The 143624-nt window shown below is 41.8% G+C and overlaps 2 protein-coding genes across 3 annotated transcripts; both read right to left on the bottom strand.

The window, feature by feature from the left end:
• Positions 1-11324: 11324 nt before the first annotated feature.
• On the bottom strand, positions 11325-45545 carry Cd84 (CD84 molecule). 2 transcript variants are annotated; one of them, XM_042258622.2, is made up of 6 exons: positions 45464-45545; positions 36408-36525; positions 16348-16689; positions 13042-13293; positions 12542-12683; positions 11325-11827 (listed from the first exon to the last, which is right to left on the bottom strand). In XM_042258622.2, the coding sequence occupies exons 2-6, from the start codon at positions 36451-36453 to the stop codon at positions 11812-11814; spliced, it is 798 nt and encodes a 265-aa protein (XP_042114556.1). In that variant the 5' UTR covers positions 36454-36525; positions 45464-45545; the 3' UTR covers positions 11325-11811. The 2 variants fall into 2 exon arrangements, with proteins under 2 accessions (XP_042114556.1, XP_015864364.1); XM_016008878.3 differs by having other exon boundaries at positions 11327-11827; positions 12549-12683; positions 45464-45543.
• A 34238-nt stretch (positions 45546-79783) lies between these two features.
• Positions 79784-113401, bottom strand: Slamf1 (signaling lymphocytic activation molecule family member 1). The gene is made up of 7 exons (XM_006990594.4): positions 113052-113401; positions 104530-104868; positions 102341-102631; positions 92486-92578; positions 88459-88532; positions 82126-82221; positions 79784-80858 (listed from the first exon to the last, which is right to left on the bottom strand). The coding sequence occupies exons 1-7, from the start codon at positions 113125-113127 to the stop codon at positions 80808-80810; spliced, it is 1020 nt and encodes a 339-aa protein (XP_006990656.3). The 5' UTR covers positions 113128-113401; the 3' UTR covers positions 79784-80807.
• Between the last annotated feature and the right edge of the window lie 30223 nt (positions 113402-143624).

Below are 143624 nucleotides of genomic sequence, written 5' to 3'. Positions count from 1 at the left end.
GACAGGTCAGGTGGCACATGGCAAGGCTAGCAGGCATGCAAAGGAGGTCTGCTTGAGAATCAGACAGATGGAGGGCATGGGCTTGAGATGAGCCACATGGAAGAGTTGGGGTCGACAGAATCCAGTAACTGATTAAATACAAAGGGGAACTGTGATGTCAGGAAGAAGGAAGGGGCGAGATTTTGCCTATTCAGTTAAATGAGTGACTTAACCTTTCTGTGACTCTCAGCTTCTTAATCCATGACACAGGATGATGTATCTGCTTAAGAAAGCAGATGGTTTTCCTGTTTCTCCAGAGCTTTAAGTGATTTACATGCCAAAGAGCACAGGGAGGACATGTGAGTGCATGTGAGTCTTCATGCTTACAGTGGACCACTACCTAGCACAGGGGAAACAGGAGCGCAAGGTGGGGAGGTCAGGAAAGACTCAGTTCAATTTGGGGCACATTAAGTTAGGGGTGACTTTTGACATCTATAAGTAGATCAGGGTTGGAAATAAACAAAAGTGAAAGCGTCGAGACTGGTGAATGTTTAAGAAATGACAGATGACTTATAAGAAAAGACATGTTTCAGTTTCTCATTTTCAAAGACAGCCATGTTGAGGTCAGAGGGTGGACCCACCTACACCCAGAGACTTGTATAGGGCTGTTGAGAACAGACTGGACCATCATCCAGCAAAAGTTTACTGCCATCATGCATTTTTTAATGCATTCTTTTTTTTTAAAAAAGATTTATTTATTTATTATGTATATAGTATTCTGCTTGCATGTGTCCCTTCAGGCCAGAAGAGGGCACTAGATCTCATTACAGATGGTTGTGAGCCACCATGTGGTTTCTGGGAATTGAACTCAGGACCTCTGGAAGAGCAGTCAGTGCTCTTAACCTCTGAGCCATCTCTCCAGCCCCTTAATGCATTCTTAAAGTAAATCTCTCAAGGTCTGAAAGCCTCAGATAATACTCTGCTCATTATTTTGCTTCCTTGGGTTAGAGGTCAAGACTTCTACTAACTGTTATTTGTCAAAACATCTTAACACTTTAATGTATTTTGAAAAATCTCAAAGTCTTCTCATAGTAGCAAGCATTAAGTAGTGTGGTGCAAATTCTTACCTCTTCTGTCCTGTTATTCTTATGATGTTAATGGTGGAAATACACACACTATTCCCCTCATATTGTAAATACTCACCAGAAACACACATGACTATGCTTTCTTGTTTCATATGAAAGCATCTCTGCTCAGAGGCAGCCGAGAGCTCTATACAAGCTTCTTCAGTTTGATAGGCATTGCCAAAAGAGAACTTGTGTGGTTGACTACAGTACAATGGAGTTAACGTGCCAGCATATTTGCATTGATATACTTCTAGTAGCTTTACAATAATAGTCTATGCAAATACTCATTCAACAGAGGTTTGATGATCCATCTATTATGCAAAAATGTCAGATGTGTGCTACATCTGAGGCCAAGTGTCAAGCCTTGGGGATCCACAGCAGGTAACTGGAGGCTGTGTGTCAGGATGCAAATGCATGAAATCTCACATCTGACTCTTGTCCTCCCAGCTTTCTGATTTTGCCAACGTATTTATCCCCTTAGTCTTAATGCAAACTGGAAGAATTAATTTCTACTTTACAGTATATAACAATATACAATGTAGTAACATTTGCCATGCAACATAAGCCCGCAGTGAATTGTTACAAACTCTTTGCCCTGCAAGAGCTCCCCATTTCATTTTAATTATTACCTAGATATAGCCCTGTCCTTTCTGTCTCTTTGAGGACAGACTGGCGTGTGTGAATGACAGAAGGAATACATGGGCCTGTAACAAAATAGCCTTAGTTAATAGAACACAGGACTTTACTGTGTTCTGGCACATTCTTTTTTTTTTTTTTTTTTTTTTTTTTGGTTTTTCGAGACAGGGTTTCTCTGTGTAGCTTTGCACCTTTCCTGGGACTCACTTGGTAGCCCAGGCTGGCCTCGAACTCACAGAGATCCACCTGACTCTGCCTCCCAAGTGCTGGGATTAAAGGCGTGCACCACCACCGCCCGGCTTTGGCACATTCTTTTAGTAACACCTCACTTAATGTTCACAACCAACCCTGCTAAGGTAGGTACTGTTAGCAACTTCCATTTTACAGATGGGCAACCCAAGGCACAGGAGGTTCAAGTGATCTGCTCCAAGGTCACTAGGAAACTAGGTTTTAGATTTAGGCCCTCCAGTGTCAGAGCCCACATTTCTGATCATTCATGTTTTCTTCTGTTTTTCAAGCTTCATTTATACCCAGTAGAGACCATGTTCTCTAGAAAATTATACAAATTAAGGAAAATTCAGGAAAACTTCAAACAGAAAAATAGGTATAAATTTGGAAGAAACTGGGGCCCAATCATTTCTTCTCACTGGGTTTTAGATAAGACTGGATTCTGTTGACATAGCCCAGACCACACGGGCTTCTTTGTGCCTGTAGTCATATTTCCAAGGAGGTCCAGCCAAACTCTTTTCTTGTGGGATGTCTAGTTTATGGATTTTTTTTAGATTAAAAATATTTTAAATAGATCAATTTTCCCATTCTTTGGGGAGCATGATTTGCAACTTCTCATTTACTTAGTTGAGTCCCTGATGAAGCCTTATATTAGTGAAGAGGGATCATCCTGGCTCACCAGCACTTTCCACTAGAGGGCACTGTGTAGGACCTCTCAATTTTGTGTGTGTGTGGGCCTAGTGTAGGCTAGTAAGAGATTCTGCTCTGAGAAAAACAATGATATCATGAAATTTGCAGGCAAATGGATGGAACTAGAAAACATCATTCTGAGTGAGGTAACCCAGACTCAGAAGGACAAACATGGTATGTACTCACTCATAAGTGGATGCTAGACGTAAAGCAAAGGATAACCAGATTGCAACTCACAGCTCTAGGGAGGCTAGCTAGCAGGGAGGACCCTAGGAAGGACACATGGATCACCCAGCGAAGGAGAAATAGATGAGATCTACATGAGCAAACTGGGGGTGGGGTGGGGGTAATGGAGGGCAAGGGATGGGGGATGAGAACATAGGGGAATGGGAGGTTCAAGCTGGAACAAGGACAGAACGGGAAAACAAGGAAAAAGATACCATGATAAATGAAGACATTATGGGAATAGGGAGAAACAGAGTGCTAGGGAAGTTCCCAGGAATCCACAAGGATGACTCCACCATAGACTACTGGCAATAGTTGAGAGGGTACCTGGACTGGCCTACTCTGGTGGTTAGATGGCTGAGTACCCTAACTGTCATCATAGAGGCCTCCTCCAGTGACTGATGGAAGCAGGTGCAGAGATCCATGGCCAGATGCCTGGCCAAACTCCAGGAGTCCAATCGATGAGAGAGAGGAGGGATTCTATGAGCAAGGGACATCGAGATCATAATGGGAAAATGTACAGAGACAACTAGCCAAACTAGTGGAAAAGCATGAACTGTGGACCAATAGCTGAGGAGCCCCCATGGTACTGGACTAGGCCCTCTGGATAGGCGAGACAGTTGTTTAGTTTGAACTGTTTGGGGGCCCCCAGGCAGTGGGATCAGGACACATCCCTGGTGCATGAGCCAGCTTTTTGGAGCCTAGTGCCTATGGTGGGACACTTTGCGCAGCCTTGGTGCAGGGAGGAGGGGCTTGGACCTGCCTCAACTGAATGTACCAGGCTCTGCTGACTCCCCATGGAAGACCTTGCCTTGGAGGAGGTGCAAATCGGGGGGTGGGTTGGGTGGGGAGGGTTGGGGGCCAGGAGGAGGGAGGAGAGGGGAATCTGTGGTTGGTATGTAAAATGAATAGAAAATCTCTTAGTAATAGAAAAAAAGGAAAAAAACAAAAAAAATGACGACAACAACAACAACAAAGAGATTCTGTTCTATTGAAAGTACACTTTTATTTTTATGGGCCTATTGGCCACAACCTAGTTCATTTAGAAAGATTTAAATGGGAAAATATATTATTTTATAACTATTTTAATGTAGTTATATATTGTATATTTTATAACTATAATAATTATTTTTCAAGGCTGGCCTTGAACTGGTTGTGTAGCTCAAGCTGTCTTTGATTCCTCAGTGCTGGGATTATAGGCTTTCATCAACACACTTGGCTTTAGCTGGCCTCTTAGTTGGCCTGTGGTAAGGTCTTTTCCTTCCAGGTGCCCTTACATTAAGGTGATAGCTGATGTCTGCATCTTTAAGATTAATGTTGGGTGTAAATTGGTTCCTCTATGTCTACTGGCTTCTATCTATCTCTACTTTCAACGTGTCTTCTGAGCTGACACCTCACTTGAATTTCTATCCAACAGCATTTATTACTCTCACACAGGCTACAATGTGTTATGTTGGGTTGTGGCAAATGCAAATGGAAATTAAGTAATAAATAAAATAACAGATTTTTTTTAAATTTTGTCTGACACCCAAAGGAAAACAAATAATTACTTCTTCTCTAAGTCAAAAATGAAATGAGTTAAAGTGAAAGAAGGACCAACAAAGGGAGGAAAGGTGAAACATTTTAATTGTTTATGCCAGGGGAAGCTTCATAGAGGAGGTACCATTTGAGGTGGGAATTGGAGGAGATGTAAGTAGACTAGGATGGGGGCATAGATCCTGGCTGAGGCACTGTGTTACAAATGAGCAAGGAGCTTGAGACCATGTGTGGTGTATCTGAGGAGGTTCCCAGAGTGCATCCCACAGGGGCAGACCTCTGGTTAGTTTTCCTGTTTCCCTCATTTGGAGTCCCTCTGTCTCCTGCCTTTTCTATCACATTCCCTTCTATGTGTTGAGGTCTGGCTTTAGGCTTGTACCTCCATTAGGTCTTTCCTGTTTTAGCTCATGTTACAGTTTAGGACTTAGATGGAGTTAGTTTCAGTGCTAGAATTGTCTCTTCAATTCAAGGGCAAGATATAACAGTCATCTTATATTTTGGGTCTTTGCAGCCCTAGAAACAGTAATTGGTGCTAGAATGCTCTATGGATCCTTCCTTCCTCCCTTCCTTCCTTCTTCTTCTTCTTCTTCTTCTTCTTCTTCTTCTTCTTCTTCTTCTTCTTCTTCTTCTTCTTCTTCTTCTTCTTCTTTTCTTCTTCTCCACCCCCTCCCCTTCCCTCCCCCTCCCTCCTCCTCCCCCTCCTCCTCCTTTTTACTTTTTAAAGCTGTTTATTAAATTTGTTCTTGGACAATTTCAAGCATTCTGAATGCTGTCTCCTCCATATTGTGAGAATTCTTACAAGAGAACCCTTTGTAAACAAACAAATAGGGAAATGAACAGAAGGTATTGAATGAGCATGAGGACATGATTGCTCCTGGGTGTTGTTGAGGAGAAGGAGAGAAGGTTTTTATTGTGACATGAGGGAGAGTACATGCAGAGGCATCTGGAAGAGTCCAGAGCAGAGAGAGAAAGTAGGACATTGAACATAACCAGCAGAATGTGCCAGACCACGAAAGGAGACAGAGAAGGGTAGACTGAGAGAGGAAGAAAAGAGAGAAGAGGGAGGGCCAAGAGGACCAAGACAGTAGGAAGAAGAGAGAGAGAAACAGAGAGGGAGAGACAGAGACAGAGACAGAGATCTACAGAGAGAGAGACAGACCCACAGAGAGAATAATCAAGAGAGAACAATTGCCAAAATAATGTCTGGGTTATATAGGAATCAGAAGCTGGGGGAAGGGAAGTGGTGCTCCTGGACTGGAGAGAGTTAGGGTAGGGGGTGGGGTGAGAAGAGCAGAGAGGAGCCACAGGTACTGAGTGAGTCTGGCCAGTGTGCTCTTTGGTATGCTAACAGGAACCTCAGTTATCCATTTGTCCCAGATTTCATTGGGACCTGACAGGTACCAACAGCTTTTCACAACAGAATGAATACAGTCATCAATAAGCATCTGGGCATGAGCTGCGTTTCACTTACAAATGGTTATAATACAGGAGAAAAATTCCCCTGTCAGATAGACAGAGCAAGGATATATGGACACCAGCACACTTATTGGAAATAAAAGTCAACTTAACCTTTTTGGAGGACAATTTAGCAGTACCTCTTGCATTTTCAAATGCCCGAGACCCTTGTGAGACACACAATTTTATTATACCTAAATATAGCTCATTCCTGCTGTGCAATCTGGGATTGTTCATGGGCATTTTGGAGATTTAGCTGCTAATGATTGACACAAAAGACAACAATGTCCTGAAATGATCACATGCTGTCCTGTCCAGCTAGAGGATTCTTCCTCATGGCTAGTCAGCTGGTTTTGAGTGTGTGGGGGTGCTGGGGTGAAGGAACTCAAGCCTAGCTTGAACCCTGTGCCTCTCTGAGCTGGCTGAAACACAGGATCTGGGAGGAACCTAGTTTCACCAGCTGAATTGTCATCTCTCAGGTTCCCTAATACGTGGATGACTGCGATCTTCAAGATCTCTTGTTTTGATGGCTTGGTTGCACCCACTTCTCCCAGGGCATCAGAAATGTAGTTGGCCAATTCTTTTTGGAGAGAAAGGCTCTTGGGCATGGTGTCTTCTTGCTGAGGCTGACTGAAGTAATATACAGGGAAGGAAAGCCTGGCCAGAAAGGAAATCTTATGAGGCTTCTGAAGATCTCCAGCAGATTCTTACAGAAAGAATATATTATAATGCTACACTTAGAGAATGTATCTGCCTGACTTAGGGCCACAACTCAGCTTTCCAGGTAGCACGGCCATTTATATTTGGGCTAGTAATGGCAGTTGTATCCGGCATGATGGTTCCTGCGTTGAGGAATGAGTAGGGGTTGCCATGTAGCCTATGCTTGGCTTACCATACCATGCATTCAAGTGAGGGGTTACTTATCCTCCAAGGATGTCTTTCCTAAGTTGCTTAAGGTCTTTAGCAGCTCGTGGAGGCCTTGCATCAGGGTTCTTTACACATGTGGAATCTGCACAGAACATCTAGCTGGTATGCTGTGGTGTGTTCCAGGTGTCCAAAATACTGAGTGGTATCTTCTCACAGCTGCTGGACAGTGATGCTACATCTAGACATGAGAATCCTCCAGGCATCTCCAGTCTTCTTTAAATATGAGCAACCTTGATGATTTCATCCAGTGTGCCATAAACATAACTTTTATATGTTCTGTGATGTTATGAAGCTTGGGAGGCACCGTATTAGGGAACTCTTGCCATTCACATAGAAAGGATTTGAAAAGTAAGACCAAGTGTCTATATGCCCATCTGGGTACCAGCAATGCCCAACAACAGGTTTCCCGCTCTGCTTGTGTGTTTGGATGTGGTGATTTGCAATGCCCTGGTAAGGGATAGCCAAAGATGTTTAGACCAACTGAAGCGCCTAGAAAGGACACTCTCCAACGTTTGAGTTTTTACCCACAGGTTGTGCAGTGTGTTCCAGGTTCCCAGCTTTTGTGAGCTGTCACTTATGCTGTGGTGGGCTTTGGTGATGTAGCTGTCTTTGAGTCATTTCTGTTCCTGTAATATCAAAGATTATTGGGGTCCAGCCTCTAATAGTCTTTTCCCAGGGTCCCTGAAGAGATGCTACCAATGGCGAGAATTAATCTGAGGGAAATGAATCTAAGTACACCGAGCTCTTTAGACCATTTACTTTATTCTTTAGACCATTTACTTTATTCTTCTAAGACAAAATTCCTCTATATAGATTCTTTTCTTCTCTCATCCTTAGCTCCTATCTTGCCTGATTCTCTGTGCTTTCTTCTGCTGCCCTCAGATTGTCCTATCTTAGTTCCTTTCTCTCTCATTGCTCTCTCTAGTTCTTCCCATCTTCATTTGTCTCATTCACTTCATTCTTCTTAGACAAAATTCGCCAGTCTACTCGGGGAACTGGTATCTATACACTTACAAGCAGTAATTCTTTGACAATGCAATGCCAGGCCTTCAAGGTCCTTACAAGATCAGTGATAGTCAGCTTCATTTGCAACTCAAAAGGGGAGTGAATAAAGGAGGTGGGGTCAATTAAGGGTAGGAATCGGTTAATAAATCAGAAAGGGAATATGTGCTCCAACTGTGTTCTTTGAAGTGGTTAGGCAAAATGTTAAGAGTTTATAAGTCACTAAGTCATGAATGTGCTCAAACTATAATTTATAAAATTGCCCTTTTTACCTTTGTCGCTATTTTCTGGAAGGATGGGGGAAGAGTACTTGGTAGCTAGTAACCTGTGTCACAGCTTGATGCACCTGGTATATAAAAAGCCCTTTTGTTCTGAGTAATTGTTAAAGAGGAGGTGTGGTGTCCCCCAATATACTGTGTCCCTCAATAAAATTTATTTGAGGATCAGAGGAAAAAGCCAGCCACTTAGTAAACATACAAGTCAGGCAATGGTAGCACATGCCTTTAATCCTATCATTCAGGAGGCAGGGATCTGCCTGGATCTCAGTGAGCTCAAAGCCATACTGGGAGCAGAGCCAAGCGTGGTAACACACACCTTTAATTCCAGTACTAACTATAGAGGTCTGGAGGTTTGTACAGACAGACAGGAAGTGATGGAGCTGGGCAGGAAGAGGAAGTGATGTAGCTGGACAGAGAGAGCAAATGATAAAGTAAAACAGAAAGGCATGTAGCTATGAGTATACAGGAAGTAGGTCTCTTTGGAGACTGAGGTGTTGATGAGGTGAAGTTAGCTTGTGGCTTCTCTTATTCCTCTGATCGCTCAGGTTTCAACCCCAGTATCTGGCTCCGGGTTTTTATTTAATAAGACCTTTTAAGATTCATCTACAAGGAAGTCTAGAAATTCCACTTGGGCTATAGGAGAAAGAAAGATTCAAGCCCAATTTGCACAAGAAACAAGGATTTGTACCTAATATCTGCCTGGTCTTGGTGGTTGTCTCAGAATGGATATTTACCTTATTTCAGGAGACTATCAGGTGATCTGTAATGCTACTTGCATAGGGAAAAACTGTGCCCAAATGCTGTGGGATGTTCTGTATGTTCTGTATGTCCTGTGGGAGCCCGTTCTCGGGTTCCTCGTGGCTTTACCCAGCAGGTCCAAATAGAGGATGATTAGGACCACGGGCCTGAGTGCAGGTGTCTGAGATGGTCTGCACTTGGCTGTGCTGTGGGATGGTCTGTATGGCAAATGTGTTGCTCTGATTGGTCAATAAATAAAACCTGATTGGCCATGGCTAGGCAGGAAGTATAGGCGGGACTAACAGAGAGGAGAAATAAAAGAACAGGAAGGCAGAAGGAGCTGCCACCAGGACAAGGAAGATGTAAAGTATCAGTAAGACACACGAGCCAGATGGCAAGGTATAGATTTATAGAAATGGATTAATTTAAGCTGTAGGAACAGTTAGCAAGAAGCCTGCCACAGCCATACAGTTTGTAAGCAATATAAGTCTCTGTGTTTACTTGGTCGGGTCTGAGTGGCTGTGGGACTGGCAGGTGACAGAGATTTGTCCTGACTGTGGGCAAGGCAGGAAAACTCTAGCTACACCCAATTAATGATCAAACATACTGTTAGAAGTTCTTGGAAAAAGAATCATTTGGGGAAGCTATAATAGCACACATGAAATTAATTGTAGGAAACAGCTGATATATTCAAAAGCCAAATAACACCAATGCTTCTTGAGACTTGGCTTTGTCTTCTGGAAGAGTTCTTAACTTTCCCAGGTAAAAGATTTTGCCATAATCAGCTGAATTCCTACTATGTATTTCTGCAGCCCACAGCAATGTAAGTAACCCCTCACCCACATTCCTTTAAGTAACTCCTATAAAACTCATTGGCTCACCAAGTTGGACCTTGGTGATATTCATGCCACTGTCTGCTGTGAAATCCCTATCAGGAGTGAGTAAACATGTGTATCTCCTCATGAAGAGTTTTGTCATACAACAAGTTGCAGGCATTTGTTTTAGAACCATTCAGAAATCAATGGAAATTCTGCCCTAGTTCCAAGCCAAAACTCATTGATTTTTTTTTTTTAGTGAAACTCAAATCAGCAAATCAAACAGCAATTTTTGAAAATGTATTTTTACTGAAGTGTGTATTTATGTGTGGGAGCCAGGGAGGGTAGAGGGAGGGAGGGAGAGGTAGAAATGTGCGCCATGTTCTGTGTATGGAGGTCAGAGAGCAATTTGGTGGAATCAGTTCTCTCCTACTTTTACATGGGTTCTGGGTATTGAACTCAGGCCATCAGGTTTGAGGCAAGCATCTTTATTCATTGAGGTATCTTGCTGACCCCTGACCCCAACCAGTAATTTTTAAATCAAACATTCTGACACAGCAAACCTAAAATATACTAATTTTATACTTATGTATGCTGAAGAAGGATTGTAGGAAAATGTTAAACTTTTTTGTTTTCTGTAATTAAACTGTTGTTTTCAGGGGAGCAGAAACCTTTTTTGTAGGTAAACACATTTAAGCATCTCAGGTCCGAGCTGAGCTGTTTTGGGTAGTGTCTGCTGCCATTGTGTGATGTGACAGCCTGCCCAGTGCACAGGAACTGTGTGTTCACATCCAAGGCTACAGTGGAGCCGTGTGTTGCAATATGGTTGAACACTGACAGGACAGCCTCGATTAATTATGTACTTGATTTTGAATTAATTTTGGTTGTCATATGTTCAGAAAACTTTTTTTTTTTTAATGATTCCCACATTCAGCTCCATGTCCTGTGTGGCTTTAAGGGTTTTTAGCTTTGATCAAGAGCATTGCTTTCACTGTGTTCTCTGAATGCCAGCAGTCACATAGGGTGTCCCAGGACACGAGTGGAGACAGAGACAAAGCAACTCAAGTCCTTTTCTCAGTACCACTGTGAACAAGCATGTCCCTACCTTGCTTCTAGGAACAAGAATGCACAGCCTCAACTGTCAACAAGCATCCCCCTCAAATGAGCAAGTGTGTCAGTGGGGACATCAAAAATCGTGACTTGGTTAAGCATCACTTGCTGTGGGATGTTCTGTATATTAAATGTGTTGCTCTGATTGGTTAATAAATAAAGCACTGATTGGCCAGTAACCAGGCAGGAAGTATAGGTGGGACAAGGAGAGAGGAGAATTCTGGGAAGTGGAAGGCTGAGTCAGAGAGACGCTGCCAGCCACCTCCATGACAAGCAACATGTAAAAGATACCGGTAAGCCACAAGCCATGTGGCAACTTATAGATGAATAAAAGTGGGTTAATTTAAGATATAAGAACTAGATAACAAGAAGCCTGCCACGGCCATACAGTTTATAAGCAATATAATTCTCTGTGTGTTTTCTCGGTTGGGTCTGAGCGGCTGTGGGACTGGCGGGTGAGAGAGATTTGTTCTGACCATGGGCCAGGCAGGACTGGAAAACTCTAGCTACAATCACTGGCTTCAATCATTTGTTTTTTAAAAGAAATTTTTTATTCATTTTTCATACCAACCACAGATATTCCTCTTCCCTCCTCCTGCCCACCCCGCCAGCCTTTTCCCTCAACTCATTCCCCATTCCCTCCTCTGACAAGGTAAAGCCTCCCATGGGGAGTCAGCAGAGCCTAGTATATTCAGTTGAGGCAAGTCAAGCCCCTCTCCCTGCATCAAAGCTGTGCAAGGTGTCCTACCATAGGCAGTGGGCTCCAGAAAGCCAGCTCATGCACCAGGGATGGATCCTGATCCTACTGCCAAGAGGCCCCCTAAGCACATCAAGGTACACAACTGTCTTGCTTAGGCAGAGCTCCTAGTCGAGTCCAATGGGGGCTCCACAGCTGTTGATCTAAAGTTCATGAGTTCCCATTAGCTTGGTTTGGTTGTCTCTGTAGGTTTCCCAATCATGATCTTGATGCCCCTCGTTCATAGAATCCCTCTTCTCTTTCTTCAACTGGACTCCTAGAGCTTGGCTTGGTGCTTGGCTCTGGTTCTCTGCATCTGCTTCCATCAGTTACTGGATAAAGGCTCTATGATGACAGGATATTCACCAATCTGATTACCGGGGTAAGCCAGTTCAGGCACCCTCTCCACTATTGCTAGTAGTCTAATCTGGGGTCATTCTTGTGGATTCCTGAGAACTTCCCTAACACCTAGTTTCTCCCTATCCCCATAATGTCTCCCTCTATCATGGTATCTCTTTCATTGCTCTCCCACTCTATTACTGTTAAATAAATACTTCAAAATAAAAATGTAGAGACAAAAAATTCCCTCCCTCAAAAGCATAAACACTCATCCTTTAACAGTTAGACTCTTGAGGACTGATCCCAGTGACTTGTGACATCTTATGATTAGCTCAAATGTCTAGTGTTAAGAAAGACAGCTGATACCATAAAATTTACTATTTAACAAGATAGTCAGATGCCCAGATATGGACCACATACAAACGTCTTGGAAGATAGGACCAAATACTTTCTTCTAACTGTTAGAAAAGAACTCCACTCTCTCTCATGGAATAGTCTCTCTCTGAGACTACCTACTGCATCTCTCTCTTGTAGCATATTTTCTTTGTTAAATCTTTGTGTGTGTGTGTGTGTGTGTGTGTGTGTGTGTGTTCTAGATTGGTAAATAGTTTTACCCTTGATCCTTTGGCTTGCTACTATGGTTCCCAAAATGATACTCTCTACTCCATTCCAGCTAAATTAATGAATTTACTCCTTGGAAGAAAGAAGACACATTCTCACATTTTACCTTCCAAGTCAATCCTGTTTCGCCTTCTCTTGTACAAGTCAAACAGAAGCACTGAAAATGGAATGAGAACAAGCAGAGGAGGACCAACCAGTCTACTTATCAACACAGTACGTCGAAGGTGGAAGCTTGGAATATCTGTAAATAGAAATTGTTGTGAGTCTTAGCTATCAGAAGACAGGGCCAAGATTCTGTGCAGGGTTGTCCATATTCATGGCCACTGTCAAAATGAGATGCCTTCAGAGAGTGCCAAAGTTTTTCAACTTACAATATGAATCAGAGTCAACCAGGGCTCCTCAAAATACCTGGGAATGCTTAGTGTTTTATAGAAGGCTTTGGTGTTTTCACCCAGTAGGCTACCTGAGTGAACATACACCCAGGGCTAGTGTCAGCACAGAGGAGGCACATACATGTAAAGATTAGTCAAAGGGTAAGCCTTGAAGCTCTTCAGAGTGATCTCTGAGGCTTTCCAGAAGAGATGGAGGGAGCTGGTTACCTGTGCAGAGTTGCTGGGCAGTGACAGAGTTGGAGCTGTTGCTGACAGGGTTCTGGGCTGTACATGTGTAAGTCAAGTTTTGATCCTTGGGGGACTCGAAGATTTGAAGGACATTGCTTTTCTCTCCCGAGGGACTCCAACTGTATGTCACATTCTTTTCTTCTTTCTCCACAGAGCATGTCAGTGTGACATTACAAAAATTGTTTGCAGATGTTTTTAAACTCTGTGTAATGTTTGGTTTTCCAAGCCGAGCTATGAGGAGAGAACATACAAGCCTATAGTGAGCTAAAACCAGCATCTACAACCTCCTGAGAATCAATTGTTAACTTTTCAGGAATTTGTATGATAGATACTAAACACAGTATTAAAAATTAAGTTATGATAACAAATAAATTATACTAAAGTTATTTTAAAATTATTTTTGATATGTGCTGGCAGTGAGTTGTACAAATTGCATCCATGATCTGTAATGACATACGAGTAAGCATATCCTTTTAACCCTATAGATCTTAAATTCAGTGATAGAAGATAGTTTTGTAAATGTTTTTCCTATATTTATTTATTTTTTTGTTATTCCCATTAAGCATTTCACAAGAACTGTTTTCTTTGCTTTTTGATATTATAATTATATCATTTTGCTCTTCCCTTTCTTCCCTCCAAACCTTTCCATATAACCTCTCCTTTTCCAAATTCATGGCCTATTTTTTCATTATTTGTTGTTACATGCATATATGTACACACCCATATACACATATCTATTTTTTCCCAATTACCCCATTTATTTATTTATTTATTTGTTTATTTATTTATTTATTTATGACACAGGGTTTCTCTGTATAGCTTTGGAGCCTTTCCTGGAACTCACTCTGTAGCCCAGGCTGGCCTTGAACTCACAGAGATCCACCTGCCTCTGCCTCCCAAGTGCTGGGATTAAATAGATTCTTTTCTCATATGATGTATCCTGAGACAGAAAGGGAAGGGAGGTGGAGAGGAACTGGTAGGAGTAGAAGGAGGGGAAACTAGTCATGGCAGAAGTTCTTAAACCACAGAAATTTGGAAATGTAACTTTGGGCTTGAATTATCCTTTTCGTCATTGATGCTCTATACTTGAGAAAGCAATAGAGGAAAGATACTAAAACAGATGAAACTTAAAAGCATATCGTGTTTGTAGCCATTACATCATGAATATAAAGCAAAATGCTATACTGATCCAGTATCTGTAAAACATTTTATTTTGGCCCCAGCAATGAAGCTGCTTGTATTTAGACATGCCGATGAGTGCCTCTAATCTTTGCATTTGGGAGTGTGAAGCAGAAAGATTATGAATTTGAGGCTAGCCTGGGATACCTACTAAACCATTCAAAAACCAAAAAAGACTGAACCTGAAAATTATTAGCTTTGAAGGTGTGGTGGTTTGGATGAAAATGGCTCATATGTTTGAATGCTTAGTCACCAGGGAATGAAACTATTTGAAACAATTAGAAGGGTTAGGAGATATGCCTTGTTGGAGTAGGTGTGGCCTTGTTGAAATAGATGTGGCCTTGTTGAAGGAATTGTGTCACTGGGGGTGGGCTTTGAGATTTCAAAAAGCCCACACCAGGCCCAGCCTTTCTCTCTGCCTCTGGGCCTGTGGGTCAGGATGTAGCTCTCAGCACCTGCTCCAGCCCCACACATGCTGCCATGCTCCCTACCATGATGATAATGGACTAGACCTCTGAACTGTAAGCTGTAGCATGAATCTTAAAAGTTCTTATTAATAAAATCAAACCTGAGCCAGGTATTGGGGTGAACACTGGAAGGTCAAAGAGAGAACAAGCCACAGCTAACTTCACCTGGCCAACTTCTCAGCTGGTCTTGTTTCCTTAGCCTGGAAGCTTCTGTGTCCTCATCCTAATGGCTCTCAGCTGAACTGCTGCTCAAAAGCCTGAAAGCTTAGCCAGCCAAATGCTTAACCAGCCAAATGCCTTTAGTTTCTGGTCCTCACACCTTATATACCTTCCTGCTTTCTACCATCACTCCCTGGGATTAAAAGCTGGCTTTCTGGGATTAAAGGTGTGAGTCACCATGCTTGGCTGTATCCTTGAACACATGGATTTGTGCCTCGGGAATGCTAGGATTAAAGGCGTGTGCTACCACAGGCTATCCTTTATGTTTAATATTGTGGCTACTCTGTCTCTGACCCCAGATAAGTTTATTATCATGCACAATATTTGGGGGAACACAATACCACAGTAAGCAAAGCCCAAATTTAATGCTGTCTTTTACAGGAGTTGGCTTGGTCATGGTCTCTTCACAGCAATAGAACAGCAGGCCCCGAATATTCAAGCATAGCTGAAGCCCTTCCCCCCCAAAAAATCCAAATTTACATATTTTCAGAGAGACCGCGCACGTGTGTGTGTGTGTGTGTGTGTGTGTGTGTGTGTGGTGGGTATTGGTGCAGACATACATAATAGTGAAAACTACAATCTCAACAGGAACAGAGATGTTATCTGCATAAAGCCATTGACCAGAGAAAGCCACAGTCAGGACTGACAGATCTCTACCCTCCAAGCTGAGACGAGGGAATCTTGGGATGGTGCACTTAACTACCTTGATTGTAGTATCCAGTGCTACATACGTGACTAAGTTCTATAGGACTACAAGGGATTCCATTCATAAATAAGCGCAGATACAGGTGGAGCCTTCTAAGTAAGCTTTGCAAACTGCACTAACATCAACTTCCTGTTTTTGACCTTGCACACTGAACTGCAGTCCTGTAAGTATTAGCTCTTACAGGAGGAGAGTGTTCAACCAGCACTTGCACATTTCATCTCCTTGGAATCAGGGAGACAGTGGAGAGATGTCACCCCAGAGGGTCTGCTATAGCACTGGGGATCAGACTGGTGGGTTGTTGGATCTAGAGGAACAGAAGAGGTGAAATGGAGGGCACACAGCACCTCCTTTTGTGGTTCTTTGAACTTTCCTATGCATTCTGCAATTATTTTGAAACAAAAAGCTTTGTAAAGACCACTTTTCAGATGGTATCTTACTAGATTGTCATAATAACTCTTGCGAATTCAATAGTATGATTGTTGGCATTTAATAAGACAGGAAAATGAAGATCCAAAAACAAATTCTGCTAGAAAAATAATAAAGCTAAAGTCTGAGCTGGCCAGCACTAAAGTTAGACCTTTAGAGGTGCTGATATGCTTATACAGTTATGAGTATGAAAGAGTTATGAAACCATTCTCAGAAATATGGGTGTGCTTTAGGTCAGAAATCTCCAAAGCAAAAGTAAAGTCTGCCCTCTGTTCTCCCATGACTTACGGTAGATATGGAGGTGGTAGTACTTCGTGGTGGTGGTGGGGGTGTTCTCTTCATTTATGTCTGCTCTGTAAGCTCCCGCATCCTCCTTCCTCAGGTTTCTAATGACTAGGTCATAGTTCTGAGCTATGACATCTAGTCGTCCTTCATAAACGGCCCGGGTCACAGTAACTTCAGGTGGTCCTCCTTGGAGTCCAGGTTTTACAAAAGCAACGGATGAATCACAAGTCCAGGCAATGTTCCTAACTTTCTGTGGCTCTTGAATGTTTAAGGGGAAAGTAACCGACTCCCCAAGAATCCCATACACCACGAACGAATCTGCTCCTCTTCCTGCTGCTTCAGACCCTGAGGATATAAATAGAAAACCATGACCATCAGACTGTTGAAACACTTGTGTTCCTTCTTTCTTGGATGTCACTGAAGAACTTCCTCAGATACTGTTCATCCTGTGTCTTGAGGATTTCTTCTTTCATTCTAGGTTTGTGTGTGTGTGTGTGTGTGTGTGTGTGTGTGTGTGTGTGTGTGTGTGTGTGTAGGCCTAGCTGTCCTGGAACTCCCTCTGTAGACCAGGCTGCTAACAGGTCTGCCTGCCTCTGCCTCTGGAGTGCTCAGTTTAAAGGCATATAACACCAGTGCCTGGCTTATTCTAGGTATGTTTAATGTGCTATGACAACCAAAATTTAGCAAATTTGTTGGAAACAAAACTGTCCCTGAATAAATACATGTGTTCCTTCTTGAGTAAATGAATGAAGAAATGAACTTAGCCTACTTTGTAAGTTCCTTCAAGACAGTCTATACAACACAAGAGTGAATTCCAATACCTAACCCATTCCATAAGTAGCTAAACATCCACTGTGTGTCAAATAATCTATAGGTTGGGAAGATAGAAGTGAACAAAAAAGATACCCCCCAAACCATCAACTTGGGGAATAATGTTGCCAGAACCTGGGAGAACTCTTTGCCTTTACTCTTCCAAGGATAAAAGGAAAAATGTAACGTGTTTTTTTGAAGACCACAGTAAAAAACAAAAAAGGCAGTGACCTACATATTCTAGGAACTTATCTCCAACTCTTCCATTACAGTGCAGAAGGATCAGAAAAGGGATGCATTTGGTATCTTGGACCTAATGAAGGTTTCTGGTCTTTTTTCCTTGAATGCCTTCTAGCCTTTAGAACTTATGTATCTAGGTAATCATGTTTTAATACAGCAGATCTCTTACTGGTATTTCTTTAACGATCAGTAGTGTTTGAGATTGGCATGGATGATACATGAGGTATGTAATAATGGATATGACATGGGAACTGAGCAGCCAGAAATGATGTTAATCATGAACAACTAGCTGAGCTGTTTTGATGTGAACTGGTTATGTGTAAGCCCCAATGGCCAAGCCATGATTTCCACATAAGCGGGTTCTGGTTAACCCTAAAGTTGGCATAGGGCTTGCTATACAAGGGTCTGTTGAGAATGCAAATCACTAAAATGAAAGGATTTCTTAACCTGATGATGCTCTCACTGATGGCCACCTTTGCCCTTGAGCTCAGTAGCTACTGCAGGATCCCAGGACAGCTAACATGAATCTCTTTCCGTTTGGTCAGTGGAAGGTTTTCCATCAGAGGAATATACTGGTGACTCAGTTGAAATGGGCAAGCCAAGACAATATGTTTTAGGGTACAACAGCAAGGAAGGATGGGACAGGAGGAAAGTAGGGACACTTACCTACCAACATTTATTATGTACTACTCACTCATCCATGCTATGTTAGGACCACAGGGATAATAGGAAACCATTACAGCCCCGAGGAGCCCATGGAATACAAAAGCAAACATGATGATTGCCAAAGGGAAAGGATGACAGGAAGAAAATGTACAGAGGACATAAAGTTAGGCTAATGCTGTCTGTGGCAGTCACACTTTGCAGAAATCCCCAACACCAACTGTCACCAGATCAATTATCTTACTGGACTGATAGGTTTTACAGAGGGCGCTTGGAATACCTTAGCTTCTGTCTCAGGTATAGATGCCAGAGGCTAGGCTCAAAGGATCCTGAACTGGTTTTCTCCTGCTGTGTGACTTCCAAATGCTTAATGCATTTCAAACAGAGGGTCCCAAATTTTCATTTGGCCCTGGGTCCTGCAAATGCCATAGCCAAGCCCTGTCTCAGATCTCCTACATGTCTCAAGGCTTTTTTGAATTGATGTCCTATGGCTTAACTGTCATTTGACTCTTTGGGTTTAAGTTAGGTATGAGATGAATCAGATACATGATATCTAATTCTGGCTACATTCTGTCACTGCCTTCTGAAACATGGAGGCCATCTGCTAAGGCTGAGAACTTCTTGGTATTGGAACAGTCGTGCAACCACAAGTGGTTGAATGTGGTGTTTGTGTTAAGCTATGCTCCACTCCCCACAGCAAAGTCATTCAGGAAATGATGCCAGGCTCTCAAAGAGCAATGGAGCAGGGAGGGTGATGTGTAGGTGACACTGTAGGGGAAATACTGCAGCGTTTTGCACTGCTGATGTTGTTGCAAGACCTCGAGCTCTTGGAGAACAAAACCAAAGAGTTTGAATAGGTGTGAACTGACTTTTCTGCTGCCTTTAAAGGCACACAACTGCTCCAAGAGAGGTAGCTTTGGGACTGCAGCAAGTAACTGAAAAACATATGAGACAGGCTACAGACTGGGCATCTGCTTCCAAATGGGGCAAACTCAATACAGTTACAAAACCTTTCTCAGTCTATCATAGCTGTAACATTGGCCCCATCTACTCAGTGTTGTAGAATAGTATTTTAAGATGTGTTACTTTGTTTATGCTGTGAAATATTTGTTTAATGGTGCAAAGATGTGTGGCATTCTTTTATGTTGCATTTGTTTAACTCTGTGAAGCTGTGTTACTTTGCCTGTCTGGAACACTTGATGGTCTCATAAAGAGCTGAATGGCCAATAGTGACGCAGGAGAAAGGACAGGCAGGGCTGTCAGACAGGGAGAATAAATAGGAGAAATCTGGGAGAAAAAAAAGAAGAAAGAGCAAGAGAACAAGGAGAGGAGGATGCCAGGGGCCAGCCACCCGGCCACCCAGCTATTCAACCACCCAGCCATCCAGTCAGCCATGGAGTAAGAGTGAAAGTAAGATATACAGAAGTAAGAAAACGAAAAAGTCCAGAGGCAAAAGGTAGATGAGATAATTTGAGTTAAGCCAAGCTAAGGCTGGGCATTTACAATTAAGAATAAGCCTCCATGTGTGACTTATTTGGGAGCTGGGTGGCAGGCCACCCAAAGGAGCAAAAACAACCAACAACAACTCAGTGGGCAGCAAACAGTGCAATGTGAGCAGAGGTGCTTTGTTAACTGTCCAGGTGAAACTAATGTGAATTATTCCTGGTGTTGATCACGAGCAAGTGGTACATACATTTTCAAGATTGCATGGCCCTTCCCTGTGAGGGCTCAGTGATGCTGAAGTCATATTGGATCTCCCTTAAACAGATTTATGGTAGAGTTCAAGTAAAGCTCAGCTGGATGCTTTTAATTGCTCTACTTGGCAGATCTCAATCTGCTCTTAAAACACTTCAGTTTTCAAAGAAAGGAATTGTCTGCCAATCAACTCCAATATTTATTTTTCTACATGCCACAGAGACTCGAATAGTATAATATCACTGGAGGGAATCTCAGCAAAATCCAATTTTGGAGAGAACTTGTGGCACAAAAATGTCTTGAAAGGGGGCTGAGATTTGCATGTCCTGTGTAAGGCCCCACGTTTGAGCCTCAGGGGAATTAATACCAAGTTGGGGTAATAAGACACACACACACACACACACACACACACACACACACACACACACACACACACACAAAACTTTCCTTTGCTTCATTTCCATATGAAGTGGGAAATGTCAGGCAAATGAATGACATTCATCAATGGCAATTTCAGTCAAAACTCAAAAAGACAAAGGGTACTTTGAACTGTGGCTGTTAAAAAAAAACTTATTGGAAAGATATAGGGAAAGAAAGGTGTCTCAGGTATTTGGGTTCTGAATTCACGCTCACAAGTTTTGATGTCAATTGAGTCCAGATTTTCATGATAGGGAAGGTGGGGGGAGGGGAAGAACACTAGAAACATAAATTATGTTTGGATTTGGGACACTCTTAAATTTGAGTTTATCTAATAGGTAGAGGGATCTATTAAAGTTTTTAAGGATTAAGATTAAGATAATATGTTGGGGTAATTAAAAATACTAATGATGTACAGAAAGAAAAAGAAGCTTTGGTAATAGAGGAAATAGATATGCTGTAAATAAACTAGAGAGAACTTTAAGAGGCTAATGTAGCCATCAGGGCATGAACCAAGGGAGTTATAATAGGAAAGGAAAGGAAGGGCTAAGTTTGAGAGATAGTGCAAGGGAGGGAAATGAAGAAATAGGCACCTAATAAAATTCACTTGTTCTGCTATTTATTTTTAGTTTCTGCTTTCTGTCAGTGAAAACCTAATATTAGAAAACAGATACACAGGAAAGATGTCAAAAGAAAAAGACAAGGCTAGTGTTAGAAATGTTAAATTTGAGGTGATATTGGACCACCTAAGTAAGCAGTTGGAAGGAACGATGATAGGAGAAAGTATGGTCTAGTGGTATTGTTGGATGGAAGAGAGTGGCAACAGAAGCTGCTTGTTGTGGGATATTTGTATACTGTATAAAGATATATTGCTGTAATTGGTGTAATAAAGAGTTGAACATCCAATAGTCAGGCAGGAGGTATAGGTGGGATTTCTGGGTAAAGAAAGGTAGAGGAGGAGGAATCTAGGTGTGAAGGAGATGCCAAGAGACATAGAGAGGAAACAGGAAGTGGAAGATGAAAGAGGGGTAACACCACATGATAGAATATAGATTAATATGTGGTGATATATTGTGTACCCTAATAAAATTTGCCTGAAGTTCAGAGAACAGAACAAGCTACTAGATTAAACATGGAGTCCAGACAATGGTGGCACATACCTTTAATCCTAGCTCTCAGGAGGCAGAGATCCTTCTGGATCTCTGTGAGTTCAAAGCCACCCTGGACTACATGAGAATGAGTCAGTCTAGGAGAGAAACAGTCAGGCAGTGATGGCACAAACCTTTAATTCCAGTACTAGGGAGTCACATGTCTTTAATCCCAGCATTAGGAAAGTTGAGATAGGAAATTATATGGCTGAATGGAGAAGGTATATAAGGCTTGAGGATACAGGAATTAGAGGCTATTCAGCTGAGGCTTTTCAGGCTGAGGAGTCCTAGAGGTAAGACGTGGCGGTTGCTGGTTCCTTTGTCTCTGATCTTTCAGTATTTACCCCAATATCTGGCTCCAGGTTTTTCATTAAAAGATCTTTAGAAATTCCAACAACATTAACATAAATGGGTTAAGTTAAGTTATAAGAGCTAGTTGGGAGCAAGCCTAAGCTATAGGCTGAGCTTTCATAATTAATAAGAAGTCTCTGTGTCATTATTTGGGAGTTGGTTGGTGGGACAGAAAAAGACTTATTACACCTGCTAGCTATTTTCCATAGTGACAGAATCTTTGATGGTTAAAAGGGTAGATAACCACCAGAATAGCCTATATTATCCTGTTTTCTGCTAGTCAAGTGTCGTCATGCCACTAAGTTCTGGCCAACTGAATATAAAATATAAGTAAAGATACTATATACGCCTCAAATGTCTTTTATAAGAGGGAACATGTTCTCTCCATCTCTTTTTCTTTATGCTTTATTTTGTCATGGTAGTTGGGCCCCTGAGAAATGTTAGGAATCATAATGAGAAAACCAAGCATTGAGGTTGGTGATATAGAAAGATAAAAATCAGAAACTGGAGTTGAGCCTGTGAGAAGTGTCCACAGTTATAGAAGAATTATCAAAACAACAACAAAACAAACAAGCAGGCCAAATGGCAAGAGCGTCATGAACAGGAGCCTACTGTAGTCTCAAGAGGGGATTGTCTGTGATATAATGATTCAGAGTGTTCACAGGCTGAAAACAGCTTTTAAATTTATGTGTTTGAAGGTGTGGTCATTTGAAAGAAAATGGGCCCCAAAGAGAGTGGCACTATTAGGAGGTCTGGCCTTGTTGGAGGAAGTGTGTCACTGTGGTGGTGGGCCTTGAGGGTTCCTATGCTCAAAATACCACCCAGTGAGTCACTCCACTTCCTATTGCCTGCAAGATGTAGCACTCTCAGCTGGAGTCTGCCTGCATGCCTCCATGCTCCCCATCATGATGATAATAGACTAACCTCTAAAACTATAAGTGAGCCACTCCAATTTAATGCTTTCTTTATATGAGTTGCCATGGCCATGGTGTTTCTTCACAGCAATAAAAACTCTAACAAGACAGAAGTGTATTGATGATCTTTGAGATTGGAAAGCATGTGAGACAATCCAATGGGAAGCCATATTATTCTTCTTGGGGAGGTGGAAGGAACAGGGGTTGGAGCCAGCTGGGTCTGTGTTCATTTGATGAGCTCTTTATTTAAGTTGACTACAATATGGACTGCAATAAAGTCTGTTTCATAGAACTGTTATCATAGCACACAGAAGGTGCTTAAAACGGTAAACACTTAGTGTAGAAGAACAAATTGAAAGATAATCATTCTTTATGGTTTCACCCCTTCAGTCATGTAGAAGGTGAGACCAGCTGCTAAGAATAAGGAGACCAGGGTCAAACTTGTTAGGGAGTCTGACAATGGGTACATGTTTTGAATTTAGATATATTTGAACCAATTAATGTAATTTTGAAAAAAAATTATTGAAATCCAATGATCCTCAATTTTTCATTTCTAGATGTGGATAACTATTTAATAAAGTATGATGAAATAACACTTTGCACAATGTGTGGGTGGTACATATAAATGGTAGTTTCAATTATTTCGATGGGAAAACTTTGAGACTTGGTCTTACAAGCCAATAAGAGATTGATGAACCAGGCCAAATGGTTTCAGAAACCCTGGGATCCAAGTGAAGAAGTGTAAAGACTACAGCTGCAACATCAGTTGACCAGATTCATCTTCAAACTCCCATATAGTAGACCACAAAGGGAAGAGGGAGAGGCAGACCACAGAGAAGAAACAAGGACTAGAAACGGCTACCACTGAGGCAGGTTTGACTGATGTCTGTTCAGATTCCATTGTGAGAGAACCTCTAACATGCATCAGAGGAGGACAGATTTATTTTGGCTCCAAGTTTATAGTTTTTAGTTACTTGCCTCCATTGTTACAAGCTGAGGCAAGATGGAATATCACAGCAAGAATTATGTGGCAGAGGCTGGCTTTTCTTCTCATGGTACCCAGTAGCCAGAGAAAGAACAGAGGAGTCTGGAAACAAGGTCTCCCTTTTTAGGGCATAACTTCCAGTAATCAACGTTCCCTAATTAGACCCCATCTCCTAGTTTCTATCACTTTGTAACACTGTCATCAGATTTAGAATATATCAAAGGATTAACCCATGGGTGAAGTTAGAACCCTTGTAATATGATCACTTCCCAAAGCCCAGCAGATTAAAACTAAGGCTTTAACATATGAGATTTGGGAGCTGGGGCGGGGCAGATATTGCATATTCAAACTACAACAAGTGGTAAAAGTTTGTTTGCAATGACCCTTTAGGTAGCTCTGAGGAAGAGAGAATCTGGAGCAGAGATCATGGGATGACACCAGCATGGTCAGAGCACTGTGCACAGACCCTCTGTAAAAGGCAGCCTTCCTCTTTCTTTAGGCTGGAGTACTTCTCCTGTCGTGACAGATCATTTCATGGATTAGACAGTGATCTGCGGTTCATTGGATGATATATTCCGTGTCTGTGGGTGGACTTTACAAATGCACATTTCATGAATAAGTAGCTGTCAAAAGCTGCTGCTGGAAGTAGACGACAGAGATGGTGAGAAAAGACATTTGAAAAAGAATAAACAGACAAAAGAGTTTGAGAACTTGATGGGCTGGACTGTCTCCTTGTGGATGTCTTAAGTCCTATGAGGAACTTACACCATGTCTGGTGGGCTTGTGAAACCACTTAGCTGCCTTTCACACACTTCACCGTTGTCTGGTTCCTGCCAGATCAGATCTCAGTCACTCACCTCCGTCCTTTCTCTCCCCCAACAGCCATATAGGCCAGGAGCACTTCATCTCCGAGCATGTGTATGCTCTGTTCTCTTCTCTTAGCTGACTCTCCAGCACTCCTTCATCTTATGTAGGTCTTGACTCTAACATCCTCCCATCAGAAGGAGCTTTCCTGACCGTCACTACTCTAACAGCACTGGAACCTGGAACAATGGAGTCTAAAAATGAGGCAGACTAACGTCTCATGCAATAGCTAAGTTTATTTAGAGCCTCAGATAATTTTTATTCCGAGCTTTAAGCAAGGCCATCATGTAAGCAAGGCTCACATAAGTTCAGGCTACATATCATTACTACAGTCAATGCAATGGGTCATTAGAAGCAAACCCACTCCCATTTGCTACACCTAGGAGGGGCACAAGAGCACATTCCAAGGACAATCCTGTGCTTTGGAGGACTGACATCACAAGACTCTTGTGCTGTTTTCTTGGCCTTTTCTCACAAGCACTCATGATTCTCCTCACACAGCGTCATCCATGGACTGTGTCCTAACACCTGACCACCAGTGCTCAAGCAGCCCACTCCTTGTGTTTTGTTTTCGTGCCAGACAACACTACTGAAGTCTCAAATATGTATATTAATTTATCACCATCCCTCCTTCCCTGAACACAGCCTCGTTTAATGCAGAGTCTTTGTTTCCATCACTAATATTTCTCCTATAACCAGTGGATGGTTTTTAAGTATTTCTTGTGGGGAGGACGGAGAATAAACATGAATACCTTTTCTTGCTATAGGTACAATCACCCTCTCATTTATCAATAGAAATATGAGATAAAACAAGATGGAAAATCTGACAGCAAAACTGAAAACTCTTCACTGGTCTCTCGGTCTTGGTCAGAGTTTAAACAGATTAATAAGAAGGGTCAGTCAGCCAATTGTAGCTTCCTTCTACTGGAATATCTGCTGTGTTTGAAAGGAAAATCCACATAGAAAACTATAGAATGGGGACCCACAAGTTAGCAAGAGTGCCGCAAACTGCAGATTAAGAAACATATTCCATGCCAGGCTCTATTGCTGGTTACACCCAGTCCCTCGTGATCCATGAGGAAAGAGAGAGATGACACTTATGGGTTCCAAAGACTTCAATAAATCACTACATAAAACAGTCACTGATCAACCAGGGCTTCAGGACAGGGCCTCGGGAGCCTTGTTTCTCCCGCCAGCCCCAAACAAGGGCAGAAGCCGGTTTGTAAGCACAAAAATCACAAACATTTGCTGCCAAGTTACAGATACAATTTTCACAATCAGAAGTCAAAGATTAGGGACTTTCCTCGTGTGTTCCATCACTGTTAATTGACACAAAATGGGGGCTTTTCATTCCAACCAATCAGATTCATGTGTCCTTTCTGTTGTTAGGAATAGCCATAATGTTTTTAGAGAACTAAGGGACATAGCAGACTATTTGTCATCTAAGGAGGAGATTGGTCAGCCATTGGAAAGTTCTCAGCTCCCTTAGGGCTTGGGAACCTGAACTTTATTTTACCCTAAAGGTAAAATGGAGTCTGAAAATGGCAGTTCTTAGGCCAAGGTGCCTTTGTCTGCTCCCTTCATTGCTGACTAGCTAGACACCCAAGAATGTACTGAACAGCTAAGCTGGTAAATGAAACCAAGCAGAGCTGTCATTTTTAGGTACTTTGAGGACTAGATGATGTGACAGATCTCTCCAGTTTGTGTACTAATGGGGAGGAATTCAGAGACCCTCAGAAGGTCTTGCCTTGAGGACCTTCCTTGGCCTGCTCCTTTGTAAGTCACTGTTGACCTACTGTTTAAGAACATGACTTCCTGGATGTGACTACCAGTGTTATGTGATACTAGCCATCAGTCCTAGGAAAACTTAGCAACTCCTTCATGCCTCAGTTTCCTCAGGTTTACTATGGCACTAGGAATAACACTGACCTCATAAAAGTGTCAGGAGATGCTTTGCTGATGCCCATGGGAGGCCTACCTCTTTCTGAGTGAATACAGAGGAGGGGTGGGTTGAAGGGGTGGTGGTGAAGGGGAGGTAGGGGGAAGGAGTGGGAGGAGAAGAGAAAGGGGAAGCTGTGGTTGGGATGTAAAATAAATAAATTAATTAATAAAGAAGGGTCATGAGAACTAAACAAGCTGGTATCTGTGGGCTGGCATATCCTGACCACTGCATTGCTTATTAAATGTGAAACAAATGAGAGGCTGGAGGGATGACTCAGTCTGTCAAGCAACTGCTTAGTAAGCATGAGGCCCTGAGTTCAGATCTCCAGCACCATGGGGGAGTGGAGCGGGGAAGAGACGGGCAGATCCCTGGAAGCTCATTGGCCAGCCAACCTAGCTGAATCAGTGAACTCCAGGTTCAACTAGAGAACCTGTCTTAAAAAGTAAGGTGGAAAGGAATCAAGAGAGATATTGTGTGTTGATCTTTGACCTCCTCATGCAGGTACACATATGTACTTGTGTCCATGGGCATATATACTCGTACACACACACACACACACACACACACACACACACACACACACACACCACACTCATAAATATTCACCAAACAAATAATCATTGTTGAAGGGACTAAAATAATACTTTAGGTTGGTGACATTGGGGTGGGGTGGGAGGTTATATTAGAGAGGAAGTAGGGACAGTTGAATATTGCTTAACACTCATTGCCACCCGTTGTTTCTTTGTGGCTCTTTAAGTAAGCATTTCTTGTTCTTGTTTGGGGGTGGGGTGGGGCAGTAGCTAAACTATCTTTTTTTCTTTGTTCTCCATTCCAGGGTTAACAGTGTGACTAGCTCCCTCCATATTTGAGAGCTGGGAGGATCAACAGGCATAGCATGAGTACACAACACTCAGATAAGAGTCAGTTATAATTAGTCAAAATAAGTCAAGAGATGTTGAGAGCAATGAGGCAGGGAAGGACTGGGTAGCAGAAATCCTATGTCACTCTCCATAACTATAGAAATTCTTATGTCACATTTTTTTTAAAGACACCAACAACCTGCACAGCAGCATACCATTTTTTCCCAGATATTTTTACTTTATGTCATCTTTATTAAGATTTAGGTTACTCTGAATCAATACTTTAGAAATCTAAATCAAACACAAAATGTCAAGCAGGTGGGGACATGGCCATCCATTGCTTCACTAGTACTTTTCCTATTAGCACATACTTAAACTTTGAATAAAAAAAAATTCCTCACTTTTTGACTAAAGTACCTCTGAGTGTCTGTGTATAAATGTTGTCATCTGAAAATGGGCTTATTAGTACTATCCATCTTATAGGGTATCATGGGATTGAACAAAGTAGTAATTGTAGAGGACTTAGAATTATGTCAGACATATAGTGATTGCCTCATACATGGTTAATGTTTGCTCTTATTGATGGGAGATAGGAGAAAAATCAAAGGAGAAGGGTTGATCAAATAGATACAAAATAAGAGGAAAAAGGAAAATAATCAAATCAATACAGAAAAGACTTGTAGAGAGAATGAGCAAGAAGCAAGGTGGTGGACTCTTCTGTAAAATGGTCTGTCCCTAGAGGATGACTATGTGGCTCTAGGACACATGGAAGACAATCAGTCACAGAGTTCACTAAGCAATGAGAACATTGAATCAGAGCATAAGACTGGAAGTCTTGGTTTTGAAAAAGCTTCTTCAGCACAAAGAAGTCATGATTCACTATCTCCAACTTCCTTGAACCAGTGATTCCAGGGAAAATGGAGATGTCTACATGCATTTCTCCATCAGCCTTGGCCATCTCGTTGCTCTGATTGCTGGGGAGGGGCAGGAAAGCAGGACCATGCCCAACACTGAACCACTCTACCGGGGACCACTCTACCAGGGATGGCAGCAGGAGGAATCTAGAGCATATCTTGCTCTTGTGCTCTCAGGAAGTATCTGTAAAATAACCCTAAGAGGGGGAAACATAGGTACACTTAGGGTGATCCATACTTCTGACTTCTTTGAAAACAAGGCTCACTCCCTGTTTTGAGGATCCCTGAAAAACTGAATATCTCATCCCTGGTTTCCTTTACAGAACCCCAATAGCCTGTACTCAAGCTCAAACTGCTACCACCATCCCACAAACAACCAAGTCCTGTCCAGGTTCTCTGTACAACAGAACTCAGACCCTTCTTAACAAGCATGAAACACAAGTGTGAAACACAGCAACAGAATTAGCTAACATATATATGATTTTGAGACAGGGTCTCACTATGTCTAGAGGACTGGCCTGGAACTCAATATGTAGACCAGAATGGCCTAGAATTCCCCTGCCTCTGTCTCCTAAATGCTGGAATTAAAGATGTATATCACCATACTTGGCTAATTTTTCAAGCATATTCAGACAAATACACACACCTACACACACACACACACACACACACACACACACACACACACACACACCATCACCACCACCACCATTACCATCACTACCAACAACAATAGACTAGGAATCAGCAATCATTTGTCACTGACATCTCTCATATCAGTGATCTCAATTCCTCAATAAAAAGATACAGACTAACAGAATGGATATGAAAACAGATCCATCTTTCTGCTGCATCCAAGAAAGACACCCCAATGTCAAAAATAGACATTATCTTAGGGTAAAGGGATGGAAAAAGATATTCCAAGAAGATGGACCTAAGAAACAAGCTGGTGTAGTCATTTTAGTATCAGAAAAATTAGACTTCAAATGAAAACTAATCAAAAGAGATAGGGAAGGACACTACATACTCATTAAAGGAAACATCTACCAAGAGGACATTGAAATTGTTAACAACTATGCCCAAACACAAGGGTACCCAAGTTTGTAAAAGAAACACTACTACAGCTTAAGTCACACATTGACCCTCACAAACTGATAGTGGGAGACCTTAATACCCAACTCTCACCAACAGACAGGTCATCCAGACAAAACTAATCAGAGAAATGATAGCACTAACACATTATAAACCAAATGGACCTAACAGATATTTACAATAAATTTCACCCAAAAGAATACACCTACTTCTCTGCACCTCATGGAGCTTTGTCCACACACTTGGATATAAAGCAAGTCCCAATAGATACAAGAAAATTGAAATAACTCCCTATATCTTATCATATCACCATAGATTAAAGCTGGATATAAACAACAACAAACAAACAAACAAACCAAACAAACCCAGAAGCAACAGAAAGCTTACAAACCTGTGGAACTGAACAACTGTCTACTGAATGGAAATAGACCAAGACAGAAATTAAGAAAGACTTTCTAGATTCCAATGAAAAATGAATATACCCAACTTAAGGGACGCAATGAAAGTGTCTCTAAAAGGCCTAAAAACAAACAAACAAACAAACACCTGGAGAGATCTCACACTAGCGATTTAACAGCAACCTAAAAGTGCTAGAACAAAAAGAGGTAATCACCCACAAGAGGAGTAGATGCCAAGAAATAAACTCAGGGCTGAAATCAATAAAATAGAAACAAAGAGAACAATTCAAAAAAAAATCAATGAAACAGAGTTGGTCCTTTGAGACAATCAACATGATAGACAAGCACTTATTCAAAATAAAAGGCAGAGCTAGAATATCCAAATGAACAAAATCAGAAATGAAAAGGGGAAGCATAAAAACAGACACCTGAGGAATTCCAGATAATCAAAGTATATTCTTAAGAAACTTGTAGAAAATACTCAATAAAATACTTGCAAACTGAACCCAAGAACATATCAAAAAGATCATCCACCATAATCAAGTAGGCTTCATCCTAGAAGTGCAGGGATGATTCAATATATAAAAACCAATAAATATAATCCACCATATAAACAAACTAAAAGAAAAAAAAACACATGATTATCTCATTAGATGCAGAATAGGCCTTTGGCAAAGTCCAACACCCCTTCATGATAAGAGTCCTGGAGAGAGTAGAGATACAAGGGACATATCTAAACATAATAAAAGTAGTTTTCAGCAAGCCCACAGGCAACATCAAATTAAATGGAGAGAATCGCAAAGGATTTCAATTAAAATCAGGAACAAGACAAGCTTGTCTACTTTCTCCATACCTGGGCAGTAAGACACCTAACGGAGATCTAGGGTATACAAATTGGAAAGGAAGAAGCCACAATATCTTTATTTGCAGATGATATAGTAGTATACATAAGTGACACTAGAAATTCCACCAGGGAACTCCTACAGGTAATAAACACCTTCAGCAAAGTAGCTGGATACAGAATTAACTCACAAAAATCAGTAGCTCTCATATAGAAAGCAGGGAAACAACACCTTTCACTATAGCCTCAAATAATAGAAAATATCTTCTTGGGTTAACTCTAATCAAACAAGTAAAAGACTTGTATGATTAAAAACTGTAAGATATTGAAGAAAGAAATAGATAAAAATATCAGAAGATGGAGAAATCTCCCATGGTTATGGACCAATAGGGTTAACGTAGTAAAATTATCATTCTACAAAAAGCATTCTACAGATTCAATGCAACCCTCATCAAAATTCCAACACAATTGTTCACAGAACTTGAAAGGACAATTCACAACTTCATATGGAAAAACAAAACAAAACAAAAAACTCCAGGATATCTAAAATAATCCTGAACAATAAAAGAAATTTGTGAGGGAGATCTCACCATTCCTGATCTCAAGTAATACTACAAAGCTATAGTAATAAAAATAGCATGGTATTGGCATAAAAAAGACACGTTGATCAATAAAATTGAATTGAAGACCCAGACATAAATCCACAGACTTATGGACAGGTGATTTTTGAAAAAGAAACCAAAATTATACAATGGAAAAAAAAAGAAAGCATAGTCAACATATGGTTCTGGTGTAACTGGATGTTTGTATGTAGAAGATTGCAAATAATTCCATACTTATCACCCTGCACAAAACTCAAGTCCAAGTGGATCAAATACTTCAATATAAAAATCAGATATACTGAACTGATGGAAGAGAAAGTAGGGGATACCCTTGTACTCACTGGCACAGGAGAAGACTTCTTGAATGGAACATGGATAATGTAGGCACTAAGATCAACAATTAATAAGTGGGACTTTATGAAACTGAGAAATTTCTGTAAGGACACTTTCATTCAGACAAAATGGCAGCCTACAGAATGGTGTGGTGATATTTTATTTGTGCTCTAACAAAGCTTGCCTGGGGATCAGGGGAAATTGCCAGCCACTATATTAAACATAGAGATCAGGTAGTGTTAGCATCCACCTTTAATCCTAGCATTCAGGAGGCAGAGATTATTCCGGATCTCTGTGAGTTCAAGACCACACTGGGAACAGAGCCAGGCTTGGTGGCACACTCCTTTAATCCTAGCTCTTTTTTTTTTTGTTATATATATTTTTTATTTTACAATACCATTCAGTTCTACATATCAGCCATGGGTTCCCCTATTCTCCCCCTCCCACGCCCTCCCCTTACCCCCAGCCCACCCTCCATTCCCACCTCCTCCAGGACAAGTCCTCCCCCGAGGACTGTGATCAACCTGGTAGACTCAGTCCAGGGAGGTCCAGTCCCTTCCTCCCAGACTGAGCCAAGCGTCCCTGCATAAGTTCCAGGTTTCAAATAGCCAACTCATGCAATGAGCACAGGACTTGGTCCCACTGCCTAGTTGCCTCCCAAACTGATCAAGCCAATCAACTGTCTCACCTATTCAGAGGGCCTGATCCAGCTGGGGGCCCTTCAGCCTTTGGTTCATAGTTCATGTGTTTCCATTCATTTGGCTATTTTTTTTTTAATAATTGAGTAAAACTGAAATTTATTATATGCCACAGTCGTCCTAGTGACCTCCATGCTATATATATAGCCTCTATGGTTCTATGGGTTGTGGTCTGATTGTTCTTTATTTTATATCTAGAATCCACCAATGAGTGAGTACATACCATGACTGTCTTTCTGGGTTTGGGTTACCTCACTCAGGATGATTTTTTCTAGTTCCATCCATTTGCCTGCAAATTTCATGCTTTCATTGTTTTTCTCTGCTGAGTAGTACTCCATTGTGTATATGTACCACATTTTTTTCATCCATTCTTCCGTTGATGGGCATCTAGGTTGTTTCCAGGTTCTGGCTATTACAAATAGTGCTGCTATGAACATAGCTGAGCATGCATCTTTATGGTATGAATCAGCATTCCTTGGGTATATGCCCAAGAGTGGGATGGCTGGGTCTTGAGGTAGTTCGATTCCTAATTTTCTGAGAAACCACCATCCTGATTTCCACAGTGGTTGTACAAGTTTACATTCCCACCAACAGTGGAGGAGTGTTCCCTTTGCTCCACATCCTCTCCAACATTGGTTGTCATTGGTGTTTTTGATCGTAGCCATTCTAACAGATGTAAGGTAATCCTAGCTCTTTTTAACCATAGAGGTCTGGAGGTCTATACAGACAGACAGGAAGTGACAGAGCTGGGCAGAAAGAGGAAGTGGTGTAGCTGGGCAGAGATAGGAAGTAAGATGTCAGGGCACAGAAAGGTATATAGGCGTGAGTATACAGGAAGTAGCTTGCTTGGGCTGAGGAATTCCTAGCAGTAAGAGCTTGTGGCTGGCTTGTTCTGTCCCACTGATCTTTCAGCTTTCACCTCAATATCTTGCTCTGAGTTTTTTTTATTAATAAGACTGTTTAGCAATTCATGTTACAGTGTGGGAAAAGACTTTTAGCAACTTATCATTTAATAGAGAACTAATATCTAAAATATATAAAGAACTCAAGAAACCAGGTATCAGAAAACCAAATAATCCAGTTTAAAAAATGGACTACAGATCTAAACAGGGGATTCTCCATAGAGAAAACTCAAATGACTGAGAAACTCTTAAAGAATTGTTCAATATCCTTAGCCATCAGTAAAATGCAAATCAAAACTACTTTGAGATTCCACCTTACACCTGTCAGAATGGCTAAGATTAATAACACTAGTGACAGCTCTTGTTGGAGAGGATATGGAATAAAGGGAATGCTTATCCATTGCTGGTGGGAGTGCCAATTATACAGTCATTATAGAAATCAATATAGCAGCTCTTCAGAAAGTTGGGAATCTATCTACCTCAAGATCCATTTGTACTGTTCTTGGTCATATACCCAAAAGATGCTTCATATGACTACAGGGACATTTGCTTAACCATGTTTATTGCTGTTCTATTCATAATAGCCAAAAAACAAGAAACCACCTAAGATGTCCCTTAAGAGAAGAATGAATGAAGAAATTGTACATTTTCTCAATGGAGTATTTCTCAGCTTTTAAAAAACTTGACATTATGAAATTTGTAGACAAATAGATGGAACTAGAAAATAATCATCCTGAGTGAGGTAACCCAGAAAGATATATGGTATGCATTCACTTATATGCAGATATTAGTCATTAAATAAATGATTACCAACCTATAATCTACAGACCCAGAGAGTTTAGGTACAGAGGAAGGTAAAAGAGCAGGGCACATGAATCTCTCTGGGAGGAGGAAAATAAAATGGATTTTATGGGCAGATTAGGCACAGAGTTGGGACAGAAACAGGAGGGGAGGATCTGTTGGGAAGGGGGAAGGGAGAAAAGGTTGAGGGAGGGAATGCAGGGAGAGACAGCTAGAATTGAGGGGCATTTGAGGAATAACATGAAAATCTAGTGCAGTGGAAACTTTCTAAAATATATGAAGGCAATCCTAATGAGGCCTCCTGATAATTGGGGAGATAGGGTCCCGACTGGCCATCTCTTGTCACCAAATGAGGCTTCCAGTACCAGGACTGGGTTTCACTTAGTTAAGTTGTTGGACTAGAGAGTCTCATGGAAATCCCCAAATGACCCAGGCTGTTGCTAAGACAAGGGTTTGCTCTCCACAAACTGATAGTGGGGCCCCATTTTGGAGGCTAACACCAACACAAGTCATGGAGAAACCTAGCTGGTGCCTATGTGGAGCCTTTACCCCCATGTTCTACTGTCTCTGGTATAGGAAGGGACTCTGCAGGCTACCAAAGGAGAAAGTAAACACTGACAAAGCCTCAAAACCTTTGGCCTACGATCTGTCCCCCATGAAAGACACGCCAGGGCAATGGTGGCAGAGAACTTGTGGGAGTGGCCAACCGATGTCTGCTTTGACTTAAAGCTCACTCATGAGATGGAACCCATACTGGACACTGCTTGTGTGACCCAGAGACTAGAGAGCCCAGAGACCTAGGGTAAAATCAAACACTACTTGTCTTAAAAAAAAAAATGACTCTTAAGGATATTCTGCTCTACTCATACATAAGTGCCTTTCTTAACGTTCATCAGATAGGCTTCCTCCTGTGGCAGACAGGAACAGATGCAGAGACCCACAGGCAGACATTATGAGGAGAGAGAGTCCTCGGAACACACACACAGTTCCTTGGAACACACACAGTTCTAAATGGGAAGTCTCCATCAAATCCCTCCCCTTAGAGCTCAGGGAACCCCACGGAGTAGGAGGCAGAAAGAGTATAAGTGACAGAAGTGATAGAGGACACCAGGAGAACAAGGCTTCCTGAGTCAACTCAGCAAGGCTCATATGAGCTCACAGAGACTGACACAGCAAGCTCAGAGTCCTCTGCGAATATGTTATAGCTTTCAGCTTAGTCTTTTACAGGACTCCTGTGTGTTGAACTAATGGGTCTGATTCTTATGTCTGCTCTTGTGCTCTTTCCCTTCTCTTGGATTACATTGTCCAGCCTGAGTGTTATGGCTTTTGTTTCCTCCTATTATATTTTATCTTGTAATGTTTGCTTGTTATCTTTAGAAGCCTGTTTTCTTCTCACGAGAGACAGAAAGGGAGTGGATCTGGAGAGGAGGGGAGTCAGGGAGGAACTGGGAGGAGTTTAGAGAGGGGAAACTGTAATCAGGACATATTGTATGAGCAAAGAATCTATTTTCAATAAATGGGGAAAAAAAGAAAATAAAAAGAGGCATTGGTTCTCCAGTAACTGATGGAAGCAGATGCAGAGATCCACAGCCAAACACCAGGCTGAGCTCCAGGAGTCCAGTTGAAGAGAGAGGAGAGGGATTCTATGAGCAAGGGACATCGATATCATGATGGGGAAACCTACAGAGACAACCAAAGCAAACTAGTGGGAACTCATGAAATTTAGACCAACAGCCGTGGAGCCTGAATGGGACTGGATTAGGCCCTCTGCATAAGCGAGACAGTGTGTAGCTTCATCTGCATAAGGGGCTCCCTGACAGTAGGATCAGGACCCATCCCTGGTGCATGAGCTGGCATTTTGGAGCCCACTACCTATGGTGGGACACCTTGTACAGCCTTGATGGGGGGGTGTTGGACCTGCCTCTACTGAATGTGCCAGGGAGGTCTTACCTTCTTATAGGAGGGAATGGGGAGTGGGAGGGAAGGCTGGAGGGGTGGGAGGAGAGAATAGGGGGATCTGTGATTGGTATGTAAAATGAATAATAAAATTTCTTAATAAAAAACAAGAATCTTGGTTCTTATCCTACTTGCTATTGCGTTCCATTATATGATTCTGGTGCCTAGTATTAACTAATTAACTATCCAACAAAACATTTTATTAACTGCCTACTATGTCCCAGACATATTATGGAGACAAGACCAGCTAAGGTAAGAGAATTAAATAAAGAGATGGAAATGCAAAAGAAAAATCAAACTGAAATGACACTGGAAATGAAAAACTTATGTCAAATAAATACTTTGGTGGAAAGCCTCACCAACAAATTGGATCATGGGGAGGAGGAGAGAGTATCAGGAATCGAAGGCATAGTTAGGAACTGAACTATCAAGTGGAAGGTGATTGGTTTATTGGTTTAATGAAATAAAGCACATAGTTTGGATCTTAAGTCCTTCCTGTAGTTAAATGTTGTGAGTGTAATATAAACAGCAACCCAGGATGTGCTGCTGAAAATAGATCAAAGGCACGTGTCAATGCATTCCCAAGCATAATTTTTAAGTTTTATGGGGAAAGGAGGAGTTAATTCTCAGAACTTACAGGTTTGCAGGCAAAGGAACCAGATCCACAGGTGGTGCTGAGCCATCTCCGGCAGGCTGGAGTCTTCTCGAGGAGAAGTCTAGGAGACTCTCTATTTCACTTGTGGTGTTTCCGGAAGCTTGAGAGAGGAAGTGTGAGCTGATTAAGAAGCGTTTGCTCTTGCTCTGCTTACACGTGTTTTCCACTGCATGACCACAGTGCCTACTAGCCTGTTAACTGTTAATTAATTAATTATTCAGCAGTAATAAAGTAATTGACTGCTTTCCTTTTGTGGGGTTTATTTTTTTTCCTTTTTGGAGGGATCCATAATTACACAGGAAATTTCAATAAATGGTGATATGTGTTGCAGCAGCAAGAAAAACAAGGACCTCTGAGAGGGGAGGTATCTACTCCAGGGTAGGGTAAGTTGGAGATTTCTGAAAGAAGTTGACAATTTAGCTGAGACAAATATGCAGAATAAATTAGGATTATCAGCCAAAGGGTTAACTATATTTTGAATCACAAGAATAAATTGTCCATAAGCACTGTATCCCTCCCACTAACCCACCATCCTCTAGGTAAGTTAACTCCCCAACTCATGAAGGGACATCAGTTGTCTCTAAGACTGAATTACATGTAGCCCTTAGTGAGACAAGACCAGCTGAGCGGAGAGAACACCAAGGCCCAGTCTGAACGCTCAGTGTAGGTGTGCCAAACTCATTCCGAAAGGCAGACACACATTTCCAGATGGCAAGCCAGAGTTAGAGCCAAAGCTAGATCTAAAGTCAGCCAGAGCCAAACAAGATCCAGAGTGGAAGCCAGAGCCAGAGTGTAAACAGATTCAAGCCCAGAGCTGGTCTAGACAGGTGCTCACCATTCGAGAGCACAGGAAGAAATGCTCAGTGTCCGAGGAACTCCAAGCTGCAAGGCAGGGTTCTAGGAACCAGGAAAGGAACACGAGAGATGACTGATAATCTCCAGCAATAAATGGACCTATTCCTGGTAGTGACTATTATTGAAGATGGTATCCCACTTTCAGAGTAGGATCAGAGAGACAGAGCTTAGTACCCTAAACACAGAGGGAAATGATAACTCAACTTTACTATAACCTAATCCCTCTGGAACACTGCAAACACTCATTGAAACAAGAAAAGTCACCTAAGAGAAATGAAGCCTGACACTGGAGCTGTAGCTCCAGTGCAAATTCGCAAATAACATGAAAAATCAAGATAAGTTATCTTGTGCTGGAGAGATGGCTCAGTGGTTAGGGCTGTCTGCTCTTTCAGAGGACCTGTGTTTGATTCCCAGTACCTACAACTGTCTGTAACTCCTATTTCAGGGGATCAATCACTGTCCTTTGGCTTCTGAAGGCAGTGCACACACACACACACACACACACACACACACACACACACACACACACACACACGCCAGACAATCATACCTAGAAAATAAAAATGAGGGGGAAAACCCCATTTCTTCCTTAAACTACTCACCCCAGAGTAGTGATTCCTGATCAAAGTGACTTAGAAATAATTTTTAATAGAATGATTATGAATATGTTCTCATTTCCTTGACATATTCAAAGAAGTGAAAACCCATTTAAAGAAATGAAAGTAGACATGAATAGATAGCTTAAGGAAATAAGGAAGCTAATGTCAGATATGAAAGTGGAATTAAAGAAAGAGATAGAAAAACCAAACTGAAATGATGCTGGGAATGAAAAACTTAAGTGAAATAAATAATGCAGTGGAAAGCCTCTCCAACTATCAATCATGGGGGAAGAGAGAGTAACAGGGATTGGAGGCACAGTAAGGAATTGAGATATTAAGTCAAAGTTAATGATTGGTGTTTAATAAAGTAAGTGTGTGGAATGTATGGTATCCTTAGGACACCATGGAAAGTCCAAATTTATGAATTGTGGCTTAGAGGATGTTGAATTCCATGCCAAAGTTGTTGAAAATATTTTCTACATAATTGTAGCAAAAATATTTCCACCTTAAGGGAAACAGAGGTCCATCTATGTACAAAAAGGTACATAAAACACCAAATAGGTGTGACTAGAAAAAAAGTCTCCTCCATTTTAGATCATAGTTAAAACACTCAAATATACAACAAAGGAATTGTATTGAAAGCTGAAATACACTAAAGACATTGAGGAAGACACTAGGAGATTGCAAACCTCCTCACGTTCATAAATTGGAAGAGTTAATATTGTGAAAATGACCATTTCCCTCAAACCAATCGACAGATTTTCAATGCAGTCTATATCAAAATTCCAACTTTATTTTCTATATTAATGGAAAAGCAATCTTAAAATTCATACAGAAGCGCAAAAGACTCTGGATAGGCAAAACAATTCTGGATAAGAACGATAGAGGGTGGATGGGGGAGGGGCTTGTGAGCCCTCCTGCCCAGCTGAGGAGCCAGTGACAATTCATGATTGCTGCAGAAAGGACAGCTATTTTTCTTTGGGGGTGTGGCCACTGGTAAGTTGTCCATGCTCCAGTGTATAGCCCCACATTCATGCATTTCTGTCCCACATTCGTGCTTACCTGAGCAGCACTGATTGGATTCAGTGGATATCTATGTCTTTGTCTATATCTATCTATCTATAGCTATATGTGTGTGTTCATATTTGTTGGGGTTTGGGGGTCAGCAGGTTTAGAGAGAGTTGGAAGGGGATGATTATATACATGCATGACATTCTCAAAGAATAAATTTTTAAAAATTTAAAAAAATTTTAAAGAAGAATATCAAGGGTCTCACCCTACCTGATTTCAGGTTATACTGAAGAGTCATAGTAGTAAAAACTGCAGAATGGTACTGGTACAAAAACAGACGTATAGATATTTGGGATTAAACTGAGAACCTGTCTTAGTTAGAGTTTCTATTGCTATGAAGGGACACCATGACCATTGCAACTCTTATAAAAGAAAACATTTAATGGGGTGGCTTACAGTTTCAGAAATTTACTTCATGGTGGCATGTATGGTGCTGGAGGAGCTGAGAGTTTTGCACTTTGATATATAGGCAACAGGAAGTGGTCTGAGGCACTGGGCATGGGTTTGAGCATATATGAGACCTCAAAGCCCATCTCTACAGTGACACACTTCCTCCAAGAAGACCACACCCACCCCAACAAGACCACACCTCCTAATAGTGCCTCTCCCTTTGGGGGGCATTTTCTTTTGAACTACCATAGAACCCATAATACAAGCTCTCACAATTATACTCACCTGAGTTTTGGTAAGCAGAGCTGGGAAAATCATTTATCTACAAAGAGAAGAATGAAACTAGATCCACAGCTCTCACCCTGTACGGAAATCAACTCCAAATGGATCAAAGTTCATATGTGACACTTTAAACTCTGGGACTGCCAGAAGAGAATGTAGGGAAAATACTACAAGATACAGGCATAGGCAAAAGCTTTCTGGATAGGACTCTAGTTGCTCAGGAAATATGACCAACCACTGACAAATGGGACTTCATGAAATTAAAAATCTTCTGTATAGCAAAGACAACAGTTTATTGAATGAAGAGATAGTTTAAAGAATGGAAGGAAGTCTTTGCAGCCTGTATATCTGACAGGAGACTGATATTTGTAATATACAAATAATTTAAAAAGCAAAAAATTAAGGAAACAATTCAATCCAAAAAACTGGCTTAGTTCCTAAACTTGAAAAAAAGCAATACAAATAGCCAATATATGCTTTAAAAATGTGATCAATATCCTTATCCGTCAGGGAAATGCAGACTAGAATGTCTGGCATTACATTGGTATGGCTTTTGTTAAGAACACAGATGATAGCAAATGCTGGCTAGGATGTGGAAAAATGAATCCTTCTTCATGGTTGGTAGGAGTGTAAACTGGTGTAGCCATTATGAAAATCATTGTGGATCCCTCAGAAAGCTAGAGATAGGATCTACTACATGATCTGCTATTAGGCACACACCCAAAGGACTCTATATCTCACCACAGAGATACTTGTCCATCCATGTTTATTGCTGCTAGATTCACAACTGCAAGAAAATGGAGTCAGCCTTGATGCCTATGGACTTATGAACATATAAAGAAAATATGATGTATGTACACAAAGAAAACTGAAGTGATGCAAATTTCCAGGAAATGTATAGAATTGGAAAAAACTATAGTAAGACAAGTATCCTAGGCTCAGAAGGACGCTACTTAATGTTCTCTTGCACACACAGTTTCTAGTTTCCATTTGTACAAATTGCATTTTTGTGGGAGTGAGTGTATGTAGAGACCGGGAAACTAGACAGGGGCCCAGGAGACTGGGAAAGAGAGGTTTTAAAGGACATGGGGCAGTAGGACACAGATACGGAAATGGAAGGGAAATGTGGGGGTGGAAAGTTTAAAGTGGGGAGGTGGGGACGGGGAGATGAAGAGACAAGAGTCAACTAAAATCAACAATGTGTGAAAAATTCACTAAGAAAATCTGGCTGGGCGGTGGTGGCGCATGCCTTTAATCCCAGTACTCGGGAGACAGAGGCAGGTGGATCTCTGTGAGTTCGAGGCCAATCTGGTCTACAGAGCGAGTTCCAGAATAGGCCCCAAAGCTACAAAGAGAAACCATGTCATGAAAAAAAGACAAAAAAAAAAAAGACAAAAAAAAAAAAAAAGAAATCTGATACTTGGAAAGCTAAATTTAAAAAAATAATAAGAAAAAGAGATTGATGAAGCTGGAGAGATCACTTAACAATCATGCACACCTGTAAGATGTTATTGCTGAAGAGGCCACATACTTTAGTCACAGAACAAAGGAAAATAAAACTGGAATTAGGGTGGAAACCTCCTCTCTCTTGGCTAGCCCTCATAATGCTGGAAGGTGCTGATGGGTACAAATTGTCATAAACAGTCTTACTCAACCGGGGACCCTGAATGCACACTAGTGACCAGCCAGGAAAAATGTGTCTGTCCCTTGGTGCCATGGTGGCAAGTCTGTCATGCCTGAAACACCCACTTTAAGATTGGATTTGAGTTTAACTCCCAAGGCGAAATCCTGCATCTAATACTATTAACATTTCCAAAAGCCTTTGGCTGGAGGGTCATAGGCCTTAGCAGAGAAGCTACTGCTATTGTTTAGTAAATGGACATCATGTGTCCCTTGAATTACCTTTTAAATGTCTGTGTTTAGGTCCATAATATTGTGGTACTGTACTCTTTGTTTTAGTTAGAAGAATTCTTTTTGCAGTGGGCTGTGGCAACTTCAGATGTTGATCAACTGCTAAGAAGTGACTCAGTCATAATTGAGGCATCTACATCATTTCCTCTAAGGCCCAGGGAACATTGCTGGAGGAAGGGTTAGAAAGGCCGTGTGAGCCAGAGGAAGAGCAGGTGTGTTACGGAATGCTGACTTCCAGGCATGATGTGGACGCTACACTTTTGAACTCCAAGCAGCTCTGATTTTCTGCACAAGATGTACATCAGATTGGGCCCATCAATATCCTGTCATGGAGCATGGATAGGATCAGAAGGCTCACCCTTCTCTGGAAATTATACACAGTGAATGGTTTACAGGGAAGGAAGAGACTTTTTTTTTTCAATGATATAGTCATTTATTGTGATTTCTTTTATTGTTTTATTAAAAAAACAAAACTCGGGAGTAAATATTAGGGAATAAACCTGAAAGATCCACCGAGTGACAGAGACACAATCACCTGCCCTCTACTACACTTCCCGGATTGAAAAGCCTGAGCAACCCCTCGGCTGCTCCTCTTCCCCCTTCTATCATCACTGAATCAGCCAGGAAACTCTATGGTCCACTCTGTCCAGCTCATGGACCCCACACTCTGAACCGAGGTCAGACTCTATTGGAGGTCTTGGAGCAATCAACACAAACAAATCTCCCCCAACAGCCTGTAGTAAGGCACACTCTCACCCATACTCTTATAAACAACCTTAATGAAACTCACTGGGAGGGGATAAAAGGTATCAGAGACTAAGGAGAACTTACTAAGAGGAGGAAGGGGATGAGATGGTAATGGGGGAGTGACTGTGATCAAAATTTATCATATGTATACATGAAAAGTCAATGAAACCTTTATTATATATATTATATAGGCTATGGGATAGTCTGTATGTCAAATGTGTTGCTCTGATTGGTTAATAAATAAAACACTGACTGGCCAGTAGCCAAGCAGTAAGTATAGGTTGAACAAGCAGAGAAGAGAATTCGGGGAAGTGGAAGGCTGAGGCAGAGAGATACTGTAGCCGCCACCATGACAAGGAAGATGTAAGGTACCGGTAAGCCATGAGCCACGTGGCAAAGTATAGATTAATAGAAATGGGTTAATTTAAGATATAAGAACAGTTAACAAGAAGCCTGAACCATTAGGCCAAACAGTTTAAATAATATAAGTGTCTGTGTGTTTATTTTATAAGCAGGCTGTTGGACTGCTGGGGCTTGGCGGGACTCGGAGAGAAACCTCGAACCCCCCCCCCCCCCCTCTCTCTCTCTCTCTCTCTCTCTCTCTCTATATATATATATATATATATATATATATATATATATATATATATATATATATATATTTCTGTTCTAGGCTAGCCTGGTCTATATAGTGAGTTCCAGGACAGCCAAGGACACAAGTGATACCATGGAGAGACAAACACACACACACACACACACACACACACACACACACTAAAAATTAGAAAAGAAGAGATTAAACTATTTATACTTGCAAATAACATGATTCTATACTTAAATGAGCCTACAGACAAACCACCAGAAAATGTTTGGATCTTAAACACTTTTAGTAAAGTGGTAGGATACAAAATCAGTATACAAAAAAAAATCAGTATCTTTTATATATGCCAATAACAAACTTACTGAGAAAGAAATTAGGAAAAGTATCCCACTAACAATGGCTTATAAAATACATCTAAGAATAAATTTAACCACTGAAGTGAAAGACCTCTGCAAGGAAAATTTGAAGACACTGGGAAAAAAATTGAAGAAGACATTGGATTATAGAACAACCTGCCATGCTTATGGGTTAGCAGAATTAATAATTGTGCTTATCGTTATACTGCCAAGAATAATTACAAATTCACACAATTTCCATAAAGAGCTCAACAATTTTTTTCACATAACTTGATAAAACAGTGGGATAAAACTTGGAAATGTAAAAGATCAGTCAGTGTAATTCTAAACAGAAAGAGTACAGCCTGAATTCTCACATTACCTGACTTCCAACTACTACAGTGTTATAGTGACTAAGGCAGCAGTATTGAGACAAAAACAGACGGGAAGACCGGTGGAGCATGATAAAAGACATAGAGATAAACCCACCATCTATGGTCACTTAATCTTTGTTGAAGGTGTCAAAAGACATCCAGGTTTTGTTCTTCTCAAAAATTTTCATTCACACAACCAATGGCAGTGTGCACTGGCTAGTTTTTATGTCAACTTGACACAGGCTAGAGTTATCAGAAAGGAGGGAACCTCAGTTGAGGAAATACCTCCATAAGACACAGCTGAAAGGCATTTTCTTAATTAGTGATTGATGGGGAGGGTCCAGCCCTTTGTGGGTGGGGTCACCCCTAGGCTGGCGGTCCCAGGTTCTATAAGAAAACAGGTTGAGCAAGCCATGACGAGCAAAGTAGTGTATCCTCCCATGGCCTCTTCATCAGCTCCTGTCTACAGGTTCCTGCCCTGTTCCAGTGACTGTCTTTATTTCCTTCAGTGATGGACTGCGATGTAGAAGTGTAAGCCAAATAAACCATTTCATCCCCAATTTACTTTTGGTCATGGTGTTTCATCACAGCAATAAAAACCCTAACCAGGACACAGTGATAGTAGTATTTATCATTTAAAAAATCTGTAGGGTCTCCCTGGCCAATAACTCCTAGAGGCAACCCACCATTAGTTCTGGGCTTTTCATTTAACAGCCTTATAGCTTTTGGGAGCCTCTTTTCCAACCCATGTAAGATACCTTTAAAATAATACATACAAAACAACTCCTTTTTATTTTTATTTTTTTTTAGATATTTCTTTTAATTTTGTCAGACACTCAGAAGTTAGCATAAAAAAAAACAAAGAAAAACAAAACCACCACCACCACCACCACCACCACCACCACCACCACCACCACCACAACAACAACAACAACAACAACAACAAAAAACCCCAAAAAACTCATGTAATAATACCTCTTAACAGACGGCGAATGGGTTCTCGAGAACGCCACACTAGTTCATCTGAGTCATCAACTGATAGGAGTTAGCAGCTAAGGTAAACTGTTAGCAAGCTCCCACACAGAAGAAAGATTTGTCCCTTCCACAGCGGGGTCTGGTTTCCTCATCCCTGCGCACCTCTGTGGTGCATTTCCTCACCTCCTTGGGCTTAGCAGGAACAGCTCGGGCAGTTTGGGTCAGGCCCAAGGAGGAACAGCGGGGTTTCCTGCCACAGTTGTGCGTGCCTGGGTCTGATAGGCTCTTGGTCAGAACTGTCGCTGCAGCCGCTCCAGTTATCTCTCCGTCAGCCACACCTGACTCTGGGAAAGTTCTAGGCCAGGCAAACAATTTCTACCCCCAGCCTATTATTATTATTTTTTCTGGTAGGAGAAAGATGTACACAATTTCATTTACTCAGGGTAATTATTGTCCTCCTTCAGGACAATCTTAGCCCTCTTGTGTTGTTTAAATACTTATGTCTTCTATTAATACAACTTTTTTTTTCATCTTTTTTGGTAGGAACTTGGTATTTGGTTCAACACAAATCTTGCATATTTGTCTTCAGGTGACATGGAAAGGTCTCTCTCTCTCTCTCTCTCTCTCTCTCTCTCCTCTTTCTTTCTCTTTTCTTATTTGTTTTAGATTAGCACTTTATAAACATAATTTATATGCCATTCTAAGTCATTTAGATCCACCAAATCCTCTACTAACTCATAAAATCCATGTTCCATATGGGGCTCACCAGGCTACTGAAGCACCGCTCTAGTCCAGAGGGCTCTGGGAACCCCCCTTTCTCAATACTCTGCCAAACAATGTCCTATACTGGGCCTCATGCACCACCTCTACCATGGTTAGTTTCTTTCTTATCACTTACCTCAGTTTACCCTCTCCGCTGTCTGACTCTTCCCATAGGTGATTCCCAGAATGAGCTCTTACAGATGTGGTAAGTGTTCTCTTTCCTTTTAGTGGGTGCAGAGTTACTTACAGATGCATGGATGACTGACTCCAGGGCAGCTCAATCAGTCACCCAAGCGGTGACGTCAAAGCTGCATCCCTGGAGCTCCGTACTTGACTTGCATCTAGCCACAGGCGAGAGTCTGCCCCTCAGCAGTTGTGTGTTGTTTCTACAAACCAGGGGAAAGGTCTTGGGGATCTTGATGAAAGGTTAGAACTCTCTGAGACTTGTGAATTGTCTACTCTGGGAACCTAATGAGCTTCACTTACCCTCTCAAGGAGGGAATGTTTTGACTCAAAGGAAATTATTGCACGACATGCATCCTGTACACAAATCAATTTCTAATGGATTGAAGACCCAAAATTAAATCCAGAAATGCAAACTGCTGAGGGAATATACTCTGGGATACAGGTACAGGAATAAAATCTGAATAGAACCTCAGAAGCACAGAAATTAGCCCCAAGAATTAAATGGGATTGCATCAACTCAAAGAGCTTTTGCACAGCAACAGAAATGTCAACGGTACGAATACCCTACAGATCAGGAGAAAATCTGCCATCTACACTCCAGGGGAAGGGTGGATATCTAGAATGTACAAAAGTACTTCAGAAATCAAACAAAGAAACCAATACCTTGCCTCTCAATAAATGTGCAAATGAATTAACCTAACAGTTCTCAAAAGAAGTGTAAATGGCCAATAAATATTTTGAGGAGTGTTCAATATCTTTAGCCATTAGAGAAATGCAAATAACTACTTTGAGGATCCCTCTCACTTTAGTCAGAAGGTGGTCATCATGAAAACCAATACTAAAAAGTGCTGGTGAGCGTGTGAGCAAAGAGGGGTGCTTGTTGACCACTGGTGGGACTCTAAGTGGTGCAACCACTATGGAAATTTGTGTGAGCATTTCTCAAAAATCAACAAATAGGACTAGCAGATGACCCAGCATACCACTCCTGTCCACACACCCAAAAAACTCAGTGTTCTACTGTAGAGACATACACATCCATGTTTACTGATGCTCTATTTACAGTAGCAGGGAAATGGAATTAGCCTAGCTCTCCATCGACTAATGAATGGCTAATGAAAATGTAGTGTACATATGGAATTTATTCAGAGATAAAGGAAAAAATTCAAGGAAACAGATGGAACTGGAAATGGTATCACATGAGGTAACAGGCTCATAAAGACAAATATAACATGCTCTTTTTAAATCTAACTTCTGACGATTAAATCTATGCAGTTACATGGGAGAATGAAGAGAAGGCAGGAGGCTAGTGCCTGTGAAATGAGAAAGAAAGCTTTGAGGACTGGGCTGTGGAGGACAGCAGAACACATGAGACATGAAAGGAGAACACTGAAGGAGGAAGGATGCAGCAGAGAAAGGGGGCAACCAAGGGTCACAGGGGAGAGGAAGAGATAACTGCATCTCACTGATGTGCACATTTTTCTTGCCATTATTTCCTCAATGCTGTGTTCAAAGCGTTTCCATTGTATTAGCTATTACAAACAAAATTCAAAAACTTCAATACAATTTTTGGTAGATTCCGGCTGGGAATTCCTTTGCTCACAAAAGAGCAGGCACTGAACAGTCCAAAAGAGACAATTGTTCCTTATTGCATGCACAGGTTTATTTCCAGAACTATCGGAAATAATTTCACATGAGAAACAGCTGAAGACATTGGGGCTGACTTCACTTCTATCTGAAGATCCCTGACTCACAACTATAGTCATCTCACAGCAGACAGTAGAATTCAAGCCATAAAGGATGGGCCTCTGACATGAATGCTATTATGGGAATTTCTCATTGTGGGGTTGAATCGTGGATATTTCAAAATAGAAATTAAAAAAAATTCTGATACTTTCTTTGTGAAATCCTCCCAAGCATCCAATGACTTTTGGGACTATTTATCTAAGAGATGCTGTTTTTTTTCTAGTATAAAAGCAGCTGCAGCATGTGATAACATGATAAATATAAGTGTGTGTGTGTGTGTGTGTGTGTGTGTGTGTGTGTGTGTGTGTGTGTATAACAGTTTTGATGTTAGCTTTCAAGCTGAACTGAAGGAACTACTCACTGGCCTATAGAGTGAGAACCTCTCTTAAAGAAATACAATAAAAGCATTGAAAAATTAGTATATTGTCCATTATCTCTACATCTCCTCCCTCCTTTTGAGACATGACCTTGTTATACAGCCAGGTGGTCCAGAACTTGCAATCTTTCTGCCTCTGCCTCCCCAGTGCTGGGTTCACAGGTGTGTCACCATACCTGGCTCCCTTACTTTACTTTCTGATTTCATTCTTTTCCAATGGGGATCTCAAGTCTTCATGTCCATGTTGTGAACTCTGTTGGTCAGTTCTCCATTGTGATCATTTGAATAAGAATGGCCCCCATAGGCTCTATATTTGAATGCTTAGACACCTGGGAGTGGAACTCTTTAATAGGATTAGAAGGACTGGGAGGTGTGGCCCTGTTGGAGAAAGTGTGTCACTTGGGGTAGGCTTTGAGGTTTTAAAAACCCCTTCCAGTCTCCCCTGTGTACCCCCACCCCCAAACTGTGGATCAGGATGTAGCTTTCAAATACTTCTCTAACACCATGCCAGCTGTCTTAGAGTTTATATTGCTGTGAAGAGACACTATGACCACAGCAATTCTTATAAAGGAAAACATTTAATAGGGGGTGACTTACAGCTTCAGAGGGTTAGTCCATTATTGTCATGGCTAAAAGCATGTCAGCATACAAGCAGACATAGTGCTGGAGAAGGAGTTGAGAGGTCTACATCTTGATCCATAGGCAGCAGAAGGAGACTGTGTGTCATGCTGGGTGTAGCTTGAGCATTGGAGACCTCAAAGCCTGTCTCTACAGTGACATATTTCCTCCAAGGCCACACCTACTTTAACAAGATCACACCTCCTAATAGTACCATTCCCTGTGGGCCAAGCATTCAAACACATGAGTCTATGGGGGCCATTTCTATTTAAACAACTACACCTGCCATGTCTGCCACCATGTTCTCTGCCATGGTGATAATGGATTAAATCTCTGAAACTATAAGCAAGAAGACCCCAACTAAATGCTTTCTTTTATAAGAGTTGGCCATGGTGTCTATCCATAGCAACAGGACAGTGACTAACACATCCATTGAGGGAAATAAAACACTAGTATATGCTTGTGATTAAAGGGGACACCAAAGTCATGGATATTATTTGATGTTTTGAAGTGATGATATATTGGGTGAAATACCAGGTTTTGTTATAATGGCAAACTGATTTTAATAGTTTTATTAAAATATTTTAAAAAATGATTTCTAGGAGCCATAAAGATGGTTCAGCAGTTAAGAGTATGTATTGCTCTTGCAGAGGACCCAAATTCAGTCTAACAGCCAAATACAACAGCTCACAACCACTTGTAACTCCAGATCCAGGGCATCTGATGCAAGCCTCAGCAGACAATATCTTTATGTGCATAAACTCAAACACAGAACTGTACATATGCACAAAATTACAAATGAAATAAATCTTAAAAATTATTTCTAATTTTTATAATATATATATAATATATAATAAAAACAAACCTAAGACATTGTGTGTGTGTGTGTTGCACATGTTTGTGTGTATGCAGTGTAGGTGTGGGTGTGTACATGTACAACATGCATGGAAGTCAGAGGATGACTTTGAGTGTTGGTCCTCAGGAGCGTTCACCTTTGACCTCAAACTTTACTGTGTCACCTGGACTCACCGGCCCATGAACTTCCAGTGACCGTCTGTCTCTGCCTTCTCTCTCCCCATTGCTGAGGTTAAAGGTGGGTGCCTCCTCTCCCAGCTTTCCATGTGGTTTCTGGGGATCCAAACTCAGGTCCTTATGTGTTTTACTGAGCTCTCTGCCAAGCTGAACATCTGCTTTTACTGAGGTAAAATAAGATAAACATTCTATTTATTACTGTTTATATATTATGTTACATTTAGACAACTGGATATCTGGACCCCAAATATGATAATTTCTGGTGCATGGTCACAGAGTTTCACTAGTTTTCTACTTTTAGCATCTTTAGTATCTTGTTATTGCAGTTTATTCTAAATAATATACATATATATTATCTTATTTTAGTTAATTCTCTTATAAATTAATTGCCTATGGACTTTTTCAAGTTCACCTTTTATGGTATTTAAAAATCATTAGAATAATTAAGTGACTCCTCTTGATATTTTTCTCTGAGACAGTAATCTCTCTGTAAGTGTTGAGGGACCATGAAACTCTGAAAACAAAAATAAAACAAAACAAAACAAAACAAAACAATAACAACAACAAAAAACAACAACAAAATGTCTGCTGAGTAGAAGATGCTTTCTGTCCTATTCTGGTTTCTCCTAAAGTGTTGTTGTTATAATGAGCTATCATAAACTGAATGACTTCTATTTGTCACAGTTTTCAAGGCCAGAAAATTGAAGAAGAAGGTTCTGGCTGATTCAGGGTCTGGTGAAAGCCTCCTTCCTCATAAAATGTTCCTTTTGCTGTGAAAGAATCATGGCAGAAGAGAAGAGGCAGCACTCCTGCTCTCTCTCTCTCTCTCTCTCTCTCTCTCTCTCTCTCTCTCTCTCTCACACACACACACACACACACACACACTTATTTTATTTTACTTTAATTTGTATGTAGGTGTTTTGTCTGAATATATGTCTATGCACCACATTTCTGTATGGTGTCAATGGAGGTCAAAAAAAGAGTGTCAGAGCCAATGAAAGTAGTTACAGATGGCTGTTTGCTGGGAATAGAACCTGGTGTTCTGGAAGAGCACCAGCCAGTTAACCACTTAACTATCTCTCCAGCCCCTCCAGGCTATCTATTAAAAGGGCACAAAATTTGACCCACCTTGCTGCCAGGCCCCTTCCCCCAACTCTGGCAGACTCCTGCTGCTCAGGTGGAGGCTGCAGATGTCAGAAGAACAGGGGAGTGACTGGCCTGCCAACTGAAATGCCACACTCCCTAGATTCAGTTCCCCAAAACCCATCCCACTTCCCCCACCCACATCCTGCCCTGCTGTCCCCTCCCTCTGTTGTACCCTTACCCTGACCCCACTCTGGACAGACTTACACTGCCCAGGAGCAGGCCACACCAATCAGAGCTGATGCAAGCCATGGCAGTTTGAAACAGGTGCAGGCCAAGCAAGCCAGAAAAACATGTGAACTCAGGTGGAGCAGAGACCATACCTGTCACCAGAATCACAGACAGGCAGCCCACCAGTAGACCTCCTCCACTCACTCATTGCCCCAGTCCTCACTCCCCTTCTTCAGCACTGTATTCCACCCCCGAACTTGGGCAGAAACTCCCTGCTGTCACAGAAGCTAGCCCCCAGAAGTCCAGCCTCAAACTTGGACAAAGACTCTCTACTGGATCAGAGGTCACGCCAGTCTCCAGAAATCCAGGCCACAAAAAAAAAAACAAAACAAGAAAATCAAAAAACAAAAACAAACAAACAAAAAACCAGAAGACCAAAGAGGAAACAGAAACCAAGGAACAAAATACTCATACAGAAATCAGTACCTAGGCTTATAATCATCCCAAACCCAGATGTCTAAATGCCAGTGTAAGAACACAATTGACAATTAGCCAGGGCAATATGGCTATATTGAGGATATATAAAAATAACCATCACCAGAGCCCAGCTATCCTATGACAACAAGACCTGAATATTCTAATGCAGCTGAAACACAAGAAAATGACCATAAAACCAACTATATGAAGATGATAGAGGTCCTTAAAGAGGAAATGTCAAAAAAAATTCCTTAAAGAAACTGAGAAAAAGACAAAAAAAATGAAGGAAATTAATGAATTCCTTAAAGAATGACAAGAAGAAAAGGAAACAGATAAAGGAAACTGTTCAAGACCTGAAAATCGAAATAGAAGCAATAAAGAAAATACAAACTGAGGAAATTCTGGAGATAGAAAATCTAGGTAAGCAAACAGGAACTATAGACACAAGCATTACCAACAAAATAGAAAAGATGGAAGCGAGAATCTCAGGTGTTGAAGATATGATAGAAGAATAAGATTCACTGGTCAAAGAAAATGCTAAATCTAAAAAGTTACTAACATAAAACATCCAGGAAATCTGGGACACTATGAAAAGACCTAACCTAAGAATAATAGGAATAGAAGACAGAGAAGAATCTAGGCTCAAAAACCCAGAAAATATATTTAACAAAATCATAGAAGAAAATTTTCCTAACCTGAAGAAGGACATGCCTATAAATGTGCAAGAAGCTTACAGAACATCCAAGTAGATTGGACCAGAAAGAAAGTCCCTTTGCCACATAATAGTTAAAACACTAAACATACAGATCAAAGCAAGTATGTTAATAACTGCAAGGAGAAAAGTCCAAGTACCTTATAAAGGTAGACCTATTAGAATTACAGTCGACTTCTCAATGGAGACTCTAAAAGACTCTTGCAGACTCTAAAAGACCATGGATACCATCCCAAACTACTATACCCAGCAAAACTTTCAATCACCATAAATGGAGAAAACAAGATATTTCATGACAAAATGAAATTTAACCATATCTATCCACAAATCCAGCCATATGCAAGTTACTAAAAGGAAAACTCCAATCCCAAAAGGTCAACTATACCCATGAAAACATGGGCAATAAATAAACTCAAACCAGCAAAACCCAAATCAGGGAAACACATACATAAACACACAGACACAGATATACACACTCACATACATATGCAAACACACACATACACTATCACCACCACCACTACCACCATCATCACCACCAAAATAACAAGAATTAACAGTCATTAGCCATTGCTATCTCTCAATATCATGGACTCAGTTCCTCAATAAAAAGACACAGGCTAACTAGCAAAATGGATTCAAAAACAAAACATATCCTTCTGCTGCATACGTGAAAAACACTTCAACATCAATGATAGACATTACTACACAGTAAAGGGCTGGAAAAAGATTTCCAAGCAAATGGACCCAAGAAGCAAGCTGGTGTAGTGATTCTAATAGCTAACAAAATAGACTTAACCAAAAGAGATGGAGAAGGACATTTCATATTCATCAAAGGAAAAATCCACCAAGATGATGTTTTAGTTCTTTTCAAGGGCACCCACATTTGTAAAAGAAATATTACTAGAGTTTAAACCACACATCAAACATCACACATTAGTAGTGGGAAACTTCAGTGGTGACACTCTGCTCTCACCAATGGACAAGTCATCCAGACAAAAACTAAACAGAAAAATGTTGGAGCCAGCAGATGTTATGAATCAAATGGTACCTAACAGATATCTATAGAACATTTTACCCAAGCACAAAAGAACATACCTTCTTCTCAGCACCTCACAGAACATTCTCCAAAATTGACCACATACTGGATCATAAAGCAAGTCTCAACAGATACAAGAAAATTGAAATAACTCCCTGTATCCTATCAGACCACCAAGAATTAAAGCTGGATTTCAACAACAATAGAAACAACAGAAAGTCTACAAACTCATGGAAACTGAACAACTCCCTACTGAATGACTACTGGGTCAAGGCAGAAATAAGAAAGAAATTAAAGACTTCCTAGAATTCAACGAAAATGAATGCACACCATACCCCAAATTTATGGGACACAACGAACGTGGTGCTAAGAGGAAATTTCATATCACTAAGTGCCTTCATAAAGAAATTGGAAAGATCTCATACTAATAATAACAGCACACCTGAAGGGTCTAAAACACAAAGAAGCAAACACATACAAGAGGAGTACAGGGCAAGAAATAATCAAGTTAAGAGCTGAAATCAATAAAATAGAAACTAAGAGAACAATACAAGGAATCAATGAAACAAAGAGTTGGATCTTTGAGAAAATTAACAAGCTAGACAAATCCTTATGCAAACTACCTAAAAGACACAGAAAGAATATTCAGATTATCAAAATAAAAATGAGAAGGGGGACATAACAACAGACACTGAGAAAAATCCAAAGAATCATTAGATCATACTTCAAAAACCTGTACTCCACAAAATTAGAAAATTTAAAATAAATGAATAATTTTCTTAATAGATACCACTTACCAAAGTTAAATCAAGATCATTTAGACAACTTATATAGACCTATAATTTCTAAGGAAATAGAAGCAGTCATTAAAATCTTCCCCCCAAAAGCCCAGGCCCAGCCCAGACAGTTTTAGTGCAGAATTTTCTCAAACTTTCAAAGAAGACCTAATACCAATACTTCTCAAATTATTCCACAAAATAGAAACAGAAGGAACATTGCCAAATTCATTTTATGAGGCCACAGTCACCCAGATACCTAAACCACACAAAGATTCAGCTAAGAAAGACACTTAAGACCAATTTCCCTCATGAACATAGATGCAAAAGTACTCAATAAAATATTCATAAACAAAATCCAAGAACACCTTAAAGAGATCATCCACCATGATCAAGTAAGCTCCATCTTAGACATTCAGAGATGGTTCAACACACAAAAATCTGTCAATGAAAATCCACCATATAACAAATTGAAAGAAAAAAAACCCCACATGATTATCTCATTAGATGCTGAAAAAGCCTTTGGCAAAATCCAACACCCCTTCATGATAAAAGTCTTGGTGAGATCAGCGATACAAGGGACATATCTAAACATAATAAAGGCAACATACAGCAAGTCTATAGCTAACATCAAATTAAATGGAGAGAAACTCAAAGCAATTCCACTAAAATCAGGAACAAGACAAGGCTGTCCAAGTTCTAGCTAAAGCAGTAAGACAACAAATGGAGATCAAGGGGATACAAATTGGAAAGGAAAATGGTATATATAGATGACCTCAAAAAATCTACCAGGGAACTCCTACAGCTGATAAACACCTTCAGAGAAGTGGCTGGATACAAAATTAACTAAGAAAATCTGTAACCCCCCTATATACAAATGATAAATGGGTTCAGAAAGAAATCAGGAAATCAACACCCTTCCCAATAGCCACAAATAATATATAATATCTTGAGGTAACTCTAACCAAGCAAATGAAAGTCCTGTATGATTAAAAACCTCAAGTATTTGAAGAAGAAATTTGAAAAAGATATCAGAAGATGAAAAGATCTCCCATGTTCATGGATCGGCAAGATTAACATAGTAAAAATGGCCATCTTACCAAAAGCAATCTACAAATTCAATACAATCCCCATCAAAATTCCAATGCACTTCTTTACAAATCTTGAAAGAACAATACTCAACAACAACAACAATAACAACAACAACCCCCCAAAAAAACCCCAAATAGCTAAAACAATCCTATACAATAAAAGGTCTTCAGAGGTATCACCATCCTTGATTTCAAGCTTTACTACAGAGCTATAGTAATAAAAACTGCATTGTATTGTCATGAAAACAGAAGGTGGTTCAATGGAATCAAATGGATAACCCAGACGTAAATCTACATGCCTATGGATACAATAGAAAAAATATATACAATATACAATAGAAAAAATAAATCATCTCCAACAAATGATGCTGGTCTAATTGGATGTCAGTATGTAGAGGAATGCAAATAGATTCATATCTATCACCCTGCACAAAACTCAAGTCCAAGTGGATCAAATACCTCAAGATAAAACCAGATACACTGAACCTGATAGAAGAGAAAGTGGGGAATAGCTTTGACCTCATTGGCACAGGAGACAACTTCCTGAACAGAACACCAATAGCACAAGCACTAAGTTTGACAATTAATAAATGGGACGTCATGAAACTGAAAAGCTTCTGTAAGACAAAGGACACTGTCAATAGGCCAAAATGGCAGCCTACAGAATAGGAAAAGATTTTCACCAGCTCCACATCTGACAGAGGATTAATATCTAAAATACATAAAGAACTCAAGAAACTAGGCATCAACAAACTAATCCAATTTAAAAATGGGGTATATATCTAAACAGAGAATTCTCAACAGAGGAATCTTAAATGGTAGAGAAACACTTAAAGAAATGTTTAACATTTTTAACCATCAGAGAAATGAAAATCAGAATGATGTTAGGATTCTATCTCATACTTGTCAGAATGGCCAAGATAAAAAATATAAGGGACAGCTCATGCTGGTGAGGATGTGGAGTAAGAGGAACACTCCTTTATTGCTGGTAGGAGTGCAAACTTGTACGGCCACTTTGGAAATTAATATGGTGGTTTCTCAGAAAATTGGTAATTGATCTGCTTCAAGACCTAACTATAAAATTCCTGATCATACACCTAAAGCATCCTCCATTCCTTGCTCAGTTATGTTCACAGCAGCTTTATTTGTAATAGCTATAAAGTGGAAACAACCTAGATGTCCCTCAACCAAAGAATGGATAAGGAAAATATGCTACATTTACACAATGGAGTATTACTCAGCTGTTAAAAATGACATCATGAAATTTGCATGCAAATAGATGGAATTAGAAAAAAATCATCTTGAGTGAGGTAACCCAGACCCAGAAAGACAAACATAGTATATGCTCACTTATAAGTGGATATTAGTTGTAAAGTAAAAGATAATCATGGGATAATCTGGGTTCACAGACCCAGAGAGGCTAAGTAACGAGGCTTAAGGAGTGTGTGTGTGGGAAAACAAGGACCTCCCTGGGAAGGAGAAACAGAATAGATTTTGTGGGTGGACTGGGGGTGGGTGGGGTTGGGAACAGGAGAGATCAGGTGGAAGGGAGGGAGAAAATACTGGGAGAAACAACTGGTATTGGGGTATGAGGTGGAATCCTAATACAATGAAAACTCCATGGAATCTACAGGAGTAACTCTGGCAAAGACTCCTAGTAATTGGAGACAGCCTGAATCAGCCATCTTCTGTAACCAGGCAAGGCCTCAAGTGGATGAATTGGGACACCTACCCAACCACAAAACCTTTGACCCACAGTTTGTCCTGCCTGCAGAGTGTTCTGGGACAGGAACCTAGCAGAATCATCATCAAAGAGAACAGAGAGACTTCATCCAGCTGCTGACGGGAGCAAATGCAGAGTTCCACAGCCAAACATTGGATGGAGCTCAGGGAGTCCTCCGGAGGAGGGACAGGAAAGCTTAGAGGAATCAAAGGTGTCAGGGACACCACAAGAACACGGCCCACAGAATCAACTGACCGGATTTCACGGGGCCTCTCAGAGATCAGGAAGCTTGTAGGGGTCTGACCTAGGTTCTCTGCATGTATGCTATGGCTGAGTACCTCGGTGTTCTTGTGGGATTCCTAACAATGGGAGCCACAGCTATCTCTGATTCTTTTGCCTGCTCATGGGACCCTTTTCCTCTTACTGGGTTGCCTTGTCTACCCTGATATGATGGTAGGTACCTGATTTTATTGTAGCTTGTTATGCCATTATTGGTATCTCTGGGAGGCCTGTTCTTTTTTGAGGGGAGGTGGTGGGATGGTGGTGGAATGGTGAGTCTGGGGGGAGAGGTGAGAGAGAAAGACTGAGGAAAAGGGAGGGAGGGAGAACTACCATTGGTCTGTAATGTATGAGAGAAGAAAAAAAGAAAGGGCACAAGTTTCAATTAAGAATGGTAATTTTTTCCCTTTCAGGACATAAATGCCTTCCAAAGGCCTTACACAATACCATCATCTTGAATGTCATGAGTTCAACATATCAATTTTAAGGAAGTACTAGTATTCACATCATAACTTTCTGAGCTTTAAATATGTATATAAACATAGAAACCATATTTTCAGATTCTATATTAATACTTCTACTCAAAATGCATTTTTATGCAGGAATTCTTATGATAAAGCATTTATCAAATAAGTTGTACTTAATTATTGCTTTTTTTGGGGGGGTAATATTAGCAAACTTAATTACCACAAAATTTATTAATTTAATTCCTATGGAACATAAGATTTTGACTTATAAATTCTTCACAGATAGTAAAAGATACAGCATAGCCTAAGTCTTTAACTTCTGAGAGGAGTGCCAACACTTGATGGGAGATCAGTGTTTCATGTTCCTCATACGAACGGAATAAAGATGAATTTGGAACTGTGTTTTCAAAGCTGCCAGAGAGCTATGGAAAAAACAGCACACCATGATCTGTAATTCTGTGAGCCAACAACCACCAGCCATTTCCCCACTTTGTTGGGCATGGAGAGGAAAGACTGAGTCTATGCATAGGCTGAATATTCAACTTTTTTTGGTCAGGGAAGGGACAGGCAGAAAAGAATAATTGAAGCTGGTGAGTATAGAGAGAAAGTTGAAAATGGTCTCTAATGCACACTGATTTTTCTCAATAGGATGGGAATTCGTGGGAGGGTAGGCAGTTAGACTGATAAGAACCGGCAAGAAGCCAAGTTATGATAAATTTAGTTTTAATTAAATAAATAAAAGGCTTTAATTGGCTTTATTTGTGGTTCTGGATCCAGCAAACCTTTTATTCCAGAAAATAGACTAAATATTCCAATGAGCTGAGCAGAAGTGGCTTCCTTTTATGAACAGAGCATTTCTAAGGAAAGCAGAAACCAAGTTCAATGAGTAACTTTTTTTTCAGCTTTGATTCCAAAGTTGCTTTCCCTAAAAGTTAAGACCAGAAGGCAGGGTAACAGCAAGATAACTGCTGAGCACTGGGTTACTTTATTATATTATTTTACCATGGCAACCTGAACCTTGTCAGGGCTGGAGCCATAGCTCAGTGTCCCGGATTGCCTAGCATGTGTGAGGTTGATCCCAAGCATCACCAAACTGGACAAATAAGAACACATTTAAAAAAACAAACAAACAAACAAACAAACAAACCAAAAACTGGCCTGTTTGGAAAATGTTGCTGTTTCTCTCTCCCTCTCTCTCTCCCTTTCCCTCCCTCCCTCCCCCCTCTCTCTCCTCTCTCTCCCTCTTTCCCTCTTTTCTTCTTCTGATTTCTCAAACCAGGTTAATAAGTTAGTTAGTTAGGGAGTTTGGTATGAGTGACTCCATTTCTAATTTGTAGTTTAGTCTGTCAGGTTCTGGGTTTGGGAACTTAATCCCAAATAATGGTGTCCTATTGTGAAATCATTGCTCAGTCCTGTATTTATGGGAGAGCCTTGCATGGTTACCTCTCTCTTAACTAATTTTCCAGATTGTGTGGAATACCACACTGAAGTGGTGGACTGGGGAAATTGAAAAGTCCTCTCAGATCTTAGAAAACAGAAGTTTACCAGTATCTTATGCAAAGGCTCAGGAGGATCACACCCAAGGAACTGGGTAAAATAAAGGTTTATTAAGTCTCACTTAAACTGAAACTCAACCTGACTAAGCTGAATCCCTAATTACAATGAAGTGATAAGCCTCTTACCAGATCTTCCTGATGGAAAAAGTGTGATGATATTTTATTTGTGCAGAAATGTGGTGTTATTTTATTTGTATGTTAATAAATAAAATTTTCCTGGAGATCAGAGGAAATAGCAAAGACATTTTAAGTAAACACAAAAGTCAGGCAGTGGTAGCACAAGCCTTTAATCTGATCACTTGGCAGGCAGGGGCTCTGTGTGTTCAAGGCCATATTAGGGAACAGAGCCAAGCGTGGTAACATATGCCTTTAATCCCAGTACCAACCATAGAGACCTGGAGGTCTGTACAGACAGGCAGTGACAAGGAAGCAAGGTAGCTGGACTAAGAGCCAATGAGAGGGCAGAACAGCAAGGCAATAAAGACGTGGGTAGACAGGAAGTAGCACACTTTGAAAGCTGCAGCATGGTGAGGGAAGATTATCTGGTGGCTATTCCTATTTCCTTGATCTCTAAGGATACCCCTATATTTGGCCCTGTGCTTTTTATTTAATAAGACCGCTTAGAAGTTCATCTACAAAAAAGGAAGTAGATTGTCCGATAGAACAAAGCATAACTGGAAGCCTTGACTTCCTGTATATACAATGCATTAAGTGTAAAAATACCATGTAGACAAAATATTGATTGACCAGAGTGACTGTTTAATGCCTGGTCATAAAGGAAGCATCTGGGTCACTTCCTCCAAGGATGAGGAAACATCACATGAGAAGGGGTGGAAAGAATGTAAGAACTGGAAGGAGTGAGGGGAGAGCAATGGTAGGGCTGTTGCATATTTGCATTTACTGCAACTGTGATTACCTGCATGACATTTGTTTTATTTTTAGCTGATCAAGTATGTGGTACAGAATACTCATTTTCATTTTCATTATCTCTGAACCCTGGTGGCAGGGAGGGAGATGATGAGTGCTCTCAATTTGTATTCTGTTTTCCACTTCAATACCTGTTAAATATGCTGTCACAGAAGCAGGAAGGGTTCCTGGGGCTCCAGCTCTCCCTGAAGACTTACGCACAGATCATGGTTGAGTGTGGAGGGAGAGATATTTTCTTTAGTGGTGTAGACACTGGTATGGTGCATATATTACTAGAAACAAATTGCCATCCATGCTCCTGGACACCTTAATTAAACTCTTAGGACCACACACACAAAAGGCATGAAAGTAGAAGCGGGCTTCAGCTGGGAACTGGAAGTGAGAAACGAAAGAGTAACTAGGAGTGAACATGATCTAAATACATCAGGTACATGTGCGAAATGTCATAATGAAACCCATCAGGTGGATAATTAATATTTGCTAATAAAACATCTTAAACGTTACTGATAACCAAGAGGAGAAAGAGATAAAGCAAGGGCTTGGGGAGCAGATGAGTGGTAGAGCACTTGTCTAGCATACACGAGACCCTGGAATCAATTCACAGTCCTCATCCTCAATGAGAGAGAGACAGAGAATCAGATGATGGTGTAGAAGAATACCTTAGCAATCTTGTAATGAGGGAAAAAATTCTAAAGAGATATAAAAACATAAATAATAATCTAAAAATGGATACCTCAATCCAATTTGGCTTCTGCTTAGTGAATGACAGTACAATGTCAAAAGTGGTGTCACAGCCGACTAACATCACAAAAGCAGGGTGAAAGCCTATGCAACTTCAAGAACAAAAAAGGTTATCTGGTAGGAGAATCAGTTAATGGTTTGTGTAAATAATTCATAGAAGTAGAAAATAGAATGCAAATGAGCATTGAGAGCATCCACCATCTCCTTCCCTGCCAATAGGGACCAGAGAGACGAAAATGAAAGCAAGTGTTCTGTATCACATACTTGATCAGCTAAAAATAAAACAAAACTCCCAACCCCCAGATACTGTAGTACCAAGTGCTGGAGAGGAAAAGAGGAATCTTAAAGTACTGAGACTGGGAGTATGCATTTTGCATAATAACTACATATACTACAGCAATTAATTTGCATAATTTTCCATAGAGTAACTCCCCTTGGTGACTACTCAGAACACTTACATAGATACAAAGACATGAAAAATTGAGTGGGAGAATGTTCACAATAGATATGCCCAATAACCAGGAGTTAGAGAAACCTGAATATCAACAACAAAATAAGTCATAAAATATGACGTATCCATAGAACACAACACTATTAAAAAGATACAGCTAAAGCCACATTTGCAACTTGAAAAGATCTGAAGAGTACAATATTGAACAACAGACAAAAGGCCTGAGAAACAGAATGACATTTATTAATGTAACTTGAAACTAATTTCAGATATGCACATATATATTGCAAACACAAATATATACATGTATAAAAAATGAACTAAAAGGCATAAATTATGAAACAGTCAGGGACTATCATGGTTTGCATCTGACTGCCCCATATAGGTTCATTCTAATGTTTGTTTCCCAGATGGAAGTGCTGTTTTGGGAGGCTCCTGAACTTTAGAAAGCGAGATCAGCCTGGTGGAAATAGGTCAGTAGGAGTGAGCCTTTGAAGACTATACTCGGCCCCTTGTTCCTGCCTCACTCTTTGCTTCCAGGTTCGTTGTGATGTGAACCATCTCCACCACATGTTCCTGCTGCCATGATCTGAGTTATTTTATCTTTTTTTTTCCTGCCATGATGGACTGAAACCCTCTGAAACTCGGCACCAAAATAAATATTTCTTCTCTTACATTGCTTTTGGCAAGCATTATGGTACATAATACAGAAATAATGAATACAAAGATGGCTATAGGAACAAATTGTGAATAAGCTCTCTGGCCTTAACTCATAACCTGTTACCTAGCACATCATGAAATTTCCAGGCAAATGGATGGAATAGAAAATATCATCCTGAGTGAGGTAATCCAGACTCAGAAGGACAAACATGGTATGTACCCATTCATAAGTTGATATAGCTATAAAGCAAAGGCTAATCAGGCAACAACCCACAACTCTAGAGAAGCTAACTAATAGGGAAGACCCAAAGAGGGGCACATGTACCTCCCTGGGAAGGGGAAGTAGATGAGATCTCCATGAGTAAACTGGGCATGAGGGGTGGGCAAAGGAGGGTAGGGGATAGGGGATGAGATCATAAGGGAATGGGATGGTTGAGCTGGAACAGGGAGGGAGGGGAAAAGCAATGAAAGAGATACCATGATAGAGAGAGATATCATGGGGATAGAGAGAAACCCGGTACTAGGGAAGTTGCCAGGAATCCCCAAGCCTGGACTACTAGCAACAGAGGAGAGGGTGCCTGAACTGAACTGGCTTGTTCCAGAGATCAGACTGGTGAATACACTAACTGTCATCACAGAGCTTTTCTCCAATGACTGATGGAGGCAGATGCAGAGATACATAGCCAATCACCAGGCAAAGCTCCAGGAGTCCAGTCAAAGAGAGAGAAGAGGGATTCTATGAGCAAGTGCATCAGGATCATGATGGGGAAACATGCAGGGATGACCAAACCAAACTAGAGGGAACTCATGAAAGTTGGATCAATGGCTTTGGAGCCTACATGGAACTGGACTAGGCCCTGTGCATGGTGAGACAGTTGTGCAGGTTGATCTGCTTGGGGGGACCCCTGGAGGTAGGATAGAATCCATCTCTGGTGCATGAGCAAGCTTTTTGGAGTCCACTACCTATGATGGGGCACCTCATGCAGCCTTGAGGCAGGGGGAAGGCTTGGATTTGACTCTACTGGATGTGCCTCCCCATGGGAGGTCTTGCCTTCTTGTGGGTGGGAGTGGGGAATGGCTTGGAAGGGGGAGACTGGGGGTGGGAAAAGGGAAGAGGGGAATCTTTGATTGATGTTCAAAATGAATGAAAAAATTTTCTTAATAAAAAAGGGAAAAATAAATAAAAAATCCATTAAATACTATTAAAAAAAGTGTCGTCTGAGTTTCTCAATCACCATGGGAACAAAGGATAGATGTACTGCTGTGAACTTACTCCATGGTTTGTTATCCACTGAAGGTATGAGGTGTGTCTTTTTATAACTTCCAACTCTTTCGATAGTTTTATTGACCACAGGAAGAAGTTTGTGCCATAATAGTCTCCAAGAACAAACTGGATGGTTCTTGAGGAGCACTACTAACAGTTAATTTTGGCTCACAGTTTGAAAGGATACAGTTGCCATGGCAGGGAAATCATAGCAGAGCTTATGGCAGTAGAACTTGCTGCAGGGTTCCTCACATCTCGGTGGACAAGGAAGCAGGTTTAACTTTGACTGTCTATCCCCCACAGTGACTTTCTTCCTCTAGTTAGGACCCATCTCTACATTCCACAGTCTCCCCAAATATTGCCAACCTCTGGGGAGTAAGCTTTCAAACATGTGTCCCCTAGAGGGGACATTTCACACTTGAATCATGATATTCTGTTCCACACCCCCTCCTGCCCCCACAACTTATGGTCCTCTCATAGTCCAAACTGTATTCAGCCCAATTTCAAAAGGCCAGTTCTAACACTGTTCAAAAGTCCAAGGTCTAAAGTCTTTTCTGGAACTCAAGGCAATCTCTTTTAACTTGTAAAAAAAATTTTTTTTTTTAAAAAACTCTCACATTGCATAATTCCAACTTATAATGGCAAAGCAAACATTTCCATTCCAAAAGGAGAATAGAATGGAAACACCAGACCAACACAGGACTGAAACTCAACAGAATAAATACTAAATTCTGAAGCTCCATGTCCAGCATTTGGAACTCCTGGTAGCAATATCTGGGCTCCAATGGTCTTGGGTAGCCCCAGCTTTATAGCTCTACTGCTGCAGTACATGTGGTCTCTCTCTTGGGCTGGCTACACTAGATGCCTGCATCTTTCCTCAAGTGTGTGTCTCATGTTCCTGGCATCTACAAGTGTAGATCTATTGGGACTCATGCATGGTTCCCCTTCACAGCTTCATGTACAGCCCAGTCAGGGGCTCCACATAAATCAAACCCTTTTACACATTGGTCTCAGCAATTTTCTTGAATCTTGGTACAAGCCTTAGTGATTCAATAGCTCTTACATTCTTCATGTTAGCCGGACCTATCACTATGTGGTGACCACTGTCAAGTTCTACATGTGGTCTGGTTCCCTTTTCATCATAGCTGTAGTGACCTCTGAGTGCCTGTGAGGCCAAACCTGGGTAAACATCTCCTTAGGTGGCCCTAATGGAGTAGAACATTACTACCGTGGCACCTTCTGTTTGGGCACTATCCTTTTAAATTCAAGTTTTTCGGGGGAGCTCTCACTATTAAACAATGGAGCTTTCAATGGGTGGAGTCTTGTATAGTGCAGAGATCCAGGCTTCTCTTTATCTGTGCTCATCTGTTTAACAATTACTGCTGCTTTATTGGTAACTTTGAATTTGCTTATGCTTCTTTCCTCATCAAACTGCAAATTTTTCACATCTTTTCTGCCATATTCTCCTCTTTCACACTGTAATTTGGCCTAAGAGCTGAATTATAAACAGTAATAATACCACCATTCAAATGCTACACTGTTTTCAAAATCCCTTTGCCAAACCAACTACTTTAACCTTTTACTTTCGCCTCGCTCAGATTTTCAGGACATTGGCAGAATGTAGTTATGTTCTTTGTCAGAATATAACATTAATGGCCTCTAGCTCAGTTCCTAATGGACTCCTTGTTCCTCTTCTGAAATTTTATGAGTTAGACTTCTCTATCTCTCTAGGTAAACCCAGCTGCAATGCTGTAACTGGTCCCGGTGAGTTGGGAGGGGGGGAAGGCATAGTACCTGCACATTTGTGAAGTGCTGCGTCCCCAGGAGGGTCAGGAATTTGCCTCATGTGGGCACCAGATAAAGTGGCAATTAATGAGGCAATTCCACGTAGTTTATCTGGTAGTTAAAAGAGATTTATTTCAGGGTAACTTACAACCAGTAAAGGGGTCAGTTACAGGATCGGAAAGAGGTGAGGTGTAGTCCAGCATGGTTCTCTGGAGAACTCTGACTTGGTCTGCAATCCGCATCCAGCATCCAGGATCACAATGAATCAAGAGAGTTAGCACGTAACGGGTCCCATCTCAGCCATGTTCCAGAGGCAGGTCATAGACAGGTATGGCAGTTACCTGCTGCCTCACTAGGGGCAGTGCTTCAAGGCCAAAGCTGGAACAGCTATCCACTACAATTAGCCTTGTAGTCTTTTGATCTTCTACCAGTTTTACTCATTAAGCTTATCACAGCAACAACCCTACTCTTGGTACCAATTTCCCCTGTTATTTTCCTTTCCCATTTCAGTCACAGAATATTATAGAAACAATTTGAGATGGCAGAATTTATTTTGGCTCATAGTTTGAGACATCACAGTCCATCATGGTGGGAAAATCATGGCAGGGTTTATGGTGACAAAGCATGTGACTGGAGTTTCTAATTTTTTTTTCCTGATGTATTTATTGGTCTTAGGCTAGAAGCAAGGATGGGTTATATTTCCTGATGCCTGCCTCTAATGGCCCACTTTTATCTAGCTAGTCTCTACTTCCTAAAGATTGCATGACCTCCTAAAATTGAGCACATTTTACATTTGAAATATAATTCAGTCTTAAACAGTAAATTTTGAGAGACATTGGCAAGCAGAATGTGTTTAGAAAATAAGGGATGATGAAAAGACATGTAGGGTAATCTGTACATGTATTGGATAGTTAAATAGAGATACAACAGAATTTTAAGGGAGAGGAAAGCCTTAGGAGTTATCTGGTTAGCTCTCTCACAAGAGCATTTTAAGAAGGGAAGACATGAAATTTGAGAAGCTCACAATTATTCATGATATTGAGTCACATAGCAATGACAATTATTGCTAAATATTTGCAACTTTTCATGTGGAAGAGGAATTAGATTATTATTAATAACTAGGCAAGAACAAGCAAACTCTAGGAAGCGTTATTATAATATGTGGAACACGAGAAACTGTTGTTGGGAGGAAGCCCAAGGAAAGGGTGGGTAGTGCTTGGACAGGAACTTGAGTGTTCAGCAGCTTTGCTGTTGCTCTAAGGTTAAGTCCTAAGCACCACCTCAGCTAACACCCTCAAGAAATGAGCTTCTATAGAAACTTAAACAAATGTATCTTTAGCAACTGATGAGCGGCCACCAGAATAATTGCTAATCCTGCAGTGTCTATGCCTTCAGTGTTCATGCTAATGTTATCTGAAGATCATCAGATTTTTTTTTTTGGTTCTATACATTCAAAGAAATGCTATGAATTAGGAGTTCTTAAGGACACTTTTCTTATTCCGTTGTCCTAGAACAATAGTGATTATCTTGAGAACTTGGATAAGACTTTTCTTAAGAATTTGGAATACCTGGCAAAGAGAAAGAAAATAAATACCAAATTTGTAAAGGACAAGTTAACCCATTAGGCAGTGTCAGTTTCAGGGAAGGAACATTAACTGATGCCTTCCTTACTCTTTCTGAGTTTGGAATTGACTTTGAATTAGAAGAATGACATAGGTAGAAAAAAGTTTCAGCTCCATTATTAATAAATATGTTTGTCAAATAAGACTTTAGATGAAGGCTTATGTGGTTGGCTCTCAGCACCATGCCTTGGAAACTTCTAGGTCAGTGGTTATCAACCTATTGGTCATGACCCCTTTGGTCAAATGACCCATTCTCAGGGGTGGCTTATCAGATATCCTGCATACCAGCTATTTACATTATGATTCATAACAGTAGCAAAATTGCAGTTATGAAGTTGCAACAAAAATAATTTTGTGGTTGTGGTCACCACAACATGAGAAACTGTATTAAAGGGTCGCAGCATTAGGAAGGTTGAGAACCACTGCTCTAGGTAAACATTGACCATCATTATCATTATAATGAAGAAGATGTGGTGGGGAAAGGGGCACTAGGGGAGGAAGGAATAGTTCATAAAGGCACAAGCTTGAGACTCTCAACATGAGTATAACCTGTCCTTGTAAGCTGCAGTAAGTAGACAAGAATTTATGCAGGTGGCTCTAAGACAGACAGAACACAAGGACTGAGTGGAGCCTGCTCAGTTGTCTTTGCAAACACATAAGGTGGCTCTTACTCTGAATTGTAAGTAAGGGGTGGAGTGGGAGAGAAACCAGAGAAGTCAATACAGATGAAATGACTCTACCTCATGAAAGATGCCTACGTAGAGTCAGGGTTAGGCTGTAAAGAATGCTAAGACTTCCACTGCTTATTTAAGTGATTGAGATGATCTGTCCGTGTGTGTGTGTGTGTGTGTGTGTGTGTGTGTGTGTGTGTGTGTGTGTGTATGTGTGTGTGCACATGTTCGCATGCACATGTCTTCCTTGATTTCTGACCACTTTATTTACTGAGGCCAGGCCTCTCGCTAAAACTAGAACTCACCAGTTCAGCTCATAAAGCTAGTTGGCCTGCTCTGAGGACCCTGCCGGTCTCCTCAGTGTTGGGGTTACAAGGAGGCTGGCTACCACACCCACCCAGCTTTTTCATGTGAGTGTTGGGGGTCAGAACTCTGATTCTCATGCTGGTGCAGCTTTATCCACTGAGCCAACTCTCCCGAACAGATATTTCTTAAGATATTCTTAAGCCAGATATGGTGGTACATGCCTATAATTTAATACTCAGGAGCCTGTTCAAGGCTAGCCTGGACTACTGGACTACATTGTCTCGCCTGCTCTCTCTCTCTCTCTCTCTCTCTCTCTCTCTCTCATCCACACGCACACAGAACACACATTCATAGTTTCTGTTTTGGTCTACCCTTCTCCATCGACTTTGACACTTTGCAAATACCTTTCTTTTTTTATTTTCTGAGACAGGGTCTCACTATCTAATCCTGGCTGTCTTGGAACTTGCTAATTAGACCAGGTTGGCCTTGAACTCACAGAGGTCTGCCTGCCTCTTCCTCCAGAGTGCTAGGATTAAAGATGTGTGCTATTACACCCAGCTATTAAGACCTTCTTGGTACTCCCCACCCTAACTGATGTAAACTTCTTCTAGGCTAAAAGTAACACCAAGACCAGCTTATTCCTGAGTTTTCTCTCCCAAAGTTGGCAGTAAAGGATTGTTCTGCCACTATACCAGCCAGCAGGTAAGCCTAGAAGCCCTTGAAGCCACATTAAGTCAAATTCTCAAGCAGGTTGCCAATAGGTTTTAGGCAGAGATGGAAGAGCACACCAAGAAACACCAGAATTTTAAAATCACGTCGCCCCTCTCCTTACCTCTCTGGGAGGCAGTTGCAAGATCCTCTTTACCTGAGTCACATACACACATTGGCAAAACTTCTAGGAGGAGAAATGTGTTAAGTATAAATAAAAATGGAATAATTAAAGAAATGTTGGGAATAGGAATAATGAAAAAATGTTTCGAAATATTCAAAGAATTTAAAGATGGAAGGAGGATTGGTTTTATTTTATTCCACTCTAAGCAGAAGAACGGGGTAGATGCAGGTTAGCAGGTTGCGGGTGTGATTATGCACATATATAGCAGCAGCTTTCCACCTGCGCTTTCTGGCTCATTTCTCCCATTGCCCTCAGTGTTTCCAAAGTGACTAGGATACTGTCGGGGTCCTGCGGCCCCAGAAGCAGGCCTAGTTCTATGACCTTCTGCCCTACACTCATCAGTTCCTCTCTCTCTGTGGAGAGCAGTCTGCATGCTCTGCCCTGACAGCAGTTTTCCCTGGGCTAAGGCAGAATGACTAGGGAGCAGCTGACCACTGTCCCGAGATACAGAGCTGACCACAAAGAACAACTACCACCTTCAGGGACTAATGAACAACTTATCCATTCTAGTAAAAACAACAACAACAACAACCACAACCAAACACTCCCATAAACTTCATATGTTATAATACTGCCCAGAGACATTTATATTTACCATTAAAAATATTTTGATCTCTGACCACACACTGAGTATGCTCAGAAGTACACCCACCTCTACATGTGACAATGAGTCTTTCCTATATGAACACATGTAAGTTCCTCCACTTTCTTTGTTCCAAAGACCACTGATTTGGGAACATCTCTATTGTTCTCCTTATTTGTTAAACCTGTCTCCATTCTTTTTAAAAATGATCTATTTATTTTGTGAACATTGGTGTTTTGCCTACATATATGTCTGTGTGATGGTATCCAACTCCCTGGGACTGAGTTAAAGACAGTTGTGAACTGCCATGTGGGTGTTGGGAATTGAACCTGGGTCCTCTGGATGAGCAGCCAGTGCTCTTAACCACTGAGCCATCTCTCCAGCTCTATCTGTATTTTTAAATCTTCTACTTGTGCTCATTGGCTTTGCCTTCACCGTTAGCTGAGCCCATCGAATTTGGTACACATCAGTGATTGACTCGACTACTGGAGTGTGAATGTCTCCTCTCCACCAGAAGCAATGATGTCGGAGATGTTGTGGAGAAGACTAAGGAATTTGGTCTGGCCATAGACTGACACTGACTGCCCCTATGATCACTTCCAACCCTGACTATCTACCTTTGTATAAAGCAAAATGTTTGATTTATGAGCCTCGAAAATCTTTGAAGAAGTAATAAGTAAATAAAGGTAAGAAATTTGAAAATGTGCTGCTATTCATTTGACCCAACAATCTCTACTGATTTTTAAGTCTCCTGTTTCATTTCCTCCTCTTCCAAATTATGTCACGCAATCCCAGTCTCTTTATGATCTGTGACCACATCAGTGTCCTTCAGCAGTTTCCATTACAGGTGATTATTTTATCTTCTTTAGAATTTTCCTTATTTTCTGTGATTCCAAGTGATTTCATAATGAAGGAAATGTAACATAGTGGTTCTATTTCTTATTCTAGGTCACAGGACCTCATCTTTGGTATTTCATTAATTTTCTCTGCATTTCTGCAGTCAGACCAAACTTCTCACATGAAATAATCTTACCTTCTTGACTTTTGAAGTCTCAGTTGGGCATACCTCCCATCTGCTTAGCTAGGATCCCATACTTCCTCTAGCATTAATGTGACCACACATTGTAGCTATGGTCTTTGTGTGAACATTATCAATATCCACTTTTATTTTCCAATGGGTCCCAGTAGACAACATGTTGAACTCCTTGCAATGACCCACTTAACATATTTCAGAACTAGGTTTTGATCAAGTAACTGCATATACAACAGTGGCCCCATAAGATTACAAGAAGGCTGAAAAATTCCTATCATTTCTATAAATAGTAGTACAGTGCATTCCTTACACATTTGCAGTGATCTTGGTGCAATCAAACTCACCACATTGTCAATCCTATAGAACATATACACATGTAGCACGCACTAGTTGATGAGTTTGATGCTAACTAATGTATTTATATGCTATAATTTTTGTTCATTGTTCTAATATTTTTGTCTTACACTTGTTAAGCAGTTTTGCTATCAATAGTCCAGGAGCATGTAGAGCACAGCAACATACACTCATCTATCCTGTGTTTAGAATGCATCATTTTTCTCTTGTGTGTGATCTAATCTATAATTTTGTTAAGCATGGACTGAGGAACAATAAGCTAATACATATATATTATACATACACATACCATAGACATGTAGCCAACTATACCATTTAGGCTTGTGAAAGCGTATTTTAAGATGGTTGAACAATAGTGAAATTAACTAATTATGCATTTCTAAGAAATTATCCTCATTGTTAAGGGCCATGTGACTGTTTTACTTTCTGGGGTTCAAATTCAGAGCCTCACACCATAGGAGCGGCCCTACCTTTGAACAGTATCTTCACTCATAGAGCTACTGACACCTAGTGGACAGAGCACAAGGATGCTATTAACCGAGCAGAACACTCCATTGTGACAAGCTCTAACGCATGGGAGGAACTCAGAAACTCTATGTTAGTGAGTGAATTATTGAGTACAACTAGGATTCTTCAGTGAATAACTTACTGCAGCTAACCATGCTTAGACCTGTCACTAACCCATATTAGGCCTTCTCATCTGCTATGGAGGGGATAGCTCCTTTCGGCTTGTAAGTGTTTTGAGCTAAGGTAAACCTAGTTACACTGTTGGCAAGTACATGAATGAGTCCACATCCTTCAGACGCAGAGGAGAAACACTGTTGGAGCCACTGAGGTGGGTTAGATGGTTTTGTCACACTACCCTCTGGTGGACAATGTGTAGAACTTGTTTTGAGCATTGATTTTTCTTCCCCCGCCCCCCTTTTTTTTTTCTTTTTCTTTTTTTTCTTTCTTTTTTTAAGGTATCTGGATACTTTTAGTACTTTGAGAATCCTGGTAATAGTGAAAGTGTGTGTGATAGCTATTCTTGGTGTCAACTTGACTACATCTGGAACTAAAGCCTCCAGATGGAGGGCACACTTGTAAGGACATTTTTGCTTAATTTAAGTAGGAAAATCTACTTCTAATATGGATTTTTGAGTTAGGAACACACACACACACACACACACACACACACACACACACACACACACACCTTTAATTCACATCTTTCAATCTGGGAAAAGACATGCCTTTAATCCAGATCTTGAAGAAAGAAGACACTCCTTTAATCTGGGCCATACCTTCTGCTAAAAACCATAAAGGACATGGAAGCTTTTGCTCTTTGTCTGCTTGCGCTCATCCTGCTGGCAAGTTCATTCCTTCATGGGGAATTAGACCCTACTTCTTTGGGATTCCAGCACCTACTGAAGACCAGCTGAGACATCTGACCTTGTGGACTGAGAAACTACTGGATTCTTAGACTTTCTGTTCACAGCCATCCATTGTTGGGTTAGCTGGACCACAGCCTGTAAGTCATTCTAATAAATCATATATATATATATATATATATATATATATATATACATATATGTATATATATGGGATTATATATACTCACATAATTTAACTAAAATTCATAAATGTTAAAAGTAAATACTATATAAATATAAGTAACTTATATTTATATAACATAAATATTTATAATACAAACATATTACATAATATTGTATATAATATAATAATATTGTAATACATAATATATATGCAGTATATTATGCATTCTAATATAACATATAATAATTATTATAGTGTGTAATAGGTATATTATATGTAATATATAATATAATATTTATGTTATACATACAATATCTATATTATATAAATATATGTATGATATTTATATTATATAAATATATGTATAATATTTATATCATATATATTCATTCTACAAGATCTTTTACTCTAGAGAACTCTGACTAATACAAATTTTGGTACCAGAAGTGGTTCTAGAACAATAGAAGTATAAGAAACAATATTTTAGCTATCTGGAATAGGATTTTCAATTCACCAACACCTACAGTTACCAAAACCTCTTAGTACTGAAAACCCATGATGTGAAGTATATTACAAACTTAAGGAGATAAATGCACTTGATATCCTGGTTTCACCAATTGTGAGTGGCAATGAATTTGGTGACACTGTATACGAAGCTTTTGACAGTTTGTGGGAAAATAAGGAAAGTGATGACTCTGGTTGGTTGCTCTTAGCATCTCTGGATAAAGTGACAAAGGATAGGGATGAGCTCTGTGATAAAATTAATCAGCTTCTAGCATCTCAGAATATGGTGAAAGACGGTAATGAACTTAATAAGAAGTGACCAGCTCAGCCAGGCGGTGTTGGTGCACGCCTTTAATCCCAGCACTCGGGAGGCAGAGCCAGGCGGATCTCTGTGAGTTCGAGGCCAGGCTGGGCTACCAAGTGAGTTCCAGGAAAGGTGCAAAGCTACACAGAGAAACCCTGTCTTGAAAAACCAAAAAAAAAAAAAAAAAGAAGTGACCAGCTCCAGATGCATATAAACAATCTAGAGCAGTGTTTCTTAAGCTTCCTAATGACGAGACCCTTTAATACAGTTCCTTATACTGTTGTGACCCTCTAACGATAAAATTATTTTAATTGTTACTTCCTGATTGCAATTTTGCTATTGTTGTGAATTGTAATGTAAATATCTGTGTTTTCCAATGGTCTTTGGGGGTCTCGGCCCACAGGTTAAGAACCTTTCTAAGTGTGTCCTGGAAAAGAATATTCTCTCCAGCAGCCACAGAGCTCAAGTTGCAGAAAGTCAAGCCATAGTCCTCATGATAAAATTGGCAAAAAATTCAAGTCCCCTCCTGGGAGTGTATCAGCCGCTAAAGCAAGGACACTAATTGGTACAGAATGAGATCCTATCACACAGGATGGGGATGTGTGGGAGGGTCCTCATGAAGCCAAGAACTTCGCACCTTCAGATTCTCAAGGGTTTGTCTCACCTTTAATAGAAATTGGCAGAATTCCCTAGTCTCTTCCCTGACCTGTGGAGTGAGGGCTATTATGGTTGGAAAAGGCTAAATAGAAGTAGTACCATCACTCCCACCCCTTGAAATATTGCCCTTCTCACCTCTGACTGAGGAAATGAACCCTTCATTATCTACTAAGCCAGTGGTGACTTTCTCTGCAGGAAATTCCAGGAAGACAATATTGATGTCCTTCAAGGCCTACCAATAGTTGCCTTTAGACCTCCAACCAGAGTTAAGACACAGCAGGCTCCTAGAAGGGAGGTAGAAAGTAGACTCATGAGGAGGTGCAGTGTGCTACTGAAGAGCTTAATAAGTTTACTAATTCAAGCAGAAGTCTGGAGAAATGAGTGGGAATGGATTTTAAGGGTGTAGGGTAATTGTGGAAGGAACATAAAACTAGATCAGGCTGAGTTTATTGATACGGGGCCTCTGAGTAGAGGTTCTAAGTTTAATATGGAAGCTCCCACAGTTAAAAAAAAAAAGATGCCAAACAATGTGTTTGAATGGTTGACTGAAGTATTTGTCAAAAGATGGCCTGCTGTAAAGGAGCTGGAGATGCCTGCTTCCCTTGGCTTAGTATTGATGAAGGGATTTTATGGCTCTGGAAAATTGCAATGCTAGAGTGGATATGTTGTGTAAAACCTAATCCTCCACTATGGGAAGGTCCAGAAGACATAGCCTTCACTAATCCCATAAGATACAAAATGGTGAGAGGGGCACCAGCACAGTTGAAAAGTTTTGCTGTGGCTCTTTCTCTTGTGCCAGCCCTTAGGGTTGGAGGTGCTGTTGCTCAGATGGATGAGTTAAATGCAATGGGGTTCGCTGGGCCCTGAGGTAGCAGGGGCCAGGTGGCAGCACTGAATTGACAAGGACAGGGTGATCGTAGTCATCACCATGGGTAGCATACACAAAGCCATGTTCATAATGGCCTAACCAGTATTGGTCAGCACAGACAAAGTGAGTTTTATAGTGGCATGACTCACCTGGACATTTGGTACCCGCTAATCAATCACGGTGCTCCCAAGCATGAAATAGATAAGAAGCCTGCTGATTTTTTGCTTAATCCGCATAAGTGGAAAAATTCTCAAACAAACGAAAGAAAGGCTACATCGGATCATGGCAAAAGAGAACCTTGCCCCATGAATCAGTTTCCAGACTTGAGCCAGTTTGCAGATTCAGAACCTTTTGAATGAGGGACAGATAGGTTCTCCTGAGGAAGGACCTTGGTAAACACCTAAAAGTTTTGCAGTTACTCTTTCTCCAGTCCTTCCCCAGAGGGACCGATAGCCTTTTACAAGGGTAACTGTACACTGGGGGAAAGGAAACAATCAGACTTTATGAGGTCTATTGGATACAGGTTCTAAATTGATGCTGATTCCAGAAGATCCCAAGAAACATTGTGGCCTTCCAGTTAAAGTAGGGGATTATCAAGGTTAGGTGGTTAATGGAGTTTTGGCTGAAGTCTCATTTATGGTAGGTCCAGTATGTCCCAGACTCATCCTGTGGTTATTTCCCCAGTATCAGAATGTATAATTTGGATAGATATACTTAGAAGTTGGCAGAATTTCCTAGTCTCTTCCCTGACCTGTGGAGTGAGGGCTATTATGGTTGGAAAAGGCTAAATGGAAGCCTTTAGAGTTGCTTCTACCAAGAAAAATAGTGAACCAAAACCAGTATGGCATCCCTGGAGGAACTGCAGAAATGAGTGCCACCATCAAGGATTTGAAAGATGAAAGCGGGTGGTGGCTCCCGCCACATCTCCCTTTAACTCTCCTATCTGGCCAGTGCAGAAGACTGTCGAAAACTCAATCAGGTAGTGACTCTGAGCCGCTGCTGTACCAGATGTGGTGTCCTTACTTGAGGAAATTAATACATCTCCTGGAACATGGTATGCTGCTATTGATCTGGCAAATGCCTTTTTCTTAGTACCTGTCCGTAATGACCACCGAAGCAATTTGCTTACAGTTGGCAAGGGCAGCAGTACACCTTTACTGTTTTGTCTCAGAGATATATTAACTCTCCAGCCTTGTGTCAGAACTTAGGGATCTCAATCATCTGTCTTTTCTATAAAATATCACATTGGTGCACTATACTGATAACAATATGCAGGTTGGACCAAGTGAGCAGGAGTTAGCTACCACTTTGACCTCATTGGTAACCAACATGTGAATCAGAGGATGGGAAACAAATCCAACCCAAATTCAAGGGCTTTCTACCTCAGTGAAATTATTTGAAGTCCAGTGGTGTGGGGTATGCAAAAGTATTCCTTTTGAGGTAAAGGATAAGTTATTGCACCTGGACCCATCCACTACCAAGAAAGAAGCACAATGTTTAGTGGCCTATTTGGATTCTGGAGAAAGCACATTCCTCACTAGGGTGTGTTTCTCTAGCTCATGTACCAAATGACTTAGTAAGCTGCTAGCTTTGTGTGGGCCTGGAATAGGAGGAGGCTTTTCAACAGGTCCAGGCTGCTGTGCAGGCTGCTCCATCATTTGGACCATATGATCCAGCAGACTCTATGACACTTGAGGTGTCAGTGGCAGATAGGGATGCTGTTTGAAGTTGACATGAGTGTTTCTGTTGTATTTTGTTAAGAATGCATTTGTATGGATATTTGTGTTTTCTTTCCTCAATTTCTTTATCATGTGATGTAACATCATTTAAGAGAACATCAATAGTTATCATATTTAAGTTTGAGATACTAAAAGAATGTCTCTCAAGGGACATTGCCACCTGTTCTAGATTTATAATATATCTGTAGTTGTATGAAGAATAATTATATCATGTTAGTCATAATTATGACCTGGTTAAATATACAGTGTTTTTGGGATTGTACATGTTATATTGTGTTTAGGCACTCTAATGACCTGGTTATTGTTTTAATTTGAAAATTAATCAGAAAAAGTAGATATAATTGTGTGTCAAGTTGACAAAGGGTGGACTTGTGATGTCTGTTCTTGGTTGGCAAGAATATTCTTAGACCTTTCTATTCACACCAGCCATTGTCAGATTAGCTGGACCACAGCCTGTAAGTCATTTTAATAAACCACCCTTCTATATGTATAGAGAGATTCAGTCTATAAATTCTGTTGCTCTAAAGAACCCTGACCAATACAGTGTGTTTAGTTTATTAGAAGCTAAGTAGAGGTCCAGGGGTCAGTGGTTCTCAACTGGATATTTTGCCCACTTGGCAAAATCTAGTAATATCTGGGGTCACTGATTTTTTTCATTGCTGGGGTTCAAATTCAGGGCCTCAGGCCATAGGCAGTGCCCTAGCTTTGAATAGTACCTTCACTCGTAGAGAAGGGGGAATAGAGGACGAACTAGTGGCAGTTAGTGGGTAGAGCACAAGAATGCTGTTAACTAAGCAGAACGATCCATAGTGACAAGAATTTGCCCAGCCCCAAATGTCAGTCAAGAAATCTGGCTCCAGATTTCTCTACAAGGGGAATTTAGCATGGGAGGGGGGAATTCAGAGAAGGGGATTACTGTGCCAGTGACAAAAACCAAGTACTCCTTAGACAGAGTTCTATCTCTCTAAGGAGGGTGGATCCTGGGTTTTAGCAGAGGGAGAAGCCCTGGGCTCACTCTTGTCCACTCTCTTGGGGGAGCAAAAGCCTCACAACTCATGTTATCAAAGCAGCCAGCTACCTTGGGTGTTCACAGACAAGGCTACAGAGACATGGGCTGTGAAACATGTCCACACACACTGCCATACTACGACAGGGAAGACTGAAGTGAGCCTCTCTTGGTGGATTAACTATATTTTATTAATCTCCCAAAAGTAGAACTATAAACACACACTTGTAATCCCAGCAATTGGAAGGTGGAATCAGGGGACTGGGAGTTCAAAGCTGACATGGAATGCATAGAAAGAATTTTTTTTTTAAAGTAGGAGAACCATAAATTTTAGGGGGGGGGGGAAGATGAGCACCAGTGTCTTCCCAGCCAACATGTGCACCCTGTAACCATCACACACAGGCTGTGCTACTCCAGAAGAAGCTGAGGACTCCACCCAGGCATCAGAGCATCAGCCTTTTAAAACCGAGAATGGGTCTGTTCCTTCTGACTTCTGCAGAATTCAGATGTGCTTGGTCAAAAGGAAACAACCTTGGAAGAGCAACATGGGGAATTCTGTCACTGTAGCCTTTGCTTTAATGCAGTCATCCTGAGGGAAAGGTGAGTTTGACTCACTCGGGCCCATTCTGGGAAGACTGAAGCACACAAGTGTAGTACTGGAAAGGGTTCTCTTCCTTCCCCCCTGCAAGCCATGTGTGGGATTTCGGGGGTGGGGGGAAAGGCCAAGCACTGTTGGATGGGTGGCTAAAAAGAATGCCTCTAAGACATAGCCACCATCCTCAGCGAGGTCTGGAGTCTAGGGATTCAGCCGTAGGAAAAACCCAAGTGTTAGGAGCTGATCTTCTAGAGTCATCTGAATTTCAGTAAATGAATGAGATCTCATAACTCTAGTCTTTATACACCCCCATTCTGAGTAGCTCCATGGTTTTCAGAATAGACAGCTAGTCTTCCAGACATGATATGGTTGATGCACACATCGACTCACAAGCAGTTGTGGTTGTCTGCATAAGACCTGCACAAGATCAAACCTGTCAAAATTCTACCATGGAGAGAGGGATCTCCCAAAGCTCCATCCTTAGCTGATGAGTTATTCACAGTTGATGGTTACTAAAGGAGCAGTTACTTTTCCTTAGCTCATGTGGCTGCTGATAGGTTGCCCAAGGCCTCAGTGGATGACTCCACACCCATTCTCACATGGTAAGCACTAACTGAACTCAGTAATAAAAAAGAGGGCATTGAGTCAGAAGGAAAATGGGTTGGTGGGTTCCTAGGGGAATTGTAGAAAGGCAGTTGAGATGAATACAATCAAAATATGTTGTACAAATAGGACATTTTCAACCAATTAATGAAATTCTTTGGTCTAAGATTATGCAAGGGCATATAGTGAATATTTTTTGGTCTCTCTGGCATTTAAGCCTCCCTTCTGTTTGGGGAACTTTCTAATTCATAAAAGGTACAGTTTACCAGCCACTATACAAGTAGAAGCTTCCAGATAGCAAATTTGTAACCTCCTTCGGAGGTGTAAGATGAGGACGTGTGAGCTAGGGTTGGCCACTCTGGTGTCAAACTTTGAATTAGAAGCTAGAGATGAAAAGATGAAGGAGGGAGCAGTCATTTTGGTGGTGGACAATGCAGCAAGAACAATTACTATTATCATGTCACTAGTGCGGCAGAAGCAGAAGGCAGTGGCCCATGCCCAGTGTTGTAGACAATGGTCATAAGATAGCGGCACCCAGTGTAGCTTTGCAATCCCTAGTAGAGTAGCTTTGCAATTTTACCTATGGCCCTAACCACAGCCTATTCTTCCTCTATCCTCTTTACTTTCAAAGGAGTGTGATGGCTATTCTGGTTGTTAACTTGACTATATTTGGATTGAACTACAATCCAGAAATGGAGAGCACACCTAACAGAGATGATTTTTGCTTGGGTGAATCCACTTCTGGTCTGGACCTTTGAGGTAAGAAGACAGACACCTCTGATACAGATCTGAAGTGGGAAGACACATGCCTTTGATCCAGATCTTGAGGTGGGAAGACACAACTTTAATCTGGAACACACCTGTTGCTGGCAGCCTGTATAAGGATATGGCAGAAGGAAACTTTTGCTCTTTGCCTGCTTACCCTCTCCTTGCTAACACATCCATTCCTTCACTGGCATTAGAGCTTACTTCTTCAGGATTTCAACATCTACTGAGGACCAGCAGAGACATATAACCTTATAGACTGAGCAACTACTGGATTCTTGGACTTTATGTTCACAGCCAACTATTGTTGGGTTAGCTGGACAGCAATCTGTAAGTCATTCTAATAAATCTAATATATATATAATATATATATCCTATATATATATATTCATTCTACAAATTCTGTTACCCTAGAGAACCCTAACTAATAAAGAAGGTTTTTCAGAATATCCTAGTAGTTATTTGAACCAAACTGACATATTCTTAATAGTTTTTTTACATAAAAAATCCAAAGTTAGCTTTTGTTGATTATAATTAGAAACCCTTTTATAGAAGTTAGTACTACAAAATAGGATACATGGAGCAACAGGACTTACACTGTAAATTGTCTAAATACAGAAAGGTACAGGGCAATGGGACATCAGAGTTTTGAGCTGGGCAGTTGGTGTTCTTTGTTATGCAATAATATAATAGGTTTTTTAAAAAAATGCATGTGTAGGTGTATGGTGTGTGTGTGTGTGTGTGTGTGTGTGTGTGTGTGTGTGTGTGTGTGTGTGTAGTGCATGCATGTGAGTGTGTAGGTGGGTGTGCTTGAAAACATCACAGGAGGATGTTAGTGTCTTCCTCTGTCACTCTCAGGGGACTTGACATTTATGACAGGTTGGGCCCCCTAACCAGCGAGGTCTTAGGGCCTGTCTGTCGCGGTGTTACAGGTACATTCAGTCATGCCCATCTTTTTACATGGATGCTAGGAGTTTGAACCCAGGTCCTGCTGTTTGCAAAGCAAATACTGCTATCCACTGAGACCCCTCCCCAGCTCCACAATAGTTATTTCTTAAAGCATTTGCCAAAGTTGTGCAAGAAGGACAATAAGTTGAAAGATGGCCTCTCTGAGGGCAGACAACGTGAAGAAAATAGGACTTTACATAGAAAGACTTTTTCTGCCTACAACTTGTTATCTAAGTGATTGTACATCCGATCGTTTGAAACTGTTCAATCAAAATAATTTAATTTTCTATTTGAAGATAAATTTAGTATGAAGAGGTATACAGTGAATAGGAAGTGCCTGGTAGACCTACAGTTCCACAAGAGGTCTGGGTTGTAAAATGGGCTTAGAACAAATGGAGGGAGAACCTTGAGGATCCAGGTTTTTTTTTTTTTTTTTTTTTTTCTCAAGGGAGTAAACAGAGAACTTAGGTTCAAAAGTCCTTTGAAGAAGTGAAAAACTCTGTGGGACAAGTTCCTCTGAGTATCCCAGGTTACTTTATCACAGAATTACCAAACATTTGCTACTTTGATGCAAACAGAAGGCTGTTTGCTGAGAACTACACTCTAAAGAATCTTGGATGGTTTCCGTCCTGTTGTTCAAAGCTTTCGACTCCAAAGCCATCTTCAGTCTATTGACTTACTAACTTGAGTTTTGCAAATAAAATACTGCTACTTTTATAAAATGACCTCAGGCAACAAAGAATTCATTCTTCTTCCCACTTGGTTTCACTCCCTCTTCATCCAGAGAGTGAGAGAGAAACTGAGGCACAGAGGCTTGCTCAGGTCTTGAGGTGATCAAGATCAGCTTCTAGAGTAAAGTACAGAGAGCCAAACATGGAAACATCTCCAGACTTTGTGCCTTGTGCTCAGCCATCTGAGACAGATGTTTCATGTCCTGGCTTTTTGTCTTTGGGTTTTGTTATCCAACCCAGCCTAGAGTGAGATGTCTGAACTCCCATCATCTATTTTATCTGCTACAGCAAAGATGGAACGCTGTATCAAGGGATCTCTGTTCCATGTCTGCGTCAGCTGCAGAGCAGGCTGACTACTTGGGAAGCCTCACTTCCTTGTCTACTTCACAGGTGCTCCTGTGCAGATCTATCACCAGGGAACTGTTTGGAGAAGGGTACAGATGTGCGGTGTCTGTCACGGAGAACTTGGAACCGAGGGCCAAGTTCAGTGTGTCCTTTGATCCTTTCTTCTCCCTTCAAAAAGTCCTTCCACTGGGTCTCTGTGGGTCAGCTCTCTGGTAGAGTCACACTGGCATAAACTGTGGTGGGGTTTGGTTCCTGTGGGCAAAGAAGAAGCTCATGAGTGAAGGCATGGAGAGGAGAGGTTCACAGGCAATGAATGAAGCAGCATTCCCTGAGAAAAGAAAAGGCTGAGAGTTCATAGCTTTATGCTTAGAGTCTATCACAGTCTGGGCATTGCTAAAGCCAGCACTCAGGTCTCCAAGTGTCTACCTACAAATGGTGCTATATCTCTCTTCCAAGCATAAGTGTGCCATCAGGGAAATGAGAGATTTTCCACAGTTACCTGAAGACTGGCCTTGACCTGCCCTCCCTTCTCTTCCCTTTTCTCCTTTGGAAGAAACTCCTTTAAATCAGGACATCTGCCATGCCATGCTCTGCCACATTTTCCCCACAGGATAGACCAAATCTTATGAAACTGGAAGCCGAAAATAATCTCCCTTCAAGTTATTCACTCAGGTATTTTGGTCACAGAAATATAACAGATCTCCCATAGGGCAAGGAGAGTCAGAGGGAAAAAAAAAAAGACAAGAGAGCTCACATCATGGCAGATAGGAAACAGTAAAGAGGGATACCAAAAGAGACCAGAGCAACATATATCTTCTTTTAAGGACACAATGGGTAGGCTCCTCCCTCCAGCTAGGACTCACCACTTCCTAACAGTATGATTGTATTATGAGTAGTACATCATGGATTAGGAACCCGTTAATCAGGTAAGAACCTTCACCATCTATTGCCCCTGGAAATGTCCTCACAGACACACCCAAAGGTGTGCTTTACCAATTCTTAGGTACCTCTTAATCCAATCAAGCTGACAATCAAAATACCCATCATTGAATATTCTTCAGCAATTATTTTCTCCCTCTCCATCTTCCTCTTTTCCTACTTGCTGTCAGTCCTGGGGTACAGTTTGGGGAAGTCAAAAGAGGTCTAAATTATTGAGTTCTTATAGGGGGTTAGTGAGATCCAAATGTGGATGAGAGAAGTGGTACCTGTTTATTGTTTTTTAACAAGCATACCAGGTATTTTACATATAGTCCTTTGATGACTCTCAGAAAAACACTAGTCAGTGGATAGTGGCTCACAGCCTGTGAGCTCGAATGAAGGATTTTTGTACAAGTCCTAACTAACCATGGCTCCAAAGTATTCCTTGCTGCTTGTGTGGTCTAGACTATTCTCCTAGTCCACAGCTCACCAATATGATTCACTTCATCTCTACCCTAAAATAAATAAACAACAAAAACCCTCATCCCCTTCTTCTCTGCCTCTCACCATACATCCAGTGAAGAGGGGCAGAGATGCTCACCTGGTCAGACTCTGGGGCAGGCTCTGTGGCAGCCACATAAATGGTTGTGCAGGGGTCCTGATCTGTCAGGGCATCATCAAGTTTCTTCTCTGGAGGCTACAAGAGAAGCAAAGGAAACAAATTAGTTGAGCAAAAAGCTGGGTCCCATCCAACTTTCCCCATGCAGCTGGAAAAGCAGTTCAAGTTCAAAAGCTCCTTGGTTGCCTGCTGTGACTTCCTCCCTGGTGAGAATTCTCCCAAACTTCCCCAGAGTTCACTTTGATAGCCACTCCCAGAATGACATCTTGGGGCTTACAACCTTCCAAGGCAACTTCATCCCTTGTTAGCGTTTCAGAAAAGAGACGTTCATCTCACTCGTTGTACATTTTTTAGATACCACAGTTTGTAGAAAAATGTAATTTAATGAAAAATTTTTGATTGGGGATGAGACAGGTGAAGAGCAGATGGAAACAGTTTATTAATCAACTTTTATTCACAGATGCACCCTTTGCTTCTCCTCTTGGTTACGAGAATTTTAGGGTGACCAGATGTAAATGTAGGGATGAAAGGTGGGGTAAATAACTTATATGTTCTAATTCAATTGGGAAATTTTACAAAGAAGATTGTGCTAAAAATCACCTGTACTAAAACATCACTAAAAAAAAAAATGCTGTTGAATTTCCCTTTAAGATTTTTATCTAGGTATAAGGAATTACTTTAAACACAATTTTAACATCGTAGCACATTTTTGTTTCTCATGTCTTCAGTTAGAGGCACTGATCTTCACATTTCCAGGGATACCACATTGGAGCTACATTAGGTATATAACTTATTTTTGCTACTCTTTGTGAATGGAAACCATTGAAATAGCAGTGTAAGGTAGGAGGCATGATAAGTCCTGGAGTGGTTCCTGCTAGATAACCAACAGTTGTTTAATTTTCTATGTTATTATGTTCTGTTTTTGTTTTTTGAGACATGGTCTGTGTATCCTTGACTGGACTGGAACTCCCAGTGTAGATAAAGTTGGCCTCAAACTCATAGAGATCCACCTGCCTCTGCCTTCTGAGTGCTGGAATTAAAAATGAAGGAAATTGTAAGGATGAGGGTAAGTCTGCACATATTGATATGTAAAGCAATAATATCTTATATATTTAAAATACATATAAATTAAAAAAACAATAAAAATAGAACATAAATCAAGGTGAAAAAGTATAGTGTAGTTAAAGTCTTGTACTGGAGTCTGAAAAATAAAAGCAGCAAATGTATGTTAGTAAGTCAGGGATGTACTGGACAGTGGTGGCGTATGCCTTTAATCCCAGCATTTGGGAGACAGAGGCAGGTGAATTCCTGTAAGTTTGAGGCCAGCCTAATCTACACAGCTAGTTCTAGGACAGACAAGGCTAGAAACCATGTCTCAAAAAACAAAACAACATCAATAAAAAAAAAAAACCCACAAAACCAAAAACACAAACAAACGAAAACTAGAAACAAAGAAGTCAGGTATGTATTTTATAATTTCTAAGATAGCCACTAAAAATAGAGAAAATAGTTATTTAAATACTAGTGCAACACAGAATAAAGTTGAATGATAAAAATATAATTAAAAAATCCTCCATCAAAGAAACTCCAATCTCAGACTTTCACCAATAAGTTCTGCCAAAAACAGAAGGGGAGAAATATGATCAATCCCACCCAAACATTTCCAGAGAGTCACAGAGAGAAAACACATCTGTTGGTGAGCTGAACTGCAGTCACCAAAAGAAAGATACATGCCACCAGAGTCAGGGTGTGTCACTGTGTGGCCTTAAGGCCGAGGCAGAGGTGTAGATAAGATACATAAGATATCTTATGTATCTTAAGATAACTCACCTTAACATAACATAGGTTTATGTGAAGGTGAGGTGACTGAGTCAGAGTGGGCCCACATTCAGATGAGGAAGGATGTCCTCGGAGATGGAAAGGAGGAGGCAGAGGCCCAGACAGAAAAGCCTGAAGATGGAGGCAGAGATGGGGGTACAACCACAAACCAACAGCTGCTCAGGTTGGGAGCCATCAGATCACACGGAGGTAAGGGCTGATCCCAAGAGATCTCCGAGGGTTTGGGGGCCTGCCAGTATGCTACTTTCATTTTGGATTTGTGATCTCCAGAACCGAAGTAAACGAAATTCTTGTTGTTTAAACCATTTAGTTGGTAATGATTTGCTATGGCAGTCTAACCTAAAGAACACAGCCTCATCCGTTGGTAAGGTTAGCGTAATCACGATATCAAAACCTCACGAAGTTGTTATGAGGAAGAAGAATGACAGGCCAGTTTTACCCAGAAACTAAGTGTGTGTGTGTGTGTGTGTGTGTGTGTGTGTGTGTGTGTGTGTGTGTGTGTGTGTGTACGGAAGGCACACTTTGAACAAAATGTTAGGGAGACAAAATCCAGCAATATTTTAAAGGACCAACTAAATTTGTTCCACTCCAGGCGTGCAAAATAGGTTTGACTCCTACAGGGGCAGATAAATGAGGGAAAGGCAATCAGAAGGTTCTCTCAGCATCTCAACAGGTGCAAGAAGAGTGTTGATAACACAGGACATCAGCTTGTGATAAACTGTCCAGCAGACCCAGAATAGAAGACAATTGCGCCCCACCCCTCTCTTCCAGCACTGGAACTGCCAGCAAGCACTAGCCCCAGACAATACAATATTCCAGTATTCTCTCTCTCTCTCTCTCTCTCTCTCTCTCTCTCTCTCTCTCTCTCTCTCTCTCTCTCTCTTCTTCATTTAATTTTTGAGGCAGGTAGGTAGCCCATGTTGATTTGAAACTTTTTACATCGACCAGGCTAGCCTTGAATTTGCCATCCTCTTGCCACTGCCTCCTAACTGCTAAGATTACAGGCATAGACTTCCGTGCCTAGCCTGATAATATTATTTTCGATTTATTTTATTTTTATTATATGTGTGTTGGGGGGATGCTGACTGTGTGGAGGTTCATGTACATGAGAGCAAGTAGCTGCAGAGGGCGTCACATGCCCTGGAGCTGGTGTGGCAGGTGGATGCAAGCTACCAGACTGGGACCTGAACCCAAGTGCTCTACAAAAACAGTATACACTCCTAACCCTTGAGTAATCTCTAGGCCCTGACAATATGTCTAAAGCGGTAAAAAAGCTCACTAGGAAAACTTTAGCAAACTGTATGCTTAATGCTGGCGTAGTAAAGTCTTTCCTTTCAAATCTGGAGTTTTACAGGAATGTCTGTGTCATTACTTCTGTTCACCACCATGTGTGAAAGCCCAGCCAGTGAAGTAGGCCAAAGGAAATCAGGTAGGGCTATGTGGTTTATAAACAAAAAAAGAAAAGCCAACACTTTAGAGATGATACAGTGGTGTAGGAAAAAAACAGTCATCTGCAAACAAATGCAAGAACTTATAAATCAATTCAGCAGCGTTGCAAACACAAAGTCAATATTTTTAAAAAAAAGGTATGTCAATAGTAAATAGCTAGAAACTAAAATTTTTGAAAAAGGCAATGTTGACAATATACCAAAGTATAAAACTCCAATCAACAAATTAGAATGATACAGTCTTAGTTGGAAAACTATAAAGCATCATTTAGAGAAATAAGATGTACAGAGAGGATAGAGAAAGATTCAAAATATTAAAGCTATTTCCTCTCCTCAATGGTCTAATTGGTGCTAATTTCCATTATAGCAAGATTTGGTGAGAGGGGTTTAACAAACTGATTTCAAACTATATATCAAAGCACTAGAATTGGTCAAAAACTCTGGAAGAAAAAGAACAAATGGGAAGACTCATTTTTATCAGTTATCACAATTTATCTCTAATCAAGACAGTTGGCCCAGTGGGCAATGGAGCAGAACACAGAACATCAAATAGAGCTCTGCATACACGTACCCTCAAATTAAAATGAATAGGACATGCAGTCAGGGAATATTCTGTGCAACAAATGACCAGTAGAATATATCCATGTGGGAAAAAAATGAAACTTGGCTCCTCTTACACCAAACTCAGAAATATTTCCCAAGTATATAATAAATAAATGTGAAAGAGGATGCCAGAAGAATATTTTTATTACCTAGCACTGAGAAAAATTTCTCAAAAATGTTATAAGAAGTAATAATTGTAAAGGAAGAGGTTACCAAATTGCTCTAGCATGACATTAAGAAATGTTCTTTATCAGTAGGTTTTGCTGAGAAATTACAAAGGAAATCCACACACGATATGGATCTAACCTCTAAAGGGCTTAACTCTAAAATGGCTTTTTTGTTTATACTCATTTGTTAAAAAGGCCTAAAACTCAAAGATAAATGAGTATGAGATTTGAGTTGGGTGATTTTAGTATGGCAATAAACATGAAAAGTTGTTACCAGAAAAACAAAGCCATAAGACCCTCCATTAGTATGGATAAAATAAAAGGGCTGATAGCAAAAAAATTTGGCTAGCATATATAACTATTAAAACTCGTTTACTAGAAAAGTAAATTGACACCCACTTTGAAGAACAATTTGGCCTTAAACAGTCAATTGGAGAATCCATATACTCTATCATTCAGCAAATCTGCTTCTCAGTATGTGGCCAATAAAAACATGTAGATATATTCACCAGAAGACATTCATATGAATTTCAGTACTGTAATTTTCATGATGACCTTAAACTGGAAATAGCCAGATGCTCATTAATAATCAACTGGATTAAATATATTGCAAAACAGCATATTTACACATTGATAAACCAATGAGAATGTATGCATCCTGAGTTCAAAGACGCGCATGAATTTATGACCAGACGCCAGAAAAAATACTGACAGACTCTATTTTTATGAGGCTCAAGAAAAGAAATATATCATTCGTATTTCTAGAAGCCAGGATAGTGGTGATCTCTGGGGAGGAGTCGGGGAGTTGCAGTACAGAGGTTTTCTGGAGGAACTGGCCATATTCTGTTGCTTCATGTGGTTGGCGTTTTACGGTGGAAGACTCAAATTGAAAGACGCAATTCCTTCTCAAGTAGGTCAATAGGTTTGATGCAATCCTAACTTTTTTCATTTTGTAATTCTTGAGAAGCAAATTCTAAAAGACACACTCTGCCTCAGCTAAGCAAACATTTAGGTGAGAGGGTGCCATTGGGGGTTCTCATGTCTTTAAATGGAGGTATGTTCTTAATAGGAGTCTATGATGATTGTGGTGATTTGAAAGAAAATAGCCCCCATATGGAGCGGCATTATTCGGAGGTGTGGCCTTGCTGGAGAAAGTGTGTCGTTGTAGAGGCAGGCTTTGAAGTCTTATATATACTCAAGCCATGCCCAGTGAGACAGACCACTCCTGTTGCCTGCAGATCAAGATGTAGATCTTTTCCTGCTTCATGTCTACCTGCATGCCGCCATGTCCCACTATGATAATAATGGACTAAACCTCTGAACTATAAGCTAGCCTCAATGAAATGTTTTCCTTTATAAGAGTTGCTGTGGTCATGGTGTCTCTTCACAGCAAGAAAGCCCTAAGACAATGGCATAATAAACCCATCAGACCATCACGGTCAGCAAAAAGAGATCAGCCCAGGACTGCCTTCTGGTCCTCAGAAATGAATTTATGAAAGTATTATTATGCAATTACCTTTACCCTCATAATCTTTACTCAAGGATATGTTTCCCCCACCATCCCAAATGGCCCAATTATGAGCTTAAAAATCCCCTAAAACCAACTATGTCTGGAAGATAGCAGTATTTAATGAGGATCCTGTAGGCTCCCTATCTCGAACTGCTAACATGTCTGTTCCCTGACTCCATCATGTCTCATGTTTTCCCATCACCCCCTTCTTAGTTCAGTGGTCATGCTACCTCAGTTTTGTTTCTCTCTCCACTCCATTCAACATGTCACCTTTCGTTTGAACCCTGCACTGACTGGAATCCTCAAGAGCCTCCGTTTCTCCTTCTGATTGTACCATGCAGATGCCTTCATTTGGATCAGGCCAGCATGCCACACAATAGCATTTTCACACCTCCCCTTCTTTCCCCAAGCCTGCACCCTTCAGGAAGGGAGTCTGAGGACATGTAGTATAGACTCCTAGAATGCCAGAGCTTCAAAGAGTCTGCGGTCATGTGTTTACAAACTTCATCTCATTATTATGAAGAAGCACATGACCCAGATTGCCCAGTGTTTTCCATTATTTCAAACAATATAGAGTTCTAGTGATACAGGTTCAATAACTTTTAGGGGAGCTCTGATTCTTGACTTCTGCTTCCCTAATTCCATCTGCTCTAGAACCCCTGCAGAACCATGGATGTGTTCAAGGTGGCCCAGACAGGAATCCTGTAGGAACTATGATAGAAAGCCCCAAGAAGAGCATAGAACTTACCACTGATTTCTGCACTTGGGCATAAATAGTTAGGCTCTTTTCTTCCACTGGTGGCTGGCAGTGGTTTTTTTTACCTGTGAAGAAGCACAGTGGTTACCCTCCTCTAGTCCTCAGCGTGAGCCCCCAGCTCAGTCCTGTCTGGCCTTTCCTCTCCCCTTTCTACTTATTTCCCCCAGCACTGCCATAAGAAGGATGCGCTAGTTCCCAGCCTCCATGCACTTGTTTATAGCATTGGATTGGTTACTTCATCTGCCTAGACCTGTGTCCCTACCATCAAACGGAATTCGAAATGCCTTTCTCATGAGACTATTGTAGAAACAAATGAGATAATACTTGCAAAGCGTTTACACCAGTTACACTAGCAGATAGCAAATGTCCAGGATGTGCTGCGACTCCCGGCTTTGGGTGCTATTTAATCGCTGTACAATTCAGTTACTTTAATCTCTTATTTTTTGTGTGTTTCTGCTCCCCTAACAGGGTTCTAGGTTTTCTGAGGCCACTGCTGGCTATTTATAGCGCTTCTCTTATTCTCCATCTGGTAACATGTTGCTTCACTCACAGCTCTCTCATCTCCCTATTTCTGGAGGGCTTGCTAGTGTGTGTGGGATGGTGCAGTAGGTGGGATGATCCACTTGAAAGTGTCTGGAAAACAGTTCAGTGGTGTCATTCTTCTGTTCACAGTCTAGAAAACCAGCCCAGAGCCTGGGCCCTCTGTAAATTGATGAGTTGTGAAGCAGTTTAGTTTTTAGCTGACATTTCAGTTTTCCTTTTTAAATGATAAGAAACTCCTCGTCATAAAAATTCAAATTAGATAGAAATACATTAGGTTATAACATATAACTTCTTCTCCTTCATTAACCAACTTCATTTCATTCCCAGAAGTAACCAATTAAAAAAGTTTTCCATATGTCCATCTCTGGGCAATAGAGTACTTTCTGTGAAGACATAAATGTTCCCTCTGCATAGACTAATAGCCACAAGTGGTGAGCTCTTGAACTGTGTGACAAGTGAAATCGAGAAATGGCTACTTAATAGTAGTTCAATTAAATATTGGATGGCACAGTTTTAGATATGGGATTTAAGTTATAGGTTTTCCTCTTTTTCACACAAATGGTGCCATTCTACTCATGTGTCGCTATAACTTGACCTTGTCACTTCAAATGTGTTCAGAAGGCTCTTCGTGATGCCACAGTGGCCCTCTTCACCTTTTCTAACACTGAACCACTTCCCTTGGATGCCTCACGTACAGGTGAGGATGGGGAAAAGAAGGGACTGACCCGCACAGGACTTTCAAGGGACTGTGGCAAGATCTAGGCGCAGACCATGGAAGCTCAGCCCAGAAGAAACCATAGACTTTAGGACAAACTTGCTTAACTTTAATTCATTTCTCCTCTTCAAAAGCCGGGAAGCACACCACTGAGAGAATAGCTCTAATAATTCACTTTGGTTTGGAGGAGAAATACCTAGTCCTGTAACGTGAGTGTGGTGGGGGTGTCAATTGAGGGTGTGGTTCTCGGTGAGGAAATGGTAGGCAGTTCCTGGGGAAGTTCAAGGAATTACAATGAAATCAGTGTGATTTTCCTTGGTGGGTATGGCATGCCTGATGGTTCTAATCTTACGTGTGTGTGTGTGTGTGTGTGTGTGTGTGTGTGTGTGTGTGTGTGTGAGAGAGAGAGAGAGAGAGAGAGAGAGAGGCAGGCAGAGACAGAGAGAGAAAAAGAAAAATTGGAGGGTAGGGCTCTCAGGTTCTCAGAAACAGCTGGGGTAGTAGGAGGGTGTGAAGTATTTCTATGAGATACTATTCTTTGATTTCAGATCCACTAGTGTTCAAAGTGAGACCTGCTTGCCCAGCCCCCTCCTAGGTGCAGCCTGGGATACAAATTGAGACTAGACTCCAAGAACTTTCAACTTTGCAGGCCAGATCAGGATGAAGTTTAGAATGGGTAGGACTGTCCCTATAATAAAAAAGACCACTGAATCAAGATAATTTAGATTCTCTCTCTCTCTCTCTCTCTCTCTCTCTCTCTCTCTCTCTCTCTCTCTCTCTCTCTCTGCCTCCCTCCCTCCCTTCCTCTCTTTCTCCTCTTTTTCAGTACAGAAACAGATTTTGAGGAGCCAGCTCAACTTGACTTGAAGTCAGCCAAGTCTTTGGATATAATGAAAAAGATCTGAGCCCTAGATCTTAGCCTTAGAACTAGCATTGGCATGTACTGTGCTGCATTGAACAGGTTAAATCATCTCAATGGGGTTCTTTACATACTGTAGTTGTAAAACCAGAGCATAAACCATTTTTGTTTTTTTAGCTCTCACATGAAGCAACAAATTGTCTAATGTGACCATAACTTCAAGAACTTTAAGCCTGCTGTAAGTATTGTTTCTAGAATCTCCTGGGATAGTCCCCTGTGGGGCTTAAGACTTAAACATTGATCCACTAACATCAAGAGATTTATTTATCTAAAGACGTATGTGTATACATATGTATCATCCAGGAAAACCACTGTGTGTTTTCTGTAATACCACAAAAGGCATACTATCCTCACTTTGCAGTTGGTGGAAAGTTTGTTTGGTTACACAGATCATTGGTGGCAAAATCTGCACTTGGAGGTTGTCTAAGTCCCATGCGTTCATTTGTGTATTTGGGGATGGGGTTTTACTATATTGCTCAGGGCTGATGCAGAATCCACAGGCTGGAGTGATCGTCCTGCCTCAGACTTGAAAACAGCTGTTAGTCTAGACTTGTCTCATTGCACACTACCCAATGTCCACACTTGTGACTAGTGTGTTCTCCTGGAGATGAACTTGCCAGAACCACCTTAAAACTCTTCAGAGTCAGGCAGGATTCTGGAGAAGATACCACTACACGTTGCCAACAGAATCTCTTGAGCAATGTTTTGTGGTGTGCGCAGCAACTGAATGTAGATTTTTGGCATAGGTTTGTATGGTACTGGGTTACAAGGTGTAAATGGTGCCTGGAAAAGCTGGGATGTGTTTTGAGGGTGGGGGAAGAGGGCTTTGGTGGGAAGGGAAGTACTGCTCCCTCAGAGCTCAGCCATGTGCTGAGCAGAATGCAGTGAGGAATGTGTGTGGAAGGAGAGCATACCTTCGCTAGCTAGGCTAATGTGGGAAACTTCATCTGTTTTCTCAGCCTCGTTTTCTCACTCTTTTCTTATAAAGAACATTAAGTGGATCCACTCCCAGGCCCTAAGCTCTCAACAGAAGTTTTATCTGAATAACTCCCCCCTCCCCTCACTGTCTCGGTGAACTCTTCGATGGAGGAAATGAGATAGAGGTAGGCTTCTGTGCTGTGCTCCACATCTTATATAAGCAAAACCAACCTCAATGTGCTGAGGTAAGGGCTTTTCTAAGAAGACTGTGTGTGGATCACACTGATCTGCTTGAGAATGGCATGAGCTCGGTGTCAGCTCGGTGATGAGACAAGCGTAGTGTTCTGTGCTCCCCAAGGGAAGGCCAACCAGGGTGTTTGAGTCAGGATGCTCTGATCCAGATGGGTGAGTGGGAGTCAGTATGGCTGAGGGTGCACATGGCCCTGAAATAGTGAATCATAGGACAATTTGGAAGAAAAGATCAAGCTTTTAAACTTGGAACCACAGCCTTACTGCTTTTGGTCCACCCGGGGACATGTTTCATGGATCCAAGAGTTCTCTGAATTCTCTTCTCTAGTAAGTATTAGTAGAGTGTGCCTCCTGTTTCGATTCCATTAGACTTCTGTATAAGTCAAACCTCAGTGCTGAATTTAAATTATCTGCATAATGTCTTCCACATTAGACACTTGTGGCTCTTTCCTCTACTGATTCCCTTAACCTGGTACAGGGACTCAACAGACTAGAATTGGGTAGAATTGAGTGAGGATGTATTATTGAGTCAGTATTTTTTTACAGGGGGTCCCAGGCAGAAAGCAATAGTGATGTTGAGTCTGTGCTTATAGTGAGAGCGACCTGCGCTTGTGTAAGATCTATTCTGCTTACCACTGGAGGCCCAGTAAGAATCCCTTTCTTGCCAGACCTACCTTGTTTTTTCAACATTATTACTGCCGTGGAAATCAGGACAGTGATCATGACCACTAATGGTACAGCAGTGTATGGCATCCATGAGCTTGATTCTGAAAGAAAAGTCAAAGGACAATCTCAGATGCACTGTGGGTTTAAAAATACCCCACCCAGAAGTGAGAAGACTGCGCCTCGTGCTCTGTTTCTGTATCTGCCTCCCCAGGGAGACATTTGTTTACATGGCTTTAGAGACCAGCTTTAGACCATTAAGATTACCCTCACCTCACTTACTATACCCGACTTTCACATTTCTAATTTCATAAAGATGTTTCTAAATAAAATGCTTTATTTTCTCTTTAACAACCACTTGTCTAAAATTAACTTGTCTTCTCTCTCCTAAATCAACCTCTTGCTCTGCTTCTCCATTTTTAAACTTCTGAAGCATTATGCATCCATTTTTGGTAAAAGGGATGTGACGGTCCCGTGTGCTTGTCCCCATGCCCCCAAACTACTCCCATGAGACAACTGGGAGGAAGAAATCTGATTTTCTTCTTAAAAAAATAAATACAATAGCGCTATTATTGCCTTTAAATGCAAATGACTGTGTTGAACCCACCGGACTCCAACTAAAAGAAAAGCATATAGCTTTTCCCGTCAGTTGTCATATTTTAAATTGGCAAAGCTAACTGAGGCTTGAAATCATAGAGCCAAATTCTGTAGCTTTCTCTCCTCTAGCCACTGTGCTGAATTCTTTTAAATCAAGAACACCACTTTGGAAAAGAGTGAATAAGGCCTTTGTCTCAATCACCAAGATATATGGCTCACTAACATAGTGGGGGTCAGTTGCTAAGTCCTCACAGTCAGATGCTTTAAATAGTGAACCCTGTACAGTAATGTATTTAATCAGAACAATGCTAAGGCGTGGGTACTTTTATTATTTCCATTTTATAAGCAAGGAAACGGCATGAAGAATATGAGGAACTAGAGCCAGGAATAGGAGAGGAAGCATGGCTGACCACTCAAGATAAGCTGCCTGGGAGTCAGAGAGACTCCTGGACTTGGAGTGAGCAGTGAGGTCCCATTTGAAGCACCAGGTTTCTAAGTAGTGAACCAAGTTCTAGTGTTACCAAAGAAACAAATGCAGTAACAGGTATTAACACAAACACGTAGGGACACTTTATAAAAGTGTTTGTGAAAGAAAAGTGGGTTTAAAAACACCCTACCCAGAAGTATAAATACATACAAATAAACAAACGTGCTGGTTGTTGAACCTTTGAGGGATACGTCAGAAGGTGAAAGGAAGAACTAAGTGGGTTAGGAAGGAACAGAGTGATTGCAGACACAATGTTTATAGAACTCACAAGAATATAGACAGATATCCCACGAAACTGATAAAAGTCTCCAGCCCCTCAGCTACTCAGTAGTTTCTTTCTGGTCTTAAAAGAATTCTTTTCTTCCTAGACTCTCCATACAGCTAATCACAAGGAATCTCATAGCAATGACAGACTCTCTTCCTCAAGTAAACTCTGTTTTAACCCTGCCAAATACCAACTTCAACAGCCTTGAGCCAAAAAGGAGAGGACCTAGGTGTGGTGGTTCACGCCTCTCGTCCCACCACTCAGAAGGCTGAAATAGAAGGGCTGGAAGTTCAAGGGCAGCCCAGGCTGCGGAGTGAGATCCTGCCTTAAAAATGAATAAATGAGTGAATGAAGAAACATGGGTAAGCAGAGAGTTGGCTTTGTATAACACATAGAGTGTGAAGGCAGCTATGAGCCTCTCACTCTGCATGACACCCTGAATGGTACATGATGGCTGAGAACCCTCTGTGTATGTATGTGTATGTATGTATGTATGTATGTATGTATGTATGTATGTATGTATGTGTGCATGTATGTCTGACCGGAAGTCTAACTGGCTCAGATGTTTTGCTGTCAGTACTAGGGACACACAGAGAAAACTCCCCAGTCCAAGGAGAAAAGCAGGGGCAGCAGTCTAAGCTTCTTTCACAAACCATGGTACTGGTCCAGCAAATCGTGATAGTAGCACTTCCTATTTTGAGAGAGTTCCTCTTTCTTCTTCTAACATGTGTATCTTGAGGAAGTCTATAACAAAAGCTGACTTAAGACCAAACACCTCAACCATTTATATCATTTCCAAAGATAATGTTTCTTCTAAATGTCATACGAGATTTACAAAGAGACCAAAAACCAAGGTGATGCCTTGAGACTGGAGAATAACGGATGGCAGACTTTCCTGGGGACTTGCCTGCCAAATCCACCTTTCTCACCTCCCCGGGCCTTCTGCCGGCAGCCTTGCTGCCCACCGACTCATGCAAGTCAACAACTACAGGCACATGACTGAGGCCCCCAGTGTGGTAACACCAGGCCTGTGTCTTCCCAGGAACTCAGGAGGGTGAAATCAGCCTGCTGCCTGTATCTCGTGACATAAATGACCAGCTTCTGCCAGCTAGGAGAGGCAATCTGGCCATCATCCTGAAAGATATTTTTATCAATTCTAATTTTTCTCTTTGCCTTTTAAAATATGTATATCGGTGAATTTAAAAAAAAAAATAAAACTATTGGCTTAAAAAAAAACTTAAAGGAACGGTACAGAATGCTTCGTTTGCCCAACCCACTCATTTCACACTGGGGAAACAAGTATGTAAAGTGTTCCAGAAGATGTCAGTGGCACAGCTGGGAAGGTGAGAACTGTAGGTTCTGAGGCTTGTGACAGCCCCTGGAGATGGGAGTCCCACGAGGAAAGTGGCTACAGACGCTGGTGCCTGGGAGAGCTAAGGCCAGCCTGTCTCTGCGCCATCTTCCTTCCACATACACCGCCCTTCCTGACGAGGCTTCAGCGGTCCACCACACCTGCCCAGGCCCTATGCTCAGACCGCTCTTCCTTCCTCAGTGTCACCTTTCCTGAGCATTTCAGCCCCACTCTGTCCTCTCCTCAAGCGTCACGTGTCGTCTACGTGACATAGGGTAGGACCTGTGTTTCCCCACCACTGCCTCTGTGGTGCAAAACCACTTTAACTGATGGTATCAGAAACCAGACAGATGATTCAACTCCATGTGTGCTAATTAATAACTGTGTGTCTCAGGGAGTCCTTCATCCCCTCCAAGGGCCTGTTTCATCATCAATAACGGGAGCATAAAAGTATTTAGTTCACAGGGTTGTTCCGAAGAACCAGCCCAATAATGTAAATAAAGTGTTCAGAGCGATGCCTAGAATCCATCACATGATCAATGAATGTAGTTGGCACACACATCTTCAGTAAGTTCTTAAAGGAAATGAATTTGCTCTCAAGTGCAAAAGTGTTCTCCTCATTGAAGTCCAGAGGTACTGAGCCCCATCCTATCATTTGGTTATGGCTTGCTTTTCCCACCTGAGTAGCAGGCCCCAAGGTGCCTCTACTTAATGCTCACCCGCTTGGTGCTCTTTGCTAATCATGATATTTATATAGAAACTATCAAGGACTTGAAGCCCTGAGGAGTTCAGACAAATATGGACACAATGCTGCTCATCTAGCTCGTGGGGGTCAGGTTGTGCACAGTTTCCAGTTTCTGGAAATGTTTTCCTGGTGGTCCTCCGAGGCCTTGTTCCTATTGCTCTACTGGTCCTTCTCTGTGCTGTTCTCATGGGAGGACTGATCCCTCCCTCAGTTTCTACATCAAGCAAAGGCAAGATGGAAGAACTCTACACCAAGAATCTACGTGTTCCAGTCTTCTGTGGAGGATCTGAAGGGACTCAAGGAGCAGACTCTCCTGTGAAATGGGGAGCTTCCACCCATCACCTGATAAGCTCAGGCCTTTCTCTTTTCCTCTTTTTCATTTGGTTTGCTTGTTTTGTTTTGTTGAGAGGCTAGGCTGGCCTAGAACGTGCTGTGTAGCCTTGTGGTCCTCCTGTCTCAGCTTCCCCAGTGATTAGAGGCCTGCGCCGGTTCCCTCAGCTGCTCTGTTTCTGCGTGAACAGTATCTTCCCCTTCCTCAGAGCATCCCAGCTACATCAACGTTCCTTGGGGAAGGGGCTCATTGTCTGTCTTCTAGCATTACTATTAAAGCATGTTTTAAGTACTTCATATCCCCCAAAGAGAAATTTTAGTAGTAGTCTCTTTAAAATGATGTTTTGTTTTTCATCTAGTAAATTACGGAAGTCCTGCTTAGGTTGACAATCTCTAAAGGTAGTCCTCTTTGCCTATTCTTTTTCTAAGCAGCCCCCCATCCCATCAGATCTAGGGCATGAAGTTACTCCATATACATATGAGGAACTTAAATTATTGAATATGAATGGATCTTAGAGAGCTGGCATGTATACTTTTGTTGAAAGTTATCAGAGTGCTAAATATACGAAGGTCTCAGAAAGCATGCTGGGTCATTTTCTGAACTCCCTGAGACAGGAGTCAAAAGAAGTACCAATGACCTACTTGATATAGCTTTGTGATAACATGAAGCTGGAAAGAGTGTGTTTGCTCGAAACACACCACCTGGGCTCCTATTTCCAAACTGGAAGATCCCACTCTCTCTCCTTTTGCTCATTCATGTAGTGAGGCCTCTCAGGATGGTGGTTCTCAGAAACCAGATAAAACTTGTTCTTGGCTACACAAGCCCTTCATTCACAAAGCAACATTACCTTAACTTTTTTCCTCTTTCTTTTTCCTTTTCCTTTCCCTTCCTTCCTTCCTTCCTTCCTTCCTTCCTTCCTTCCTTCCTTCCTTCCTTCCTTCCTTCCTTCCTTTCTTTCTTTCTTTCTTTCTTTCTTTCTTTCTTTCTTTCTTTCTTTCTTTCTCTCTCTTTGTCTCTGTGTCTCTCTCTTTCTTTGAACCAGAGTTATGATGTTTTTTCCCCCTGCAGAAACCCCTTAGAGGCAGCTCAGTGGACGGACTGAAAACACCTGTACCATTTAGAGGAGCCAGTGCTTGGCATGAGTCTCCACCCCGAAGCCCTCCACTATTAGCTGTGAGTTAACTGTACGAAAACTATTAGTGGTAAGAAACCCTGCACAGAGCCACACCTCCAAGGAAAACGCTGGCCATCTTCTTTCCCTTTTTGTCTCTGAAAAATCTGTCGTCACAGCGACACAAAAGCTTCTCTCCCTTCACGTCCTCAACCCGTGTTATTTAAAGAAGATTAAAAAGAAAACAAAACAGAACCCAAGAAATAACTGTAGTTCCTCCAGGAGCCTCTGAGATGCTCACATAACGGTCTGAGGGTACCGGATCTCTTTCCTGCCTTTCATGTGGTTTTGTCAGCAAGGTTACTGGCATGGAGCAGGGCTCCTTGAAGAAGTCGGCAATCTTCAAGAGATGCCTTTTGAGTGGTAGTTTCCAGTGAGAACTGGGGCTGGGGAGAGGATACTAACTTAACATCTGGGAGCCTCCAAGAAAAAGTTTTTATGGAACCCACACCTTCTGGAACCCCCCTCACACCAGCCTGTTCCACCCAGATAGTGTTGCAGAGGGAACTAGTCATCTATCCTCCCGTTCTTTCTTGGCACTACAAGCTGGCTCTGGACACACAGCTCCCCAGCTGCTGATAACTGATAGCTCTCCTTGTAACATGTTTGGCCAATGAGAAGTGTCTAAGCTCTGTTCTTTCACTCTGGCTGTCAGGTTTTCGAGATGGGGATGACAATGGAGAGGACCATGGACACGGAACATCTAGGTGACTATGAAAATGAGGCTTTGCCAGACCAGGGGGGCAGACACTCTGGATCTCAAGTGTCAGCCCTTTGTTCCACTGAGCCAGCATTTTACTAATTTCTTGAGAAAGTTTTTCCTTTCAGTGTGGGCTTCCAGGGGGCATTCCCTTTTGCTGAATTTTTAAGATTTTGAATCAATCATCCTCGCACAGACATAATACTTTCGAAACACAGTGATTAAGGACAGCAGCAAGTCCCACACAGGATCTACTGTCAAACCACATTAATGTGCTTCACATGACCTAGATAAAGGATGTTATACGGCCCAAGAATTTAGGCCTTGCCATAAGAGACTTCATTATGATGGACATTGAAGGTGTATGAAATTCTTAAATGGCAATTGGAACATGGATGATTATATGACTGAGCGCCTAGACAAATGTCACTGAAACTTCTTTTCAAGGAACAAATGTGTCCATGCACGTATTTTCATTAATCAAAGTGGAAAAATGTCTTCAAAGTAACTCTTCCGACTTACTGATGGCAACATCTGATGAACCCTCAGCCTACCACAGAGTTTCATTCCAGGGCTGAGGTTTCCCTCGGTGCACACTGTGTGAGAAGCCTTTACACTAACAGTGCTGCTTTGACCTAGGCTCAGCACATTGGACGGATTGCTGTCATAATGTCCTCCTATACCTAGTGTCTTTCCCTTCTGCCTCCTGCTGACCCTAGTCTATTCTCGACACCACTGCACTTGCCCTTTGAAATGCAAAGACAACGGAGGAGCCCTTTCCCATCTAAAACTGTCAGTTCCTATCACCCTATTACCTGCAAGATGGTGTAGAATGCGGCACATTCTTGCTTCTCCCTCTGCTTAGGATGTCTGTTGTGAGTTTGAGTAACTTCTGCTCTTTCCTCAAATCTGCATGTTTGACGAGCCAATGCTCTTTATTCCCTCTCTTTACTACTTTGCACATATTTTGGTTTAATAACCTCTCACACACACCATGTGATTGAGGATAATTGTCTATTTACAGAGTTATCTTCTTAAGGATAAAGATTGCATCTCTCTCTTTCCATCTTTGTATGCTCAGTACCTTGCGTGATGCTGGAACATGGTAAAACCTCAATAGATGTTTTGTCAAAGCAAACACAGCACTTTAAAAATTAGAAACTTCCATTTGCAAACACAAAGTAATAGACCACAGGTTCTCAACCTGTGACCCCATTCACAGGAGTCACCTAAGACCATTGGAAAACACAGATATTTACAGTACAATTTATAACAGTAGCAAAACTACAGTTATGAAGTAGCAACAAAAACAATTTTATGGTCGAGGGCACCACAACATGAGGAACTGTATTAAAGGGTCACAACATTAGGAAAGTTGAGAACCACTGTGATAGACCAATGAAAGTGGGTTTTCAGTAATTTAGGTAATTTCCTCTACAGCCCTGTGTAGAAGAAAGGTCATGTTGCAAAATGCCTGTGTCTGGCTTGGATTTGGCGATAACCTCCTCCATCTTTGGAGGTGGAGGAACTTTTATTTGAACTGTGAGTAAAACTGTGTTCTCTTAAAATCTATATTTGGAAGTCCTTAGGATGTAACTTCCATCGGATATGGGAGCTTTACAAAGAGAATCAAGTTAAAAGTAGGGTGCTATGGTTTAATTACTACACCCACCAACTCATACATTGAAGCTCTAAGCCTCACCCGATGATATGTGGGAACAAGTTGTTATGAAGGTAATTCCAAACGAGGTCACAAGTATGGCCCTCATCTAACTTGAGTGGTGTCCGTATCAAAAGAGGGAAGGGAGAGAGGCACCCGGGATGCACAGACAGAGGAGAAAGGCCATCTGCAAGTCAAAGAGAGGTCCGGGAGAAATCACAGCTGACAACACCTTGATCTTAAACTTCTAGACTTCAGAACATTGAGACAATAATTTCCAATAGCTTAAAGCATCCAGTTAATGCCATCAATATCTCCAGCAAACTAAGATTCCCTAGCAGCTCTTATTAACAGTTCTTGTTGACACACTCATGAACTGAATCATAAATGTCACCTCTGGAAGAAGCAGCAGTAATTACCTTTTGTTTTGAAGATGGTCAAACAGAGGCCCAAGGGAAGAGAGTGGCTACCTCATGTCTAATAGCTTTACTGATTGAACAAGGTCTTGGTAGTAGTAATTGGCGGTCTACTCAGGGAACCATGTTTTGCCACTTCATGTCCCTCCATATCTCACAGAAGCCTGCTTCATATTTAGTCACACTAGTCATACTTCATCCTCAGGATGGCTTAAATAGGTAAAATCATCTTCAGTGTTCACTTAGAATGTCTTGAGCCAAATGCTTGTATGTGTAAGCTTTATGGCTAACCAAGATTTTATTATGCACCAGTTAGATGCTTGCTAAGCTATCTTGAAGCATGAAAGGAGTTCCCATCCCCACATCCTATTTTTGAGATAGGTCAAGGTAAAAATTGGCTGCCCTGTCCCTAAACAGGTTTTTACAACCAAAGAGAGCTGGGCTGGCACAATGAGTATTTCTCCCTCATCTCCAAGGAAAAACAGCCAGTTTTTCATTGTGATTTTTAAGGCATTTTAAGTGGATTCACTCTTCCATGAATACCTATGAAGATTTCAGCGCCAGACAGCTCAGTTCTCTCACTGGCTCTGTGTTTGATCTTAAACATTTCATAGGGTTTTTTTTTTCCTCACTTCATCCATAGTGTGAAGATGTTAACGCTGCCTTCATCATTTGATTGCTGTGAGGGCAATGATGTGCCATGTAGCCGGTACATAGTGAACAATCAAAGCTGTCCGTTATAGATGAAGAACAAAGTCTCAGAGAAAGCTGGGCTTTTTACTCCACTGATTAGAAAGAGCTCCCTGAGACCCCATTCTGGAAGCTTCCTACTATACAGCACTGTTTTCTGGGTTTTTTTTCCAGGATGCCCTGAATGACGGTGGGCAGGGAGAGACATAGAGAACAGCCTACACGTGGTTTGTGGGCCACATGTAGAAAGTAGAGACGGTTGACTCTTTCTATGACATGACTGCATTAGGTTCATAAAAAAGAACTCAAAGGAATACACTGGGGTAGAGCAGAGGTGTTTCCTATCTGAGAATCCTCTGGGGGTGGGGAGTCTCTGCTACAGGAAGTGCTATGCTGAAGGTGAAACGTATATACAGTCCCCTTTCCTTTGTCCCTGCCCATCCGGTGTGTTAACAGACACCAAGTCTGTGTGAGTGGGAGTCTCCTTGGAATGACTCTTGCTCCCTTCCCCAGCTAGGAGAATGTCAGGAAGTAAGTAATGCCTTTCAGGGCTCTCCCCAAACCTTCCTGTGACAGAGACACAGTCTGGCACAAGAGGGCAGTGATCTATTCTGTTTCTTGACTAGATGGACTTACTTAATCAGCACTCTCTTCCAACAGAACAAGCATGCCTTCTACCTAGGAAAAGAGAAGACCTACTCAAAATATTTAGGTTTAGGCATTAACTTCACTATTTGAAATTGAAGAAACTTGAGGAAGATACTTAAATTCTGTGAACTTCAAGTTCCTCATATGTACAATGAAGCTGGTAATAGCACCCATCTGGAAAATTTATGGTGAACCAAAGAGATGATACAGTTAAAAGTGCCTTGCTGATAAAGAGTGCTACCACTTCATTACCATTCCCCGGCTTCACACTCCAGGGCTTAGCTTACCTCTCACTCTGATTCCTCTGGTCCTCTAACTGGCTAGAAGATTCACAATCCATTCACAACATAAGCCCTTCCCTTACAGCCTGTGCAACATAAGTCTCATGTCTTTATATTTACAATGCATTGCTGAGGTGCAGAGATCACACATCATATCTTCTCCCTTCTCTGGCAGCATAAGTACTTACTGATCACATAGAACTGTCTCATCATAATAGAGCATGGATTTGAAACTTAGGAGCTGCAACCAGGGCAGACAGCATGGAGAAGGGTTTTCCCTTGAAGACCTGAGTTCTGATTCTGCTTTGTTTGTTTATTTGTTTGTTTTTTCCCTTTCCCATTCTTCAACTGCAAACCAAATGTAGTATAATGCCACTGGGGCCAACCTGAAAGCACCTTTGTTGAATGTGCCTGGAGGCTTCGACAATATAAAGAAAACAGGTATCATTGACAAGGGCTGGCTATGGAAGCAGTGAGTATTGGATTTTCATTGATGAGGTGCCCTAGCTGCCATGAGTACTCACCTGAGGACTCTAGTCTGCACTCCTGCCGGACGTTGAAGGTTCGAGAGCGACTGCTGACAGGGTTGCTGGCGGTGCAGTTATAGATGCTGTCATAATGCTGGTTGCTGAGAGTGATGTACAGGAGGTGGGAGTGGTTGGCTCGGCTCAGCAGATGGGTGCCTGCCTCGTCGCTCCAGCTGTAGGCCACATGGTCCCCTTTGTTCACTGTGCAGGCTAATATCAAGCTGCAGGTCCCATTCTCATTCTCCTGGGTTTTGTTTAGCACTTTAATTTCTGGGGTGGAGACCTGCTCTGTCAGGAGGAGGAGCAAGGGAGCCATCACTGAAACAAAACTCCTGGAACTATTGACTGGTTTACTGATCAAAACAAAGTCTAGACAAATGGCCTTTTCCCCTCACTGAGAAGTCTTAAGTGTGAGTTGTCTCTTGTGGAAAACTGTTGTTCACATCATCCCTCACCCCTCTCTGCTCTTTCCAGGACCCTCTTGAGATAGAACAGAGAGGCGTTTGGTTTTTAGTTCCTTTCTGCTAATACCATTAGGGTCCTGTGAGTCTCTCCTGATGTTTACCATCTAGACTGTTCTGCTGTATTCTATCAGGAATAAGATAGGTTTTGATTGGCTTAAAGTACAATCTCCTAGAGCTAGAAACATGAGTTTTCAGTGGTAGGATTTCATCGTGCCTCTGTGTGAGTGTGTGTGTGTGTGTGTGTGTGTGTGTGTGTGTGTGTGTGTGTAGCAAGGGCTTTGTGGGTCTAAGGCAGTGGTAGGTTTTCAATCATAGCCACAGGCCCTATCGATCCATACAATTCTAAGTCGTGAGATAGGCAAGGTAAAAAAAGGAGATCATGCTTATTACAGCTACTATAGGACCAGCACATTGCTGGCATTTCATATCCATCTCCTTTAATTCTGTCAATAATTATAACTAAAAAATAATCATTCCCATTTTGTGGATGAGAAGACTTCTAAGTGGCCAAGCTGAGTTAAGTACCTTGGTCAGATTCTGAAATCAACCTGCCCCTTTCTCTCAGCAAAGGAAGTCATGGTTGCAGAGACCACACTTCCCAAAGTACCCAACTGAGTATATAAGGTGTGGCAAAGTCAATAAACTTATAAGAACAAAGGGACAATTAGATGACATATGTATGTTATTAAGCACACGCGCGCGCACACACACACACACACACACACACACACACACACGATGTACAGCCTCCATGCACACTCAGCAGAGGGCTATGGGAATTCTGCATTCTCTGTTTGCAGAAGGGAATCTCTGGGGCAGCAGAGAGTCGAGACGTTTCTGTTTCTCTCCTAGGGAACTGAAGGTTTCAATGAAATGCTGACTGTGAAGCCAGCACATCTGTCAGGGAGTCTTGGAAAGCAGATGAGCCTCTGGGCCTAAGGGTCAGGAACCCTAGGTGTCTCAAGGACAGAAGCCGAGGTTAAAGGGGCGGCAGATGAGCCTCTGGGCCTAAGTGTCAGGAACCCTACGTGTCTCAAGGACAGAGCCGAGGTTAAAGGGGCCCAGGAAAGTGCTGGGCTCAGGTAGATGTAGCTTCTACAGTTCCACCACTAAACAGCTACATCACCAGATCCTGGTTCAAATGAGAAGAAAAGGAGGTGTTTCTTTCAGCACGTAGGTGGAAGCCTCCCCCAGGGCTCTGGGCTTGGTGAGTGAGTGGCTGTGGGTGGAATGTCAGCTCTTTCACTCAGAACCCCTGCTTCAGCAAACAGCCTACACAAATACGGGTAGGCACGTGCAAAACCTCTCGCCCCTGGAGTCGGGGTCCCTGGTGATGAAAGAGAAGTTAGGTTTGTTCAGTTGTACTCAAATTTTGTACTTTAGGGCTTGATAGGAAAAAAACAAAACAAAACAAAAAAACCGCTCTTTTAAAAATTGATATGCAAACTAAGCCTGTTAGAGGTGAAAGCCAGCTCTTCAGCCCCCACACAGTGGGCTCTCTTCCTTTCAAAACAGGAATCAAATCAGCCTCCACCAATGTGCAGTTTGGAAGATAAATATAAACAAACAAACAAACAAATAAATAGTATCAGCGTGTCAAAATGCTTAAATACTCGTTGGACCAGATCTTTCAAGTTGCTTCCAATTCCAGACACCCTACTTCTGAGAAAGGCCCAAGTCTTCTAGGCCCCCTGTGTGAAGTGTGAAAACTCCCATTTTTACCATAAAGCTTCAGCTGCATGCAGAATTGCTGAACTGCCACATTCTCCTCCAAATTCACAAAGTACCATCCTTCACTCTCCATCCTGTTTCCCAGGATCCTCAGGCTCAGGTTTTCTGGTTGAAACTGGTAACCATCCTCCAGGTGATCTGGATAGCCTCCTTTAGCGAGATCAAAAGACACTATTTTCTTGTTGGTTTTGCTTCCTAAAGACGTTCCCTTCGTGACAAGGATGCGGATGCTTTTGTTAACGCTTTTATTTATCTGTTCATTTGTCAAGGGCATCCAAGTGTCACTTCCTAGCTGCCTGTTAATCACCTGGCAGTTCATCACGTCTCCACCTGTGGGAAGGAAGGGACGATAATTCATTATGATGAAAGACCTGGAGAATACATTGTGTAGAGGACAGAGGCTCGCCTCTCCAGTTGAACTATCTCAAATTACCAGGCGTTGGTTTACAAGGACTACCACCAGGACCCTGACCATAACTTCAGTATTTCAAAGCATCCAGTGGAAATCCTAGAATTACTTACACCAGGGTTTTGTCAACTCAGACTTAACAGTGAAGGCGCACAAGGCAGAAGTAAGGTAAATGACTTCCTTAAAGTCACATTAGTAAGTGGCAGAGCCCAAACTAGAACCTCAGTCTATAATTTTTCTACCAAGGTTCTTGCCAGCACTCAGTATGCACGGTGAAGAGTGGATAACAGTGAAAAGGAGCCCAGGGGACCATGGTTCCAGAAGCACCAAGCCAGGTGATAAGAAACAGAGTCGGGTCTGAGGACTGTGAAAATTAGGGAGGTGGTGTGCTTCGTATCTAAACTGGAATCTTAGTTCTCCAAAAATATGAAATAATTAATAACGGTGAGGGCAAGAGATTATTTTATTTCTCTTTAAAAAAAAAAAAAAGCTGAACCAACAAGAACAAAGGAGGAGTGGGGAGAGGGTTAAAAAAAAAAAAACCACGAAAACCCAAAAGCCTTTCAAACCACTATGAGGGATTCTAGTGCTGACTATTTAATACCTCTGCTTTGCTCAAACCCACAGCCTGCCTTTCTGCCTCCTCTCTCAGGGGTGGCCGCCCTTTTTGTTTCACTGAAAAAACCATAGAAGAAATAAAAAGCAAATTTCAATCTATGGAAATCCCAATGGATCTATCTACCTGGAGGAATGACCGGTGTTTCTTATCCAAGGCTAGCCTTTCCCCTCAAGAAACAATCACATGCTTTCAGGTTTTGCCTCTGTAATCCAACCCCCTGCATTATCAGCTGCCTTGTGGATTTCTTTCACCGACATATACATACAAGCACTTAATTGTCCTCATCTAAAAAACAAACAAACAACAAACAACAACAAAAACAAAAACAAAAAACAAAAACCCTCTCCTCTGATCTCAGGTCAATCCTCTGCCACTTGGCCATCTTCATTTTCTTTTCGGAAGCTTCTTGCATGTCTGTTTATGTTTTCTGCTTTTACTTCTTGACACAATTCCCCTGTGCCCATCCAAGTATTCTTCCCAAATTCTCATTGGATCACACCTGCTAAGATCAGTCTGTTATACAGAGCCAAGTCAATCAATTCTCCATTATTGCCTTGAGTGTTTCTCAGAAACACTTGACATAGTTCATCATCTCTCCTTCAAACACTGTCTGTATTTGGTCCCTAAGATACTACACTTCCATGACTTGCTATTTTTTTTTCTTTTTATCGCTCTTAGTTTCCTTGGGGGAAACTTCTGTTTTTTTCAGATATCTAAATATCAGACTATGCCTAGGCTCAGACTTCCTTCTCTTCCTTATTTACACCTATTCAATTTCTCATGTAGCTGAACAGTTTGACACATCTCTGCAGTATTTACAGTTATGTATTACGGCTAATCCTTTCACTGCCTAATCCTCTACTATCTCCATAGAGGAGCACTTGGAGGTTTACATGGCTTCTGACTTTAGCAAAGAACTTTCTGTTCCAACATGACCATTTGTCCAGTTTCTCAGGCCACAACATGGGAGCATCCTTGAGTCTGTCCTTTCTCACACTCCACATTTGGTTGACAGGAAATCCTGCTGGCTCTAATTTCCATGAGGGTCTGACGTAGAAGCACTTTCTATGCCATTCCTTCCTACCACCCACACCCCTGCTACCACCGTCTCCGACTAATCTCCCGGCATTTGTACCATGGACAGAGAGATCCTTTAAAACCATGTCTAATTCATTGTTTTTTCTTCTCCATCACTTTTAGTCTTCCAGAGCTTTCAAGCACTCACAACATTCACAGTCCCTGACTCTCCTCACTGAAAACCTGGCCTTGCTCCGAATCCATTCCCCGCCCACTCTTGGACTGTCACAGAACTACGGTCAGGTGGCTTCCTGTTCCTTAGCCTCATCAAGAACTCTCCTGCCTCATCAAGTTCTCTTCCCTTATATCCTTAACTGCCCAGTTCCTCACTTTATTTTAGGCGCCTGCTCAGAGAACTCTCTCCTCTGAGAGGCCTCCTCTGACAGAGTATCTAGGACAGTCCCTCTGCCCATTGCTCTTGCTGTGGCTGGCAGGTGGCGCAGTGCACATTTATTCATTTTATTGCTGTCTGCCCCACTTGAAGACAGACTTTTCCAGAGAGAGAACCTTACACCACTGTTTATGTCTGACAGCCTGCAACAGTGTTTGGCACAGAGAGACTCTGAAATAAATACCTGTTCGGTTGACAAGTGCTGAAAGCCATTAGACCTTGGCAAACCTTTTATTTAGCTTAGCCTAGCATGTCTATAACTGAATTTAACCCTAAGTTAATGTTCATGGTAGGAGCACATGACTCAATGAGCATAGATTGTTCTAGCTGATAAGAGATTCAAAAGGGTAAAATGAAAACACCTGCTTCTGTGATGGGCCTGTCTAGAAGAGACCCCCTTCTCCATTGTGGTAAAGCTGAGCTACTGGAAAATCAGGTAAACTGCCCAAAATATTCTTGACATTAATGTGCCCCCAAATCCCTACACTATCTACTAAATGACCCAGTCCAAATTAATTAAAGACTAATAATGTCGGGGGGGGGGGGTGGTGGGGAAAGAAGATGCAGTCTCCATGGGCTAAAGTCAGGATGAGTGTGTTTGAGGCATGGTTGTTACAGGAAAGTGGGGTAGGTGACAAGGAAGTTGGTCTTTTGGGCATTGCTAATATTTCCTCTTAAAACAGATTGCTCACCCTGTTGCTCAGTTGGAAGAAGACTCTTATTTTTACTGTGGTTGTTTAGTACTATTTTTGCATGGGTACATTGGGAAGCACATTGGACTTTCTTCCAGTCACACTCACGAATGCCTGACAATTCCAGATGACACAGCTCCTCTGATGGCTTCACACCTGAACTGTAAAAATGTACCCAAGATAGTGACCTCTTGAGTTCTAAATATACGTAAATGAAGGAAGGAAGACTGAGAGCCGTACATGGACCTTTGAATGTATGTACATTTTGGGGAACACCTCTCTAAATGCCATTTCTGAAAGAGATATGAGATTTTCGAAACCGAATTGCTACTGTTGACATTTTAAACTAATTTTGATATGGAGAAGAAGGGGGAAATGGGGAAATTTACCCACTCCAGGACTGCTAACGCCTCACTCTCCAAATGCCTACCATACAACCTTTCCTACCACATGACCCGGTAGGCTGTTTTGTACTTTCAGAGTACAGAATTGGTAGAAGGAAGAGCAGAGTAGGGTAAGGCCGTAGTAGGAAGTAGCCAAATAAACAAATCAATCAATGATAGTGGGTAAGAGGGGAAAGGGTGAACGGATAGAAATGGGGCAGATGAAGACAGACTTCACAGCTTCCATGCACAAGGAATGGAACCGGAACTTGACCAGGAGGAGAGACCCTAACACCCAAGCACACAAAGGACGATGATGTAATTGCTCCCATGACCGCTGAGTCTGGAGGGGTGCTTGAAGTCATCTCCACCTCAAGCACAGATGGAAACACAAGTGGGGCTGTAAAGCCCTTCAAGTCGACTCTCTGTTCCTGAAACATCCTACCGCCTGATGAGGGTTTTCCAGCGAGCCTGTGATTCAGTCAGCCCTGTTTACTAGAAGAGGCTGGGAGGAAACATTTATGCTCTTCACACCGACTCACTTTCCTTCACGGGTAACTCTACTTTGAAGGTGGAGTGATTCATATAGGCAAGTGAGCAAATTTGCAGGATTTAGTTAACCCTTTCACAAGGTGGGATTCTACGTCAGAACTTTATTTTTGGCTTTATTCTGATATTTTATAGATGCTTTTAGCATCTTGCTAATCTCTTCTTTCTTTCTTTCTTTCTTTCTTTCTTTCTTTCTTTCTTTCTTTCTTTCTTTCTTTCTTTCTTTCTTCCTTCCTTCCTTCCTTCCTTCCTTCCTTCCTTCCTTCCTTCTTTCTTTTCTTTTTTTTGTAGAAAAGAGACAGGTTTCACAGGCTTCAAAGTTCTAGTTGTAAATGCAGACTCAGGAAGGAAAAATAGCTTGTCTAAGGTTTATTTTTAACCTAAATATCAGTTAAATCCCTATCCCACAGAGCTCAGAGTGCTGGGTCTTTGTTGCTCAGTCTGTTTGCACCCAGAATTTCTCAGCCTAAAAGCCTGGACCACCCTTTGTTTGGCCAATTCCTTCCGCTCTTCAGGTCTTCACCTTGACTTGTTTTTATGAGGGAAGACTTCCTGGCCTCAGGGCTCCAGTTAGCTTTCCGGCTGCATGCTTCCATCTTACTTTGCATCACTCCATTACACCACTCATCACAGTTTCAACTCATTTAGTACTTGTCATTCTCATACAGTTATAAGCTTTCAAGAAGAGGGATTGTATCTTTTACTCATTGTGGTATTCTAACAGGTACCTGGGACACAATGGGAGCCCAGGAAATCCTTGTTGTCAAAGCAAATGAATGAAATGAAATGGGCTGAGTGAATGAAAGAATGAATGAATGAATGATGAGATAAGTCTAAGTTCTTCTCTTTCCACAATCAAAATGAATTCCATTTTATGTCTGTAGCATTCCTACGTGGCATGAGAGACAGTATTTGCCCCCACTTTCCAGGTGAGTATTTAGAAGTTCTTCAGTCACAAACCCTTGGTTTTTGGCTACAACAGACCCTTTGCCATTCCACTTACATCACTTTAGGTCTGTATTTGTATCTCCATCTAAAATATTCTTTCCCAACCCTAGCAGAATCCAACCTATGTATTTGAAAGACACACAACAACGGTTAGCAATGTTGTCTACAGCAAGGGTTATAGAAAGAAGCTATCTTCATTCTAATGTCCTTTGTTCTGTTGAAGTTTTAGAGGCACACATGCAACTGCACCTCTCCTCTACTAAACAAAAAGGTTAAAACAAAACCTGTATGCTAAATAAAGTTTCTATCTACTTTCTAAATTTCACTCCGTATGTACTTTCTACATTCTCCTATAATTTATCAATTCTTCTCACCTTTTGAAATAGTCTATACTTCAATTAGTTCCAATTCAACTCAACATATACATTTTAATTACAGATATTGTAGTCTATAGTTTTCCTCATGGGACCTAGATACACTGATTCATTCTTCCCATTTCTCAAACAGAATCTTATCCAGTTTCATTCACTGACATGTCTAGAGTGTACAGAGACTGTTAATCTACTCTACTTATCTTTCCTCATTTACAAAGTTGTAATAGTACTAATGATGGTGACAATAATGTCATAGGGTTGGTGTGATAATTAAATGATAAAACACTTAGCATAATGTCTTGTATAAAGCAAATATATATTATTTTCTACTATTATTTATTCAACAACAATTTTTAAATGGCTTTCACCCACCAGACAGTATATCAGGTGCTTTTCAGAGGCTATGATTTCTCATTTTGCTCCCTACCCATACACCTTGCCTGGCCACGTCAGATACACTCAGTAGATGAGTACTGAATGGAATCTTTGAAAGTCAGTGTATAAATAATCAAATCCCTGATGCTTTGAACTCTATTCCAATGCTGCAGATAAAGAAAGGTGAGGCTTTAGATCATGAGGTTAATTTTTTTTGAAGAAGTATCTGGATCAATATATTGGCATAGAATGGGCCAATAGCTGCATTAGGTTGGCTCAAGCCTAGAACCCAGGCTTTGTCTCTTCTCTCTTACTCAACATGTATGGAGGAGGTGGGAAGGACCTACATGGAAGAATAAAGCACCTCATTTTTGGAGAGTCATCCATCATAACACATATATCCTTGTAGCACCAATATTAATAATGAGGCTATGCAAATATAGGGTAAGGGGATGTGAGCAATCTCTACTCACATGTGGCCCTAAAATTTTTCTACAAATAAAGCCTAATTTAAAAGATTATTGACACATTGAATGATCTGAACCAACTGATTTCTAGATGTAATATGATAATATATTTGGTCTTCGGTGTGTATTCTTCAGAACGTGAACTTGGCATTTTACATCTAACTCAAGCATTCATGGAAACCTCAGGCACTTGTTAGGAAAATATTTGTGAACTGGAGTTAATGGTCTATACAGATGAGGATCATAATGTTCTGGCAGGAATGGTGAGGGGGAGATCAGTATCAGAAACCAACAAAATGATATTGTTGCACAAATTAATACACACAATAATCACAGCAGAAACAGCAGCCTAGGTTGTATCCATTGTAAAGAATATGAAGCTTCCTGAGAGTCTAATAAATATTAACATTGTGGCATAAGCACAATATGTCTGCCTTCTTTAAGGGCAAGAGATTAAAGACGACTCCCAGTAAAACAGAGAAGAAAAAGGCATAAAATTTACCTTGCAGTTATTTACCCAAAGATAGTAACTCTTCACTATGGCTCTTGGGTTTAAGTCAAGATGTTATATAGAAGTTGTATAAAATAAGCAAGTAATGTTCAAGGTAAATACATAAATCAACTGTCATTTAGGAGAATTTGTTTTAGTTGGTAAAGACATGTGGACTTTTTTTTGCTTTTTACAGTTCTGACTGGGAACTGAAAATTGAGCTGAAATGGGAAGGTGCTGATTTTTACAAGAATCAAGCTTCTTTGTTGAGTCGCTCTGACACGACTGATCTGTCTCATTTGCAAAGCACTTCTATTTGGGTTTTATTGGGGTTTCACAAAAGAGTACACAATTAAAAATAGAACACTGACAGAAATTGAACCAATATTAGAAGAAGGGATGCAAGGAAAGAATAGTTGCCAAGTGGGGTGACATCTAAGTGTTCTGGGGCTGGGCTGTCATTAGCTAACAAATGACCTCTCACCCTTAAGCAGAACATCTGCTAGCTACACCTGAGCTGCCCCAGGCAAGGCTAGCCAGGGAGAAAAACAGGAATTCATCTCATAGTTTTTAGCCACCAAGGAGCCCAGCAATGGTGGGGGGTCAGACAGGATTCAGGGAGGAAGGCCAAGCTCTACCTACAAAGATGCTTGGTTTGGTGATCTAAGCTCTCAAAGTGGGGCTAAGCAAGGGCCTCCTCATCTGAGACTTGAACCAGAGATTCCATTTACAGCATCCCCACATCCCTGGCACACTCCAGGGCTTTTCTTAGAATAGTCCACAATGGATTTGCAGTTATGGAAACTCCAAGACCAAAACGCTCTAGCCCTCAGGATTTCCCCATCCCCCTTCTAAGCCTTCTCCATGCCAGGCTATCTCCCACAATCGAATCAAATCTTAAGGTGGAGTTGCCCATTCCACTTCCATGGTCAGCCCCGTATCACCACTTAGCGCTGTTGCTCTCAAATATCTTTCCCTATACCTCTGGCCCACTAAGCAGAAAGCAATAGCTTGCTTTGGAAAGAAGAAGAATCAGCGGGATGAGAGAGAATTCGGGCTCCTTTAATTTTGCCACAGTTGGGTCCCACTGTAGCGGCTTCTTTGACCTTAAGTTTTTCGATTTGCATTTTCCACATTCTATAACCAGCCCTGGGTTCCAAAACTCCCAACCTCTCCCCTTCTTACTGCTTTGGAATCATCTCTTATAAGAAAGCGTGACCTCACTTCAGCCACCATCTGTAGTTGGCCAAAGGTCTGAGGTTTCTCACTTCTACCTGTTTCCCTCTGCCACCTCTGCTCTACACTGGACCATGTTCTTCTTTGTCTGCTGGTGTATGTGTGAAAATCACTTTCAATAACAGGGATGCAGGACAAGTCTCCTAGAGCTCTGTTCCACAGCCTGGGTTTTTGCCAGAGGGTACCCACCCCAAACCAACCACTCAGAACTTCAGCCTGAGTCCCTTACACCAAGAGGCTGATTATGGATGTAGCAGGTGGATTTGGCTTCTGGTTTCCTTAGAAACTAGTGTCGATGGGGCGAATCCCTGGAACGCGAGGCTCAAGGAATACGTAAGTTTCTTCCCCTTTGAAAGACACTGTAGAAACCCAGAGGCACTCCTTAAGGAAGAGGTAACTGAACCACAAGCCCCAGTCCACCCATCTCTTCACTATCTCCGAGGCTCTGCTGATTCCAAACTTTTGAACACTGGACTCAAACCCTTAAACAAACGGACACTCACCTGTTCCGTAGCTCAATTCCAAAGTCAGAGAAAGAAACAGAAGCATGCCCAAGGAAAGGGACCTGTTGGGATCCATTAGCCAGCGGAGAGGGGGACACGGTGCCTGGCTGGAAGCCGAGCAGCCGCTCACGGTTGTCCTCCGGAGAGGCTCTGATCAGATACTGCTGCCTCTGCCGTCAAGTTTACACACCAGGAACCACTGAGTTCCTGAACCAGCTTCCTGTCTCAACAGGGTTTTTTTTTTCTTTCTCTGCTTGAGTCTCAAGGATTGCTCATATCTGATCAGGCTTTAATCACTTCGTTGTTCTTGAGAAGCCTAAGTCAGGTGTTTGGACCCATGGGAGTCAGGAAAGGATCTGTGTAGTCACTTCTGTTAAACTCTGGTTTGGGGCAGAAATGCGATCCCTCCCCAACCCTCCTTTTTCTAAGCTGTTTCCAGGAAATGGGTGTCACAAGTTCTCTGAGTAGATCTGTCTGGTAACTCTTCTTGGGTCTTCAGAGACCACGGACCTTGGACAGACCACCTACAAACGAGGTCATTCAGAGCTCAAGTTCTGTAACTAACCTTCAGTGAGATGATAGGATGTCTACATTTTACCTGTTCCATGATCTCATTGAATACCTCTGTCAGTCAGATCCAGAGCTACAGTCACAAGACAGATGGGGCGAGCAAGAATGGACCACTGACCAACAGCCCATTTCCCTGACGGGCACAGTGTGGCAGAATCAAACTAGTTCTGTGCTGCCTTCAGTTTAGGGCTTGTGTTTAAGTTTTCGCTATGGAAAGACCTTACTGTATGAACAGAACACTAGAAAATGCTATCTATGATCAGGGCTCACAAGGAGATTTTGAAAGATGAGGCTAGATGTGTGTGTGTGTGTGTGTGTGTGTGTGTGTGTGTGTGTGTGTGTGTGTGTGTCTGCCATAGTTGTGCATGTGGAGGTCAAAGAACAACCCTCTGGAATCACTTCTGTCCTTCCATTATGCGGGCTCCAGTTGTTAAACTGAATTTGCCAGGCCTGTACAGCAAGTACCCTTATCCACTGAGCCATCTTGCCGGTCCCCAGGGTAATGCTTTTAGAATCCATTGTCGCAATCACAGGTGCTCTTCTCTTGGTCTCCCCAAAGGCCTTAGGGTGCAAAGAGCTGATGATGGAGGAAGACTGGTCCTTTGTCCTCTTGTTTGCCTTCCTCCTTCCTCCAGTATCCACCTTCATAGAGGTGACTTAGGTATGGTATGTTCCCAGCTCTACACTCGGTGTCATCACCGTGGGAGCTAGAAATCTGCCACATCTGGAGTCGATACCACAGAAATTGGCAAATGATGTAAATTAGAGTTTCTTCCTTCCTTCCTTCGTTCTCCCCCTGCCATTTTTTTTTTTTTTTTTGAGATAGAGCCTTACTTTGTAGTTCTGGCTGACCTGGTACTCACTATGTAGACCAGGCTGGTCTCAAACTCACCTGGTTCTGCTTCCCAAGGGCTGAGATTAAAGGTGTGTGCACCACCACATCTGGCCATGAAATCGGAGTTTTCAAAAATGATGCATATTTTTGAGTTACACAGCTACTGGAATGTGTCCTCCATCCAGTGTGCTTCTGCCGTCCCCACCCTTTCTTCCAAATGCTTACTTCATCCTTCCAGAATGAACCCTCCTCTCACTAAAAATTTAAATTTTTTTTATCATATTGATGTCCCCCAAGTCTTCCAAGGACATTCACCCAACTCTGTGCCCTTTCTTTTTCAACCCATCAAAACCACTTTGGGCTGACCTAATACCCTTGGATGTGTGGTCTCCCCTGGAGCACAGTTGCCTTACCAGGGACTACACTCTCAGAGAAAAGGGTCCCTCCCTCTGCCAGAAGCTGACAACTATGAATACTTCCATGGCCAGGGGTGGGATTTTGTCCCCTCCTCTCATCTCCAAGCTGAGATTTGGTTTCCCTTGAGCGTGTCCAGGTTCTATAGATGACGTTACAATCCCTATGAGTTCATATAGGTGCAGCTGCTCTGCTGCGTCTTGAAGACAGTTTCCTTGCAGCTGTCGACCACCTCTGGCTCGTACACTCTTTCCTGTTGTTTTTAACAAAATCTCAATTGTTCAATTTTTAGTGAGAGGGTCAGAGCTCAGAAAGACAGAGAAAGTACCCAGCTGACCTTCCTCCTCAACCTATGGCTCAGAAGCCTCCCTCCTTCTACCTGCCATCTTAAAACAGACTCCTCAAACTGAATGTTCCTCCTTTCTACTTCCTGTGCATCTCTCTTTCCATCCTCCTGACTCCCCTTACTCTCTACGTTTTTTTTTCTTAATAATCCTATGTTCACTTCCTGTCAGCTGGTTGCCTGCCCCACCTCTTGACCTATGCTTGACTTTATTGAATCCTGTTTACAATATTCAAGCAGAAAGGTCTTGTATTAAGGTGAATGCTGGGGCTGAGCCATACCACAACTAGAAACAGGTTTTTCCAGTAAATAACACTATCTCAGGGTTCACAGCGAGATCAAATATCCTGCAACACTCTCCACCCCCACTTTTAGGAAGAGGGAGTGCAGTATAGATGTTCCATCTACAGATGAGCATTTTACAAACTCTTACCCTCTGGACCTTGGCCAGTTGTGGGATCTCTGTGTTAGTCATCCACTGTGTATAAAGGTTTCTCTGACAATAGTTGAGGTTAAATAAGAATGGTCCCATAGGCTTGTTAAGTTTAAATGCTTAGTCATCAAGGGGTGGCACTACTTTAGAGGGATTAGGAGGTGTGGTCTTATTGGAGGAGGCATGTCACTGGTGGTGAGCTTTAAGGTTTCAAAAGCCCAAGCCAGGCCCAGTAGCTTTCTCTTCCTTCTGCCTGTGAATCCAGATGTTGAATTCTCAGCTCCTTCTCCATCATCATGTCTGCCAGCACATTGCCATGCTTCCTGCCATGTTGATAATGAACTAAACCTCTAAAACTGTAAGCAAGTCCCCATTAAATGCTTTCCCATGAGAGCTGTCATGGTCATGGTGTCTTTTCACAGCAATAGAACATAGACTAAGACAAGGGTTGAGAGACACATTAATCTATGTGTACAATGATAACTTTAGAAATTAACCCTCCTCCAGCCTCACCTTGAGACATTTCTACTTCATGCCCTGCTGTATGGTATTCACCAAAATAAAAGACTGCTCAGACATGGGTTTATGCCAATAGAAAGTCTTTATTAGCCAGTTGGTGACTATACTATGTGTTCAGGATCCCAGGGTAACACTGAGCCTTTCTCACGGTGAGCTTCTGAGCACAAAAACCATGTTCTGGGTTGACATACTTAGAACAGTTAGCCAGAATTGAATCTACAGAAGCAAAAAAAAAAAAAAAAAAGCAAGGTTAGTACATTTCGTGACTTTTCCAGAATAGGACTGTGGTGGATTTTTGTTTTAGTTTTTTGGCAGATGGTGCTGTCTACATGCTGAGTTTTATGGCCTGAATGGTACTTCCATCGTGGAGTCAATTGTACTAAAGTCTGGGGGCCTACAATGGTCTGGAGTCCTGTTATAGCCCCATGATTCTCTCTTCAGACAGGCATCAAGGTAATTCAGGGTTTTAGTACAAAGCGGTTGATTATTCAGGGCAATCTTTAAAGTCCATCAATGTACACTGAGTCACAGATGGTGTAGATGTAAGTGAAATGAATAGTGTTCCAAGTCAAATTCTTGTTTCCTTGAAATATCAGTAAGAATATGGTCTTACTTGGAATAGGGATTTTCAGTGTAAATATAAAATCCCAATAACTCAACTAGAGTGGTCCCTAAATTTAATGAGAGTATCTTCAGAAGAGAGAAAAAAATACAAGACCAAGACATAGCAGATATTGGATTCATGCAACTACACCCAAGGAACACACAAGAACCCCAGAAGCTGGGAGAGATGAGGCAGGATCTCTTGGAGAACTTTTAAGGGGGGCCTGTTCTTCTTGATGCCTTATTTTCATACTTTTTTTGTCCTCCATAACTGTGATGGGATGGATTTCTGTTGTTTTAACTTATGATCTTGTGATAAGTTACAACAGCTTCAGGAAGCTAATAAGGCCTTGGATGATGTGGTAGTAGAAATGGCCCCCATAGACTCATAGAGAGTGACATTATTTGAAGGGATTAGGACATGTGGCCTTGTTGGAGGAAGTGTGTCACTGGGGGTGGCTTTGAGGTTTTAGAAGCTCAAGGCCCAGTGGTTCACTCTGTCTTCCTGCTACTGGCTAATCTGGAAGAACTCTCAGCTCCTTCTCCGGTACCATGTCTGTCTGCATGCCACCATGCTTTCTGCCACGGACTATTTCCATGATAATAGACTAAACCTCTTAACCTATAAGCCAGCCCCAATTAAAAGTTTTTCCTTTATAAGGGTTGCCATGGTCATGGTGTCTCTTCACAGCAATAGAAATCCTGATTCAGATAGGCAACATGGCTAATTCAAAGTTTTCAGAATTTATGCAGCTCTGCACAGAGCTGCTCCTTTCAGTGGTAGAGAGCTCATGTTGACAGATCAGACCAACGAGGAGAGGAAAGATACACAGTTGAGGACACCCTGTATTCACAAAGTCATTTTTCTGAAGCTAAAACATTTACTGGTATTTTATCTTCATAGCAGTTCTGGGAGCAAACAGCTAGTTGGGGTATAAAGTTGGATCTAAGTCAAACCCAAGTATCCAGACTCTAAGTAAAGAAAGGATGTTTTCTCTTTTTCTAGAGTACACTTAATATTCCTTGAAGACTCCAGAAGGCATAAAGGAAGGGAATGCCATTAACTGAAGTCCCTGCAGGTCCAGGGTCTCCATATATGTTGTTCCATAAATCTTTGAAACAGTAAGAAGCATATATGAATTTTCTATTTTATAGATAGAGGTATAAGAGTTTTTACACACACACACACACACACACACACACACACACACACACACACACACAGAGAGAGAGAGAGAGAGAGAGAGAGAGAGAGAGAGAGAGAGAGAGAGAGAGAGAGAGAGAATTCCTGGATCATCTAACTCTACAACTATGCTTTCTCTATTCACCATACCATTTCCAGTAGAGTATGCTAGGCAAGAATGCTCATTAATCTTTGATGGTCAATAACTTATTATCTAATATATCTTCTAGTTGAGCAGCGGGAGAATCTTGGATAGGTATGGTTTCCCGTTCCTAGCCTCCATCATCTGTGGCAAGGCATCACTTCCTTCCCTTTGGCTACATAATGCCTCACCCTGAGAGCAATCAGGACTGTACAGAAAACAGCTTTCCCACACTTCAAATGGGCTTTGCAATGAGGTCATCTCCAATTATTTATTTTTAATTAGTTGTGTGTGTGTTGTATGTACATGCATGTGTGTGAAGGTGCACTCACACATGTGTATACAAGTGGAGTCCAGAGATCAATGTCAGGTATATTCCTCTATAGCTGTATACCTTATATTTTTAGATAGGGTCTCTCACTGGACCAGGAGCTAATTGTTTCAGTTAGACTGGCAGGTTGGCAAGGCCCTGGGATCTGCCTGTCTCTGTTCCCCTACTCCCTGTACTGGGGTTACTGGCACACTGCACCTCACTTTAATGTGGGTGCCAGAGACCCAAACTCAGGCTCTCAAGCTTGCATGACAAGCCCCTTGTTGTCTGAGCCATCTTCCCGATCTCCATCTTTTGAAGGCAAAGATAGACTGTCTTCTAAGACTTGTTGCCCCTCTCTCTTTCTCTTGACATTCATGGCTACCAGTGGCAAAGTTGCCTGCCTGCCAGTATCTGAGGCTGATGCCTCTGACCATCCTGGTTTCCCAGTCAATGACCATCTTCAACATGATCTCTAACTAAAAGTCCTCTATTACACAAGCTATCCTGGCAGACGAGAGTCACTGAGGGGCGGGCCAGATCGCCAAGCCAAATGGGGCTCATGATGAGCACATTTATTTGGATAAGAAAAAAACCCACAAAAAACAAAATGAAAGTACAAAATTTCCCCAAATTCTGAGCATCTCCTGGGAGACGTAATTGCAGAGTCTAAAACTGGCCCGGGGAAAACACTGGGAAAAAATACCCCTGTGCATGCCCTGCTGGGTAAGATGAGGAAGCCCTTGAGTGATGGGAGTAGAGGGGGCAGGTATCTGACACAGGGACTGAGCACATCAGTCAACCAGAAAGCCTTCTTGTTGGGCTGTGTGTGTGTGTGTGTGTGTGTGTGTGTGTGTGTGTTTGGTGGGGCCCAGGGGGTTGTGATAAAGAGAGAGCTGAGAGGGGCTGTGGCTCAGATCCAGGCCCAGGCTTTACCCAGCCCTTATATCATCCATCGGGGCTGAGGTGACCCACTCCAAGTTCTTCACCACAGAGTCTTTCTCACCAGTACCTCCCCCAGAGCTTCAGAATCAGAACTTCTGAACAGTAACATTTGGGGATCGAGAGACACTGTGGACTTCCTCTCCAAGCATCTTTCTTTTTCACTGATACTCCTGCCATCAGAGCCAATGTGGTGTGGAGATCCTCCCCTCTGCGGGGCAAATGGCCTGACTGACCTCTCCCTGTTCATCCAAGAGTACTTGACTGGCAGACTCCCCACACGGCACTTTTGGAATCATTCTTGTTAGGGTTACGGTGTTTCCTAGTGCTCCTTACCACATAGTTTTCTGGCCTGCTTGTTACTGGCAACAGTCCTTAGAGAAAGGGAAATGCCTATGTCATGGTACACCTTCTAGGAAAGAACGGAATTCAGGAACCAGGGACAGTGGATGCTGAGTCACCAGCCTCAGATCATTTCTGAACACCCCAAACTGCCTCCTACGACCATCCCCCACACTGTTGGTGGACAGGGTGATATTTGCAAAGTAGTCTAGAAACCTGGATAACTACTGCCAGCCTTGTTCCTCCCTCTACACAGAGTTCAAACTTCTGTTTCCTTTTCTTGAACAAACCCGCTGAGTGTTCTTCCGGCAAATGCTAGTGAGGAGCAGAACTCATCCCTTTGTCTCTGAAAAGTTCAGGTCTTTACTCACCCCGCTACTTCCTGAGAGGGACAGCAGGGGAAGTGGTGGTTGCGTGCTCTGTGGGGTCATTCAGTGGGCCCCCTGAGATGCTTGTAGGTCATTTATATAATCCGAAGTAGGGACTACTGCATGCTGGTAAGGTGGTCTGACCTGAAGTGAGTCCAGGCAAGGAGTGAACATTTGTACACACCAGTAGTTTGGCAAGCTTAGCTGTAGTCTACAAAGTTTCAATGAGGAATTCTAAGTGGGGTCTCTCTGTACAGAGTAAGACGAACTGTGGGAAGTAACCACAGATAAAGCATAATGGTGGAAACCCAATAACCTCCTCCCTTCCATCCATTGGCATGCTACAGCATTAACTGTGGGGTAGGGGGAGCTTAAAATTGGTTTAAAATACAATGCTTTATAAAATGTTTTAAAAATAGAACTCTGAAGTAATTTATCATCAGCTTGAATGACTATCAGAAACATTTCCAGTTAAAAGAAAATATTCAGGAGTTGAAGTTTTAGATGTGTGTGTGTGTGTGTGTGTGTGTGTGTGTGTGTGTGTGTGTGTGTATGTGTGAAGCTGTGTATGTGGAGGTCAAAGGATAACTTGCTGGAGTTGGTTCTCTCCATCTACAATGTGAGTTCCAGGAACTGAATTCAGATAGTCAGCCTTGATGTTGGGTACCCCTACATGCTGACCCATCTCAGCGGGTGAGATTTTAGGGGTTTGAAAGATTAGAGTTCCATCCTAGGATGTTTCATTTTATGTTGTGGGATGGTCTGTATGTCAAATCTGTTGCTCTGATTGGTCAATAAATAAAACACTGATTGGCCAGTGGCCAGGCAGGAGGAAGTATAGGCGGGACAAGGAGGAGAAGAATTCTGGGAAGTGGAAGGCTGGATCAGAGAAACTGCCAGCCGCCACCATGACAAGCTGCATGTGAAGACACCGGTAAGCCACAAGCCACGTGGCAAGGTATAGATTTATGGAAATGGATTAATTTAAGCTATAAGAACAGTTAGCAAGAAGCCTGCCACGGCCATACAGTTCGTAAGCAATATAAGTCTCTGTGTTTACTTGGTTGGGTCTGAGCGGCTGTGGGACTGGCAGGTGACAAAGATTTGTCCTGACTGTGGGCAAGGCAGGAAAACTCTAGCTAAAATTTTATCTCAGTTTGATGACATGGGGAGCATGGATTAACACCCCCCCCAATGTGATGTGAGGGTTCTTGGATGAGATCAGCATTGGAGTCTGTGGAGTCAGCAAAGTGCATGACATCCCACAGAGTGACTGCCATCATCCTTTGAAGGCTTATAGAGGACTAAAGGATTTAGCCCTGTAGCTCCCTGACTTGAGTTGGGACACCCATTCTCCTTGCAAGCTCTCAGACTGGATTTCTACCACCAGATTCTTTGATTGTTCAGGTTGGAACTGAACTACACTACTGGCTTTGCTGGGTCACCACCTTATTGACCGAGACCACAGCAGTTCTCAGCTTCCCAAACCACAAAAGTCAGTGTATATTTCTATTGTAAATATTTCTATAGAGTGTTGTTTGGCACTGGAGAGCCCTGAGGGATACTATCATACAATTTAGCTTAGAAGAATTTTTTTTAAAAGAAAATATCATCCTCCATAATTTCCTAGCTTTGTTGTGACTTGTTTCCAAGTTTTCGAACATCTTCCAAATCCACTTTACTGGTCCAGCATCTGGCTCCATAGTCAGACAGGCTTGGATTGGAATCTCTACTCTTACATTTAGAAATCATGCCACCTTCCAGAAAACTGTTTCGTCATTCTCAGCCACGCCTTCCTCATGAGCAGCAGAGTTAAAACTGCAGAACCACATCGGAACTGTTAGGAAAACACAAGAACATTCATGCAAGCAAGATGTCAGGCATAGTGTTTTGCAAGCAGGAACCATTTTCATTTGGTAGTCATTAAATCTATTGTTTCTGAGAAGAGGACACAAGGGAGAAAGTGAAAATCCCAAGTAGCAGCAATTAGCGATGGAAAGGAAGTACTTCTCTGAGGTCAAGCTAGGGGACAGTCTCAGAGACATGGCAAAATGCTTCAGGTATCTTTCATATGAACGTCATTCCTGGGCTTCTCTATAAGAAGGCACAACAAACTTGAGCAGAAATCTGAAATAAAAGTACCTAAGGATCCTCAAGAATTTTTTCTTTTCTTTCTTTTTGGTTTTTTGAGACAGGATTACTCCATGTAGTTTTGGTGCTTGTCCTGGATCTTGCTCTGTAGACCAGGCTGGCCTTGAACTCACAGAGATTCACCTGGCTCTCCCTCCAGAGTGCTGGGATTATAGGCATGTGCCACTGCTGCCTGGCTCAAGAGCTTTTAATGGGGAACATAGGGAGATAGATTTTATGGATTACGTGTTTAAAACTCCAGTTATAAAGAACTCAAACTTTTCTAAAAGATTATCATATTTCTTTAAAAAATCAGTACAGAATAGGAACAGAAAAAATATAAATCATGGCTGAAAATTGAAAGCAGAGTGAAACTATGAACTTAATTTTGGTCATACTTGGCTCAATTTCACAAAATTCACATGGTGAGGGATTTGGAATCAACACCAAAATCACAAGGGTATAAATTGCAAGGATAGTTTAACTGTAAACCACCTGTAAGAGGTTTGTTCACTTCGATTTATCCTCTTGCAATACCGTGAACTTTCAAGTCAGTAAAGGATTCTGAATATTGTATGTGAGAGGTGAAGTAAGGAAGCAGAAATGGCTGCTCCATAGTACAGCTAAAGGGAAGGTTTTTATTGTAGTTAAAGAGAAAATATCTAGAGCAAAGATTTTTTCCTAAAGAGCAGATTGGATATGGCCAGGGCTATCTGCAGGAAAAGGGAGACTAGCCAGAGAGTATGGGATAGCAAGAGAGTGAGAGCGAGCGAGGGAGGGAGAGAGGGGGGGGGCAGCGAGAATAGCAGTGTCGGGGGAAAAAAACCTTGACATCATGAAGAGAACAGATAGATGGGAACAGATGGGTATCTGGGGTGAAGGAAGCCTGAGGAAGCTAGCACGAACTCTGAAGCATGTAACGAGCACTTGTGGGTAGGAATTGAGGGAGCCTAGTGACCACCATGGGCTTTGATGTGTAGCCACAGGTATATGTCAATGGAGCTGTATGTCCTTTCTGCCAGAGGTAAGTGAGATGACTCCTTTTGGCAGATGAGAACCAGTTTCACAAGTTCCTGAGGAATGCTGGCTTTTATCTAACCACCAGCCATCTTCCTATAGTCTAAGTGAGCTGGACCTAGACTCAATTTTGGATGGAGTCAGTGGGCCTTCCCTTTTTGAGGGGAGATGGGGTACCTTTTGGATGTGACATGTATCATCATAATTAGATGTCTGGTAGTTATTCTATCATTAAATAATATTTATAGTCAAGATACCAGTGCTAGGGTAAAAGGCTTTGCAAGAAATACCCCTTGCTGGGGAGCACTTGAGGGGATGGAGACCTCACTGTACTGCTCATTCCAGAAACAGAGTTGAGTTAGGTCCAATGGAAATTCCAATTCCCCAAACTCCAAAAGGAAGTCCAACCTCCCCTACCCTAAACTTCCTCCAGCTCACAGGCTGCCCTCTTCATCGCTACTCACTCTCCTTATAACCCTGCTATTCTCACTATGTTCTCTCTCTGCTCTGCTTCTCTTAGTATGTTTGCTCTCTGTTCTCCATGTCCTGCTGTTCTCCCCTCTCTCACCAACAGCCCTGGCCATATCCACTCTGCTTCTTGCTCTCTCTTTCCTGGACTCTTCTAGATACCTCTGGCTGCTCTCTCTCTCATATCTACAATAAAAACCTTCTCAAACATACCATGGAGTGGCCACATTGTCAGTTTATACAATTTGTAACTTGTGCACACACACTTTTATGTTCATTTTATGTAGCAGAACACACACAAAAATGTATTACATGCTGTTGCTTAGTTTTACGAAAAAAAATCTCAAAGAGGATTATGTGCAGGATGGGAGGTGTAGCTAGTTGGCAAGTGCTTGTCTAGCATTCACAAAGCTCTGGGTTTGATCTTCAGCACCCCACAAACTTGAGGTGGTAGAGCACACCAACACCTGTAACCCAGCACTCTGGAGGTAGAGGCTGGAGGATCAGAAGTGCAAGGTCGTTCTTGGATGTGTAAATAAAGGCCATCATGAGTTTATGAGACCCCCACCTCAACAAGGAAAAATGTAATACTATGTTCATTATCCTTTTGGAAAAAGGATTAAATGAAGATCATGGGATTGTGTAAATATGAAGTGATAGAAGACACTCACTATAGTTTTTTTTTAAAATAAAGATCACACTCAAACACTTTCCTAAGCCTTGTCTTACTGAGAAAAATAATAAAAGCAAAGTAACCAGGGAGAGGTCTTATCTCAAAAACTGTTTCTAGGAGTGAATCAGTTAAGAAGCCTCAAGCCTGGAATGGTAACACATGCCTGTATAATCCCAGCACTTGGGGTGGGGGGTCAGAGCAGAGGTAGGAGAATAACTTCAATTTCTAGATTAGGCTGGTCTACATAGAAAGTACCCAGACAGTTAGAGCTTCATAGTGTGAACTATTTCAACCATGACCTCCCTTCCAGGTGAAAAACAAAATCTCTTCTGTTTTATTGTTGTTAAGAAGGATGTCCCACTGGCCTGAAGTCTGATGACAGAACGTGGATAAAGGCATCTGGAATGTTGAGCCCTCTTACCTAGGCCCTGGTCTGGGCTATTAAATACCAAGCGCTCAGGTGGCACCTAGAGATCCAGCTGTCTTTTGGCTTTCCCTCCTGTGGAGACTTCTGCACAGATACTCCTTCTACACCTCAAATCATTGACTTCTCCTGGAAGGTAGAATCAAACACGAGGAAAGCTATACGCTGGTACACAGGGCTGAAAAAAAGACAGGCAATCACATTGGTTCCTATATTATTTATAGAGTCCTGAAAAAATACAAGAATATTATAAGATCCTGGGTCTTTGCTCACACGGGTGTGCTAGGGTTAAAAGACTATGAGAACTCTGCCATCATTAGGTCTATGTTTCCCAGAGCCTTGCTCTGGGTTTAACTCTTATTACCTCCAATTCATAGCTGAGCAAACTGAGGCTTACAGTGTTCAATAACTTGCCTGACATCATATAGTAAATTAATATCAGTATCAGCAATTTGATACAAACTCTACCACTTCCTACCAAACTGGCCTGGACTATATGCTACAAAAGGAAGTATCAGGGTCTTCAATGTTTAGGGACAAGAAGGTCAGCTAGGAGCCCTGGGTAAGAGAAGAGCTGTAACTATGCTCTTGTTCGCGCACAGCCCTTTCTGGACTCTGAGCCTTGGGTCCTAATCTACTTATCATTGGGGATCTTTTGACTCTCAATTTCTTTTAGTCTTCCCTGTCTTTGTAGGAAGTACATAATACTGACTTTAGGCTGTCTCTCACTTCTTCCTTCTTTGCCTCACCAAGTCCTTTGAAAAACCTCTCAGGCCATGTTTTGTCACTGGCCAAAGACTGAAATTGATGCCTATTTTATAGTCTTCTAAAAAGACATCTTGGGCCATTCACACAACCCTGCTCTCTTTGCCCTGGGTTACATGTCAAGACCCCACAGACCCTGCTACATCCACTGTCTGTTTTCCAAAGTCCTGTTGTGGGATATTTTGGTTGCACTCTGACACTCCTGAGACTGCCTAATAAAGTTAGTTATACGTTGAATCAGAGGGCAGAGCCAGTGACTAGCTGACTGGAATTGGCCATAGAGAAGCCAGCAATTTGGATAGAGAAGATACACAGGACGGAAAGGGCAGAGACTCGAGTTTGGGCTTCCTCTTGGTTCTAGGATGAGGGAAGAGATGTGTCTCTTGTGATGTCTTTGGTCAAAGCAAGGTCAGCTAGTTGCTACTCAGCCTCTCTGAGCTAGCGGTTTTTATCCCAGCCTTTGACTCCTGAGTGAATGATAGAGACTTAATTTAAACCTACATATCATGGCCAGAGTCCAGCCAGACCGCAGCCTGAATGGCTGGCAGGGCACTGACTGAGGAACTGTGGGGCCACAGATGATAACTAAGATATCAGTAGATTCATGTGCTAAGCCAACAGAAAAACATCAAAGTCCCCACTTGAGATCTTTGATATAGCTTTAATTGTTCCTCGAGTGATCAACATATGTGAAAACGTACATTGCCACTCAAAGCACCCGAAGGTCTAAGTTTGTGCTCCTTGTAATAAAAAATTTACACTACTAAAGTTTCAATTTTAGAGGTAAGTATGGCCACCAAAGCATGCAGATGTCTGCAAATTAGGAGCCCAGGGGCTTGTATGAGCTAGGCTAAGTCACAGTGCTGGTGTGAGACTGTTTTCTTATCTATGAAATGGTGCACACATCAGCTCATCTAGTGGATGTGCTGCTCAGAACCCCACTCAGGACCAAAGCAAGTGTTCCCCAATGCTGTAGTCCTCGTGATTGACAGTTCTCAGCTGAGTCCTTCTCCAGGGATGCCTTCAAGCAGTTCTTTACTGAGACCAACCCACATCTAGAAACTAGTCAGTTGGCAGATAAAACAAGTCTAGTCCTCTCCATTTGGAGCAGACATGTGGAAGTGAACAGAAGCCTTTATTGCAACTGAATCCAAAATCCCACTTCTGCTCAGGCCTTCCTTCTTACACCACAGGCAGTGGCTGGATTTCCAGCAATCCCTCAACAAACTTCCTGCAAACTGTTACATTTGGGACAAATAGTGCTAACATACTAACACTCACACTGGCCTCAGGCTTTCTCAGCATAGCAAGTACTTGATACAGAGCTCAAGCTGCTGACATCCTGTCTCCTCTTAGCCTTTCTCACGACCCTAAACCTCCCCAGCCCAGGTGCTTCCCTTCCGTCCGCTTCTCATTCCTACACAACCCTTCTATTTCAGCCAAGAGCTCTCTTGGCTCTTGGTTCTCTGAGCTCTCTTGGCTCTTGGTTCTCTTTGCTCTCTTGGTCTGCTTGCCCCCCCCCCGTCTCTCCTGCCCCCATTTCTCCTGCCCTGTCTCTCTTGTCCCCGTCTCCTCATGTGGCCCAGTTCAGTCTGCTAGCCGTGTTCAGTGTACTACTTTTTTGCCCTGCTCTGAACTCTTCCAGATGCCTCTGGCTGTCCAGATGTCCCTCTTATCTACAACAAAAATCTTCTCCTCAACCACATACCTTGGAGCAGTTGTGTTCTCATATCATTCATGAACAAATCTTCATTCCCAAGTCTATTGTTTGAGAATCTGGCCTAAGATATCTCACATAGTTTGGGGGAAGAAGTATTAAACCAACAGTGTATAAAATACATCATTTTATTGCTAGTTTCCTTGTTTCTGTTTTGATAGAGGCCTTCTCATGGCAAGTAGTGTCTTTTTCTCGAACCAGATCAAAACTCTCTTTGGTTTACAAATAGTTCAACACATTCTTAATAAAAATCCATTCATTCCTTGGTGGGAGCCACCAAAAAGGTTAAGCAGGTGAGTGACTTGTTCATATTTTTGTATAAGCTGAAAGTTTCAGAACCAGATGTATAAACTGACAATATGACTGCCCCAAGGTATGGTTAAGCAGAAGTTTTTTTTTTTTTAATTGTAAATATGAAGGAGAGAACAGCCAGAGCTATCTGGAAAAGTCCAGAGCAGAGAGAGAAGGTAGTAGACTGTACATGGCCAGCAGATTGTGCCTGGCCAAGAGAGGAAAGAGAGAGGGAGAGAATGAGAGAGGGAGACAAAGAGAGAAAATGACAAAGAGAGAGGAGCAAAAGAGAGGATTATTAGGGTTAGCAGGGTTATAAGGAGTAGCTGTGGGGGAGAGGAGCTCCTGAGCTGGAGAAGTTTACAGCTGGGAAGGAGATGAGAAGAGCTAAGTACTTGTGATACCACAGGAGACCAGAGGCCAGCATGAGCATTGATGCGCTAATAGGCACCACAGACAGCCATTTGTCCCTTCTGCCAGTGATCAGGGAACTGGCTCCTTTGATAGAGGGGAATGAGCTCCATGAGTTCCTGAGCAGTGCTGCTTTTGTCTAAACACCAGAATTTGGGGGAGTAGAGTTTCCTTTGGATCTGACTTTGCTTTAGGGAAATTACTTTGGCCACAGTGATAGAGATTTACATAGAACTAAAATCCGGGAGAAATAATGTTATCTACACTGGAAGAATTATTGACCTAACTCAAAAAGTGGCCATTGGGTGGGAGAAGCTGTCCACAAGAGAATTATTTGGTATGTAGACCTGGCAGCTGTATGCGACAGAGCACAGAAAGGAAACTGCAGGCATGACCACTCCATGGTACGGTTAAGGTGAGAGCTTTTATTGTGTCTAAGAGGGAGAAAATATTCAGAGGCATCTAGAAGAGCCCAGAGCAGAGAGCGAATGAACATGGCCAGCAGACTGGGCATGGCCAGGGCTCTCTATGAGAGAGGGAAGATGAGTAGGATACAGAGAGTAGAGAGCATAGTGAGAGAGGCAGGGGCAGAACGTAGAGAAACCATAGTGAGAATAGCAGGGTTATAAGAAGAATGAGTAGCTGCAGGGAGCGAAAGTCAGGAGACTGGTGAGGGAGCTTAGAAATATATGACAAGAACTTGTGAGTAGGGACTTGGGGAGCCTGGAAGCCAGCATGGACCTCGATATTCTAATAGATACTACAGGTATATGTTAATTAGAGAGCCATATGCCCCCTTTTGCCAGAGGTAAGGGAAATGATTCCTTTTGGTTGATGGGAACCAGCTTTACCAGTTCCTGAGGAATGCTTGCTTTCATCTAACCACCAGAAATCCTCCTATAGTCCAGGTTGGGCTCATTTCTGGACATTTGAACTGCCTCTGAGAGTTTGGGGGAATTTGAGATTCCTGTGGATCTGGCAGCAGGATTTGAAGTCTATTTGGATATTGGACATGAAGGATGATAACCTGAACACTATGATCTTTAGATGTGAGGTTTAGTCTCCTGGCAAATGATGATGCCCTTCTCTGAGAAAGGAAACGTAGAAGTAGAGAAAAGTTTGGGGCAAAATTGGGAGCAGGGACTACAAGGTCAGTTGTTAGTTTGAGATATGTTTAGAGGAAGTATTTACAATTTGTCTAGATGGAAGTTTCCAAGAAAAATTTGCATATATAGACTGACTTTAAGAGGAGAAGAATAATCTAGAAGCAAACCCCAAGTATATAACAATCATAAAATTCACTTTTTTTTAGTTCTTCCATCTCACTCTGAAAAAACTAAGACTTCGACGCTAACACCTTTAAGGGACTTACCACGAGGTCTGTTTTTTGCAAAGACGTGACCAGAAACCAGATCTCTTGGGTTTAAGCCAGTGTACCCAGCTCCTGGTTAAGTTCCCTTTTCTCTATCTCCTGTCTTCTACTTATCTTTATGCTTGCCAGTGTAACAATGTCCGACACAGAATATTGTTAAATGTGTTTGTTAAATGGATGCAATAATTATACCTATTCTTTGTGGGTAAGGTTGGTACCTTCTATAAACATCATCACTGGAATTATATTTTAGAGGCATCTTGGAAGTCATCAGACCCAGGGAAATCCAATTTAGCCACCAAATTTGCATCTTACCTCTCTCCACTTCCTCTAAGAGCAAAGTCTCTGTTGTTCAGGTCACAACCATGGGCTTTGTGCTAAGTCCTCTGATATGATTGGGAAGATTGATCAAAGCAAAAATATTGAAAGAAATGATTTGGGGTACAGAAATCACGCAAACAATTCTGTCTTATTTTTCACTTGGAGCTCGTCTTAAGTTAGTCACATTGAAGTCCTGAACCAGGAAGAAAGGAAGTAGCTGTCTGGGATAGAAGAAGGCAACATACTAGTTAAGCATTTGCTGTAGGCTAGTCCTTGCATTGCATGATTTAGTGGGGTCTTCCCACTTAAGATCCATAAAAAGATCATTCACATGTTTTCCACACAAGGAAAGTTTTTTTTTTTTTCCCCTAGAGTTTTACAATTGGTAAACGGCAGTTTTGGAGAATAAAGCCCAAATTGTCTGACTCCTCTATGCCATTGGGTTTATATTATGTAACCTCCTAGAGGTTTCTGGTACCATTCCAAGTGTTAGGTATAAGTCTGGAGACCAACGTGCCTATTCTGGAGCTTTCTCTAGAAGTCAGTGAACTTGACAATCTTGTCATCCTAGCAAGCCCCATAAAGTTCTAGGATTTAAGAGAATCCAGGGTACTCTTGTGATTCAGGGGATGCCCAGTGGGTGTCAGTAAAAGGAGGAATTATCCATGACCTCTGGTCTCAGCTCTGCTGGTAACTAGCTTAATGGCCTTGGGCAAGCCACTTCTCTGTCATGGTTTTCCAAGATTGAAGGAAATATAGAGAAATGTAAATTTTGTGGGTTTCCCTATTGATTTCCAAGTCTTGTCTTCAATAGTCATCTTTGTCATATAATAGGTATAAAAAGTTGATGTATTGGGGGAAAGTGAGTCTCTTTCTCCTAAGAAATGTTTCTCGGTTTTGGAGAATAATTACTTTGAGTCTTAACAAATGAGTAAGAGTTTATCAGATTGGTGATGAGGAGGAGGGGATTCCAGGAAGTGCAAAAGCTTGAACAAAGGCACATGTGAGTTCTAAGGAATTGTGAACACAGGAAAGTTGCAGCATTTGGTGAAAGGGAGGGTCTAAGCTAGAAATGAGAAAGGAGAAACCCACAGAAGCCTAGTCATGCAAGGAGCTGTCGGAAGCTTAGACTCTCTCTAAAGAGCTTATGTCTCAAGGTTTCAAGCATGACGGTGTGGTAAAGTGAACCTGTGCTTTAAAAAGGTCCTTCTGCTCTGTTCCTGCTCTCTGCCAGAGATGGCAAGGCTGAGAGAGGAGCTCTTGCTCATTAGAAGGGAAAGATATGGGGCAGAACCTTGTCTATTTGCTACTTCTGGTGGTTAATCTTGACGGTCAACTTGAGATCTGGAATCAACCAACCCTCTGGACCGATCTCCGAGGCATTTCCAGGAATGAAATAACTGAAAGAAAAGGACTCTTCCCTTGAATGGGTGGACCTTCCAGTGAGTGGTTCGAATATTTAAAAGTCCAACAAAAACCTCCCGATGCATGCTGGCTTGCCTGGCGTTGCTCCTTGGTGGTGTGTCTATTCTCCTTGTTGCTGCCACCACCCTCCAACTAATACCTGACTCCAGCTTCCTCAGCCTTCCAATATAGGCAGAATATAGGACAATCCAGGAATCTTCAGTAACAGATTGGGACTGCTGGGGAGTCCAGACTCACAGGCTGAGCACCTCCTGGGTTCTCAGCCTCTCCAGCATGCAGATAGCCATTGTTGAACATCCCAGTCCCTATTTTGAAGTCTTTCTATAACATACACACATTCCAGACAACCCTGCTAGCTTCCTACTGGTGGATGCTTTGTTCCATTTCCCTCCTTTCCCCTTTCTCTCCTTGTTCCAGCCTAACCCCCTCCTCCCACAGAGGAAGACTCTCCCTATGTTATCCAGGTGGCACATGCCTGTAATTCTTCTGCTTGTACCTCTTGGACAGCAGAGGGTACAGACTCATGCCACCATGCCTGGACTTTGCTTGACTGAATTAACAGAAAACTAACCTGTCATCTCCTAGTTGATGGTTTAGTGGGTGTTCAGTTGGAAATGATTATGTGTCCTGAGAGCCCAAGGGTCTATAAAAGGAGAGTCCTATATGGGTAAAGAGGAGGACATGGTACATGGGGATACAACCTCATTTCAAAGGCTCATCAGTGAGAAATGATCAAGGCAGATCATTCATGAGTTCGCCTTTCTACCTTCTGACTTAAAAATAAGGTCAGACTTTGAGAATATTAAGAAAGTTATATAGAGAACACCCTTACACCAAGACATGGTGGCACACACATGTAATCCCAGCACTTAAGAGGTAAAGACAGGAGGATCAGAAGTTCAAGGCCAGCTTCAGCTATAGTAAATTCAAAGATAGCTGGAGCTACATAAGACCTTATTTAAATACCCCATTTTAAATAATAACAAAAACAACAAAAGAAATCAACAACAGCAGCAATCCACTTTATAACCTATCTACAAATCTGTGAGTTGGCTATGACTGAATACCTGTTCCTCAATGCTTTGCTCCATTTTAATTCTCTCTCTCTCTCTCTCTCTCTCTCTGTGTGTTTTATAATATGCATGTATGTGGATGTATATATGTTTATACATATACTTTTCCCTTTGCTATGAGAAAATACTTGTCAAAACAACCTGAAAGAAGGACTTACTTTGGCGTCGAGTTTAAGGGTGCAGTCCGTCATCCTGGGCAGCATGGTGGCAGGAGAGCTTCAGCTAAGGAAGCTGTAGCATGAAGGAGCTGGTTATATTGTATCCACAGTCAGGAAACACAGAGATGAATACTGAAGCTGCATTCACTGTCTCTTTCTGGGTTAGTCCAGGATCCCACTGGTGTTGCCCACTTTCAGGATAGGTGTTCCTTCTTCAGTTAAGATTTTCCGGTAAATCCCTCATGGACACAGTGGCTTTGTCTCAATACCACAAAGTTGATCTTCAAGATTGATCATCCTAAGGCATATGCATATTTTTTCCTAAACTATTGAACTTTATGTATATCATGGCCCTTTATCCATAACTTTGGGGTGAATACTTAGGACAGTCTCTAAATTGAAAGAAGAAAAACAGGCAGTGTCAAGTTGGTAAGGGTGTGCATTTCAGTATTGTAATAAGCTGCAGGTCACCTTCAGACACTCTGGATGCTTCTACACCTGAACCAGTGTCACCGACACATTTAGTCCATGTTGCTCTTCTCTTTACCAACTGTCCCCAGAACCCCCGAAACTAGTCATAAGGCTTTGTTTGTGTAAGTCCTTCTGGCTAATCATTTCACGATGGTTTTACAGTCCTGGGGGGGGGGGCAAAGAGTCAGAGCTGCTAGGAGATTGTCTTTTAGGAATTTAGAATGGGTGCTTAGCACAAAATGGAGTTTTCTGTCACTATTGCAATATATAATATTTCAATAAAGAATGACAGTCATGGAGAAGCTGACTTATAAGTGTGCCTTAGACATCTGTTCTTGGCTAGGAATAAACATCTTCTGAAGGGACACTAGCCCACTAGCATGTGGCTCTGGCAGGCCTTGCCTTTCTCTCCCATTCCCTCTGCCTTGCTAAAAACCATTAGGGTCTATTCCCTTATTTGGACACTTCCTCCTCCTGAGGCCAACGACCAAGGTATAGTTATCAAAGTACTGAAGTCCAGCCATCAAAACCTCCATTTGTCTCACCTAATTAGCATGTCCAATTAAAATTAAACACCTCATCCTAACATGGGGTTTCCTCTTGTTCCTTTATAAACTGCCATTTTCCTATGTGCTATGTCTGTCTCCCCTCTATCCAGAGATGGTCCTCTGTCCTCCAGGACAAATCCCCCTGCTCCCTTCTCCCTTGTTCCCATCCCCTTCTCCTTCATCCTCTATCTCCTGTCTTTGTCCCTTATCCCTGTCCTCTGTCCCTCTGGGGCAAATAAATCTCCTTTGTGCTGAGAACTTGACCTTGGCAATCCTGAGCTGATACTTTTCCTTTCGTCTTTTTCACTCTCCAATTAGTGCTCAGTCTTGTTATTGGCCTCATAATTCCAATAAGGAAAAAGATTACAGTTTTGAGGTAAGACTGATTACAGCTTTGGTAGCTAGGGTGAGGTATGACTTGATCATTTGAGAACCACCTCTTGGAAATAAGAATGTTTCAGTCATCACTTAGGAGTGTTCAAAAGAGTGGCTTTTTGGTTTCTGGCATTAACTGTGTGTAAGAAGGACACTTTCCTGTGAGGGTCCCAAAGGGAACTTGCATCTGGGAGATTGAAAGATGCTTCTATTGTGAGAGACCTTCTCCACAACCAATAGCTGATTGCTTCTGGAAGATAGAGAGAAATAACTGCTATAAACCTGGAGCTCCTAAAAGTGTCCTGGAAGCCAGTGGCCCTGTGAGGACCTTTGTGGAATTTTTCTGGTACCAGAGTCTTGACTTGATAACATATAGGTCCCATTAGCATGTTTATTTGCATGTCCTATGTGGTAGTTTGAATATAATTGCCCCCCCCATAAGCTCATAGGGAGTGGCACTACTAGGAGGTGTGGCTTTGTTGGAGTAGGTGTGGCCTCATTAGAAAAAGTGTGTCACTGTGAGGGTGAGATTTGAGGTCTCCTATGCTCAAGCTACTCCCAGTGAGACAGACCACTTCCTGTTGCCCGCAAATCAAGATGTGTTAACTCTCAGCTCCTGCTCCAGCACCGTGTCTGCCTACATGTCGTCATGTTTCACCATGATGATAATGGAATGAACCTCTGAAAATGTAAGCCTCAATTAAATGTTTTCCTTTGTAAGAGTTGCCATGGTCATGGTGTCCTTTCACAGCAATAGAAACCCTACACTACGACATCCTGTCTATGTCTATGTTTTCACTTGTCCCAGAAAAACTCTCTTATCATTTCCTCCTTTGTACTCTCGACAGAAGCTTCTCCATACTCTTCATTTTGATTCCTTTCTGATGAAGTGGAGATGAAGAGTGTCAGAGAGTGGGTATCTGCAGCTTAGAAGCTCTTAATAGATACGCAGGCTAAAGAATGTGTGTGTCATGTCACTGGGGACCTCCTTGATGGATCAGGGCAGACTGAGTTTATGGGCTAAAACAGGAAAGCTTTAGAAAGGTCAAAAGTGGTTTATTCATAGAGGATGACCTTTGTTTTCTCATGGAAGGGATATCTCTGATTAGAAAAGTTAGCTAGAAAGACTTTACCCAAGTAAGGCTCCAAACTGACTTTCTGACATTTCAGTTGATAATTTAAAAAAAAAAAATTATTTATTCATGTGTGCACTAGCCCTGGTGTACATGGTAGTCAGAGAACAACTTGTGGGAATCAGTTCTTGCCTTTTGCCACGTGGGTCCCAGGAATCAAACACAAGTCATTAGACTTGATGTCAAGCACCTTTGCACTCGGGTCTATCTTACAAGGCCCCCAGTTAACAACATTTAAAAACTCGTTGTAGAAGAAATGTTCATTTGTAAGGGCAGCTCCCTCTGTATTGATTACCTCAAAATAGGGCAAGGCATTAACTTAAGTCTGCAGAGCCACTGTCCTCCTTTTGCCTTTCTATTTTCACTGGGCTGTTCCTTAAGTCATTCTCAATGTATAGGTCTTCGGGAGGTAAATTTTCTGTGTCATGCCTTCAGAAGTGCAGATTTGGGATCAAAGGTTGCTTAGCAACACTATGGAGGAAGTAATCAGATCATTAGTCTAACTTTAAAAAACCTGGGTGAATGGTGAATCTAAATGAAAACTATAAAATCTTGTTTGTTTGTTTTTTTTTGTCTATTTGGGGGGCGGGATTTGACTTTGTGTATGGTGTATATTATGTGTACCTGTGTTCATGCGTGTATATTGTCTGTATGCTACCAAGTTGGCTTATAGGTAAATGTTCATGCAAACTGAAACTGTTAAATCATCCAAAATATTTTTTAGTTTAAATGACTTAGGTAAATCTGTGACAAATAATTAAATTTGTTGGTTGTAATGATATGGTGCTCAGGAGACCTTGGTGGTTTGGTCCAAGGTGCCATGGTGGGTGACGGAGATACACCATGCAGACACAGTGGCAGGTTGGGGCGTGGAGTGGTGTAAAGTCACTCACACCATATAGACACACATGTCCACATGGAGGGTTTATTTTGGGGGGAATGAAGGGAAGGGGAGAGAGAGAGAGAGAGAGAGAGAGAGAGAGAGAGAGAGAGAGAGAGAGAGGGAAAAGAATAGAGAAAATTTGTGGGAATAGAGAGAAAAAGAGAGGAGGAGGAAAAGAAGTGGGCTTCACATCAGGATGCAGGGCGGGTCCCCAAGGGCAGGCCAGAGTGTCAACATTGTTGAGCTAAAGTAAAAATGTCTCCAGGACTATTAGCATAATTTACCCGTGTTTCTATTTATGTCTGTGAGATATTTAAGATAAAAGGCCTATCACTTCCTATGTTTCAAATGCAGCTTTCTGAGCCTTCATTAAAATATAAGATTGCTAAGAACTATTTTGTCTTATCAAGAATATGGGTAATTTTATCTAAACTCAGGAATTTCATAAGTTATTTCATATTATAAATTTAAAGAAAAGAAGTAAAAAGGAGCCACCAAGTAGAAGGAAGATAATAAAACGTTACACAGATGAAAACAAATTTTTGAAGAAGTCTAAATAGGAAGGGAAATACTTTGGGGGTGAGAAAGGAGTTCACATGATAAGTTTTTTTATTAAAACTTTTTTTAAAATTTTGTACACAAGTACTCTTTTGCCTCATTCCCACCTCACTTCACCCCTCTCAATTCCTCCCTAGTCTCCTCCACCCCCTCTCAAATTCATCACCTATTCTTTAATCATTGTTGTCACATATGTGTGTATAGCATGTATATTTGTATAAACACTATGTATATATGAATGCAACCTGCTGAGTCCATTCAATATTGCTCATAGTGGCTACACAGTGAGTTCAAAGCCAGCTTGGGATAAATAGGGAAGCCCTGTATCAAGCATCAATTTTTTTTTTTTTTTTGGTTTTTCGAGACAGGGTTTCTCTGTGTAGCTTTGCGCCTTTCCTGGGACTCACTTGGTAGCCCAGGCTGGCCTCGAACTCACAGAGATCCGCCTGGCTCTGCCTCCCGAGTGCTGGGATTAAAGGCGTGCGCCGCCACCACCGCCCGGCATCAAGCATCAATTTTAAAACAAGAATATTTTATCTGTTTTAACATTTTCTCTTCATTATCGCTTAGTAATTCTGGTTAAATAAATATCTATTATTTGGGGTTCTTACCTTTTATAATATATACATATACATCTGCAATTAGAGATGCACGCACATGAGGGCTTACTATCCTGTGGATCTGAGCTTTGTCTATATGCTATCTAGAAATTTGTAGAATTACAAGTGTCTTGTAATGAGTCTTTCTTGTTGAATTTTCTTTGGCTCACCAGCCCCCAAATAATGATGCAGAGACTTCTTATTAATTGTGAAAGCTTGGCCTTTAGCTTAGGCTTGTTCCTAATTAAGCTCTTGTAACTTAAATTAGCCTTTTTATTAATCTACATTCTGCCATGTGGCTTTTACCTCTCTCCCATTCTGTACATCTGACTTGTTGCTTGGTCCCTGATATCTCTCTCCCATGCCTAGATTCATCCCTGGTTCCTCTCTCTGTCTGGAAGTCCTGCCTAACCTCTCCTGTCTAGCTAAGTCTGGTCAGCTTTTTATTAAACCAATCATAGCAACACATCTTCACACAGCATAAACAAATATCCCACAGCAGCGTACAGGATTAATGCATGCAAAGCAAAGTGTTGTCTTTTATACAATGCATATTGCATCTGTACCTTAAATACATAAAGTGATTCTTAAAATTCCCTTCACATTTCTATCATTGTAATTGGTACAATTAAGGTTTAAAAAAAAGAATCCCATCATTTTGTCAGTCCTGCATGTAAAACCTGGTCTGAAAGGATCTGGGTTCAATTCCCAGGCAGCTCACAACTGCCTGTAACTGTAAAATCTGACACCCTCACATAAACATGCATGCAGGTGAAACACTAATGCACATAAAGTTAAAATAAAATAAAATAAAATAAAATAAAGAATTAGCCAGGTGGTGGGTGGTGCATTCCTTTAATCCCAACACTGGAGAGGTAGAGGCAGGTGGATCTCTTTGAGTCTGAGGCCAGTCTGGTCTACAGAGCGAGTTCCAGGACAGCCAGGACTGTTTTACAGAGAAACCCTGTAAGAAAGAAAGAAAGAAAGAAAGAAAGAAAGAAAGAAAGAAAGAAAGAAAGAAAGAAAGAAAGAAAGAAAGAAAGAAAGAAAAGAAAGAGAAAAAGAAAGAAATAAAGAAAGAAAGGAAAGAAAGGAAGGAAGGAAGGAAGGAAAGAAAGAAAGAAAGAAAGAAAGAAAGAAAGAAAGAAAGAAAGAAAGAAAGAAAGAAAGAAAGAAAGAAGAAATTAAAACATGGCCTTCATCTGTTTGCATTAGCTGATAAGAACTTCTGGTTTGTGTAAGAAAGCTAGCTAAGCATGAGCCACAGAGTTAGCCAGCAAGCAGCAAATGCTGGGAATGCCAGCATCCATCACCATGCCTGTCCAGTTTTTAGGTGGTGCTGTGGAGTGAATGCCGAGCTTTGTGCATGCTGGGCAAGTGCTTGTTGTGTGACAGTTTCCTCTGGGATTAAAACATTCCATTCTACAGGAAGACTCCTTAAACAGGAAGGTAAACAACTCAGAATAGCTTCAGGAAGTCCCTGAAACTGGCCAGATTCACTAGGCCCCTGCTTACTAGAGTAAGCAGTAACAGCTAAGAGTCTCTCTTGGAGGAATGGAGCTGAGCAGGGGGAAAAAAAACAGGACTCAGACAAACTGACCTAGTTAAGGTTTCTATTGCGACAAAACACCATGACCAAAAAGCAAGTTGGGGAGGAAAGGGTTTATTTAGTTTACACTTCCAGGCCATAGTCTGTCACTGGAGGAAGTCAGAACAGGACTTCCTCAAGCAGGGCTACACCTAGAGGCAGGAGCTGATGCAGAGGCCATGGAGGGAAGTTGCTTATTGTCTTGCTTCCTATGGTTTGCTCAGCTAGCTTTCTTATAGAACCCAGGACCACCAGTCCAGGGATGGCACCACCCACAGTGGGCTTGGCCCTCCCCCATTGATCACTAATTGAGAAAATACCTTAGAGCTGGATCTCATTGAGGCCTTTCCTCAGCTGAGGCTCCTTCCTCTCTAATGACTCCAGCTCATATTAAGCTGGAGCACAAAAACAGCCAGTTCACAGGCCAACCTGCAAAGAAGGCCCTTGAGATCAAACCACCTGACTGGAAGAAACAACCTAAATGAGCTGCCTGCAAGAGGTTTAGACCAACTGAGTCACTTGGAAAGGACACACTCCAACCTGTTGAGCTGCCTGTAGACTGTGCAGTGTGCTCCAGGTTCCCAGCTTTGGCGAGCCATCCCACATGCTGGGGTGGACTTTGGTGATGCAGCTGTCTTTGAGTCATTTCTACTTCTAAAAGGAACCCCTCCCCCATATTCCCATAAGTGGCACCATAAGTAGCTAAATAAGAACTTTGATGGTGTCTGTACTTCCGTCTGGTGTGGGCTCCCTCCCTGGGGTGAGTAGACATGCGTACTGCATCTCTTCAGGGCAAGTTTTGTCACATGACAGCACTCTTTTTTTTTTTTTTTTTTTTTTTGATTTTTTTCGAGACAGGGTTTCTCTGTGTAGCTTTGCACCTTTCCTGGAACTCACTTGGTAGCCCAGGCTGGCCTTGAACTCACAGAGATCCGCCTGGCTCTGCCTCCCGAGTGCTGGGATTAAAGGCGTGCGCCACCACCGCCCAGCATGACAGCACTCTTTCACCAGAGCTACACTCCCAGCCTTTCTCTGTCCTGAGAGGGAACATCATGTGACTAGCTGCCTCACTCTGACCATAACAACGAGGGATGCTCTTGATGCTGTCACTACCTCGCCGTGAAACTCGGAGCCAGAATGCACCTTTCCTTGGTTGAATTGCTTCTGTCAGGTATTCTGGCACAGCAATGGGAAGAGCATCTAGCAGGGAGGGCGCCCCTTGCATCATCTTCCTTTTCCTTGAAGACTCCTCCTCACAGTCCCCTGACCTGCCCATCACCTTTCAGTTTTCAGTCTCTAGTTTCAAAGGAAGGCTCTCTCTGATGTTAAAGTCAGATTCAATCCTTGTTTCCCTGTTCTCAGTCCTCCGTAGCTTGTCTGTGTAGAAGCTGTCAAAGTTGACACGTGCAGCTTTTCTCATAGTGGAAATTAAATTAGTGATGTTCCTCATAGGAATCTTCCCCAGCTAGAGGGAAATCTGCATGAAGACAAGAACTCTCTCTGTGTTAAATGCAGATGGAAGTTCGACTCATAGCAGATGCTCAGTAACTGCATCCAAGCAGGTTTTTGAACAACTAAATTAATGAATTTGGTTGGTTGGAAGTTAACATCAGAGAGCTTTTTGTTCTCCATGCACAGTAGTACCCTGTCACATCTGCGTTCATTGCTTAAGGATGCTGGGGGCAAATCCCTCAGTTTCACTTTTATCACTTCCAGTAATCTAACAGTTCAATGTAAAACTCCCCCATGCCTCTTCCTGTCACTTCTGCTGAAGCTTGCCTCATGGCCTAATATCTGTAATAGGGAAGAGGGTGTGATTTGGTCTCCCCCAAACCCTCTCCTTACCTCATCTTCCTGAAGCTTCTCACATGATGCAGGGCAGGAGGTGAGGACCAGACCATTTTTAGTTATCTGCCTGTGCTGTTCCACTGTGGCTGCTCCCCACGGCAGACATTTACATTTGCTCATCCAGAGTGTCTGTGGTGAAGGAGCAGAAATACGGCTCCCTTCTGTGATCCTCAACATCCAAGAAGTTCCCTTAATCTTTTAGGGACCTTGATTCAGGCCAAACTGGGACTTGTGTCTTCAATGCATAAAAGATTTTCAGAACTAGTCATCATGAAGCAGAATTGGATGTTTTCCTTAAAGATATTTTAATAGAAAAGCACCATGAAAAGAATAAAAGCACACCCGAGGGCAGGGATGTGGACTACCCAGAGAAGAGTTGCTGAAAGTAAGACATTCTTAAATATAGTTATGGGCTCCTCAAGGTGACAATCATAGTTAATTGTCTTAGCCTTGGCCACATAGATCATCATGGTGGCTCTCAAGTTATATCACTAAAAGTTGTTAAGAAACCTTTTCCTCCCTCATTCTCTCTCTCACTTTTTTTTTTATTATTGTTTTTTTGAGAAAGAGTTTCTCTGTGTAGTAGCCTTAGCCATCCTGGAACTCACTTTGTAGGTCAGGCTGGCCTTGAACTCATAGTGATCCTCCTGCCCCCACCCCCTGAGTCCTAGATTAAAGCCATGCACCACCATAACTGGCTCGCACTCTTTTTAGTAAGTGAGATTATAGGATGGTCTGGATGGGCCTTGGATGGGATTGTAACTGGATAAAGTAAAACCTGGAGACACTAGATTTGCACAGGGTGTGTGTGTGTGTGTGGAGTCAGGACATGCCCTTTTCTTATAAATGTGGCTTCTTTTGAGATTCCTAGAATGTAGGGTTTTTAAAATCTGGACACGGAGAATGTCCTCAAGTGGTTGTTAATGGGGCTGGGACTCTTGCTTCTCTGCCAGCACGAGGCTTCAACCTAATACCTGGGTAAGGTGCTCCTCGCTCTCATGTCACAGTTCTCCCTGGCTTTTTATCCAGCCTCACTGAGCACAGGTGAGAACAATTCCGGGGCCTCTGCAAGAGTAGTGGAATAGGAAGCTTTCTGCTGGAAAACAGAAGCTCTTCTCTGCTGTGGATATGCTCTGTAGGCGGTGAATGTGTTGCTCTGATTGGTTAACAAATGAAGTGCCGATTGGCCAGTACCCAGACAGGAAGTATAGGCGGGAATAAACAGAGAAGAAAATTCTGGGAAGAGGAAGACTGAGTCAAGGGTTGCCAGCTAGACACACAAAAAAGCAAGACGTAAAGATACCGGTAAGCCACAAGCCACATGGCAAGGTGTAGATTTATAGAAATGGGTTAATTTAAGATGTAAGATCTAGCTAACAAGAAGCCTGAGCCAATAGGCCATACAGTTTTAATTAATATAAGCCTCTGTATGTTTACTTGGGTCCGAGAGGCTGCGGGACTGGCAGGTGAGAGAGATTTGTCCTGACCACTGGTAGGGTGGGACACAGAAAAATCTCCTAGCTACACTTCTCTACCTTAGTCTCTTCTGGGCTCCTTTATTCAGCCCCCACTGATGTTACAGTATCTCCTGCTGCTGGTATCTGTCTACCTCATGGCAAAGCTGGCAAGACAACCAAAGCCTGGCTATCGGGAAACAAGGCTAAGTTAGTCTTCCTCTCATGGGTGTACCTGGAGGCTCTTAGACGTACCTTTCATTTGGTATTATATGAGGAGGATTTTGCCCTGGGAAGGGCAGGGTGAAGTCATACAGCTCTCTGATTCCAAAATATAATTTCAACCCCAAGAATTCTCTTCCTCTCTCTCTCTAGTCCTCTTTTTATATTGAGTAGGGGTGAGGAGTGATGTCATAGGAGAACCAGTTCAGCCACCCCTTTGTAGGTCCTGGAGCTGACTCTGACCCCATTACTTAGTAACTCACCTTAGAGTTACTTGGTCCTTGGTCCTGGTCCCAGCGAAACAGTATTAAGAACAAACACCAGCTAAGAGAACCAACCAATGTGTTTTATGCATTGTCTGTGCCTTAGGAAGCCTCAGCCCAAGCTGGTTTCCAGGTCTCAAAGATCATCAGTCTGGGAGGCACTTGTTGAAAAGACCTCATATTCTGTTTCATTCAGGGAGGATAGAAACCAACCAAGGCAGCACTAGCAGGGGCTGTGCAGGCCCTCAAGAGCATCTCCTGAGACTGTGTTATGAATGCTAAATCCCAGAGCCTATCTCAGAATTACTGATCCACATTGGGAGAACAGAGGTCCTTGTATTTATAGACAAGCACTAGGGAAACCAGGAATATTAAACACATGGGGTTGTCTCTTCAAAGGAAAAGGCGTTTAACCTGTTTTCTGCCCAGAAGGCTGGGAATGGAGGTGGTTAATAGCCTAGATGACCTCTACACTATCTGTAGGACCAAGCTACATCTGCCCCCTGCCCCAGGTTCCCATAAGCAGGACCAGAGTTAGTTAATAGTCTAGGTGACCTCTGTGCTATCTATATGGCCAGGAATGTGGGAACCCACAGAGGCTATCTAGTGAGAACTTACTCAGGATCAGAGAATCTGAGCTAGCTTTAGCCAGCAGGGCTGAATAATGGGATGATTTGACCACAGGTATGGCTACCAGGTGTTTAGAAGGCTCTACACTTGGCTGTATGGTGTGCTTTGATCTTGCAAGGGGGAGGCCTTTTGCCTCCCTCCTTGGCATATTATAAAAAGCCATTTTGAATAAATGAAGAGGCTGTTGGGTATTGACCCAGGCTCTCCCGAAGCTATCCTTTGTTTCTGTCTTTCTTCTTGTTGGCTAGATCTCTCTTTCTATCTGCTGTTTCTTAATTTCTCTCTCCTCCACCTAAGAACCCTTCAAAAGGTGGGAGAAGGTTGCAGCTGGTCTCCCATAGACTCCCACACAGGGGCTCCTCCAGGCTCTTCCTAACAGGAGAATACACAAAATTCTCCCCCAAACCCCTAAGATAATACATAATACAGATTATATACAGAAACCATCTTTATGGAAGTAGTGGCATGTACTTTATAAAGAGTTTTGGTATAATTATGCCTCAGTGTGCACATGGGATTGAGTTACACCAGAAAACTTTTTTCCAAGTTGTACTATACTTAAATATGCCTATAATAAACTGCCCTGTGTCAGACTCTAGAAGTTTGAACCAACACAGGCTACTGAGTCGAGTTGAACTGGACTTCTTTCATATCCCATGCAGACTGTTAATCTGCCAACCCTGGTGTTTGCAGAGACCCCTACAAATCCAGAGTCTGCATTGTCTGCAAGATCAGCAAGTGATCTCTCAGTG

This window comes from Peromyscus maniculatus, chromosome 11, assembly GCF_049852395.1.
Source record: "Peromyscus maniculatus bairdii isolate BWxNUB_F1_BW_parent chromosome 11, HU_Pman_BW_mat_3.1, whole genome shotgun sequence".
Classification (NCBI taxonomy): domain Eukaryota; kingdom Metazoa; phylum Chordata; class Mammalia; order Rodentia; family Cricetidae; genus Peromyscus; species Peromyscus maniculatus.
This window is presented reverse-complemented; position numbering and strand designations above follow the sequence as displayed.

What these genes read in the sequence shown, in the direction of transcription:
- Cd84 (XM_042258622.2), bottom strand. Translation starts at nt 36,453, where the DNA reads ATGGCTCAGCACCACCTGTGGATCTGGTTCCTTTGCCTGCAAACCT. An exon ending in GTTCCTTTGCCTGCAAACCT is followed by an intron (nt 16,690 to 36,407) that starts GTAAGTTCTGAG and finishes TTATATCCTCAG; the next exon opens with GGTCTGAAGCAGCAGGAAGA. An exon ending in TGCCCAGCAACTCTGCACAG is followed by an intron (nt 12,684 to 13,041) that starts GTAACCAGCTCC and finishes TTCTATTTACAG; the next exon opens with ATATTCCAAGCTTCCACCTT.
- Slamf1 (XM_006990594.4), bottom strand. Translation starts at nt 113,127, where the DNA reads ATGGATCCCAACAGGTCCCTTTCCTTGGGCATGCTTCTGTTTCTTTCT. An exon ending in GGAATTGAGCTACGGAACAG is followed by an intron (nt 104,869 to 113,051) that starts GTGAGTGTCCGT and finishes TCCTTCCCACAG; the next exon opens with GTGGAGACGTGATGAACTGC. An exon ending in CCCAAGTGCAGAAATCAGTG is followed by an intron (nt 82,222 to 88,458) that starts GTAAGTTCTATG and finishes CTTCTCTTGTAG; the next exon opens with CCTCCAGAGAAGAAACTTGA.